General features: G+C 41.9%; 2 protein-coding genes across 4 annotated transcripts; both read right to left on the bottom strand.

The window, feature by feature from the left end:
- Positions 1-9,353: 9,353 nt before the first annotated feature.
- Positions 9,354-25,716, bottom strand: nr5a1a (nuclear receptor subfamily 5, group A, member 1a). 2 transcript variants are annotated; one of them, XM_069682648.1, is made up of 7 exons: positions 25,695-25,716; positions 23,652-23,773; positions 23,084-23,225; positions 21,758-22,413; positions 12,163-12,282; positions 11,117-11,264; positions 9,354-9,607 (listed from the first exon to the last, which is right to left on the bottom strand). In XM_069682648.1, the coding sequence occupies exons 1-7, from the start codon at positions 25,714-25,716 to the stop codon at positions 9,354-9,356; spliced, it is 1,464 nt and encodes a 487-aa protein (XP_069538749.1). The 2 variants fall into 2 exon arrangements, with proteins under 2 accessions (XP_069538749.1, XP_069538750.1); XM_069682649.1 differs by having other exon boundaries at positions 23,652-23,770.
- A 36,028-nt stretch (positions 25,717-61,744) lies between these two features.
- On the bottom strand, positions 61,745-140,382 carry nr6a1a (nuclear receptor subfamily 6, group A, member 1a). Of its 2 annotated transcripts, XM_069683656.1 has the most exons (11): positions 140,316-140,382; positions 121,977-122,024; positions 95,696-95,719; positions 69,105-69,335; positions 67,805-67,860; positions 66,770-66,930; positions 65,389-65,619; positions 64,309-64,563; positions 62,559-62,680; positions 62,322-62,474; positions 61,745-61,875 (listed from the first exon to the last, which is right to left on the bottom strand). In XM_069683656.1, the coding sequence occupies exons 1-11, from the start codon at positions 140,380-140,382 to the stop codon at positions 61,745-61,747; spliced, it is 1,479 nt and encodes a 492-aa protein (XP_069539757.1). The 2 variants fall into 2 exon arrangements, with proteins under 2 accessions (XP_069539757.1, XP_069539758.1); XM_069683657.1 differs by lacking the exons at positions 95,696-95,719; positions 121,977-122,024; positions 140,316-140,382 and adding an exon at positions 80,474-80,525.
- Between the last annotated feature and the right edge of the window lie 1,291 nt (positions 140,383-141,673).

The following is a 141,673-nucleotide window of genomic DNA, read 5'->3' as shown; positions in this document are numbered from 1 at the left end:
GGAAGCCTTGGCGAGGACATTCTTTATCACATAACTTCATATATGCTGGCTACACCTGTGGCTGTATCATAAAGACCTGAAACAGTGTCGCTACTCATCCCTGCTTCCTTTTTCCCCAGTGGCCACATAGTTATTCTAATCAGTGGGAAGCATGCCTCCAATGTGAATTGGCATGAAATGTTAGAATGTCTTAATGCACTGATCGGTGCCATCTTTGGCTCTGGTATCCAGTTCTTCAAATACATCCATGGCTACACAGAAGAGGCTAATTGTTCCAGGCGCAACAAAATCCAACTAACTATTCCTGCTCTCTCACTTAAATCCCTCATGTGTTAGTCAGTCTCACAGGGCTCCTATAACTATGAGGACACCTGTGCTGGTCCTGGATCACACGGGTCTGAACCTGTGGGGAGGACAGATTCAGCTGATGTGAATCACAGCTTTGACTGTGAATAAACCCTTTATCCACTCTCACTGAGCTGAATTTGGTCAATGCCAGCATGCATCAGTGACCTCTGCACCTTTCACCATGTAGAGGATTTTAGTAATATTTAAGCTCTACCTTCACTTTGTTTCTTAATAACTCTACATGCAGTGCATTTACAAGCTGCCTTGAGGATGAAAGAAATCTGTATTTGCATATTTTCTCATTGAAATTCCTCACTTTTGTTGACTGAATGAACTGACTCATTTATCTGTCTATGTTAATGCTTGTTACTACTAATAGAGGCAGTCATCTATAATGGCAGTTTAGTGCTGAATGAATGCTGAGAGTTTTTATGCTTGTTCTTCATTTTCCCGTCTACATAAAAACAACAGAAATCACAGAATAGCTTTAATATTTCCCCTATTTTGAATTCTCTGAGCGTATGTAGAAAGCCTTACCTGTTAATGACGTCAATCTACAGCTCCAGTATAAGTTTCCTAAAACCCTTGTGGATAGAAGAGTCTGAGGGCTAAAGCCCCTGACAGCACACTTCTTAGATGAAGGGAAGATTCACAAATGAAACAAAGAGCTGACCAGAGGAGAAAGAGCAAATAGGGGTTTTATTTTTCACAGATTGTCTCCATTTACCTGCTCGGTGTTCAGCATCAGGCCTGTGTGAAAACTGCCCCTGTGTCTTTTGTTGATTTGAATGTGCGGGCGGACTCAACAGATGGTCCCAGTATCTCAGGAGGGTTAAGTCACTGTCAATGGCTCTAAATTGCCTGGCAGTATGTTGACAGAAGTTTGTGATAGATTCATTAAATGTTTAGGCGTCTGTGAAGAACGCCTGATGGAGGGTGTTTGAGTGCTGCTGGGTGTTCATTGTTGACCGACCTCACAAAGGAGAAGTTCATTCCCTTAATCAGGAATGGACAGCGCTGGCTATTCACGCTGTCAGCCATTAACCACTTCAACACCTGCTCTCTCTCACTCCGCCTTTCATTTCCCTCCTTTCTTCTTCTCTCTTTTGTACACAAACACACTCCCACTCCTGTGATGCAAAAACATTAAACATCAGACTGAGCGCAGAGTCGTGGCTAATGCCTCTCACTTTATTTCACCGCAGGTTGTTGAACTGCAAATGGAGTGGATCCCGATACTCAGTCACAATAAACATGCACCGCACTGCTGAAAGACGGAAGAAGGGGACGCACATACGCGCACATCCAACCTGAAGAAGTGCACGGCCCCACACACACACACACACACACAAACACACACACTTACTTACACAAGCAGGAGAGAGTGGAAGAAGATTAAACATGAGGGATGAAGAAGTAAGGTCTGCCGTGGCTCAGCCTTTGTTTTGTTCTCAGATCAGATCCATATTCACAGCTTGTCACTTTTCAAACACGTGGCACGTGTTGTATGTCAAACAGAATGACAAAAGGACGAGGTGATGAAGCCCACTGTTGAATCAGCCATATTGGAGGTCCTCAGCTTTGAAACGCATATACTGAATAATGAATTTATGAACATTGCCTCAGCATTTGAAAAGTTCAGTTAATAAAACTTAAATGTATCTGCATAGCTTGACGGAGTGATTTTTTTGGAACATGTGTGACTAACCCCTTAAAGCTAGGACAGGCAATATAATTAAGAACCAATGTATTTTGTATTTCTTGAAATGTTCTTTGTGTCCCAGCAGCAAACTATATTTCAAATGCTCTGTCAACAAAACAAAAAATCAGATATCTGTGGCTGTCACAGGCCTGCACACCCAGGACTACATGAAATGATTGCATGGCCAACCTACTTCCTGCTCGCACTCTGCCTCTGCTCTCATTCTGTATCGCACCCAATGACTGGATGTAAAGATGGACGACGCATCTCCATCTACTCATATTGCACAGAATTGTAGTAAAAATACCCCCGAGGCCAGCGCTTGTGCTGGTGCTGTTTTTTGGAGCCATTGCAGTAGAGATCAGTTGGCGGAGCCACCGTAGCAACTTCCGCTAACCAAAACACACACTAAACTTAGCGAAGGAAAAAAACCTTAAAGATCCCGCACGCCGGCGTGTTTAACAGCAGAACAGCTTCTTGTGTCGGTCTGAAACAGATATTCACACTTATGGAAAGTTCAATGACTGTAGTGTTGGTGTTAGTTACGTCTCCTCTCGACGTTCCTCCTCTACTCTGCTACTCGGGAACAGAACGCTGTAGGAGCCCCATTTGTCAGCAGAGCTGTCAATCATGAGGCCACACCCCCTTTTTATAGCATCAAATAACTAATTAAAAATAGCATGATAAGAACTAACTATAATGACAGAAACCATGTTTGAGAAAATGAGTATTTTGAATTTATAGTTTGACGCATGTCCCATCTGTGAACATTGAGGAGGTGGGCTTTATGACCTATACTGCAGCCAGTCAGCAGGGGGCGATAGAGAGGGTTTGGCTTCACTTTTAGGGAGCTGTCATGTCGACCATCTTTTTATACAGTCTATGGTATCACCAGTGTGCACAAGGATAGGAGGATGTGTAGCTTAAGCTAACAAGCTACTTGCACATAATCAGGAGAGAGACTTATTTTATCTGAAAGATCAGCATATCAAAGCTTGGTACGGCAAATAAGGCAAGACTCTGACTGGTATCTCTGAAGCTGCCTTTCCCAGCTTAAATAAGAAACAAAAAAACATGATTGTATCCTTTCCTCGTATTAACTGTCTTCACCAAAGACGTGTGGACAGTGTGATCAGAAACATAGCCCTGCATTCGTCCTCTGCATGAACTGTATATAAGAAGTGGGCGTTTGAAACGTAGAGACTTAAACCTGCGTTCTCTTCAACAAATCAAGTGAGAAAATGACTTTACGTCACACTTCATATATCACCTCAGTAAACGCTTTCCTCGTGTGTTTATGGTACAAATTGTTAGTTTGACATTCATTTAGTAAATTTTGGTGCCATTTAAAAAAAAAAAAGTCAAAGATAATGGATTAAGTTTGGTCTCTGTGATAAAGAGTACAGTCTGGACCTGCTCAATATGCAAGTCTTGAGATAACTTTAGTTGTGATTGTGCGCTCTATGATAAAATAAATTGATCGATTGACAAAGCATGATATGCTTTAGGGCGTGGCTACCTGTGATTATCAAGTCACGTGGTAACTGAGATAGAAGCATAGTAGTGCATATCCACCTTGTCGTCCAAATATGGTCATCTGTGCTTTCAGATTTCAAAATGGTAACGGCAAAAATTCCAAACTCAAAGCCTCAGAAGGTAGTCCACAAACCAGTGAGTGACACCGCGGTCAAGTCTCTTTCATTCATACACTCTAAGGACCTCTGTGATGGTCGCTACAACATTTGGGAAGATACAGTTGCCATCCCTTTAATTAGCCCTTTAATTTGCACTAACAACAACATGAAGACGTTGTCAGCCTGTATGTGTGATTCATGCTGAGCTCGATCTTCTCCCCATTCTAATGTTACATAAAGGTAGATTGCTCTGTGGTTCAATAGTAATTCCAGTGGATGAACTTAGTTCACAACAAACATTTCCATCATGATTAATTATGACCTACGAGTCATTTTGTTTTCAGTCTTACTGTAAAGACGTGATAACGTAATATACAACACCTGCAGACTGCGGTATGATGCCATGCAGTAAAACACAGATGTTTGAGGTAACGAGATATTCTGAAGACTATTCAGAAACTACTTGCTCTTACACCTATCAACAACAAACTACTGTTGGCATCATACGTGTTCTGTAACGAGCAGCAGCCATTTAAACTTTCTAGCAGAGAGAATATAATATAAGCTGAACACTGTGGATACACCAGAGGTGTTTGTGACTGTGCTCTGACCTACCAAGAATGGTGTTGTAGCTGCTGTTTTGTATATTCAGAAAAGAATCACAAAGTCATGATGTTAGTTGTTCTCCAAAGTTCTGCTACGGTGTCCTCACTGTCCTGTTCAAGCTGATCTACAACATGTTAGACATTTTTTTTATAAATTGATATTTGAGGAATAAATCAGTTTCCCTCTGAAGACTTCTGTCCCACCATGAAATGTAATCTGTGGAAGCCCTGAGAGACAAGAGAAAACACATGTGGGGATTCATTTTCAAAGTGTGATCTGAATAGTTTTCTTTTGTGTCCGTACGACTTCAAACAGGTGTAAAGGTTTTATCTTTCTAAGTTTCATTTTTTCATTTGAGAAGCAGGCTGGGAGGAAAAAGTTTAACCAGGTGTGAAAATATTTTTTATTGGAACATTTCCCTTTTTATTTTTTTGTCTCTGACGAAAGATATAAAGCTCCTGTGAGGAACTTTCTGTTTGTGTTGGTTTTGGTGCCCCCTGTGGACAAAGCTGTACCTCTTATCTTTTTGCTGATTTTGTCCTGTTCATGTTTAAGTGCTGTTTTTTTAACAAAAAATCTCACCCTGCTTTCTTTAACAGTCAGATGTATCACTCACTTTAAATTTTTGCCCTGGAAAATGCGAACAAACGCGTCGTCTGACACCTACCCCCCCACCCCCCACCAGCAGTTTCAGGCATTAAAAATAACTTTATAGAAATAATACATTTTGTCACTGATGCTCTGGTTTGCTTTTGTAGCTCATATAGAGACATCAGAATTAATTTCAGTCTGTTTCATAACCAGCGAAAAACTCCTCACAGGAGCTTTAAGGAAAAAAAACATTTCCCTGTGTGTAAAAAAAAAAGGTTTTCTTGGATCCTTGCTGGGCGGCACGGTGGTGTGGTGGTTAGCACTGCCACGTCACAGCAAGAAGGTTCTCCCACAGTGGAAACATAACATGTTAGGTTAATTTGTGACACTGAAAATCGCCCGTCCGTGTGAATGTAATTGACTGGCAGCTGGGATTGGCTGCAACTCCCAACGACCCTGAACAGAATAATCGGGATAAATGAATCACATATGAAAAAAGTACGAAAACATGAATGCTATATGTTGTACCGAGAACACGGGAAGGAAGCACACTTCAGCCCTTATGAGTATAACAACAAGAACAACTACAAACACGACTTTAATTTGCCTGCCAAGAGTTTTTGTCCTCCTTTTTACCAACAACAAAATTAAGATAAAGAAATAACCCTTTTCCGTCCTGTTTCAGTGAAGAAAAAACAGGAAAATTAACAAAGCTGCAAACAGTTTTTGACCTGTTTTTAATGCTTAACGCAGGAGACAAAATACTGATTTAGAAAATGGATCACCAGATTTTTTTTTCTACTTGCCTTTCAGAGCTTCAAGAGTACTCACTCCATAGGATCTAAAGAAATAATGTCAAATCATTTAATGCTTTCATGGGAAAACTACATGTGTGTCTGTAAGATTGATGTCTATTTTGAAGACACTGAATGACAACTTTCTCAAAGGAATGCTTCGTGTTGTAGAATCTAACTGGTGTGAATGATGACGTCAGACGAGACTGAATAACAGTCACATGATGCCTGCTGTACTCAATCCTGTATATATGACAACCATTTGCATCATTTGTGCACAATGGTGACTGTAATGCAATAATAGCCGACACAAGTGGAGCTCTTCTTCACTGAATTTTATTAGTTTGATGATATTACAATAAAATATATTTAAAGAAAACAAAATGTTTTGGTCACTTTCACTTTGGGGAGAAAAAACACTTCAGTATAAGACGTGACGGACTGTCAACTCACAGGAAAATAAAGAGTGAACTTAGAGCAGGAACAAAGCGATATCAAGAGAATCAGCTCCACAACATCAGCGATTTGACCTCAACATAAAGCAGAGAACTCTTTTAGTGTTGAAATGTTATCTTCTCCTTGCAGTAGATATTCACTTCACAACATAAATATACTGTACAGGGTGAAAACACGCAGCTGTCTCGAATGGAAAACCAACGTGTGCGTGTGTGTGTAAATCTGTGTGTGCACTTGTTTGTTATAGGCAGACATTAAGTTAAGGCAGGCGGAGTGATTGTCTACAATACTTTGTAATGGCGGACCCTGACACATCAATGCATGAACAAGGAATGATTTGAGATGTCCACAGTGAGACAGTTGAGCTGCACAATATTACAAACACTGCTCTGACTGCTCTGACAGTGACAGTCAACATCAGGTACATTGTCGTCATTGCTGAGAGTCATGTGCTTTATAAAAAGGGGTGTCACTCTTACAAATCTGAGAAGAAACACTGACTGCTACAAACACACAGGCCAGTGTTTCAGAGCCAAAGTTCAGCTTAGTGATACTGTGTATGGGGCTGATAAGGCCGGCAGTGTTACTAACTGGTGTCTTAAAAAGTATACAATACACAGGAATCGTGATTGGAGAGTTTGGTGACTCCACAGCAACACAAATCTGGATTAAGCTTCATCTTGGTTATTTATTCAGATATTTATACTGGACATAAATTGGTTGAAAAAAAAAAAAAACTCATTTTCAAATATCCTGCTGTTGTGCTCACTGATTGTTCGTTTCAGCAGTTTGAATAACAATCGACCAATCAGAGCTCTGCAGGTTTAAGATAAGAGACGCCCACACAGGTAGCTACCCAGCAACAGTCATGAGAAATGTTGTCAGAAATGTTCATTAGGATGAGATTGAGGCCACTCCTGCAGTGTGTTGTTCTAAATTGACCAAATCCATATTTTGCATGTGCCCAGTATTTCCCCGGGACGTCATGTCATTTACAAACTGTTTGTCTTGTGGGTCATTTGCACGCGATGAGAGGAGATTTATTCGGACATGATTTGTTTCCTGATGTTATAGTCTACCACATAGTGACGATTGAAAAACATTTCTTAAAGCATCCATGCGATCATTTTGAGGTGTCGCTCCTCTGATGAATTTGGGCTTGCTTTTTCTCCGAATTGTTCTCTATGATGTGTAGTTACATGAGCTGCCTGAATTTGCACACAAAATAGCAGAAAACAGATGCAAAGAAAACAACCAATTACAGAGATGCACAAACTTGTATTATCACATGACCTCTAAATATTGCAGGTAATATGCAGTGAGGTCTTTGCTTTACCAATGACAGAAATGGCAGATTAGCACATGATTCCAATCACAGAGGATCTCTGCTTTTATTCTAAACTACCCAAGGTCCTCAAGGAGACCTTACATGAGACCTATGAGACATAGTCCTCCTGGAGCTTGTGATTGGTTGTGTTAGAATGACAGAATAAATGAATTGGCCCTCTTTGAAACAGAAGATACATTTTGAATGCCACCTGAAATATTAAGGGTTTTTTTTCAATATAAATATAATTGGGGAGTAGGTTAAACCCTCATTTCTCTTGTGCTGATAGATGTTCTAAGTCTAAGCTTCAAACGCTGAGATCACACAGTTCAGTGTGTTGAGAAGTGACACAGTGTGAGTGTGAACATCAACAGCTCCATGTTTCAGGGTCCTCTGTTTCTCTGTCAAACAGGAACCTGAAACTAAAGGTTGGCAGACACATCTTTTATCTCCTGTGACTTCTCTGTCGGCGCTGTGTCAAAACATTTACAGATATTTCCTTTTATTTTTCTCTCAAAGACAGTAGACTGTTTTTCTTCTGTATTCCTCCTTATCTTTTTTACATGTATGTGACTTTCCCCTCCTCCTCGCCCTTGTTTGCTCAGATTTTTACAGCACATTTTTTCTGTCTTTTAATCTTTGCTTGTATGTCCTCCTTTTCTTTATTTGTATCTCTACGTCCCGTCTGTCGCTCTGTCCCTGTCAGTGCTGTTTCTCTTGGGAAGGTTTGAGAGTAGCTGAATAAGAATGTGTTTTCTTATCTTGTCTGGCTTTGATATACATCAATATATTAATATCTAATTAAATAAAACAAAACTTTATTGAACCTGTCATCGATCATATTTAGGTTTTCCGTCAGGTTGGTGACAAAAAGCAGAAAAGAAAATGTGTAGAAAAATGTTTGATATTAGTCGAGGTGTCATCTGCTTTCAGGTAAGCTACTTAATAACAGTCTAATCTATTGGTGACCTTATAATCATACATTTCCATCTGACAGTCAGATAAAAAATTACACCTTTTTTTTTTACAAAACAATTTAGATTTCTGAAAGAAGCTAGAAAATGTGAAATAAAAAGTGCAAAGTAGCTCCCTCATACGGTGTTCAACATGTTAGCATGTGGTGTCGACCTGTTCTCACTCAGATAGTGTTTAAGATGTGAAAGACTCGCAATGCTCTTTAGTGCTTATACGTAACCAAACTGTTTTGTGACGTTAACCACGTTTATACTGTTGCACGTCCAAAAGTTGTTAGCCACCTTTTTGAAATTCTAACCCGACGTTGTTGTCTGTTATCTCCCATCTGCAGGTGTACATCTGTCATAGAGGGGAACTTGTCATATTTTGAATGGTAGGGCCGCTGAACAAGCTGCTCTATTGACCACCTGTGAGAGAGACTGTGTGGCTTCAACATCAAAGCCATGTTTGAAACGGCATTAAAAGCAGAAAGAATTTCAGGTGTGGGCGTAAGGTGTGTATCAGCTGTGGACAGACATGTCACAGGCTGGTCTAAGTGTTTGCTGGGCAGCTTGGACGTCTGTGATATTTGGTCAAAAAGGATATAATATAAATGTACAGGCAGATCTAATTTTAGCAGGGCAGAAAATCCAGTTGATAAAGGACACATTTAAGAAGCTCTGCAGGATATGAAAACATGGACTACCTTGAATACAGACGGAGTTTATACTTCCAAACTCTAAAGAACATTTCTCCTCTCTGACTCAAAAAGCCCTCACAAAGAGGACCCATTAAGTCGATCTTCACTTTTCATTTCATTTCGTCATTACTCACTCTCACTTACCCTCCCACACACACACACACACACACACACACACACACACACACACACACACACACACTCCCACCTAGAGAAACAACACATGACGCTGGAGCATCCCTCACACACAGGCTCGCTTGGCGTGCAGCATCTCGATGAGCAGGTTGTTGCAGGGCACCTCCCCGCTCAGGTGCATGTAGCACAGGTAGTCCTCGGCCTGCGTGCTGAGCGAGCGCAGCTCCGGCAGCCGCACGACCAGCTGGCTGAACTTCTCCTGGAACTGAGGGTATGTGGACAGAGTGTACTCCAGCAGAGCCCCATTCACCTGCTCCTGGACGCCCTCAACAAACGCCTGGTCCTCCAGCAGCTTCACAACTGCACACACACACACACGCACAAAGGACAAACCAGACTCAGTGAGGGGAATAAGAATCTGCTGCATGTGGCTCACACTCAGAGCTTCCTGCTCATTTCTAGTAGCGATGCCAAACTGTCAGAAGATACGAGATACGTCAGGCTGATGTTCACCTCTGATGACAAACAAAGCTTCTCATGTGTGTTTAAACAGGTACTGTCACATTGTCAGAGACGGAGCGAGCACACGGGGCTGTAATAAACGTCGATGTTACTACAATTCTGCTAATCTGATCGTATATGAACACAATTACAAAGTTACTGTGAATGTGTATATTTGCACGTAAGCTGCTCAGATGCTCCGATAGTTACTGTCAAATATTCATTCAGAGAAATTCTATAATTACTTACACGTTATGTTTGTGTCGTTCATTCAACGGTTGTATGTGGCATTTACAGTATGGATCTTCTATCCAGTATATACTCTATCTATACTTTATGTGAGAAATTTGGGAGTGCATGATGTGTGGGTGGATGAGTGTGTGTGTGTGTGTGTGTGTGTGTGTGTGTGTGTGTGTGTGTGTGTGTGTGTGTGTGTGTGTGAGACAATAGCAAAGCCCTCCGGGAAACCGGTATTCAGCATCAGCTGAGCCCAGCGCTGAGAATCCATTCACACAGTAATTAAATGTTTTTGAATCAATGTTCTGAATCATCTTTTCAAACTGCTTAAGGGCAATTAAATTACCCCCGAAAAACCTGACTCTGAAGACGAGGCAGAGCGAGAGCAAAGCAGCCACAGGCAAAGACAGCAAATATTTTCTGCCTATGACAAGTGCTCTCACCATTCAAAAGCTCTTTGTTCCTGCTCCGCCAGCGCTAAACAGCAAACACTTCTGGGAATCTGGGCAAGCCACATCTATGCTCTCTCCATCTGCACAAACCGCCGCATGAATGTCGATCCTGCCATCGAATGATAGAGCCATCCATTACGCTTCTTTTGAATGCCATTAGTGGACAATGGAGGAGGATGTCTTTGTTAATATTGGCTTTTGTCAACCCCAGAAATTTAATTAAGTGAATTTATTGGAGGGAAAAAAGGCCAGTTTGGAAAACACTTGTAACCTCACAGATAAATAGGTACCACAGATAATCTGCAATTGTGAGATTTTTTCATTAAAATGTCAGTCTTGCTATTCAAATTCCGCTAAAGGACAGCATCAGTATGGCCCTGCAGCCTCACCAAGCTGATTGATTTTTACATCCAAAGCTTCCTTTCTTCTGAAAACATCATCAGCAGGATACACATGTAAACTGAGGCCCCTAAAAACACATTTATTAGCTGATAGGAAGAGACTCTATACTGCGTATGAAATATTAAAGCTGTTTGAGCTGTTTAAGCACCTTATGGTACACCTCACTCAGCTCTGATCTGGTCAGCATCTATTGTCTTAAAATACATATTTTGCCTAATGATGATCACTGACGAGAAATCATCAGCAGTGATGGAGAACAAACACGAGGCAGACTCACTGGGGTTGAACAGGAGCAGGAATTTCAGACAGGCGATCTCTCTGCGGTCCACCTGCAGCGCCCGCAGCCTCGCCGCCAGCTCCTGACCTCTCTGGACCAGAGCGGACAGAGTGGCCTCGGCTTGAGACAGGATGAACGACAACTCCACCTGAAAACAGACTACTGGTTATTTTCTAAGTCCTATTATATTCATAAGACTGCTGAGTGGCCTTTGGTATTACTGGCACGTATTATATAACTAAATCAATAAATAAATCACATTTTTTCCTTTGCAATTTAGAAATTAGAGTCCAAATTTCGAGAATTAAGTTGATAATAAAGTTCAGTGTTTTAAAGTCAGTTATAAAATTGTGAGAATTAAGTCAAAATATGGAGAGTAAAGTCGAATCATTTTAAATACAGTCAAAAAGTCACCGGAAAATGTCCCACAATAATTGTGCAAAAAAAAGTCAAAATGTTTCAAGTAAAGTCAAACTTTTCAGTATGAAGTCAAAATGCCAACAATAAAATCAACACATGGAGAAAAAGTCAAAATGTCTGGCTCAGTTGTCACAGAGGGACCATGCCTTTCCATTTTTTTTAAATGTGTGCCATCTTTGTCTGTGGTTGTCATGAAAACTGAACAACTGCAAGCTTCTTCTTGTGACAGATAAAAATGTGCTTTAGTGTCATAATTGTTTTTATCAAAATGAAATAGATAAAGTGAGTTAGCGTGAGGGGTTTGGGGTCCCTGCAGACTTTGCTTGTAAGAACATGTCATGTTGTTCTGAAATGAGTCTGTAAAATCTTATTAGAAATTAGTAGCTATAACTGTGTATGGTCATCATGCATTGCAGAGCTGCTAATACCTAATCATTATACACAGTATACATAATTTTTTGCATTTAATAACCTAATATACCTTCAGTGTAAATTCAGAAGCACTGCTTTTTCATCTGAAACACAAATGACTTCAAAGATCTGGAAAAGAGCCCGTCTTAAAGCACATTTTGAATGAAGCACACAGTGCACGGGGCTGATGGGAAGTGGTGTGAGGGAGGTGTTACCTCCTGGCCGGTCACCAGCAGGATACTGTCTTCCTGTCCGTGCTGCACTTGTCTGAAAATGTGATCCAGGACCAGAAGTTCAGACCAGCAGTTATGGAGCAGCTTCATTTGATCTCCCACCTTCAGGAAGCAAACACACACACACACACACACACACACACAGGGAGAGAGAGAGAGAGAGAGAGACACACACATCATCTTTAGATGTTTGACCACACACTGCTGCTCACAGTAATGCTTTATTTACCATGAGTGGATAATGTATTATATCTTCAGCAAACAATGTAGTGATGATCATGAGAAATTAGGAGATGAAAAAACAGGAGAGCAGAGAAATGAAGAGATGTTTGTTGGTATCTGTTAACGTGTGTGCTGATGTCTTGGGTGCTAGTTTAGTGTGGCCTGTAGTGTATTTACGAGCATCCTCTCAGACCTCGTCAACCTGCTCACCTCTCCCGACACCACACACACACACACACACACACACACACACACCTCTTTCAGTCACATCTGCTCTGCTCTGGGGGATGGGTGTGTGTGTGTGTGTGTGTTTTCAGATTGAGCCCCCCCTTGTTGCAATATTGTCTGTAAACTGAAGGACACGCAGCCAGTAATTCTGCAGCCGCAGCTGCTAACAGGCCCAGACACACATTCGTCTGACACAGAGCTGACAGAATTACCGTCCACCTGAATGAAACTATATATCAGACGCAGAGGAGAGGGTCCAATATTGTTGGCCACACACTCATCTTGACTGGAGCAGTGGTGGGGGTGTGGGTGTACGGTGATAAAGGAGGGGGTTAAGGAAGCAAGAGGTCTCGGCGACCTCCTGCGCTTCCTCTCCAAGAGGAGTTGGACACTCAGCCAAAGAATCACTGAGAAAAAGCCTTTAGCGAGCTGAACGTGGGGAGAGGGGCTTCATGTAATCTGCAACATAACGTCTCTGTCTGTTCGTTCAACTCATATATCCGGTTATATACCTGTCAAAATGTCATGTTTTCCCTCTGAGAGATTTACTCTATCTCACAGTAATGAAGTAACAGTTTAGAAGATGATCACAGAAATAAAAAGTGTGCATACTATGTCTGCTTTAAAGATGAACTGTGCTGCTGCTGACGGTGCTGTCAGCTGGCCAGCTGTGGAAGAAGAGCTCCGTGAGTATTACTCATCACATTGTTTTTCCAGAGCTGTATGGACGAGCTCACAAACATGATGAAGCAGAGCCAATAGCAGCAGAGAGTAAAGTAAGTGTGTGAGATTGTTGGTCCTGAGCGCTGTGTGAGTGTGAATCGCTCAACTGATCATTATGTTGTTATTCCCAATGACCAATCTTTGTGTACAGTATGTTTTCAACTGCTTTCATCACATAGATTCTTTGGACGAATCAACTGCATTACAGGGCTTAAACTGGTTTTCACATTTGTACACATTGGTATTTAATTTATTATTTCTTTTTAATAATTTGCCCGATACGGCAGCTCATGAAACTGTCTTATTGTGATTCATATTTTTAAGAAAACTTTAACCTTGAAATAGAAATGGTCCAACTGTGTCTTCTCGGTATTTTTGCTTATTGTGACGGGATATGTTGCAGTATTTTTAAATGCGAAGTAACACAAGAATGTGTACAATCGAAGCTAAAAGCTTATGTAAGTCAATTAACCCAAAGTTGTGATCGAATGTGAAATTGTGTCATAAACAAATAAAATTAGATTTTTCTTCAAATTTAGTTTCATAAACATGTTGATCCAAACCAACTCAGACAGAACCCTTCTCGCGCTCCAGACGTCATGTGAACCTGTTTGAACACATTTTTAAGTGTTTTAAGAGACACAGTTCCTACATCAGTGTCCGGCTCGTTGTGTTGACTTCTGGAAGTATCTTGAATTGTTTCATAGCTGTTAAATCTGTGCAATCTTACATTATGTAAAGTATGCGTTGGCTTTCACGGTTTTAAACAGGGCTATGTAAACAGTGATCTTCTGACATCACGGCCGCCCCCGCAGCAAGCTTTGTCAACAGGTTTAAAAACACTTAACGAAACGCAATGATGTCATCAGTGAGTGTATGTCCTGAAAGAGAGCAGCCGTAATGAATGCTCCAATTATTATAGTTTTTATTCTGGATCAGTTTAAACAGAAATATAAGCCAGCAGAGGTCCGTTTTAACATGGTGAGACTGTAGACTGTCAGACAGCTGATTTTACTGTGTGACGTTCATCACGTATACAGCTGGATTAACCATTCCTATGTTAAATAATATTCACGACTTTACCCCCTATGTTTCTCTATGCTTATACTAGTTCAACCTAGCTGGCTGTTTCCAATTGTTTTTGGCGCTATGCTAAAGGTAGGTATGTTTAAAGACCGCCTCCAGTTAAAATGTTTAACCTTGTAAACATCTCCATGTGGTGTTCTTCATGTGCTACGAGACATATCAGGGACAACAACAGCAGTCATCTCCATGGCTGGGCCTGTCTGCTTTTAAACTGCAGTGTACCAAGGACAGGCTGAACAACACGTTTTCAGATTGGCAGGTTTGAGACGTCACAAACAAAGGAGCCACTCCCGCTAATGGACGGGGTGACGCTACGCATATCATTATGTGCAACCATGGCAACCACTTCTGCAATGCCTGAGCTAGCTGTAACCGTCATCGTAATTTTTGCAAACTCACGACTGACTACTAACGTTAACGTTACTACCACTAATCACTACATTTCAAGCTAAGCTTCAACAAGTTGCCGCTAAACGACGGCAGAGACGTGTTCTGAAGGGGGAAATTTGCTTGTTTTTATTGTTGGTACTTTTTAAGCAACAGAGGTGGGTTTTATTATTAACATTTCATATGATCAGAATAGTCTGGAATTGGCACCTTTGACACAAATGTAATATATTAATATTAGTAACCTTTAGAAATTAATTGTGGTGAAAAAACAAAGTAGCAGCCAGACCTGGTTATTTGCAGCACAGTCTGCACCTATCAAAACTGAGACTCTCCCATCATGTTCCAGATTTACAGTAAATACATCCTTTGTAGCAACTCTGCCTGCAAAACAGACCAGAAAGAACAATCTCAGTCTCAGTCCTGATTTCACCTGCTGTGTGGAAAAAGTCCTCACGCACTCACCAAGGCTCGACAAACAAATCAATTCCTGATACTTTGAGGAATCCGGCTAAATATGTGCATCTAAATGCTAAACCATGCATAACAAGTGTCTCCTTTCTTTCTGTGTACCTGTAGCTGTGTATTCAGTGGGCGTGTTGTTCAGAGAGCTCTGAGTGCTGCAAAGCACAGAATTTTCAGTATTTGTTCAAGCAGCAGCAGCAGATATAAGCTAAGCAATGTTTAGAGATAAAAATGAGTGAAAGCCATAATGAACTGCTCCAATCTGGTTACCACCGGACAAGCTGAAGGCAAACTAGCTAACGCATCAAAACAAACGTATCCTGTGCTGAAGCTCATCAATCAGCCCAGTTCGAACAGCAGAAATACAAGAAATGAGAACATGCAACAGACCTACGTATTCAGCAGACACATATCGGGCCGATATAACATTGTGTGTATTACTGATACACTGATATCAATGTATGTGTTTTCAAATACACGCCGACAACATTTTTAAAGAACATAAAATGCAAAAGACAATGGTTAGCATGGTGTACTTTGCAGGGCAGAGCATGTGTCGACTCCAAGTTAACAATCCTCTCAGCACTGTCTGCAGCACATGTGGCAGAGCATCACAGCTGAGCAGATGCTGGTCCAAGCTGAAACTGGTTAACAATGTATAACTGGGGACATTTTTCTGCATGTATTGGTGTACAATCCGCATTGAAAACCTCTTTTATAATCTATGGGTATCAGTGAATTTCTAAAATCTTTAGCGTTTCAAGAATCCCATATCAGTCGGGCTGATGCATCACAAGCTCACCTCCCTGAATGTATATCTATTAAGCCAACTCATCACTGTGTTCAAATACATTGTTAGAATGACAGTGGGAGTGTATAAATATATAAGTGTGGTCAACAGACAAAATGAACTCTCTACATGTAAAAAAAAAAAAAGGAAAAAAAAGGGGGAATGTCACCAGCAGAAGTTATTATTTAACAAGTCTTAGATACAGAAAAATCTAATATTTCGTGAATCAATATTTTGTATAAATTCCATTATTTTAACTGTTTGTCTAATTCCCCACAGTGCATCATTTTGCAGCTCAGAGTAAGATATCTGTTACATCTTATTTTTGGGCTAAACTCTTCAAACTCTTCTCAGAGATGTTTTTTTAATTGACTCCCTCAAGTATAGTGGCTCTGGCAGCTGAACATTTATGATGTTCATTGTGTACACTTCCTCAGAAACATCTTCCATGTTCAACAGGTGAATGGGAGGTCAATCATAGGCAGGACAAAGGCCACCTCTCGTGAACTGCAGCAATCAATAGCTTCCATTCTGTTCACAATTTAACAACAATGTAGACGAGTGCAGCGCGGAGATGCAGCGGAGAGCCCACATTTCCCCGTTATCGGCTACATGGAATGTAATTATCCAGTGCAGGGAAACAGCTCCGGCTGTGTGAGGCTTTCCTGGCAAATATGCAAGCTTTGTTCTCACTGTTCATGTTGGCTGTCCTGTGCGCATTAAAATGGTCTGACTCTCAACAGAAATGCGTCAGAAATACACAAGGTTCTGAAGGCGCACAATAAGGCCACACAGATGTTATTGTGAGGACAAACTGGATGTGGCCGTTTTGTACCATCATGCTCCACAGCCTGCAGGTATTTATTGGAAGGCATTAATGCAAAATAAAAAATGTTTTTATTTTGAAATAAGAGAGACAATCCAGAGATTTGATTCCCATTGGTTTGGTTCATGTTGATCCGAGATGTTTTCTACAATGGTAAATAAATCATCATCTATCATCACAATAAAATCATCCAGTCAGTCTATCAGAACTAAAACAGCACGTTCATCTGAAATGAGTACAGTGGAATTAATTACATTTGCAAATGTATCAATATTGTTGGCTGGAACAGTATTTGGTTTGACAGATTGTTTTTAGTTGACAGGTATTTTATATAAACCACTTTTACATAATGAGCAGGCTTTTTAAATAAAGTCTTACATTATCCAGCCGTCCAACATAAATGATTTTAATAATTGTGTGGTTATGTGATGGTGCTGACAGATGATGGTAGATGTTAGGGGGAAAATCATGGTCTTAGCTTTGTATTTAAAGAAGGCATCAGTGTCCTCTTTGGGACAGGATGTGACATTTAACTAAAATAGAAATCCTTCGCTGATCTTAACCAAAGTGCTCCTACAGCCAAAAGGGATAAAGGTGTTTTCAAACTCGGTCCGATTTTATTTTTTTTCTCTATTTATGTAATTTTTTGTTTTATTTTTGTATTTATTTATTTTACGTATTTTGGGGTTTAAATGAATAAGAGGTGTAAAAGTTTTAAGAACTGCCTCCATAGTTTTCTTCAGTAAATAGATGAGATGCCAGACAAGTGAATTTCCCTTTGGGGATCAATACAGTTATTGTTATTGTTATTGGCTACATTTTGAATGGGAGAATCAAGGGTTAAGTAGCAGCCATTGCAGCCAGTTTCACAGCTGACAGATGAATTTAATGCAGCAATTCCACAACTTGTTTGTACTTAATACTCGTTATGTTAAAAACACTGTGGACTGATCCTTTCTGCACATGGAAGCAGTTATGTTTGCATCTTAGCCAGAATAAAAAAAAGTTTGAATAAGTTCAAAGAGACAGAAGGTAACCGTGTTACATGATACCTTCAGACATAAAGAAAAGAGTGAGTTCACAATCATTTGTTACTGATGGCATGTGTTTAGTTGTTTGTTCAGTGATTTAATAACTGCGTATGGTTGATGTTTGAGCTGCAGTCATGCTAACATGCAGGCACTGTAGATGCTTCTGACAGAAGACTTCAAATCACAACCTGCAAGTACAACTGGGAGACATAAGGGCATAAGGACTCTGTGTGGTTGAAGAGGATTATATAGGGATTTGTTAGTAATATGTGTATATATATTTGATTTCTTAATTTACCATTTCCCTGATTCTGAAGAGGTGATTTTGGCAAAGTATCCCTCAAACACTGGAAGCGTAAAGATACCTTGTTGATGTTAGTCTGAGAAGATGCAACAAATCTCATCAGAACAACAATGTGCTCTTTGTTTCTGTGAAGAGGATGAGAAGGTACAAAGTAAAAAAAAAAAGACTAATCCTCCTCAACGTTCCCAGAAAATAACAATACAATCATCTTTTTTTCTGTCAGCTTTATTCTGGTTTGGTGTTAGGACACAGAGAGCAGATCAGTGTTACTGCATCACACTGCTGTTCTGTCCATGCTGCTGTTCAGAGAGGCATCTGCGTCACTCTGCTGTTGCCTTTTTGGTGAAAACAAAGAACCCAAGAGCTCGACAGATCTATCAGCTGGCCGATATTATCCCTGGATATGGAACTATCAAAGATATATGTTTTCTGATAATTACAACTTTTAATGCAGAAACACATGCTTGCTGTGATTTCAAAATGGTGTCATCACCCAGCCAGTCCGCAGGATCTAGCTCCATCTCTGCACTGTCTGCAGCACATGTAAATGGATGGTAAATGGACTGTACTTATAAAGCCAATAACAATAACAATAACAATAACTGTATTGATCCCCAAAGGGAAATTCAATTCACTTGTCTGGCATCTCATCTACTATTTACTGAAAACTACGGGGGCAGTTCTTAAATCTTTTACACCGCTTATTCATTTAAACCCCTAAATCCGTAAAATACAGAAATAGAAAAATACAGAAATAGAGAAAAAAGATAAAATCGGACCAAAGGTAATGGACTGCACTTATATAGCACTTTTCTAGTCTTTGCGACCACTCAAAGCTGCTTTTTCACTACATGTCAGATTCACCCATTCACACACATTCATACACTGATGGCAGAGGCTGCTACCGAAAGTGCCCAGCTGTCAATCAGATAACACATTCCTACCAAGCAATTTGGGATTCAGTGTCTTGCCCAAGGACACTTCGACATGTAGCCTGAGGGAGCTGGGGATCGAACCTCCGACCTTCCGAATGAAAGACAACCGACTCTACCACTGAGCCACAGAACCACATGTAGCAGAGTTTCACCACTGAGCAGACGGTGTACAGTACTGATCGTGAGCACGCACATTAAAACGGTAAAATATCAGAAGTGACCACATGTCCGAGCCAGAATGACAGGGTGAGTGAGCTGAAGCAGGAAAGCAGCAGACCTGCAGTGAATATACCAGAGTAAATAAACTGCATTCAATCAAAAGACAGGAGGAATCTCACCATATCTCACCAAGGCCACAATCACGCTTTTGTCGACTTAAACTGTTTAATTGGTTGAATCAGTTTGACCATGGCTTGTTGGCAGATGTTTGTTTGTCGGCGCAGACAGATTATATCATGACTCACTGAGGAAGGTAATATTTTCATTGTTGTGTAACCGACCTGAAGAATTATAATCCTCCATTTTCATTGGGAGCTTTGTGTGTATTCAGCCATATTGTCAGTAGGAGCAACAGCATTGATTTCTCCAGCATGAGACTTTGACTGTTTCACTAAATCATCCAGTCTGTCAAACACTGCAGCGTGTCTGCACAGCTCACAGAGACCAGCACAGGCCTGGAGATGATGGAGCGGGACAGTGATATATGTTCGATCATTATCCCCAGGGGTGTGTGCGTGTGTGTGTGTGTGTGTGTGTGTGTGTGTGGTCTGATCAGCTACTGTTCAGCACTGAGGACACACAGCACAGAATAATTACCCTTACAAGGCCAAATGTTTTCCACCGCACTGCTAAAACAAGAATCATCGCAGTGACTTAGTATTTTAGATTATGCATAGAAACACACATCTCACATCTCTTTATCATTACTGAACACAACGTGTGTTCATATGAGCGTATAACCAACATAAAGCACATACATGAATGCATGTGATGCAGTCAGGTTGGGTGATCTTGATACAGGACTGAATTAAACTTTGGACGTTTTTACTTGATATAGACGGATCAAACAAAGGCAGTAGCTGCAGTGTTACAGTTTGAAGTCACAAGCTGTCACATTCGTTCCTGCTCGTTTTTAACTTTTTATTTAGGTTTCAGATATCTGAGATTTTTCAGAGAAACAAGCTGAGCTTTGTTAACAACTCTCAGCACCTGGAGCCCGAGTAAAGAGCGTCAAAGAGACTGCTTTGAAAATGAAACTGTTTTAGGCAGTGTTTTAATTTATTAATCTTAATATTGTCTGTTTGTTTGAGAGAGGAGGAAAACTGTTTGGCTCCAGGTAGAAACCTTGTGAACAATGAACACTGCAGAATCCCCACCTTAAAACACAGCGAGAGATGTTGCTGCACATTGTTTTATTAGACTGTAATTATCAAGAAGACCGAATGTTTCCCCTTCCGGTCTCGCTCATTAGCTTAATGTATAAAAGCTCACTCGCAAACACCTGTTAGGTAATCCATCGCAGTTTACATCAGCCACAACATCTACATTTACTACCTCAGGCAGGTTTTATAATCTCTGTGAGGTGATTTGTAGAACATAAGAAGCAGCTGCTGCCCACTGCTGTTGGGGTTATGACTCATTTACATCAACTGTGCATTCATTTATTTCAAACTGAAAGAGCCTGTAAGCCTGTGAACTGTATTAGCGCAGACCTAAAACAGGCCAGCTCGTCTATAAACTACATTTCTTATTCATTTCGAGCAAAGCAAATTTCATTGGAACGATGCTATTTTTATTTTAGTGCGATGAAATGATGTCAGAGAAAAGTAACCAATTAAACAGAAAGAAGGACAAAAAGGAAGAACAGGATGACACGTCCTTGCTGAAGCTGTACAACCATGAGTGATCTATTTTCAGGCCTTCGTTTTTATTTTGCTTTTCAGAAGCTTCTTTTGCTTGTTTATGTTCAACCTGAGAAAACGGTGCAATTTCCCCACCAGATTTTTCTTCATGGGGCGCTCGTTTACTGTTTGAGAGGCGACACTTGAGGCTTTTGATCTTCAGGAACATGACAGCTAATCTGACTAAATTTGACCCCGTCTGTTGTGGTCTGAGAGAAAGAGAACGGGGCCTTTCAGGATCCAAAGCTTTAACCTCCCACAGTTAAATAGAAAAGAAAAACGTGTGCTGTCAAACGAGATGTGCACAATAAATAATTCACTGTTTTTCAATGGATTCCCGCGTCTGTGTTTGTCCTTTGTATTCACACAGGAGATTTTACATTTGTTTTCTTATTGAGCAGCAAATTAATTCTTATCAAAAAAAATAATAATCATTTTGTTGTAGTGCCACAAAAAAATGTCACAAAACCTCGCAATTAATAAGGTGTGATATAAAAATGTATGTACGAATGTGTATAAAGCAGGGTTAATGGAAGAGTGCCACAGCAAAGCTTTCTCATTTCACTTCAGTTTAACATCAATAAATAATAGTTACATGGGATATTTGTCTGCAGCAGCTGGAGTGAATGCATGCCTCCTGTGTGAGTATGAGGAAATAGAAAACAGGTTTGGGACTCACCCTGAGTTCCTTGAAGAAGATGCAGCTGCGAGCCCACTCCACTATGGAGAACAGGGTCTGGTCTGCCATGCGACACATGAGGCTGAAGGTGCTGGGCTTGTCCAAGCGGCCGCGGCCGCTCTGTTCCTGCTGCAGGTGAGCCACGATCTTATTCTGCACCACCAGCTCGTCTGGGTCGCAGCGCAGCAGCTCCAGGACCAGGGGGGGCAGGCTGGGCGGCTGCGGCGAGGCGGAGGGGTACATGTCAGGGTAGGGGTATCCTGTCAGAGACTCAGGGGAGCTGGTGTAGTCAGGACACTCGGCTTTAATGGCCCTGCCGGGGAAGGCCGTGTACTGGTACTGGGTGGTGAGGGGCACGTGGGACTGCATGGCCATGCCCAGGGACGGGGGTCCATAGAGGTTGGCCTCGTAGTCTGTGGGGGCGATGGAGCTCGGGGTGGAGGGGAGCAGACTTTTGGAGATAGTGGGCAGGCTGTGCAGGGTGCCAGTGAAGGTGTAGTCAGTCTGCAGAGGAGAGGTCGGTGGTGGAGCCGCGCTCTCCAGCTTGAAGCCATTGGATCGTATCAAAGCCTTCTTCTGCTGCTTTAAGGCCCGGTCTCTCTTGTACATGGGGCCAAATTTATTCCTCCCCCCACGCATGCGGTCTGCGCGCACCGCTGTCACACAAGAGAGGAAAGGTGGAACACATTTACAAATGCAACTCTACTGAGTTTTTCTGCACTGCCAAGATGCTCTTTGCAAAACTCCTTCACGAGCACGAGCTGCACAGAGTAAAGCCTAACCCTTTTCCAACAAAGTAAATAACAGGCATGCTGGCCATTTTTGCTTCCCTTTTTAGGGCTGAGAAGATTCCCCAGAGTCTGTGCAGCTCTCCTCCTTCTTGTAGCCTAAATAGAGCTTTTGATTTAAAACAGGGGAGTCTCCAGGGTTTTATCAGTGAGTCAAGAATGTGTCCTTTTTTTCTGCTACGGAAGCAGGTGCTTTCCTGCACTGCTGTCTGGGAATTAATCTCATCCCTAACAACTTAAGAGCCACCAGCCCAGAAACAAAGATATATTTATATGGTTTTGACAACAATAATCATAATAAATAAATAAAAAAAAATTAAGAATGGATACAGATTTATTTTTACACTTACTCTTGCAATTAAAATACAGTACACCAAGAAATATCCAAGAATTGCAAAAATAAAATCCTTGTTTTTTATTCTCCCAAATAATATAATATCGGTTAATTTATTATGATTATCATGATGATGATTATTATTATTATTATTATTATTATTATTGTCTATTTTAATAGCGGGTTGTATACAGTGAACTGTACCTTCTAGCCGCATCCCGACGCTGAGGCACTTTTGGAAGCGGCAGAACGGACACCTCTTCCTCTGGGTTTTGTCTATTTTACACTCCTGGTTCTCCGCACAGGTGTACCTCTTGTTGTTCTGGACGGTCCTCTTGAAGAAGCCCTGATAAACAGACGGCACGTTACAACAGAGCAGCGAACAGCTGAGAGTGTATGTTTTTTTAAAATCATATTTAAGATACAAACCGGGGCCTTTCAAAATAAAGCGTCGGAATATTTCAAAGTGTTTTCAAATATTTGTATTTCATAATAAACGTCCGATAATTATGAAAAACAATATTATAATATATGAGAGTGTAGAGGGACTTAGCCTTTTTTAATTACCTGTCAGAGCCTAAGTAAAGAGGAAAATCGCGCTCAAAGCACGGAGCCAGTGCTGTAGATAATCGAGCATAACGGGTGATTGAAACAGAACATTAGCTACAGGGTTTAAGGTTGGATCCGTAATTTGATGCGTTCAAGGTTCAGGGGAAAATACCGCTTTTCTTCATGTAACTCGTGTTTTGGTAGATGTTCGGTGTGTTGTTACCTTGCAGCTCTCGCAGGTGAGTAGACCGTAGTGATATCCGGACACTTTGTCTCCGCACACAGGACACAGCTCTTCCAGGTCTTCATCATATGTGTATTCCATAACCTTCAAAGTCACACCTGCTGCATACACACGTGCACACACACCGCCGCACACATGCGTCCAACAAAGACAAAGTGGAGCACTAAGTTTAAATTGCAAATCCACGTGCATAATTATCCGTAGGCGAGTTTTATTTTATCTTTTAAATCTATTTATTTTTCACTTCAGTGTCTTTAAATCATTTGTTTGCAGATGTCTGACTGAATTTTCTTCTACACAATAATGTGCCGTCTGTTTCTGTTTTCACGAGATATCCTTCACTTTATTTTAATGCTGTTTGATGTATTCGACACATCTCCAGATGTTTTCTTTTTTTTTCATTTCATAAAATTTGATCTGACATGAAAATGAATCAAATCATTAAGAAGAAGATGAAGAAGAAGAAGAAAATCAGATTTTTATAAAAACTATTTCCCGTTAAATGTATTTTGAAATGCCATTTTCCTTTCATAATAAAATTTGATCGAATTAATAATTATGATGCTTCTCACACGATATATTAATGCAGTATAGCGATTTATATTTCCAGATGAAGCAATCATTTAGGCAAATAAGGCAAAATCATGAGCTCAACACGTCAGTCTAAATGTTTTCCTGTCTGGGTTGATGCTGATATTTCCTCTGTAGACCGAGATTATTCGGACTCCCTCACTTACACACTGAATATGGTCAATAAATTGCACAGGCGTTGTTAAGATTCATATGTGGACTTCTGATAAACCAAACCAAGTTTAAATTAGCCTCTGAAATAAATCGGTAAAATTAGGATATTTAAAGGGAAATTAAAGGGACGCTTTATAACCTGTTTACGCGAAATGCTGAATTAAACATTAATATCCACATGAATGTATTTACGTTGTTTTCTTGAGGATATATCCATCAGTTTGAACCCGCCCCACACATTCTCATCAGACTGTGGATCTGTAAGGCTACCTCATATTACAATGGCAAAACTATTGTTTCTGAACAAGTATAGATAAAGTCCGTTCAGATGGCTTTACGTTGATTCACACCAAACAGGCCGATGTTCAAATATGTTGTTTGAGAGCCTTCCAGCGACACTGTGTATGCGATGTTCTGAGAGATGACGCCTTCATTTGAGAGAGACAGAACGTGTCTCTCCGTGTGTTCAGCCTGCGTGCTGAGAATTATGACAGAAGTAAGAATTAGCTGGTCCTTACTGGGGCGCTAAACTCGGCTCGGTGTCCAGAAACAGCCTCCGTGAAACATCACCTTTCCCTGCTGTGTACAAAGCCTCACATTAAAGAGAGAGTTCAATTGAACTGAATGGAACTGATGAGCAGGCACGGTGTGAGTAATCAGCGGCAGATGTGCAGGCCACAGAGGCGTCACGCGCCGCCGCCCAGTGAAGCGGTCCTTGGGCCACGCGGGTTGTTGGAGGATCAAATAGTGCGCGCGCCATCATCAGCACAGGTGTGAATAGACGTCAGTAGATGAACAGAAAATCTTAAAGCATTATTGTAAAAGGTGACTGTGATTTCTTGCCTTTTTGTGAAGCCACATCATTGTGATATTAAGAGATTCTATTAGAACTCTGTTTGAGCTACATCATTTGCTTACCACTGAACAGATACTGATTTTTAGCGTACATTATTTTTCATTCTTAAATTTTGCCTATTTTTTAAATAATCTGTACTTTAAAAAACAGATGGTTTATGTTTCAGATAATTACCGCTCTATAATTACGCTAAATTATTATGGAATTTATGCCGTATTAGTTCGGCTAGTTACTCATGTTAATATTTAAACAACAGGTTGGGGATAGCTTTTATTTTTGTAAGTCATTTTCAGGCTTTTGAGCCTTTGTTTCAACATACACATGAATTATTAGTTGTTGTTTTTTTGCCTCACACATTAATACTGTAATTATCACATCTATCACGGACACTTAAAAACACGCCGTGAAATAGTGAGACTTACCGTGAGCCTTATCTCCCAGCATCTGAACAGCAGACAGCGGCCAGTCACTGATGATTGTCTGCAGTTAAACCTGAGTGTAGCTGTCGCTGCAGCCTCGCGTGGGCTGCTGGGGAGGACAAAATAAAAAAGACCGCTACAAATCCGCGTGTTCACTGTCTATAACTATGCTGCTCTCAGAGCCAGCCGCAGGACAGTGCGCAATACGTGAGTGAAGATGACCATGAAGAGAGTGAAACTCCTCAGTCCGCCCGCTCTTTACTGAGATCCCCTTATCACAAAAGTTAGATTGCTGTAACGCGATTGGTGGACGCTGAGTCACATGACGGATGCTCGCTGCCTCCTCCGGGAGAGAAATGCCTGGACAGGATAGAGGCAGAGCGGTGCTGATGGAGGGGAAAGCGTCCACATGTAGAGGTTATTTGGAAAAGAAAAAAGGCCTGCTAAAGTTTTAGGAGAGATTTTTTACAAGCTGACGTTTCCTCTTCCAGTTACCTTTCATTTGAAATGACCCACAGTACAGACAGGCCTACAGATGATCATAGTATTATGGTATAACCGAAAGTTCTGCCACATGAACTGTAGCCAGAACCCCAAAAAAACAGAATAGAAATGTTAATAATATTAACAGTCATAATTATTATTATAGCTACTGTTATCAGGACAATAAATAGCATCAGGGGAGACCCGGTTTGTTAGCTATTTCTAATCTCGCGTTATTTGCTCATTATTGATATGTTCATGTATGGCAAGGTATGGCAACAAACCGATGCACTATCACTGCGGCTGTCACTGCAGGCTGCTGTAGTTCATACACTTCACTGATAAACCTTAGACCGTACAGATTTACATCAGCCTTCATGATCACATGACCAGGTGTCTGAAATTCTGTCCATGCCTGCCTCTCTTTCTCTTTCTCTCGGTACATTTGTTAAATGTAAAATAAAATATAAATAAAAATGTTATTAAAATAATATTCAGTATTCCGACATATTCGGTAACAGCAGGAGACGTGAAATGACACAAACACCTGAGTGTGTCACAGTAAAGCTCCGGCCTTCCGGGAGATAATCGTTCAGCAGGAAGGATTAAAGCTAAAAAATATGAAAAATTAACAGATAAAAAAATCCAGAAATACAAGTCACCGAAGCAGAGAGAGAGAGAGAGAGAGAGAGAGAGAGAGAGAGAATTGGAGGTCCCATGTCTGTTGAAATGTTTTCAAAGGCAAAGTCGGCCTTTAACATCATGTCACATGCTCTGGTTCCTGCATTGACACATCTTACATGAGTCATACCACATTAACGTTTAACCCTTCTTTTCCATTATTACACACTTTGTGACAACCTTCAGGGTTGGTTGTCCATCATCAACATGGTGTCAGTAAAATAATAATAATAATGATTAAATTAAATATACAGCATATTAAAAACACTTTGCAACAGTTTAGTTTTCTAAGCAGAGACACCTGAAAAGTTTTGAAACAAAAACAATCAGCTGCTCTTTAATCCTCATCAAGGCTAATTACCTTTAAACCGTGATTGTGGTTCATGATTAGTTTGAAGTATCCTTTGTATTGAGAAAAAAATAAAGCAATTTCCAGTTTTGAAAAATTATAGCTTTTATTACTGCGTATTTATAACAATTCATTATAGATATAAAATCTATACTGATACACACAGCTCTGACAACCAACCCAACCTGGCCTCCTGACAATGTCTTATGGAAGTTACTGTGCGTCTAATCCAACACATTCACTACACAAGGTTATTATAGTTTGATCTATTACTACACCAGTGTGGTAACAGAATTATTGAATAAATGGACGCCTATCTTGTTGTGCACTGCAATCAAAGTGGTCAAATGCTAATGTTAGCTGTTGTTAGCGAGAACGAAATGGGCCCGGACGTCCTCACGTTCGTTGGCCCTTCCTGACTTCGTTCCCTCCTGTCCTGATCGTTGCTTGTGTTGTATTCACTCTCAGGTATGACGCCCTGGACAAAAGTGTCTGCTAAATGTAACAGTGTAACATTGTTTGATACCATGTGATGACACAGCGCCCCCTAGTTTGGCTGTAATCAGACAAACAACCAAATAGGTAGTGTGCATGTATGATTGTTTGCACTATAGCTGCATTTATTCATGGAGACCTACAGTCGATATTTACGGCTCGTCAGTTTATTTTTACTCTGCTGATTGAAACAATGGTCTGTTTCATTCTGATGTATGTGTAGGCTGAATTCAGTGTTTCAGCAGAATGAAATACATACGTACTGATATTAATTGATCCTGACAGGACACTTTGCTTGGGTAAGCACTCTGGAAAGTCAAACCATCTATTGTTAGCTGTGACAGGAAGCAGTGGGTGGAAACACGAACAAAGCTGAGGGCCCACTGCTAAAGACCCCTGTACTATTCTAAAGACAGGAAACCTTCACCTCCGTGCCTGCCCTTTTTGGACAGTCAGTCTCTGCGGAGGCTTTTCTCTCTGCTGCTCATCCTCCTCATCTTCTTGGTGAAACTCCTGACTGTCCACGAGGAGGTGAGGAGTGCCACAATTAGACACTGAGACCTGGTCAATGAATACAGAAACATATTGGCATTATACGATTTATTAACCATCGCTACCTTAAAATGTCTTCATCACATTTTACACATGCAGGGCTGAATACCCACTGACCCTTAAATTGCTGTAAATAGTGTCTTAATCAGGTTCCACCTTGTTTAGAGGATTGACCTCTTAATTACTGTCTATTCTCAATTCACTTAAACACTGTAATTATTATTGTATGAGCAGATGGAGGAGCATACACAGTGAATCAGTGTATAAAGGGGTTTAAAAGTATCTGGAATGACTGATAGCCGACAGTGCTAGACTGATCGAGAGACGGGACATTCCTTGGCTGAAGTAAATGACATCATTTGTTCAAACTCCTGCTTGTGACGGGTCGATTGGCTGTCGTCCTGGATCTGAGGACAGATTCAGTCACCTTCGATCTATTAAGGATCAAATTCAGGTCTTCCAACACTTTACTCTGTTTCCACAGTCCCTTTCACTCGTCCACAGCCCTCTGGCTGATTATTGGCTCAACCCAAGTGTTTATAAGTTCCCCCATTAGACATTTGCACTAAAATGTAATTATCTGTTTGTAAGTTGACAGTAAAGGCAAAAAGATAATGAAATATGAAGCTGTTGAGATCTGGAACATTTCTAATATTTTGCACCCCCTGCTGGTGACTCTCCACCGGGAGACAAGGCTGAATGAGCTCCTTCAGTTTGATTTTCTACAGAAAAAACAAAACACTTATGAAGACAGAAAGATTTGAAAAAGACGATTTAAACACAAATAAAAGGTTAAAGTCTACATTTAATCTTGTAGATTTTATTGAAATAATCAGTTAAACCCTGTAATTTAGCCTGCAGTCCAACAAGGAAAATTCAAATGAACGTCCCCTCAACATATGCTCTGTAAGTATGACATGACAGACATGATGTCATATTATGCAGAAACATTGTGAAGTAATTGCAAGAAACTTTGAATGAATTCATGTGTTGCTCATAGATTTCCTGCTGACTCGTCGTATGATATGAGGATTTAAATATTTAAAAGTTTTTACTGACATATGAAACAAGAAAACCTAACATCTAGCAACCTTGTTGTTTCCACATTATAACTTAAAGTTTGTGAGCACACAGAGGTAGTAGATGGTGGAACTTTAGTTTGATGCACTGATTAGTAAACGTGGTGAACTCGTGCCCTGTCCCTGACAACGTTCCCCCGCCTCTGAAAAAACTTGCACAGCACATCTCTGCCATTAGACTGTTTGCTCAGCAGAAGGCGCATGCAGGGAGATAACTTCTATCTATCAATCTGTTTCACCCCTGACCTCACTGCAAGGTCCTCGATTAGCCTATATCTGCTCATCCTGCTATTAGGGAGCACGGGCCAGAAAAAAAGCCACGCTGACTGGAGCAGGAGGCCCCTACTGAGTCGGGCCCTCTGTCACCGGGGCAGAGAAATATGGCCTATCTGCTGTTTGTCTCTGGCACGATTTTGTTTTGCAAGTGTGCTGTGGCTACAGGTCAGCAGAGCCCCGGCATCAGACAAGCTCTGTCTCTGTCGCCCAGATATATTTGTACAATAAATAAAGGGGAAGGGCTACGGCCCGCCTCGTGTTTTGACTTCATCATTTATGTTTTGTTCATTTTGTACCCCCACACTGACAACCACTTTCTGCTGCAGCGGCAGGATCTTTGTGGATAAAAAAAGATAGCTCTGCAATCAATCTGGGTGAAAGCTCCAGGAGGACGACTTCTAATGTTCACAGTGTGATGATGCTACGTTAGATTTCACAATCTGAGCTGGTTGATCCTTTTTGATTAGCTTCACTCTCTTGGAAGTGGAAGTAACATTAACTATCCTGCTGCTTAAAATGACTGAAATATTAAGAACCCGTGATCACCTCGACATGCAACAGTTTTTTATGCAACTTCGTTCTATGGTGTTAAATTTTTATCAGATTAAATGAAACACTGAGTAAGGAAAATAACAGAGGTTTTAAAAATTGTCAAATAGAATTCTTGCAAAACTCTGCAGCTCCATAAAAAGTGGTACAAGTGACAAATATCTTGTTCAGCGGTTGTATTGAAAGACTTTCTGAGAACTGTAGGTTTTCATTATAGTATTTATTTCACAAGCATAAATAAGGAAGATTTATGTCACAGGTAAGGTGAGCTACAGATACATCTTTATAATGAAGTAGCTGCGTTACCTGATAACTTACCGTGTGCTAACCTTTCCTTACTGTTCTGTCTTAATGCTCCCAGGCTGTCCATTCCTGTCAGTCCTGTAAGACTGAAGTGCTCAGCAGCACAGGTCAGTATCATAGTCACAGGCAGCGAGCCGGACTGTTCAGCCTCCATGTCAGCCATAAAACCTGATAAAGGACACGTCGTCGGGCGTCATGCCTTACATATCAGACTTCCCAGTCATCAAGTGGCAGAAAATGTAATTCAAATTGAATACTAACATTGCTCTTCACCTGCTCCAGCCCACTGTCTGGTGTCAAATAAGGGTCTTCAAAAATGAACTGATGCAGCTTTTGATTGAAACCATCAGAGTTTAACTGCGTTCGTGCTTTCCTCTCCAGGAGGCAGCTACTTTATGACCTCCGCTCCCTGAAACAGGACAACCTGGTTCTTCTCTCTGCAAGATGTATTCGATGTGCACTACAGGCATATGTTGATGCACAGCAGGTGTTACAAATGCTCATCACAAAGCACAGCATCTTAACCTTTGTGACGACACACAACCTTTCATCATCAATGTGAGAGTAGGGCTGCTTAGTTTAAAAATCACAGGTAAACTCAGAGAAACTTTATCTTAAATGATTAAAATCCCTTTGTCTTCACAGCATCGCCCTGTTTTTTAACCTTTTAACTCCCTCTGAAGGGTTTTTATATTTGACTCTGTAAAGAAGACTTGATGTTTGGTTTAGGTTTAGCATATCCATGCGGTGACAATCAAGGCTTTTTAATAGTTTCAAAAGAGATACCTTAGAGTATTGTTGTGATTATAAATCGTCTTGTAAACCTAAAACTCAATTTGACTCCCAGCCAGTCGTATTGTTTTTCTTCTAGACTTCTATACAATCATATTTGAATGTTTGGATTGAACCAGTGGAGGCGCGTCCTCGTGGCCATGAGGAAGACACCTCCATGTTTAAGGCACCCTCGCATCAGCTTCACTTCATTCATCAGCTGAGGCTACGTCCATCTCCTACATACAGTCTATGTAATGTGTCTCGCTCAAATTTTGACCTATGTTTAACATTAATTAACCTTTATCTTATTTCAGTTTGACGCTAACAATTTTACAGATAAATCGCCACATACTAGTGAGAACGTTACCAAATACCACTGATCCCATCTCTGGCCTCACCAATAAAAAGATGTTATATCCCAAACAAAGGCCTGTCTTCCTCCTGCGAGGCACAGTCACAACCTTTATACTCAGCTAATTGGTTTATCCATACCACAGAGGAGAGCTGTGCACAGGTGAGAGGCAAGGGCTTTAATATTTCACAATAAGACGGGAAGAATAGTAAGATTTTGTGCTAAACAGCCTGCATTCAGTGTCTCCCATTCTGTCCTTGACCAAGCCCGGCTGCAACCACAACAAACCACTTAGAAAAGGGAAATTAAACAGAACGACAACAATAGCATGGAGAGAAAGCAGACATGGCAGGGGTTTTCCTCAGTGTCATCCTACAAGGTCAAAACAAAACACCCTAATCTATCTCTGTGTTCCCGTTAACAAACAGCTTCTTAACATTCACGCAGAGAATGAATTCAGCCGGAAGCTGACCTGCGTCGGCACTGAGCTGATTGGTGGATTGATTGAAGAGGAGAATAAATCACAGCTGTTAACTTGTCTGATTGACTCATGCCCTCTGCTGGTACATTTTAACCACTGACTGACACTGTGGTGCCTTTTTTATTTTACCACCATAAGGTATTACAAACACAGGCCACACACATGCTAAAACATCTGCACCACATACAAATACCGTATACAAACAAGTAAATAATGTATAACTACCCAATGACAGGAGAAACAAGCAAGTGAGTAATAAATGCTGTTTCCACTAAAGGGACACTCGTTTCATTCCTGCAAGTTACAACCAACAATCTCAGTGGCATACTCACTGAAATTACACTGCAGTACTAAATACTCAAATACAGCTGTGATTCTTTGCCAGGAGGACAAGCTGGCTGCACTTGAAGTTAAGATAAGATAATATAATCCTTTATTGACCCCCAGTCAATTAACCAGTCAAGTAATCACAGTGCCCGATGAAGGTCGAGCACTGAAACATTGCAAGCAAATAAATGCATTTTCTGCAAGTTGGACAGTGTGCAGGAGTTAACTTGCACATATAACTCACCCATTAAAATCATATCAAGACTTCCTCACGAAAGGATTGCACGGCTTTGGCGCCCGCAACGTTTGTGCAAATGACACAAAAAGACTCCGCCTCATTCTCCAAGCACCTGCAGAGGGTTGAATGCACCCCAAAGTGTGCTGCAGGGCAAACAGCGTCTCTGTGCTCCAGTGCTGTTCGTGCGAATTTAAATGAGTCATTATGCAAATTTGTCCCCTTTCTATGCAAATATACTTCGTCGCAAAAAGTGCCTAATTCACAAACGGCAGCGCTAACAGCACAGCACAGTTATAGTGAAAATATTACCGTCTGCAGAGAGCTGGTGGTAACTGTGGTGCAGTATTATAAGTGCTGTCATGCTCTGACTTTATACCTTTTGTTCACCTTTTGTGTGACCAAAACATGTATTTGTCTTTAAAAACAATCTGTTTATAATATTTTGACATTATTACTATAATCAGGAGACCAATCAGTCCGGGGCTGTGCGAGGCTCAACCCCAGCGCACGGGCACACTTTGAAGCCGTTACGCATGACGGGGATTATTACAGACGAGCTGCTGCTGCTACGCTCGTTTAAAAAAGAAAGCTCCGATCGAGTAGTTAAACTAGTAAACACCTGTCGAGTCTGGACTTTACAATAAATTATTAAAAGAGCTTCTCTCCACAATCAGACACACAACAAGAGCAAACTACACGGCTCTGTGAAACGTGGGCGTGTTTTCGGTTGAATATCATCAGTGCACTTTGCTTTGTGAATCGGACCTTGAGACGGAGCAGATAGCAGGGGCAAATGATGCGCAATTTATGGTGCTATCAGCGGCCGCATTCTTTGTGAATTCACCCCATAAAGTTATGCATAATTAAAAACACGTTCGCTTTGGGTGACAGGTTGGTTCTGTCTGTTAGGGTCTGTCTGTGTTTTTGGTGTTGGATCCTTTTGGAGAATTGTTCATGAAAATATCAGAAATGCGGCTTCCTGTGCTGCTGAATGTACTAACAGAGCATCTAAGAAATCTGTGCACTAGTGAGCGAAAATGTAGAGTTATATCATTTATGTTCATGTACCATATATGCATGAAATAGCAGGAATCGGTGTCTGTGCTCCCCACACCTGGCATGTTAGCTCATTATTTCTGTTTCTCATATATTGATTTATTTGCTGCGGCCTGTGCAGGAGTCGGGATTCGCCTTGGACATAGACTAACTCCTCTCCAGATCCACCTTTTGCATGAACACTGCCTTCCACAAACAAATGGGTGACGTCAATGTGCCAATGTGCCAATTCTTATACACAGTCAATGACTAGAGCGCCTGAACATCAGTGTGGTCATCCACAGTGAAATCCTGTCTTGAACAGAGAAGCGTTCTTGATAAACTGTTGAAGTCAGTTTCAAGGGATGCTTAAAAGGTTGAAAGAGCCTCTTCAAGTGGAAACAGTAGGAAACTCGACCAAACTGTCTTTATTAAGTGTAATTAAAAAAACTGTGTTTGTGTCCACTTTGAAAAGGTAACAGTGTTACATAACTTCTACCTTATCAGATCAAATGAAGACATTTGGAACATGGCAGGAGGATTCATGAAAAGGCTCTTGAGCTGATAAAGAGACACTTGAGTCTGACAAGGTTACTGGGGAACTTCAGACAAAAAAAGGATGGTCAATGCTGGCATTCAGTATGTACGATATAGTAGTCATCTTAGTATACAGTTTTTGCTGTATATAAACTATATAAATGAACTTCATACACTGACATGAACAAGAGGGTGATAATAAAGTTGTTCCTTTGCCTTTACATGTTTTGCTGCTGCAGCTTTCTTCCATTTCCTTCGCACATTGCATTGTAGGAGAAAAGTTTGTATGTAAGTATGACTTCACACAGGGACCCTAGTTACTCTGGACAAAATTAAGAGTCCACTCCAAATGTTCCTTAAATCAGCATCTCTCTGTTCATGTCATGGCCAGCCCAACCCAGATCTGAACCCCATTAAAACCTCCTGAATGTGATCAAGAGGAAGCTGGATGGTCACAAGCCATCGAACAAAGACGAGCTGCTCCAAGAGCGGCCTCACGTCACCCAGCAGCACTATGACTGACTGGAGGAGAGCATGCAGAGGTGCATGAGAGCTGTGATTTTAAACCAGGTTATTCCACCAGATATAGATCTCTTAACTCTTCCTCAGTTAAAACATTCTGCTGTTTAAACAGGAACATGAAATTGTTTTCTTTGCATTATTCGACGTCTGAAAAACATCTTTTTTTTAACCAGTCGCCTTTTTCTGCAAATAAATCACCCAAAGAATATTTGATTGGAAGTTGGAGAAATGTTGTTTACAATAAAACAAAAGTTCATTGAACACAAACACAAGCCTATAAATAGTAGTAAATAACATATTTTTGCAGTGGTCTCTTAACGTTTTCCGGAGCTGTAAGTGATGAAGGAAAGGGCCAGAGGGCACAGTGGAGTAGTGGTTAGCCGTCACCTCCAGATTCCACCTGCAGTCCAAATTGAACGTAGGTGTGAATGTGAATTTTTGGCTGTAATTTCTATCTATGAACATTCTAACAGATCCATACATAAAAACTCAGATCTTAATGGTCAGTGTTTTCAGTCAGACGTGACTGGATCTAACATGACAGGCAGAATCACGGCCAGCAGTGATGTTTGGAAATATTTTGATGAAGTAAAGAAAGAAGAGAGAACAGTACAAGCAATGTAACATTAAACTTTCATAACATAAAATAAGTGATTAAATGATACACCATTTCTTAAAGTTCCCATGAAATCAAGATAGATGTGTAAAGTAGCACCCTGCTAGCTGTCATGGGGACTGATAAGCACACGTAGAAACACAGGCGATCTCTCATCACCTGATTTGCTAGCAGAGTGGATTAGCCGGCTCATTAGGAAATGGGGACAGGAAATATGCTCCTGTTAATTTGGAGAATGATTCAGAAAGCTGCTGGAGTCTGTTGAGCTGGAGTATAAACAACGGTTGCAGTGAAAAACATCTATTTATTAATGATGATAATAATTTGAAGAAAAGTGCCAGCAAGCACAGACCCACGACAAGAGCATACTGCTGAGTTAGAGGTATGCATCTGGGCATGGTGGTCTGAGGAGAGGGGTATGTTGGACAAACGTTGGTTCAGGCACCTGATTAGGATGCCTCCTGGGCGCCTCCCTGTGGAGGTCCAACTTGGAGGTAGCCTACTTGAAGTACTGCAGTTTGGAAATGACCTAACATGCCCGTCACTTATATTGCTTTTTTCCTGTTCTCTCATTTTGTGTTGTAACGATGGAGTGGAAGAAGAAGCATTACAACACTGCTGTCCAGCACTCGGGGGTTTAAACACACATTTTTGGTTTGAAACTATGGATTAAAAATCAATACAAGTGCTTTTAAGAATCAATACAGAATCACAAAACAGATGATTACAACACTAATGGGGGCTATATGTAAGATTTTACAAATATTCATTAATGAAATATAATTTTTTTATTGCCAATGTGTGAAGGGATAGTAGAGGAACCGAAAGATTGAGACCTTCCCCAACTTCTTCCATTGCCTCTAACAACCCGTGGGCTGATTTATATGGAAAGCACTCGGGACGTTTTTTTCTCATTCTCCGCCCCTACAGTCAACAGTGTGCAACAGGAAACAACGCAAGCTGTGAAATGGAGATGGATAATGCTAACAAATGACCGGCACCCACAACACCAACACAAAGAACACACAATAATAAAAAACAAAAAAGTTTTATCTAGTGAAGCCTGTCTGACCAAACAGGAATGTGACCGACTAGGAAAACTAGAGGCAACATCGGCAGGGCGTTGAATCATGGAGAGACCTTCAGTTGCTTTCGGGGATCAAAACAGAACCACGACTGGCTTTCTTGCTACGCGTTGTAAGCTTGTTATTTGCTCTGTACTAATTAAAACTAATTTTTGTCATAGAAACAAAACCTTTTTACACTTTTGTACCACTGTAATTGGCACTGTAACCATCAGTATGTATTATCTGTTGTTGTTGTTGTTGTTTTTGTTGTAACAAGAACATATGTTGTTGTTGCTCTCTTTGCTCCTGCATCTCCTTCTATCCCATTTTCGGCCCATCCAGTCGAGGCAGATGGCTGTTCAACATGAGTCTGGTTCTGCTGGAGTTACCGATTTAAAAAAAAATGTTGTGTCTCTGTGGTGCTCTGATCCCTTTGCAAATAATATTTATAACTAAATAATCAACAGACAAATTCATGTCAAAGTCATCATTTGTAGATTTTCCACCACCACTGCCTAGAGCACAAAACTAACACAATTCAGTTTAATCAACTAAACAGGATTTCGGTGAGATGACATCATGTATGTGAAATCAGCATTATGTTAGGGATAAAGCTAATGCACATTAAAACAGCCACTGAATTATATTTAATCTGTTAAATCTGATTGAAGTGAGGTTCAGCCATGAGCCTGTTCTGCCTGAGCCGCACCTTTGAGTGATGTCCTTGTATTTTATTTTTAACTGCTTCCATGTATGTTTTTCTCCCGCTGGATTGCTCCTAAATTAATATAAATTTTAGCTTCCAGTCGTGATTAAGTATTAAGTAAATAGACCAGTTCAAAGTTACGCGTTCACTCGAGACGCAGTTTCTTCCCAGGCCGCTTCTCTCTCTTTTGCAGCTGAGCGCACTAAGCTCCGGCTGACCCTTCTCAGAGTTGATTGAACTAACTCAGATCAGCTGTTCTGTAAAGCCAGCGACTTTCAGCTCAGGGTTAATCAAGCCACAGTCCGGGGTTAGACTGAGGCTTTGTTGAACCACCTTTCTGAAACGGACCCCTGCTCTTTTTGTAGTGCGTCTTGAGATAACTTTGGTTGTGATTTAGTGCTATAAAAAAAAATGATTGATTGACAGATTAATTGATTTAAATATGTACGTATTTCATATAACTTGTGCACTGTTTACAAGTACTTTGTTAATAACTCTGTATCTATTGAAATCTAGTGACAGATTTTAATTCATTTGTGGCACAAGACTATCATCATTTCTAATGCAGTAATCACTGAGATAACTTTTTAGCTTTGGTTGTATAGAAGAAAAAAGATAAGAACAAAATTCATCTGACATTCATTGTTTATTATAAGCAGTCATTTAAAGGTATAATGAGTAGGATTTTTCCTTGCATTTTGTCAACAACACATTCAATCTGGGCCCCTGCTGAGGGGTGTACTACGAAGCGAGATTAGAGTCTGTTGAGCCTAAACCCAGTGTTTTCATTGTCACGAAGCTGGCTCTCTTTTAACCTGCCTAAATCACCATGATAACGTACTCTGCAAAGCTAACCTGGTCGGTACCAGGTTATGTTCAGAGTTTCAGCTTAAAATCGGCTGTGAGGGGCCGCCCTGATGAAGTTCTCCGCGGGTAATACAGATCCTCAGCTGAGTTTATGTGTGTTAGGAAACTTGTGGAACGTAACGTTACACATGTAAAGACACAGAACGAAGCCGTGCAGGTACAGTAGCACACACTGTATGCATCACAGAATCTATGCACGAGGTAGTGATGAATATAATATGACACCCCTCCAGTCTCCCTCTTCTCGTTTTTACCTGTTTGCTTCAGGTAAAATTAACACTTTAAATTCCAGCAACAGTAAGAACGATGAGGACTCAGCATCTAAGGACACTGTATTACTTTTTTATGTTTGGTCCTAATTTCCTGCCAAGTCTGTTTCACACGGCTGGTTTTGCAGCTAAAACACAGATGATAAAATTGATGAGTCTGTCGGTATTTATCACAGATTAAATTAAATTCATTCATTCATTTGAATTCTATTTGGGCAAATGCTAAAGTCATTTCCTTGCTTTTTTCACGAAGTGAAATTTTCCGAACTAACTGCCGTTCCTTTGAAGTAATATTAGTTCCTAATACTGCTGAAATCATGTGTTGTTAAAATTTAAAGTCGAGGTGAAATGAAAAATTTCATTTGAATCCTTTTAGATCACATCCCCGGTAATATTGTGCATCTATTTGACAATATAGGCATAATCCAAATCCATTTCTTCTTATTCTTATATCAAAATCCGATCATTTTTTCTTCCAGTAAAACAAAATTTCACACGTACTTACGTAAGTTAGCACCAAACAATTTCAACCAATCAATCTGCAACATTTAGCTGCAGAGCACCAAATATGCTCGGTCAGTTAGCTAGCTACTGCGCTGTAGAGAACGTCTGTCTACGCCCACTTCTCAACGATCAAATCAAATCCCTCTAATGATATGTCCCACCTGCACGTCCTGTTTCACTCGGAAATACGTCACGATACGGAAGCTAGATACTCTCGAAATGCCGTTTCAGCTTCACTTTAAGAATTGTACTTTAGGTAGTTGTTAAATTTGAAATAGGCACGGATAGTGTTTTCTGAAGTAAAATAAATACCGGTACATTAATTTACATATTTACGTATATTACATATTTAGGTAAAAGAATACATTTCTGCAGCATTCTCATGCCTTTTTGCAGCAGCAGTGTCAGTTTTTAACGTAATCATTTTTTGTATTTTCATCATCGCTTCTTATTTAAACAGTCTGACTGAAGCAGACAGCTGATGAATGCTCCTTATTGTGTGGAAGAAGCGTCAAATGACTCGTAAAACGCCCCTTTTTCTGTGAGCGCGCACAGAGCCTGAAACAGAAAGCCTGGGTTAACAGAGAAACTTCATAACCACCTTACGTAATACCCGTTATCTCTAGCTGGTGCTTGAGGCTTTGTTGAGCCAGCTTACCCAAAAAAAGCCTGGGTATGTTGAACGTGCTTCGTAGTACACCTCTCTGGGCTCTTCGTCACCAGAAGCTCACTCTCACTCTCTCGTGAAAGAACACGTCCACCCCGCCGAGCTAACACTCGACAGCATCATGGTTATCATTGTGCTAGCGTGCTAACTGCCGATTACCATTGCGCTAGCATGCTTGCATCCTATTAGCTTGTCCCACCCTTTTTGAGGCACCTACCTGTCCAACAGAAAAAGGGTCAATTCTGCATCGCTCTTTCGCCATGTTCGCAGGTCTGAATGGGGCCCAGTTGCTCATTTGAACCACTCCCACATTCACCCCTCCTGAAAACCATGCAAAGCAAAACAACAGAATAGATGCAGAGGGAAGGGTCCCACAAAGGCTCACCAACACACATGTATAAATAAGTGGTGATTTTTATTACATTTTTAAAAGGCTGTATTTTATTTTTCTCATATGACTTGTACATGTCAATTTCCTGCTCTTGAGCACCACTTACTGACAATAGTTAAAGTATGGGAGCACACGTCTGTACTTACCCAGATGTCTTCGGCTGGCTCCCTTTGTCCCGTTGACTCTTGATTTTCCACACTTTCCTTTTTAGGCTGTTTGCTTCATCTGAGCGTCAAATTTGTTTCTTTTTCTTTGGCTTTTCACTTATTGTTGAAGTTGTATCTGTAGTCTTCGTCTTTTCTTTGTTTGTTCAGCCATAGTTGATTTCTGTTTACTCGCAACGCTTACAGAAACCAGAAGTACCGCTGTTTAGCTCCGCCTACCCTCTTTGGCCGTCCAACCACTGCTGGCTGATGGAAAACTCGTCACTAACTGGGCACCATTTGTGATTTTTTCCGCAAATGTCGCCATGGACACCCAGTCTGTAATAATACTAAATATTGCAAATGCAAAGGCTTTCATCAGTGGGCCATAGGCTCAATCACCATTGTGTTACCTCATTCAGAGATAGAAACAGACATTTATTTACATGAAAAGGTCTGAGATTATTACTTTAAGGACATTTTCACTGTGGCAGAGATTTCAATCCAATTTGAATGAGATGTTTTTATCTGAGACGTACTGACAACCTAAAAATGACAAATTTTTCATAAAGGGGTTGAAAACATGGTATTCATCCATATTATGACAGAGACTCCTCATCAAGACAGCCAATAACAAATGAATAAGAGAACAAAAACATCTTTTAGCAGTGTAACGCTTTGTGATGCTCGGCACTTGTAAGAGCTATAAAGCACTGGTGCAGAGGGGTGGGGGCAGGGGTCGGGCGGAGGTTGGGGGACATAATAAATCACCACCTCTTCTTGCCCTTGACAAAGTTCCTGATTTTGAGCAGCCCTATTCTTGACGGTGCTCCTTTCAGAACTTGGCTTTTGTGTTGGCTAACAATAGGAGAACACTGTTAGTTAAGGTTAAACTCAATTGTAACCTTGCTGGCTCTTAAATATATCTCCTGGCAGTAATCCATCACAGCGGGCTGCAGCTCAGGAATGAACCACTTGCATTGTACAAGTTCTCGTGTGACACAGTTCATCTGTGCTCGATGCTGAAACACAGCAAAGAAACTAATGAATTAATTAATTTGAGTCTCAGCTTGACTCGAGCTGAAAAGATACAATTCTTATTCACATTCATTCTGTAACTCATTCAACACCATGTATTATATTCAGCCAGCAGTCTGATGCTCCCTGACCCCCACTTTCATATAAATGTTTCTTTATCAGAGATCGCATTTCAATTAAGTGATATAAGATCAAAAGTGTGACATGAGGTTAAAAGTTATAATATATTAGCATAACAGACCACAGCACATAGTATAGACAGAGAGGCATATTTCTCTTAAGTCCCAAGCAGCCACAGAGACTAATAGTTCAGAACAAACCAAAATACAATCACTTACCTCCCTAACAAACAAAAACAGGAGAAATCGAGAAGTTATTTTTAATGCCTGAAACTGCTGGCGGGGGGGTAGGTGTCAGACGAAGCGATTAACTGCACGATGTCTTTGTTTACATATTTCAGGGCAAAAATGTAAAGTGAGTGATACATATGACTGTTAAAGAAAGCAGGGTGAGATTTTTTGTTAAAAAAGCACCACTTAAGCATGAATAGGACAAAATTAAGCAAAGACACAAGAGGCTTTGTCCACAGGGGGCGCCACAATCAACAGAAGTTGATAGTTCCTAAATGGTCTTTTTTGTGTTTTAAACAAACAGTTAAAATTTGGGCTGTCCAAAGTCTACTTTGGCCAACGAATTTAAGAGCTTGACAGTTACAGTTTTTACAAATATTACCATCCATCCTTGAATAATTGTGGTTGGCAAATGACACTGCAGCAAATTCAGTGCAGTAATCATTAGTTAATAAGTAAGACACATTTATAGTTTCAATTAAAAAAAAAAAAAGTCTTTATATTTCTCTAACAGGAGGAAACAGTGCCGCAGCGAGGGACTACTTTGTCGCTTTTGTGCAGATTTGGGTAAGCAGGATGTATCATGCATCTTGGGCTGAGTAAAAATAAACTATGGTGCAAGTGTCATGATAATTAAGGAACGTGTCACCCTCTGCAACAGTAGCAACATTTAACTGAAATATTAGGCTATATATACGATCAGATATGGATTAAGTGAGAGTAGTGCAGCAGGCCAACTGAAGTAAATTCACTCGATGTTTTACAAACACTTCTTTCAGCACCTGTCGGTATTAATGTCTGCAGTGTGAAAACATTTGCAGACATCCAAACCTCCTTCAAGTAATCCTTGACCAGCACTCCCCTCTGACAATTTGGAGAGAGATCTTAAAAGTTTTTTCATTAATTTCTCAAAATGGAGGAATAACAACTCCTTTCCGTTTCCCCTAAATCTCTTTACCTCACCAGATAATTGCCAGTCTTATCACTATTTATGTTAAACAAGGATTTATGACACTATGAGTGTGGTTCTGGGGGATTTTATTAACCGGACACCAGATGTTAAAGGGAAGATTTATGCCAGAATCACATTCACTGTCAAGGCCGCAGCAGGCTGGTTGGTAATTAGCTGTCATGAAAGAGGCTTCCCTGTTAACAGTCGTGGTAATGTCTACAAGTATGTGTGGTAGCCAGGACCAAACGCCTGCTGGCGAGTCATTGTTGGTAAAGGTGGCAATACTAGACAGATTCTTATTTTTTTTCAAGATTATGTAAAAGCTTTATTGGATCAAAAAACCGAAGATTGACAAGAAAAAGGGAACTGACAGAGAAGATGACATGCTCTTAAGGACCGAGACAGACAACCTTTCAGGCTCACACTCACGGGCAATTTAGAGTCACCAATGAACCTAACGAGCATGTCTATGGACTGTGGGAGGAAGCTGCAGTACCAAAGGGAACCCACGCATGCATGCATGCATGCATGCAAACTCCACACAGAAAGGCCCACTACGTCTGAAACGGGGTTTGAGCTAGCAACCTTCTAGCTGTGAGACGACAGCGCTAACCACTGCACCAGCGAGCAGCTGTCATCAGAATATATCCTTGAGTAATTCAAGTTTGATAGCCTCCCAAATATGACATGTGGTTTAGTTTGCTTTGTACAGAAACAGTCAGTAGATGGTAAATAGACTGCACTCAAAGTGCTGCTGTCAGACTGCTGCTGAAAGCTTGACAGGCCTCCCGTGCCTAGTTACGGTTGCTAACGTATGATTGGACAGCCACCATTCAAGGGAGGGGCTTAGTGAAGGGTCAATTAGGATATAACCATTCATGTTCATTCATATGCCGATTGCTATGCCTTCAGGAGCACTTTGTGGTTTAGTCTCTTGCCTAAGGACACTTTGACACGTAGACTACAGGAGCTGGAGCTCGAACCGCCAACCTTCCGTTTGGGAGACGACCGGCTCTTCCAATGAACCTCAGCCGCCCTGGTCGAAACAACAGTAGTGTTGTGACGTTAGCGAACAACCCAATTCTCTTGAACGGCTCTTTGGTGGGAACGACAGGAACCGAGCTCTAGGTTAGAGCCGTTCTTTTAATTGTGCCCAAATTTCACTGCCCGCCCTGGATCCACTCCCCTTTATGCCGACCTCACATAGGCAGCTTTTTTCAACTGTAACTCTAAACTAGGTCACGCAGTGGTTTAGTCTACGTGATACGCAGGTATACGCCGTATACCCACTAGGAAAGGTCCCAGATTTCTGTATACCCACTGAAAAATGCTCAAGGATATGTAACCACACGCTTTCATTCATAAAATTCACTTAGTGCGCTCTGTCTGTGTTACGATGCACGGACTTTAGACCATATGGGTTTCCGTAAGGTGACATGACGTCACCTTACGTTACCAATGAAACAAAACAGTTGCTTGGCTGTAATTTGTCTGGCTTGTCAGTAGCTACGTAGTGTTTCACGTTTCAGCTAACCTTAATGCGTAGAATCACCACAGAGATGTGAAATTAAAGCAAACTCAGAATACACCAATCAGTGTCTTCATATAATAATAATAACCTTTATTTATAGAGCACTTTTCAAAATCAAAGTTACAAAGTGCTTTACAGAGGCAGCAAAGCAAAACAGACAGGTCATAAAATCAAAGGCAGATATTAAAATAACTATATATTGAACAAATATATAACATTCATTTAAAAAAACTCTAACGACATAAAATTCCTTTAAATGAATGCTAAAAAAAGATTAAAATTCAAGTCAAATCCAGTCACCAAGATTCTTGGTGCTAACGTTACGGAAAGTACAGAAAGGGAGCCTGATACCTGTTATAAGGTTGATGCTTCCGAAACCTTAAGTGATAGTGACGCTGTCATCGTACCTGGTGAGTGGAAGTCACATTTAAGTTATACTAACGTTACTGTAACAGCAGGGGATTGTTTGGTATATTGAGTTGCATCTAGAGCTAGCTAACTTCACAAATGTTTAATTTGGCTTAGTTTAGTGTGTGTCAACAGAATGCAATGTTTTGATGGTACACAGTGATATAAGTTAGTTATGATCTGTTAGATATCAATAGTTGTCAGAGCTATTGAAAGAGTGAAACATTTGTCTGCCCTAATGCATTTGTTAGCCGTGGTGTGAATATTCGTTGTTTGTACTGCTATAAAAGTGGCTGTTAAAGTCTTATGTTGTTTCGACTGACATGTTGATAACACATATCCAGTCTTTCAGAATGCTCTCGATTATGTGTGGATGCATACTGTATGCTTTAATAAGCGTGGTGGGGGGTCGCTTTGGGACGGGTGTGTATGAGGCTGGGCGGGGAAAAATCAGAGTATACCTACTACAATAAACTAGACTACACTACTGATGTCACGTGCAGCTGAATCATGTCGCCACAACATAGTGCGACGGCGAGCAACATTATAACCCAACAACGTCTTACCAGGCTTTTGGTCAAATTTCAATGTAGTAACTGTTTCAAAAGTTATTAGATTGGCACACAAATATCACATTTACTTAACTGTATGAGCTCTTCATCATATTTGTACAAGAAGAAATCATTGGTCAAAAAGCACAAATGTAAAAGCTTTCAGGAGCTGGATCACAGTTTTTTTTTAATATAAACTGGGGATGATCGTACGTGTACAAAAAGAGTGGAAGGATACATAAAGACGCAAATGGAGAGAGAGCACGCTTTCAGGAGCACAGAGGAAATGGCAGAAGAGGGATCAGAGAAATGTGAGGGAACAAGGTTATCCCCCTCTGGAAGTGTGTCAGTTGGCGAGGGGTGAGGAATGGCGGGGCCGTTCTGCCGTTATCAGTTTCGAGGTCGCAGTGAGTCAGGGTCAAGGGGAATAAGATGAGAGGCAGAGGGAGGGAGGAGGGGCCAGTGAGGTGGAGGAGTGGGGAGGAGGAGGACCACACCTGGTGAAGGCACGCTTCAGGACTGTGGCGGAGCACACGCTCGGCCAACATGAACCAGGAGAAGCCAAAGTGGAAGAGTTGAGGCAGAGCTGCACAGCCAGTTCCAGCCTTGACATGTGTTCTGACTGACGCAAGTACAGTAGGCCCCAACCAAACCCATGTGTGTTTATAGCACGAGGAAGGGAGTGTTCACCCTACCCTGATTGCTTCATGTGCAGAGTAAATGTTGAGATGAAGATTTTTTAAATGAAAGTTGACATTTGGTGAGTGTGTGAAGATAAAAGGGGCGACTGCTTATCATGTTTGATTTTTATCTCCCGTCTCTGTAAAAAACCTCATCAGAAAGGTTTCGATCACTGTAAAGTTGCACTACAACAAGTACTTTCAGGTAGACACCTCATGAGATAATCCAAGACATTCATAGGAGATATCAGTATGTACAAGCCTGTAAACTAATTCATTCCTGTTGCTGTTTTTATGCCATAATATTAAAAGATATACAATCTAACAGTGTGGTCCAAAGTGTTTCAGCGTCACGTCTTTGGTACTGTATTGCTTTGCTAATGTCTTTGAAAAACTAAATCAACCAAACAGCGGCCTCTAACTGCTGGACAGACGACCCTTTAAAGATATCATCTCGAAGTTCTCAGTTTTGTTCTATTTGGCCACAAGTAGTCACATATGTCCACGCCTGGCCCCCTTTGTCACGGTTGTAACTCTTGATTTTCCTCGCTGACGGTCACTTTCCAGGCTGTTTGCCTTCATCTGAGTGTCGAGTTTGTTTCTTTTTCTTTGGATTTTCACTTATTTTGGAAGTTGTATCTGTAGTCATCCATCTGTTCTTTGTTTGTTCAGCCAAAGTAGATTACTGTTTACTCTTGCAGAGACTAGAAAAGCAGCCGCTTAGCTCCACCTACCCTCTCTTGCAGACCAACCACTGCTGGTTGATGGAAAACACGTCACTAACTGGGCGCCGCTTGTGATTTTTTCTACAAATGTCACCCAGACACCCAGTCTGTAATAATACTATATACTGCAAATGTAAAGGCTTTCATAGGTGGGCCATAGGCTCAATCACCATTGTGTTACCTCATTCAGCGATCGATCATGACTTAACAGACATTTATTTAAATAAAAATCTTTGAGATTGTCACTCTTCAGCCATTGAGCATCACCAACATCTACTAAGCTAACTCACTGACCTGCCATCATACTTTTAAACAAAGACACTGGTTACCAAATCGTGTCTCTGTAAGCCGAGCCACTCCTTTCATGAAGAGAAAAGAAGAAGAAGAAATCTCAAAGTGAGCTGTGGTGGCAGTGAGCTGTGGCTGTGCCCAGTCTCAAAACAGAAATCAAAGTTTTCTCGAAATAATGAGTTACATCAAGTACATAACAGGACATCACTTCTGTTATACTTTTTATAGATGAAACATATCGGACCAGAATCCATTATTTTCTATTTAAACTTAACCGAGTAACAAAACCAAACTGCAATATGTTTTGTTGAGGAAAGATCACGATTTTGGCTCATTTAATTTAAGTTTACACAGTGTCCTGATTAACTGTCACAATCTGAAAATACCTTCAACAACGGTGTTAAGGAAAGCAGTGGAGGAGTTATCGTTTAATAAATCAACTGACCTGTGAAAAGAGCCTGAGGCATATCTGTTCTATTACTGCCAACACCTTTTGACTGAATCAAGTTTGTGCGATTCAAATCTAAAAAAGAAACTTGTATGTTGCAAAGATAGTTACGTAAACCTCCTGTCAGGAACTTTTATTTGTTGTTGATCTTGGCCCCTGTGGACAAACCTTAAAAAAAAACCTCCTCCTGCTTTCTTCTGACAGTCAAACATATCAGTCACTGTGAATCGCAGCAGCAACAGGGATTATAATGACTATAAAGAAATAATTGATGCTGGTCCTGTTTGCTTTTTTAGGTCAAACAGAGGGACCAGGATCAGTTTAGCCTGATTCATAACAAGCTGAAAACTTACAGGAGCTTTAAGTGTTTGAAGATATATGAGTGGATGCATAAGATGAGTGGTTAAAAGATTATTTACAGTTTTAGTCATAATGGTAAAGACCTTCAACATCACATAGCCACCAGCCATGGCCTCTTCCTCTGATTGATATGAGTTGTGCACGGGTACACTGTGGTGTATTTTTGTCATGTAGTACAAAGTATTCTGCAAACAACTCAACTTACTTCATCAGCGCTGTTGGAAAATTTACAGATTTGATAACACAACTGTTTCATAAGTGAGACATGAGTGACGCAGAACTTCTCCTGAAACGATACAGGGTCAGTCATTGAAATAACAAGCATCGACACAGTTCTTCTCAGTGTGCATGTTACCCCATGGAATAAACACAAACATGATAGTAGCAACGTCATCAAGAGCAGCACATGGACATGTTTAGCTTCTTCGACACAGTGCAGGGGTGAAGGATGAAAGCTGTTACATGCATCATTAGAGGACAGTTTGGGAAGCTTTGTGAGGTGCTCAAAGATGCTCCAAAAAGGTGTCTTTACAAGCTGTGCAGCTGAGACATCAAACCAGAAAATAAATGGATCAACATGGATGTTACAGAAAAGACTATATGAATTTGATAACTACTTATTGTTTTTGTTCACATTTTGTATTTATTTTGTTAAAGGTTAGCTGTGTAAGATCATTTTATATTGCCAATGTGTGAAGGGATGGTAGAGGAACTGATAAATTGAGACCTTTCCCAACTTCCTCCACTGGCCATAAGAACCTGTGGGCTGATTCCTGTAAAGCATTCGGGACGGTGTACCCACGACAAAGATGAGGATGTGACGTATATGCGCACTCTCCTCGCCTCACTGCCTAGAGCTCATTCTCCGCCCCTACAGTCAACAGTGTGCAACACAAGACAACGCAAGCTGAGAAATGGAGATCAATAATGCCAAAAAACAACCAGCACCCACAACAACACCAACACAAACTACACACAAGAATAAAAGCAGGAATGACAGGGGGAAAACTAGTCAGCATCGGCAGGGCATGCGAATCATGGAGAGACCTTCGATTGCTTTTGGGGATCAAGACAGAACCACAACTGGCTTTCTTGCTATTGGACAAGTAAGCTAACGTTTGCTTGTTTGCCATCGCAGACGATTTGACAGTTAGCCAACGTAGCAAAATACAGTCGAGTTTTTGCTCTTGTAACCTGACTGCTGGCACAACGACAACCACACTAGAATTCCTGCAGATTTTCAAATAACTTTAACCTATCTGTTGAACATTTCTCAAATTGACCATCACAACATTTTATTATACCGAAATATGTACCAATACATAGTGCTAAAATATATAAACATGTGGATAGACTAAATAAACTCCCACAATATAAATCTACTTGGTCTGGAGGTATAGCAGGCCGATAAATTATTATTTAAGCGTTATCTTTTGGTGTCTGAACTTCACCAACCTTTGTGTTGTTTTATTCAGTTAAAACAAAGTTTTTTTTGGGTCAGTTTGAAAAAAGATCATGTTTTGAGCTAAAATAATATGTCACTGTTGTAGTTTGGTTTCACAGGTGACAGTGGTCTCTTGTGTGAAAGAGAAACCGCTTTGCAAAGATGGTCAATGTGCATGTTTTTATGGTGTCCCCTCTTTGATTATGGAGTCTATGTTGGATGCTGACTTTAAATCCTTGGACATTGTGGATCAGAGAAATAGTTTTGTTCAGTATGACGATAGGAGGCTCCTCCTCAAATCCATCATCATTACCAGTCCTCAGCAGGTTCAGCTCCGGCCTTTCTGCAGACTCATCACTGTGTCGTCTGCAAACTTCAGACGGATCCATGTTTGGTCATTTACTTAATGGTGGCTTAAAATCAGTCTAATCTGAATACATTCACACTATAAAATACAGAAATAAGCCTGTGAAATAGGCATTATTTTTTGCCTGACAGGTGGTATTTTTCATTTTAAAAAGCGTCAGTGTGCAGGCAGACCACTGTGTTTACTTTAATGTGTGTAGGTGTGTAGATGCCATTCAGGGAGCTCAGCTAATGTAGACGCTTAAGTGACTTTATGTTCCGTCGTGAGCTTCCACAGTGAGCCAGGTATGTCAGACAACCTTGAACACTCACACTCAGCTTTCTTTTATCCCAGCTGCATTACTGCAAAACTACAATGCAGCTTGACGACAAACCGTCAACAGACAGTTATTGATTACCTATCACAATTATTTATATATATATATATATATTTATATATTATAATTACATATTTTCATTCATTCTAGCAATCTTTTTTGTTTACCTCTAATAACTTTTTTTCAACAATTTTCACAGAAATAAAATTAGAAACTCAAATTATGGCAGCATAAACTTTTCCCCTCGTTCCTCTTAATTCATGAACACAGGAGAGAAAACTCTTTAGATCAGACTTAGGAAATCCTTTTCTACATTTTTTTAAAATTCTGATTTGTCGTTCTGGGCTTCCGTACAAACTTCCTCAAGCAGATTATTTAAATATTCAACATTTAATTTCCTGGTTCAAGAATGAGCTCAGCTGAAAATAAACTGCATGTCTCCCTGTCTGCTCCAGCATGTTCTCTGTTAACCACTTGTCCTGTTAGTCCGTGAGCCAGGCAGTTTTGAGGGACCATGTCTCATGGTGATTTTTATAAAGGTCTATGTCCCTAGTGCTGGAAAATGTATGATAGCTTTGCAGCAATGGTAGCTTTCAATGTGCTATCACTCCTCGATATTTTCTTTTTTTTTTGCCATGTTTCACACAGAGCCAATATAAAAGAGGGTAACCTACACAGAATATCATGAAGTCATATATCATTGTAAAGCTTAGATGCTTTTATATCTACCAGTCACATTTTCATGACACTGAGGACAACAAAATTTGACCATTGACCTCTAACGCCGACCGACCGACCGACCAACCGACCGAACATTCTATCAGAAAGTTTAATCTGAAAAGAATTGTTGTAATTGTTGTTATTCATGTGATACATCATTTTAAAGCAATGGAGCTATCCATGCGCACATCAGATTAATATGGAGGTAGTTATTACAGCATTAGAGGTCAAAGGTCAAATTCTGTTGTCCTCAGCATCATGAAAATGACGCATGAAAGTGACTGGTAGATAGATTATAATCTAAGTATTACAATGATATATGACTTCATGATATTCTGTGTGGGTTACCCTCTTTTATACTGGCTCTATGTGGAAAATGTTTCATGATAGAGAGATGAAACACAGAGTGATAGCACATTGAAAGCTACCATTGCTGCAACGCTATCATACATTTTCCAACACTAGAGACATATACCTTTATAAAAATCACTATGAGACATGGTCCCAGCCAAATTCTGGGGGTCTGGATCACGGACTACGTGTTCTCATTCAAGAACAAATATATATTTGGGTTCATTTTCCAGCAGTGATATCCTCGACGGTTGGGGTACAGAGTTAGGCTTATGTTATGGACAGGCAGATTTAGGAGGCCATACAGGCCAAACTTTCCTGGGCCAAATGTGTTCCCAGCTCCACTCTGCCTTTGTTAGTTGGGGTTTTTAGTCACTAATGGCCGACCGCGAGGCCAGGAGTAAAGCACATTTAATCTGTTAATCATGTTGTTTAAGTACTGCATTTTGTTTAAAATACCTTTAAAGTAAAAATGTTCATTAAGTTAAAAATATATGATACATGTAACATATATGAAAGATTTATAGCTTTTTCTCTGGATAAACAAACTCCTGTTTGTCCTTGAAAAAAGGTCTTAAGATGATGTTTTGTCATTTTTACTATCAGGCTGTGTTAAGTTTGGTCAGAAAATAGCTCATAATAATGTATGCTTTATGAGCGCATCGTATTTTTTGTGTTATAAATGCAACTGGATTCTGAACTGCTAAGTATATTTAAACATCATTGGTGTCAGTGATGAAAGCGGTGGTCCCTCTGTGAGTTTGGTTCAGCTCAGCCTCTCTGTTTTATCAGAGAAACAGGATGTTGGACCTACAGATAACACAACCACAGCGGTTGGCATTCCTAAAAAGGCAGCGTCCGATGTTTTGTGCCAAGGTGAAACCAGAAACACCAACACCCCAGGCACATAAACACCCCTCACACTCTGTCCGGACATCTCCTGGGAGATATAGAGGCTCAGGTCCTGCACTCTTGTATAATCATCTACAAGATTCAGCCCCCCAACCCCAGCCCATCAGTGGTGTTGTGGTGCCCAGGGGGATCGGCAGCCTTGACGCGCTCTCATCTGATTAGAGGCTTGTTAGGGGGTGGAGGGGTTAGGACAGCCTGTCAAAAGGCCCTCTGTCAGCCTTGAGGAGATAAAGTGATGCCTCCTGGACCTCCGGCCTGCTCCGCACTTATGATGCAATCAGCTGCCCCGCTGACAAGCATCACTCACTGACCAGATAACCTGTGTGTGTGTGTGTGTGTGTTCGTGTGTGTGTGTGTGTGTGTGTGTGTAAGGAGGGTGACTGGATTGACAACGCACAGGGCTGTTATTGGTTTAATATTAAAGGAACCATCCAACCTTTTGGGAAATATGTAGGACTGCCCCTTTAAAGTCAATAATTTGACTTGCCTTTGTCAAGATTGCCAGATTCATTATTTTCTGATGCTCTTTGGCTTTGACTTTGTCTCTCTGTTTCTGTTTGGCCGATGCGTTACGTCAGTAGAGCGGCTGCGAGCTGAGCTGAGCTAGCGTATTTCTGGAAAGCTTGGTTTTAGGTCGAGAATCCTTCCATGGTCACTGTTTAAGAGGTTATCACTTGGAGCTAAATTAAGGAGAGGTCTTCTCCTCTCCAAATTAACAGACCTGGTATGAAAAACTGAAAACAGCAGTTTCACATTTGCAATCTGTGTTTTTCCGATGCTCCCTGGCGCATCTTTGGGGGCTGCAGGTCAAGCTGCTGCTCAACTTAGCTGAGTCACAAGATCGATAAGCTCCTTTTTTAGATGTTCACCTAAAGGCCGGGTCGCATGCTGAAAGAGTTTGTTGTGGTGCCGAACAGGAGAAAAGGTAAGGCATGGTCAAATGATTCGACTGACAAAATTCTGAGTCTGGTACAGTGTCAGAAATATGTTACTTTGCTGTGAAGGTGAGATTAAAAGAATGATATAATTCCCATCACTATGCAGTGACAGAAATAAAACCTCGCAGTACAGCTTCCCCTTCTTTATAGAAGCATGGACACCTCCATTTATGAAGCTTAACTGCTTAACTTAACACTTTGCACAGAGTACAGGCAGAACAGAGGCTTGAAGGGTGAGTGGTTTTTCTACAGATCATATGTCTGGATGTTTGAATCCCTCACCAAACACAGCTACAGTAGTTAGTGCTTTTACCCAAATGTCAAACTTTTCACATAATAGCCTACTGTATATGTTTCTCTTGTAAAATATTTCCCAGCATGCCTGAAGACGTGATCTTAGAGTCACTCTGAATAAATCTGAGAGTAAAACCGGTGATATTTATTGAATCTCATTTATCTAGTAAGTGTCCGTGTCTGTGGGAGCTTAGCCTTGATCTGGACTGTGAGTGAAAACCATCTGATCATTACTTCAATCCGCCCACTTGTCTTTCTCTATTTGTGGTTTACTGTCGTTTGTTTTTATGTGCAGGTTTTTTCTTTTCACCTTTAGCTGCTATTTGTAACATTTTTATTGACTTAGTGTACTGAGGATACCTGAGGATGATTAAATCAACGTATCACTTCATACAGAGATGAGTTTGTATTTGTCTGTGAGCATCGATTGAGTCGTACTGCGAGAAATCTTTAACAGGTTATGAAACAGACTCACTTAAATCCTGATGCCTCTAAGTCAGTGGTTCCCAACCTTTTCTTCTCGGAGCCCCCCCGCTTCTATCTAAGAAAGGCTAAGCCCCCCTAGCCCACACTCTCACTCACACACACACACACACACACACACACTCACACACACACACACACTCACTCACACACACACACACACACGCACACACACACACACACACACACACACACACACACACACAATAAAGTGATTTCAAATCTTTATTGGCAAAAATGAACACCAATCAGGCTGTAGTTCTTTGTCATTTTAGTTTATCATTATTATTATAATAATAAACACTTTTATTTAAATGTAAATATGTGGATGCATTTCTGCAGGAATGTATGAAAGTAAAAAACGTGTGTGCACTCATGTGTGTATGTATGGATGAATATATTTTTTTAATGGATGAACAGACTTTTGATTATCGAGTCAGTGCTTTATGAATGATTTTATTCAACATGTGCAAATCTAATGTTGAGAATCTCAGTGCAGGCGAAGCCTCACCCACCCCCAGCAATCGTTGGCGGACCCCAGGTTGGGAACCACTGCTCTAAGTGTGGTGTATATAAGTGTATAGTGTATATAATTATTGCCTGCACTTTTTATGTCTTAATGACTTTCCAGTGAAGCACTTTGAACTGTAAACAAATAAAACTCTGTCAGAAACATTTTAGTCTTTTTTACTGGTGTTTCAGCTGCTTGGCATCATCTGCATCGTCACAACAGCGGCAATCACACTTCATATAGCAAGGAGAGGCTTAACTTTAAGAGACAAATCTGTAGACTCTGTGAGGAGGCATTTAAATACACTTTGACTGATTGAAGGCTGGAAACACTCACGGTGAGAATTTTGGCCCGGCTCACTCTCCTCGCATATTTATCCACATGAATCCTGAAAATAATCACATAATTTACTGCGATAGGCATATTTATCTAACGCTTGTGCATCACTTTAAATGTTGTGAGGAAATGGCCACCAGGAATTGAGGGTCGTAACGATCTCCTTTGTTCTCCTCGGATGCTCAAGTGTTTCCCAGCTAAAGGAAACAAACAAAAAGGGACTGTGTGACCGCAGCCCGTGGTTTTCAGGTAATCACATACAGGAAAGGGAGTTAAGTTCTTTTCCTTCGAGTTTGAATTTTTGGTTGTTAAAACAGTTTAGAGGAACATTACTACCATCAACTGGACTGAGTGTGAAAGGGCAGATGATTTAGGGAAAGAAGTCCAATTTGCACACAGACTATAACGAGAACTCTCTAGTACGACTTGTTTCTTTATTTGAGGAAGAATTTTGAGAAAGAGTTCTGAAGAAGAAACTGACTGTTAAAGAAAACTGCAGAACTTCTGCCTCCAGAGTTCCTGTCCTGTACATCTGTTGGCTTATTGTTGGATTACAATGTAATAAAAGAGTGATTCTATTAGTCTGGACACTTTCGACACATTTATAGCACAAAACCACTGGTTTATACTGAAGAAAGAAATCTTAGTGCATAGTTCCAATTTTTGGAAGCAAGTTATACCAACTTCTTCTACAATTATTCAAGAGCACATCCCTTTAGATCCCAAGTGTTGTATTTGGAATGATATGGATCATAAAAGTTGACCACAGTTCAAGAAAAAGAGTGTGTGTTGGACCAATGAGTGCAAAAAGAATCATTGCCACAAAGCAGAAGATTACCAATAATATAAATATTATAAGTTTAGAACAAATGACTAAACTTACACCCCCTCCTACAAAACCTGGGATCTAATTAATGTACACATTCAGAACAATGTGACCTGCCCTGAATAAAAGAAGAGAAGCATCTACCTTGACCTCTTTTTCTTTTCACATTTGATGTGATGTATGACTATGTTTATGTATGGGAAGATGTTTGTTGGTTTTTAAAACAATACATAGTGCATTGTCCCAATTATAACCAATAAACCAGCTGCTGAATGAAGTTTAAACAAACATTGTTAGAAAGGGGAGAAATTAAATTGTGCATTTGTTGGGGATTATTTTATACAGCGAATTAATCCACAAACGTTGTTCTGGAGACTGTTTCTTTTGTTGTTATTTACTTGTTTACATACTTTTTTTGGTCCAATAATAAAGCTTGTAGTGTGTATCAAAGCGCTTGTGGTATATGAATGCCCAAAGAGGCAAGTCATTTTATTGGATCTGTTGACAATATGATAAAACAAAGCTGTTTATTGGCAGCTTTATATTTAAATGACCAAGAGTGAAGATCTGAAAGCAGAACTGGGCTTCTGCACAATCTGTTGACGTGTAAAAAAAAAATAACAACAAAAGTCAGTGCATTGTTTTGTGTTGATGGATTCTGATTACATATATGTGCCAGGCAGAATTTCTTTCAATAATTATAAAAATATTGTATATAATTATATATAAGGAAAATATTTAAGGAAACAGGCACAAAATCACGTCGAGTCAGAAAGAAATCACAGGTCTGATATTCAAATGTATTAAATACACTAAAAATGATGTATGTGTGTTATATGAAAGAAGAGTGGTCAGGTCAGCGTACTTTATACATTAGCTAAATTTATTTTATCTTAACTGACCAGTCAGTTAAGATAAAATAAATTTTATTTTCTCTGAGATGGATGACTTCCAGTGAATGTTTCAGAAGACTGCCCCGCCGCTGAAACACACTTTGTGTTTATTTTAATGATGGTATCTCAGTGTGAGAACACACGTTGGAGTGTGCCGAGCAGCAGGTCAGGGACAAACACGTCCAAACAGCTCTAAGCGCTGTGGCCTCAGTGTTTCACTGAATAGATTAACATCACATCAGCATTTCTGATCCCCTCACATCTGAATGGAAAAGTCAAAGATGGACAGACAAATGGAGGACGATCAGTGTTCTTGCATAACGTTCACATTTATTTGGTTTCAAGTCCTAACACATTCTAAACATGCTTTTAACACGTAATGGATCACATTCTTCACAGGTAGTTAAAGTAACAAGAGCAGACAAGAGATTCCTGAAGAGAAAAACATGAAGGCGTTTCAATTGTCTGTTCACAGAGGATGACAGAGTGTTAAGCTATTTATTCCCTGAGATATGTAAAAGCTCCTTTACTTCCTCCAACACTCTTCTCATCTTGTGCTCCTGTACAACAGGGTTAAAAAGTGGTGAGGGGTCTCATCAGCCCACCTAAAGCCTGAACAGGTTCCTTTAGAGCCAGAACATCTGAGGTGGGATATTTGGTTTTCAATAGTTCCTTCAGGTTATGATGACATTTTCTGTCAGTCTTCATCACTGAGATCTGGGAGGTGGTGACATGCAGACGGTCTAAGGAGGAGTCTAAGACGAGCAACATACGGAAGCCCTGAGAGGCAGGTGACAAAAAAAGGGAAATCCTTGGATCAATGTTTTAATTCTCATATAAGCTTCTTCTTCTGTTTATGACCTAAGAACAGGTGGGGGGAACGTTTTTTCTGCATAATCTCTTTTATATCTAAAGTTACTTTTATTGTTTGTGAAAATGGTTTTGTCGCTGAAAGCATTCATGATGTTCCAGGTTTCTTCATGCACTTTAGAAACAAGATGGCTAAATATTGTGTTATCTAACATGACTTGTCTTTCTTTGGGTTAGACGTTGTTTTAGTGCATGATACTGAAAATTGGTTTTATTTTTTACACCTGCTTAAACTTTCACATTTTACATTAAAAAAAGAAACTTAGAGAAACAGATTTTCCCACTGGTTAGTTTTTCACCTGTTCATAAGTCATAAAAACAGCAAGGAAATCAATTCATATCAGACTTTTTGAAAAAGGGGTCACCAAAATGTTTTTCTCACGTGCCTCTGAGGGCTTCCGTAGAACTGGAGCAGTCAGATAACCAGACTTTAAAAATAACTGGCAGAAGTGTCCCTTATAGCCAAACTGCGTACAGTATGTTCACATCTGCAGTTGCATTCCCAAATCTCTGCAATAAGGCCTCATAGAGTAAAATGTATCATACGTGACAGGAATGATGTCTGATATATGCACATAGGACCTAAAGGCAGAGCTGTTTAAGATTCCCACTCGTTTGGTGTCATGACGTTCCATATCAGTGATGATAACGCTGCTGCTGTCTGTCTGTGGTCGCGTGCCGCAGCGTCACTGTCACATGAGTAAGCAAAAAGCATGTAAACACAAAGACATGTCAGATTGACCACAGTTACATTCTCTGATTGACAATCGATCACAAGCTGCATTGGCAGATATGATAGCAGTCCCGTTGTTAGCACTCCATGTTACCTTGAAACCCCCTTAACAGACAATCATGGAGCACAATGGGATAAAAAAACACACAGCGGCATATCATGATGCGGTGAATATAGTGTACACAGCAAACAGCCATTCACAAGATAACAAGACGTATTCCAAAAAGGTCAACACAGGAAAATAAAGCACTGGTTAACTGCAGCAAGAATGCATCACGTGAATGCCTTATCAGTACGCTGACATTGTCATTGACATTCTTTCATCTTTGGTATTGATAACAGGGCAGAAGTGAAATGAAAGAGTGACGCTAATTTTACATGAAAAGAAGCAAAAAAAAAAAAGAAAAAAGAAAAAGAAAACAAGAGGGCGAGGGTCCCTGAATCAAGAGATTAGGGGTGTAAGGAGGTCAGAGAAAATCAAAGCTGCTGACAGCAGGCGAGTGGACTGAGGTAGAGGATTATGAGGCAACATGTTACAAAAATAAAAGAGGAACAAAACAGATGTCAGCGCTTGTTAGAAATCTGAGAGGTCACTGAGTGAAATAACAGACACAAAAATAACAGAACATTGGTGCATTGAAACCAATAAATAAGACAAAAAATCACCTATTTGAAAATAAGCAACATGATGACAAATAAAGAGGTAGTTTCAGTACAGAAATTGCAAAATGACATATCCCTTTGTCTGCAAAATAATACAAACACAGAAAATTATAAAAGAACACTTTGTATCAAAATGTGAGTGAGGAGGTCAGAGCGGTGGCAGTAAGGTAGCCGAGGTGAGTTTTATGTTGACGAGCAGAAGTCAGTATTGATATTACCGCTACATTAAAGGAAGAAATCCCCCTCAGATCGTCTTCCACTGTCAGATCTCAGCCTCTGTGATGTTCAGTGCATTCCTGGAGTTACTCTGAGATGAAGTGACTTTGTTGTTGGCCACCCTGAACCCTTTCTCTTCTTCTATTGCTACTCTTAGTATTAGCATACATTCCTCCAGATGGTGTCTGTACAGAGAGGTGGGATCGTTTAACATCAGTGCAAAACTCTCTTTACTTATTTTTGTTTTCTAATGAAAGCCAATGGCAGCTCCTCTCAGCAGTGAGAAGGGACTTCAGGAAATTTTTCTCCTTTAGATGTTACATCGCATCACTCAGGCTTCTGTTACATAAAATTACATATCCCTGAGATTATGTGGTTTCAAGGGTCAACTGATGAAAAACAAAAACAGTTCTCACATTCTTTAAAGGCCATGCAGACAGACAACAGCAGCTTCATCTGCTTAGATTTTAAGATATCCGTCTCTGAGATTTCTGCCCCAAAACAATGGAGGCAAATGGAAGTTCACTTATGGTGATCACAGTAGCAACCAATTCCCTTATTAAAAATGTTACAGCCACATCTCTGTGTCCCTGTCACTTGTTAATGGGGCAGTTTTCATGGGGACAAATTCTTTTTTTTACTCGAAACAGGGACAGTGCATATTAATAAACATTACTGTTAATATGTTACATGGCTCCTATGTGGTCCCTGGCCGGATGAGAAGCTGGCGGCCTAAAATCAGTCTTAAAATCAAGACAAAAAGCTTAAAACAATAATTGTAATGTAGGGCATGTCTATGATGTTAAAAGCGTAATGGTTAGTTTGCATACAAGTGGACACTCATCATAATGTCATTCTTGTTTTCAGAGACGGATATCCTGAAACCCGGATCTGAATGCCACTAAAAGTATGTGAGAAAATAATTAAGTTTGCAATTTAGGTGGAATGAGCCTTTAACCCCAGAAGCCTGCGTGATGGTTGATGCACTTTTTTTCCACACTTCAAGCAAAGCTGCTCTGAGAATCCAAGTGGTAGAAACTGAGTGTAATTTCATTCAGGTTTGGACGCTCACGTGGCTCCAAAACATCACATTGTAAAATGATTCAAAACAGACATAAAAGGGCGTCAGTATTGTCCATATAAAATGAGACCGACATCACCACAGTAATGCTTTTTCAACTAAATTAAACTGTGGACAAGGGAATGAGATATTAAAAATCATGTCCAAAAAAAGTCAAGAATTCATTCAAAGTTTAGAAAATGATAGGGCTGTCTTCACTCCCCCCAAAAACAATGAATATGTGAAAAACAACAAAAACCCAAAACATTCACAATAACTACAAAGGTACATGAAAATGTATAAAAATCAAAGATGAAAAGAGGCTAACTGAAACATTTAAAGAGGAACACTGCATCAGACTGGTGGTGCTGTTAAGGCTGCACACAGAGACATCCACCCTGCATGTGTCACCTTCAAACTACATCCACTGTCACTGAATGATGGGGGTGGAGGGCGGGGCGGGGACCTTGAGGGAAATAAAGTGGAAAAGAAAAAAACCTTTTTCTACAGAGGACCTACAATGTCCTGGAACCTACATCTACTAATACTACAAGTACATCAGCATGGTCACTGAGGAACTCCTGAATGCAATACATAACACTCACTTTACCCTGTTTAGATCCAGGTCGGCAGGGACCTGAGAGAGAGGAACACACTGGGTGGGCAGTGGCCGAGGTCAAGGGTCAAGGTCTCCGAACCTCACCGTTGTGTGCAAAAAAGAGAGTCGTTGCGAGGACTGCATTTTGTCTGCATTTCTAATTGTTCTTGTCATCGTGAAACGGCTAAAAACTTGAGGAATCCAAGAAGACACGTCAAGCGGTTTGAAATGATCATCTCATACTTCAAAAATAAAGACCATTTCCTATGGCTTCTTTTAAACATGTGCATATCTGTCACAGAGGGTATGCAAGATGGAGGTAAGTCACCTAAATTCTCTAAACCGAGCCTGGATCAACCACACTGAATCCACTCCTAGCCAGGTCAAAGTGATAATCCGCAAACTTGATGTTCATTAAACACCTCATCTGTTGGTCTTTTGGTCAACATTAGCCAGTAAAACCCGAAGGACCAGACCTGAACAAAGTCCGGTCTTGGGTCTGTGCAAAATTTAGATTGGACCTGAAAAGACGTGAAACTGACATGAACTGGTCAAAGGGACTTTTGAATGGACGCCCTGGTTTCTAATCCGGGGTTTCCCAAATTGATTTGAAACTTGATAAGCTAACAGACGCTAGCAAACACTGAGTGTTTACCACCGTTTATCTACTCCGGTTATTCTTCTCTCTTTCAGACTGGATCAAGCTATAGTCGATTCCATTTTGGTTTTTGACCTCTCACCGGTCTCAGGTGTTGCGTTTCTGGTTTGTTCTAAATAAATCAAAAATCACAAGTTTTAACGGACTACCCCTTTAACCAAACATAGCCAGCACTGGGGACAGAAAACGCCTGGCAGTGTGATGATAGAAAGCTACAATGCATCGAGTTCCTGGCACTGAAGGCTGCGGAGCCCACAAAAACAAGCCATCTGACAGAATCAGAGTGAGAAAACAAAGCCTGGGATTCACATCTGCACAACACTCATGTGCTCGAGAATCAAGTGTGCACCTTTAGCAGGATTTAGAATGAAATACAGCAACATACTCGTCTGTCCAGCAGAGGGTTCTCCCTTCTGACACAGATTGATTCATTTCTTATTCTGATCCTTCATTGATAAGAAATCTTTTCGTTGTGGAGCTATCAGCTTCCTACCCATCAATGGGTGTTTGAAAAACGCATTGCATAACACTTTGGTCAAAAAAGAAAAACAATAAAAGTAAAAACAGCAAACCTAGCTATCCTCCCCTTCCCCTGCAATAAAGCCTTACATCCCCAGTCTATGATTGTAGAAAATACCCGTATGCTCCTTTTTCAGTGAAGATCCTACAGATCTAACAACTGTCACCTTAACTCATGGAATGTTAAATTGACAAGACTGCCTCCCATAAGCAGGATTTCTGAGAGTCCATGCAAATAAAGTCGCTCAATTCTGATAATTCATTTTGCATTCTCAGTGTGACAAAACACTGTTTTTCAATCTTTGATTTATGCAGCTCCTTTGAACATTCAGTCTCTGATTGAGGTGCCAAAGCATCCGCAGGGATTTGGTTTTAGACTGGGCAACTTTTCATTTAACAGCAAGAAAAGGTACCTGAAAATAGCAACAACATCTTCCTGAGGTAGTCTCACAACACTCGTCACATGTGTTTATCCGCCCCCGTCTGAATAAAATAAACTCTTTTAAAGTCTAGCTCTAACAATAGCAACACTGACACATTGAGCAAACTGGATACACACTTGTAAACTCCAAAGACCAATGCATCTACGAGCATTTGTTTTGTACAGAAGCATGTGCACAGTGTAAATCAGCATACATTCAGCTCTGTCGTGTAATAAATATATAAAGAAAAAGTTACAAAAAACAAACTAGCTGCTTGTCACATTCACAAGAGGGGAGACCAGTCCCTCCACTTGGTGTCGGGGGGTCTAGTTCCCGGAGGAGGTGGTCACGCAGGGCGATGGGCCGGTCCTGTAGCTGGTCAGGCTGGATTTGCAGGAGTGCAAGACTGCTTTGAACAAGAGGGGGAGCTGCTCCAGAGGTACATTCACCAGCTTCCCTGCAAACACACCCAAAATACAGCATGTTAGCTTAGCTTAGCTTCTTTTAATTGGACATATGCAGTCTATTCCACCACACCAGTGCTTTATTCCATCTCCATAAAAAGATATCCTGATACGAGTGCAGATAAATGTCTGCAAACTCTATCCTCGAGCCTCAAGTCCCAAGTAGGACCATAAACCATGACCAGAGGCTGGATGGAGAAGCCAGGTCCTGGTTATCCAGATAGTCACTGGCTACACCAGAGGCCGCATCATCATCAGACAACAGCTTCAAGAAAACACTGACAATAACTCAAACTGTAAGGTCTGAATTAAGTAAAAACAAATGACAACAAAAAATAAATTGCATTTCTGATGTGAAAGGAGGCCTTGTTCTCTTTGCAGATGGGTTAAAAGAATACTACTTTTTAGGATTCCACTATAGAGCACTCGGAGGCCTTACCTGCAATGCAGCGGATCTCTGGGAGACACATCATGATCTCAGGGAAGCGTTTGGGCTGGTGCGGGTACTTATACTCGGTGTAGTCCTGACACACATACCAGTAGCGCTTGTTCAGCTGCTCAAGCTGGGAGATGTTGGACAGACCTCGGATATCTGCAGGGATACGAACAAAATGAGAGTCATGTGGGGAAAACAGTAACGGCTTGTTCTCGGACATAGCTGGGCTTGCCGTGTTACCTTGGTTCAGAAAGTTGATGGCTTTCATACAGGCGTACTCTTCGTTACTGATCTTCAACTGGTGGAACTTGCGAAACAGATATATCAACCTCTCCATCACCTCCATGCCGTCCTCGCTGAAGCTGAAGAATCAGACAGACTTGTCAAATTATGTTGCAAAAATGTAATGTACCATAATGTGCTACGTAACTTACATATTGATATAAAAATGTCTCTAGAGGTGTAGAGTTTGGGCCTTTTGAAGCCATTTTCTCCAAACAAAACAGATGAAAGACTTGGTTTTAATAGGTTTACTGTCCTCATGTTCAACTTAAATCCACTGTGATGAAATTCAAAAGAGTCAAAAAATATAAAATCCCTAAAGCCCCATTATCTTAAGCTTCTAGGCTTCAATGAACAAGGCAAAAATTAGGGAGGGAATAAGTCAGATCTACTCAGAGTGCTTAACAAATGTCTCGCTGATCCCGCTGCTTTTAGGAGTTAGAAACATTCATAAAGTTTAATTTCACACATCAAACCTCATTTCTCTGACTTCTCTGGCTCCCACTGTTACAATCTCTCTCCCAAACTCTAAAGGTGCCACTGTAAATCTAATATGCACTGCTAAACAATCATAACAGCACCGTATATTAGGAGAATGCATGTCATGAGGTCAGATAATTTGGTCTGATTTACACTGAGCCAACCCCCCCACACATCCTTCTCTACCCAGAGTGGAACATGCGTTTATTTCACATGGCAGACAGTGCTAGCCACAGCTCTGTCCTGAGGAGTCCCGGACTGCTCCCCTGGCCTTCGTCCAACAACAACTCTACCCTGCTGTCAGAGAGAAATCTTTTGGAGATACTGAGCTCACAGAGTGGAACGTCTCGCCTCTGTAGAGGATTGTTGATGCAGTGTGCATTTAATCTCTCATATCTATCTTTCTTCTCAGTGAACTAATGAACTGGCGAAGCTCCCGGAGGTAAAATATAATGTTTAATTATCTCTTCTAAGTTAATGGTGCGATAGTGTCCACAAAAGAGGGGTAGGAGGTAAGATGAGTCACTGCTGATGAGATATTACCAACACATATGAAGGAATCATGTGTAACTACCATACCATTTGTAAAGGAAGCGGTAGTCTGGTCCAATTCATAGTAAAATAGATGATAAAGCAGGGTATGCTTTAGGGCAAGCCTACCATGTGGTCTTGTTCGGTTGATTTTCATGCTAATTACATTTTGTTTAAAGATAGTTTTTCACTAGCCAAAATTACCATTCCAATTAATATCACAGTCATCATGAATTACAGATGCACCTTGCCACCTTTCCTGAATTTCCCCCTGTGGATTAATAAAGTATTTCTGAATCTGATACTAAATTCAGCTGCCTATTGAGGCTGGAAATAGAACAAGCACATAACCAACACAGCAAAACAAGTACAAGGAGCTGAAAATGCTAGAATACTCCTCAGAGTTGATGACGTTTTTTAATATTACATATATTCATTTGAGCCAAAGTTTACATAGAAATAATCATCAGTGCATCTTTGAGCATTAAGCACACCTTCAGTAAGTTACGTTCTTTGTTTGATGGTTAAAGAATAATTATAGAGCGTTAGGTCTTGGGACAGTGTGTTTTTCAAGCCAAATTTAAAGAGCAATTTCTAATTATCTTAATGTTTCTCAAATTCCAACGAACTTGGCCAATAAAACCACCTGCAGTAGCTTTCTGACACATCTTTCCCCCTCCAGGTCTCTGTCACTCACCCCTGCAGCTCGTCGTCAGACGGGGTGTACTTGGCAGTGACATTAGCCAGGTCTCCGAAGATCTGTGCGCTGTAGATAGTGAGGCAGGAGAGCAGGATGAGCTCCTGCCAGGTGGAGCTGAGCAGGCAGGTGTAGTCCTCGATGGAGAGCTCACAGAAGAACGGCAGCTTCTTGATCCAGGAGATCTGGCGGAAAAGGAGCTCGTCTGCCAGGCGACACAGCAGGGCGAACAGCTCCACCTGTGTCACTTTGTACCTGCCACACACAAAAACACAAAGGAGTGTGTTAAACCAAATCACCCCCTAAATGATGCAATTTTATTGAATGCATATTCATTGTTAAGGTGACAATGCCTACATAGCTACTCCAGCAAACTAAGGACTTGAATGATACCCGACAATAGGCCAGATGAGGGTAAAAAAGTAGTTATTAGCCAACATGGTGGAAACTGCATCATAATTAAAATATCAAAGCTTTTGTCTTCAGAGGTTCAGTTGTGTAGTAAGTCTGATGATGTGGAAGTGGAGACTGACTCATCATCCGGTATATTTTAATCGTTTTTCCAGCCGTTTTTTTTATTTGCCCTTTTGCCTGTGATGAAAAAGTTCCTAATTTCTCCTGACTAAGCAAAATAATACAGCTCGGGTTTTGTGGTCTGTGAGACAGGACAGAGAGGAGGTAGTGACAGTTTGAACCACAAGATGGCTCCTGTTTTGCTCCCTCTGTGTTTTCTTGTGCTGTGATCGTTAACATACTGGCTGCTTTGGTGTTAGGGTCAGGCATAACAGAGAATAAATTAGACTTTAAAAATCCTATTTGGACTTTTTGGATATTTATATAAACATTTAGCAGAAACTACTTGGGTAATAAATAATTAACATACTTTGTGTTTTAAAGCATTTTTTGCTAATTAAATAACTAGACTTTATTTATTTTACACCCAACTGATGAATAATGTAATGCAGAACTCGCAGTTTGTAAAGAATGGATTGAAATTCAGTGGTATGGTCTTTGAATCACACATGATGAATGATATTCGACAGAATGTGTAGATAGTATCTTGTGTATGCACTGACTCACCCGTCCTCTATGAGCATTGGAGTTGCCAGGGGGGCCAGGTCCTCGGCAGCCACCAGCTGCAGCACCAGTGGGTGGGACTGCGGGTAGATGCTGCGGGGCTGGGGGGCCAGCAGGCCAGACTGGGCAGCGTAGCTGAACAGGTGAGGCAGCAGCTGGTAGTGTGTGGACATGGAGGTGTTGATGTACTGGTCCCTGAGGGCTGCCGTGTAGCCGTTCATCTCTACAGAGCGACTGGAAGCACAAAAGGTCAAAGGTTACACATAGTAAGAATTTAGCAGACATTATACATTTTTTTCAATCAAAGGGGTAGTCTGACATTTTGGGAATACATGTGTAGAACATGCTCCCACAGACAGATAGGATGATTGATACGTTGTATATCTTTGTGTCTCATACAAAGCATGCTAGTAGTTTCCCTCTGCTTCCATTGTTTGTGCTAAACTAGGCTACACTTGTCCCAGACCTGAAATATTCTGGAGATGAATTGGTGGTAAATCCAGACAAAAAGTGAAACCCCAAAGTTAAACATACAAGTTGTAACACTGTGCATCATAGAGATATTTGATCTTTTTGGGAGTAAATTTACTTCAGATTTAACAGTTAGAGGAGATATTGGGACGTTTGGCGTGGTCATCTCTGAGCTAGTTGGGTGAAATGCTGATTTCATTTGCACGATTTCTCATTTGTTTACCAGATCTGTTTACTTTGGGATATTCAGGAGGTTAGGGGGATGCTCCTGATGTTAGGAAAATGGTCTGAAAAACAAACTTATTGTCTCATACATTGTTGATACAAAAACAACCTTATGTAAGTTTAATTTAAATGAAAGGCAAAGACCCCTATGTGCACAGTTAGATCATTAGAATGTTTTTTTTAAGTCAAAACTCAAATAATGAGTAAACTAATTAGCAAATATTAATATAACATAAAATTGACCACTGCAACTGTACTTTTAACTGCACAGGTATTCTGTTATTGTTGTTCATTTCTGCTCAGATTTCATTTGATAAAACATGTATTTCTCTTAATAGCTATCAGACTATGTGGCTCATAGATAAACCCTAATGTTTATAACTAAATGAGACCAAAATAAATGCTGTCATGAGAGTACTGAGACAATATTTGTCCTTGATGAATGTAGATAGACAATGTGCTCGTCTCCATAGCAAGAACAGCAGATAGTGCAGCACGTTCTTTGTGTTTGCTATCATCAGTGAGCCTGAGGAGCTGCACATTCAGGCATTCTTCGGCTAATGAAAACCTTAACTAAAGACTGGGTGAGATGGGAACGAGGTGTTAGACTGTCAGGGCCGGCTCATTATCTCAATGGTGGGGCGAGTGTCGGCTCAGCGAGGAGAAGTGGATGAGATGAACGACTCACTTGGATGACAGAGTGGAGGCGGGTGACGGCTGGTTGCCCTCAGAGGCCCCGTTGCTGGGAGAGCTGTGGTCGCTGTCACCGTTGTTGCCCCAGGTGTGCTCCGGGGCATCCTCCTTGAACTCTTGCCCCGACATGATCCGCTCTATCTCCTCCTCTGTGATCTACAACACACAGAGAAGGAGGTTACAGCATGTGACCAAAAGTACTGTGTGTCTCGATTCAATTGATTAGCATTGACTAGCTGCTTTTCACCAAAACATTGAGGAGCAAGGACGCAATCACACAATGAAGCAGGGAGCGGGAGAATGAAAGAAGAGAGGCAAACAGGGATGTGTGTGTGTAGCTCATTGGCTGATACACACATTTAAAAGAATAGAATCTGTGTGGGTCCACACAGAGACAACACTAACAAAAGCCATGTATGAATGCATTAGCATGCCAGGAAGTGTGGTGTTTTGCATCTGTAGCTGGGGTCAGTTCACTTTCATTTCACTCCTGCCGTACACTGAAACAGCGATTCATTCCACATTATGATAAAGATGTTCTCCTTTCATCAGGCTTCCAAACAAAGCCACCTTTAATGAAAAGGCGTTTCTGTGTTTTGACACGCTGAAATGAGCTGGAATTAATTGACCAGCTCCCTCCTCCACTGAATAGTGTCTCAGTGGCACTTAGCCTCATGTCACACATTTTCCTGACCATTTGTTCCCTTGCTAAGTGTTAATAATGAAGCCGGCGATGAATGGGGAATAATCAGCAGCTACATGATTACACTGATGATACAGCAAGGTCAGGGCTCACTCTCATTACATGCTTCACGACTATACCTACACCTAAATCATTAGCATTACAACACTCCAGCTCAGAGTTATTTAAGTGAATGCTTTGTGCTGTGAATGCATTCATGCTGACAACAACAACAAGCTGACTCTGGGTCTGAGCCAGATAAACATGTATAGAGTGATTGAGCTGCGAGAGGGGTCAGTGAATGTCAGAAAAACAACGTTTCAGGTGATCATCGAACATCAAGTTTACCTGAACAGGCCCGATGCTTTTGTTCCTCCCTCCTGGCATGCCATCCTCCCTGATTGCTGCATGACAGAAAGAAAGATCAGAAACGTACATGTGGTTTAACAAACATGACCCACGGTTAGTATCATAGCACTACCTAGTGGCTGAAACTAATCATGCATGGCTTTGCTTCATGAATAATCTCTGATGTGATCTTTCTCCCAAGTTGGAACATAACTTTTCCTGTTTCTGCTGGCAGACAGACATGTTTTTTTTTCTCTTGTGTGGGAATGGTTTGTTAAAAACTGGGAGGTAGGCAAATCTATTTCAAGTGTCAAGACAAGCTTGCTTTTATCAGTAAGTATTTGGAGAATAAATCATACAAAATGAGGCCATCAGGTTGGAGCAGCACTGAAGGGTCACTTATAGTTTTCCTCCACTAGGGGGCAGCATATCCATATGGAAATAAGTAACACCTTACACCATGAGGGCAAACTGCAGCTCTACTCTGATGCTTAACACTGAACTGTATGTGTACCCAAAGAACTGTAGGTACATATTTCTGTATTTCATCTAAATCAGTGCTTTAAGGGCTTTAAAACATAAGCAGCTACTTTGAATTGTGTAAAAGGGCTTGTGTAAGTATGAGAAGTTACTGCCTCAGCTCCCAGGACTTATCCTACCAACTGTCGCTAAACATTCGACTGAACTGTGAAAAAGAGCGTTCAAGTACGCTGCTCCGCCTGCTAAAAATCATTTCAATCTTTGGGAGCTCATCTTACTGGATGCATGTGAGAGTCCTAGTACAAGTACAGCTGGCTGTAGATGTTTTGAATGATGAACTTTTTTTTATTTTGCAATTTCATTTTAATGTTTAGGTATTGTGCTTAATGTCTGAAGCGGCACTATTTTGATGCTGCTCGTCTTTCCAAGACATTCTTAAAAAAAGAGATATTTAACCTCAGTGACACGTTGCTAAAAAATAAAATAAATAAAAAGCCTTTCCACTGAGGGCAGTGACACTGCTGAGAAATATAAGGGAGCAAGCAGGAGGAGTCATCACCCAAACATGTGTTGATCTGTTCGCCCACCACACAGATGATCAGGTTCTATAAAGACTGGATGGCAGATTATAGGATTCTTTGTTATATATAAAAAACTTATTATTTCCTTCTATTTAATGTGCAAGTCAAACATACATTTTGAATATCTTTTATTTCATTTTAATGGAGAGGACTTCAATGCCATTTACAGTTCAAATTCTCCAAACTGCATGAAGTGTCAAGATGAAAAGTGAAAGCCGTGCTAGGTGTCCACACTTTACCTTTGCGGTTCATCCCCATCTGCAGACACTTGAGCAGGCGGCAGTACTGGCAGCGGTTGCGCTGCTTGCGTGACATCTCGCAGTTCTTGTCACGGCTGCAGCGGTACACACGCTTGTTGCATATGCTGCGCTTGAAGAAGCCCTTGCAGCCCTCGCAGGAGATGATGCCATAGTGCAGGCCTGTGGCGCGATCTCCACAGATAAGGCAAGTACGCTGGTCAGCTGGATCATCTGCAGAAAGAAGGAAACATAAAGAAAAGGGGGGGCATTTAAAAGTGTTTCCACCCACCACTTCACACTAAGTCATCCCCACTGGGGGGGAAAATAGTGGGTGCAAAAACCTCGCTGAAGGCACAACTTTTTAATTGAGATCATGGGGGTTGTTGAGGCTTAAGCGCTAGCCAGGCGCTGGCTAATCCAAAAGATTCTTAAGCTCTAACTCTCATTATGTGAAAGTGGAGGTGTAACAGGCAGCAGGACAGGGAGCCGAGACGTCTTGTGTATGTTTTATTCAGCAGCTCTGATGAGAGGAGGCAGCAAGCGAAAACGACACGACTGATTTGTTTACAGTCTCTCCTTTCTCTCAGCTGTATCGCATGAAGAGGCCTCTTCTTAGAGAGCCCTCTCAGACCCAACGGTCCGTCTAAGATGTTGCCAAAGCTTCAAATTTGATCTTTCTATCCAGCAAAAGTATTCTTGATATTGTAATTTGCTCTTTTGCTCTTCCCATTGGTGTCTAATTTTAAGTCAGTGAAGCGTCTGGACGTTCCACACAGGCGCTCTCTTAATCATTAACCCTCACCTGGTTTCCTAAAACAGCACATGCTTTCTGCTGATCACTCAAAACTGTGAGAAGTTTTTAAGACAGGAATAAGTGAGGGCGGTAACTTGGAACACATGTGAGGGGATATTTAGGGGCTCAGGGCAGGAGGAGGTGGGGGCTAATAGCCAAGAAGTTGTGTGAAACAGGATGTCCTGAACAACGTGCATTATAATTAGTAGTAGAAATGACACATGGTGTGATGTGGGCTTATGAAGGCTGGCAGGCAGCTTGCTGACCATGAAGAAATTAGACATTAAGAAGCCATGAAAAGAAATCACAAACCAGCTTACCAGAGCTCTAGATTTTGCTAGGATTAAATAAGTATAAACGGGTCGGGAAGCCAAAATATGAAATCATGATGCAGATTTGTAGAAAGTCAAAAGCCATGCTTTGTCAGGTTTGTGTGCAAAACGTTTAAATTGTTTAGTTTGAATGGAAATGGGATCCACCAATTCTGATGCAACCCGAGGGCGTCAGGACGTCAATACTGATAGGATTTTCTAGCACAGTGAAACACTAATTTCTCGCTTCAGTTATAAAAACTTGCACTGACTAAATATGTAATCACGCAGACTCGTGTTGGCCTTTTGTCTGAACGCATCTTTACACACTGATTTGTCATGGTTTTGAAGTGCAGGGGAACATGTAACAGGGTGTGAAGACGATCAAAGAGAGGTGGATCCTACGGAGGACCTTCCTCGTGAAGCTGCATTATAATCGTGAAGGTGCTCAGGAGCTCTGAGGAGCTGTTGAGGATCTTCACTTAATCCCCCCCCCCCATCTACCTCCAGGCCACATAATGCACACAATCAAACTCACAGAGGAAGCTGAGCATTAAGACTGAGGGTCCACGGTGTTAAGCTTCATCACACGCACACAAACACACACACACACACAGAAGCCCCACACCCAACCCCCCCTCCCTGCTAACAGCCACAGAGAGCAGATGGGTTGGACGCCATGGTTACAGAGAAGAGCCGGGCTGCAGCAGGAATGTGGCCTGCTGCTGATCTGTATCTTAGCCCGACTGGGATCAAACATATGTGGAGCAGATGAAGATTAGACTGATACGACATGTTGCGGTGTCTGATATGAGGGTCACTCTGTTGGTCTCACTGAGGAGTTCTTCACGTTTTGGCCATCCTGACTGCAAGAGAAGCTCTGAGGAAACACTCGGTATCTGTAATGTTGGATGCATCTAATGCAGTATGTCAGTAAGGTTTAGACTGTGGCTGATATCAGAGATGCTGATATTATGGAGTGTGCAGTGAATAATTTTGCTCAGAGAATAAATAGCTCAAAAATAACAATTAACCATTAGCATACATGCTAAAGGAAGCTTTACAAAAAGCCCCATGTCCCCAAATAGAAAGTAAGAGCTCTGGCTCCAAGACTTCACGAGTCTGACAATGTCCTTCTAAAGAAATGTTTTTACCTCGTACATTTCTGGATCGGTTTACAGATGTGCATCACCGTATGATTTGGATCATGTCTTTTTTGACGTGACACCACAGCTCAGTAAAAAGATCTGCTCTACATATGAAGATGACCTTAGAGTTACTGCAGGGCCACAGCTAACTCTGCAATCAATAATGGTCCCTTTACACTTTCAACATTTCCTCCTTTGGGTTAAAGAAGAAGTATGTGTTAGCTTGTTCACATGATATAACAGTCAACTTTTGGTTGCATAGCAACTATAATCATGTAACACTTGTGACTGTTTGTCACTGACTGTTTTAATGTCTGAGCATTAGATAAAAGAGCCCTGCATGTATCTGAGCACAGGATTAAGAGGAAACAGGACCACTGGTTGGTAGCTCTTTACATCATGTGTATCAGCCAACAGAGACAGCAGTATGTGGCTGTATGTCTTTGGTGTGCTTTCTTTAAGGATCTGCACACGCAGAGAAAGAATGAAGTGGACAGAAAGGGTCTGCGGCTGCCGTCCAGCCGGTTAATGCTGCCTGCTGAGCCTGGAGATTAACCTGGACATCTGATTAATGTAAGACTCTTGTGTAATACAAGTAGCGGCACTACACACAGGCGGGACCTTTACCCTCCTATGGGGTTCTGTAGTCGGAAAGCCAATAATGGAGGGAGACAAGCAGGTTTCCTACATGGCTCAATGTGGAGAGAAAGACGCTGACTGTACGGAGGTGATTCATTTGTTCACTCTGTGTGCTGAGACACTGCAGGTCACATTAAAAACTACCAGACTCAAACCTCTCAGCTAAAGGCCTGGTCACACCACAGGACTCACCACTATCACTACCCCATCTTCCTTTTCATCATGATGACTTTTCAGCTCCAAATAAAGTTATTGAATTGATATTGTATCGTTATACTCAACCTCTCAATTAGCATAGATTGAATATAAGAAGTATCATCCACCAGTTCACGAACCACTACTTTGAAGCCTAAAACTTTGGCTGCAGCCATCTTGTTTTGTGACCATATTAGGTTTAGAGAGAAGATACACACCGACTTTTTTTACACAAGACTTTTTCCTGGAGGGAGATGGAAGAAATGTGAAACTCCATGATACAAAAAGATGGAGGGAGCAACAGCTGAAGTCATTGTGGCTATTTCCACTTCTCTGTGGAACAAAGTCATACTTTGCAGCCATTCTTTCAATGTTGGTGCCAAATTTCACTACCTGCCCTAAACCAACTCCCCTGGTTCCACTGTAGTACAGCTGGTGGTGGTTTTGCACCTTTAAGCTGGTTTAAAAACAGCCAATATGCAGTCGAAAAAGAAGAAGCAGCAATCAGCTCCCCTTTGATTTATGCTAGCGAGTCACAGGATTTAGAAAACGTTGGAACGATGAGAACAACTGCAGCAGAAGACAGAACTATGAGACAGAGGCAAGAAGCAGCTGAAGAGTCCCACACAAACTCCAGCCCTTTTTACACTGCCAGTTCAAGGCGGGATTATTACGCCTCTGTTATGTTCCGTCTTCTATGTAGAACGCATGGAGGTGCGTGTGGGGCGAAGTTGTTTTGCCTGAGGTAGTAACAGAGGCACGCAATTTAAAAACACACACTGGGGCGGTTTACGCCGCCGTTGCGTGGTCAAGAGTAGAATGACAAAGGTGGCATGAGGATAGAGCTTCGTTACGGCGCAGAGGCGGAACCGCAGTGTAAAATAGACAACTGACTCCAGCTCATGGGACATGAATGGAAGAAACCTGATATTGTGACTGTTGTCTGTGTTTGACCTGGCCCCCCATCACTGATTAAAAGGCTCACTGTTTTGACTACAAACAGGCCACAGTAACATCATCTTTAATATTCAAATGAGCAGGATTAAGCTCTTTTTGTGTGTATATAATTTAAAGGGCCAGCTAATCAGAGGAATGTGACTGAGCTGAGAGCTAAGCCTCCCTGCGAGAGAGAGGGGGGGGTTCATAGTGGGCTGCAGGGTTCATGTGCTAAAGGTAATTAGAAGGAGGTGGGGGGGCACATGGCATAAAGCCTCTTCTAGATAATGAATGGTGAATAGAGGACTTCTAAAGCGCAGAGACAGATTACCATTTAAATGGTGTGAGGTTTAAATGTGCTGCATGCAGAGGACTGCAGGGGCAGCCATACTGTACAGAGACAATGGGGCGTCACACGGTGAGCCCATCCTGGGATTAGAATTTAACCATTTTGGCGATTAACTCTATACGGCACCGAGGTTAAGTCGACTCAGAGAGGAAGCAGTCAGAGAAATATCCCCGCTGCTGTTGACTCTTTTTTAACCCCTATGAAATCACCAGTTTTTCTAAGTTCCTTCAAACTTAAATGCAAACGCCTGTAACAGAAGAAGGGGAAGGCTAAAATGAGTTTTAGGACTCGTTTGAGAGGGAACATGATGTCGTTTTTGAAACAACCTACACGACACAAGCTCAGACTTGAAGGAAAACTTTTTGTTGCTCCTCATCTTCAGAAACTAGCTATATTCTTGTACTATAAAATATGAGCAATATATCTGTTTTTAAAGTGTAAAGAAATAGCTGCACAGTGAGGGCAGGAATGTGCAACATGTTGCCACGGGAGTGTGCAAAAGTTTACAGTTGGAAATACAGACAGAATTCACAGTTTACAGAGATAAATAATGGAAACCACATGAGAGTCAGATTCAGAGGCTCAGCGTTAATGTAACGGCTCTTTCAATACACTGCCACTATGTGGCTGGTTAAGATCAGTGCTAGTGTCCATGAGTAAAGGGGTACATTTTGTGCATATTGTCAATGACAACTTTATTTATATGACGGTCATATTAAAAAAAACGTTTTCAAGAGTCTCCTTGCTCGTTCTGAGTGAATTCCAGGCGTGGTGAGTGTTCTCTGTGTGAGTTGAGTTGAGGGGCAGTTCAGCACAGATTCAGCCTGAGTCTCAATAAAGAGCTTTTCAGCTGCTAAGCTTCCGTATAAAGAAGAGTGACACCTCCATGAAGCCTGAGAAGAAGTACCAAACAAACTTCCCATCATCCCCCTCACAGCAACCGTGCACTTTCAGCTGGAACTTTTTACTGTATCCCCTCTGCACTCATACTGATGGCGCTGTAAGTGAAGCTTAGCATGAGGCCATATGAAGGAACCCTGGCATCATAAAACATGAGGAAGATCTAATAAATGACAGTCACCTCCTCAGCCAGCCATTTGGCAGCCCATGTGCTCATTCAGAGATCACATTGAAACCATATATTTCAGTGGCCACCCCATGTGAAAACGCCCGACTTCCTTCAATGAGCCAAAAACACAATGGCTATTAAGCTGCCCTCACTCAGGCTTATTTGCCAAATCTATCACCCTGTCTTTCAAGTGCATGGCCACCCTATAAACAGGCCGACTCACACCTTCACACACTTGATCTCAGACTGTCACGTCCTATGACTCCTCCTCCTCCTGCCTGCAGATGACAGTTAAATATTCATGGCATTAACTCGAGGATTTCCCTCCTGAAAGAGTTCTGTCTGCAGCAATTTGACCCCGAGTCTGAGGAGAGTTAACAATTCCAACATTTAACACAACTCCCAAGATAAAACTCTCCCAGACTTTGAGTTTGTTCTCTAAATACAATATAAAAACAAACTTTCAGTCTAAGTGACGATATAACATAAAATTGCTAGAGAGGGAAGATTTTGCTTGAGATAATGAAGCTGAATCCCTTTATAGATTAAATACAGTTGCAGTTCTCAAAATGCAAAAACAAGAGGTCTGCCTCGCCTAATGCATCTTCTCTTATGGCTGGCTCTTTGAATGGAGTTTGCCTTTATTGTGAACATTTAAACTTTATTCTGGAAATGCTAAAAGTCACAGACAAAAAAATGCTTCAAGAAAAATGTTGCTCCCAAATAAATAGCTTGTGATAAAAGTATTATGCAAGTGGCTGCTGAAATGTAAAGAGGACATCTTGCAGAGGCGTTTTTAAGGGGCAGTTTTAAGGTGTTTTACTTGTCCCCAGTTCTAGGTTTGGAGGTATCTAACCTCATGATCTGTACTGCCACACAAATACAATGGAAGAGGAAGGAATTGTGGGGCTCAAGGAACTGGAAATGTTAAACCTTGTAAATCACGGAGCAGTGTGGACTCCAGCATCTGTTATCATTACTAACTTTGCTCTGTTGCATTTTTGTTGCAGTATAAATGCATTTCATTTCCCTCTGTTGAAAAATAAAAGCAAAACAAACTGCGTGGTTAAAAACCATTTCATTTGATCTATATATCTTATTTAAAGAATGCACTTCTTCCCTGATGACATACTTTGTTGCATGGACACTGATTTAACAGAAAGATGAAACCAGAAGAAGCTTGGGGATCGTTGTTTGCAAAGACCTGTTTAAACTGATCTAAAATTAAACTGTTATAGCGAAAGGCTTCACTCTTCTTACAACAGAAAGCTCCAGTCTTTTGTGTCATTAAGTTCTATATTTGTTCATTTGCAATTTAAAATGTGGTTACAGTCCAGGGGCGAGTGCTGGCCACAATCAACGCAGCTTGAATGAATCCAAAATAATAAGCATGATAGCCAGAGCAAGACTTGCACTGACTTTAGGTTGTGCAAATTCTAGTTATAAAAAGCAGTCGAAGACATTCTGCAGAATTGTAGGACTTGTAGGATGATGAAAAACAAGAATGCTTCATCTTGAACTCCAACCTCTGTTTCTCTCTAGCTTGGTTGCAAGAACCCCCGATGCTGCTCTGTGTCACCCCTCCACACACACACACACACACACACTCATCCCCCCATGGCCCATTAAAGGCTGCATTGTTTCCCAGGGGTCAGCCTGAGTTTCATTCCAAACTCTAACGCAAACCAGGAAATGCAAGTGAAGCATTTTAAGCCCCCGTCGAAGGCAAAGACAAACAGCTCTCTGGTTTCCCACTGCAGCAAACATGTCCCAGCAAATGTTCACTGCAAGCGACCAGATTGAGTCAAACGTGCAGCACATGTGCTCCTGGTGAAATATAAAGAAAGTATTTTCATCTCTATCAGAGGAGAGAGGATAAGTGTAAAAGCAGAAGGCTTTTTTGTCCAACTCCCCCCCCCACAGACACACACACATAAACAGACTGCTGATGCTGCTGGACTTTTTATGCTCTGCTATGCATGAGAAGGTGCCATGAGAAACAGTGCCCAGGTTTCACCATCTCCGTGACCCTCTGTGAGCTGCATCATGCTGAGAACAGAGATGTATCGTGGCCAAATCTCCCTTTTGTCCACAGGCGGCGTGCACAAAGGCTGATGTATGGAGCAAAGCAGCCTTTTGAGTGGCTGACAGAACAACAAGGCCTGCTGCTGAAGGGGTTTTCTCTTCAGGTTTTGTCTCAGGCTTTCCATCACAATCGTGCCCAGCTGAGACAGGGAGCGGGGGTTGGAGGAATCTGCTGTACTTTTCCGCTGCTGGCATCCTCCCCTCCTCCCTCTTTCCTTCTCTCTCTGCCTTTCTTCTTCCTCATATCTCTCCTCCTCCTAAACGTATCTCTCCTACCTGGGGGTGAGGGTGGGGGGCTAAGACTATGATTGGTATGTACATGGACACACATCTAACACATTCACAGAGGTTAAAGGCATGTGAAGACCCTCCATGACGCAGAGCATTCCTGGCAGGCCACACTGTGATGCTAATCTCTAAAGTTACGTGCATGCAGTTGCAGATTGGGCTCCTCCACGAGACAATGGCGACCTGTTGACATTGCTGTCCTGATAATATACACCCAGGCTTAGAGCCCAAATCATTAGCATTGAGTAATACAACACCAAAGCGAGCCTACATATTAATGCTATGCTAATGTCAGCCACATGTGATGCTACTTTGTTAAATAATGTGGACAGAGATCTCGACTGTAGGAGTCTGCCACGCCGTCTCAGCGCAGTTTGCATCTCAAAGGATCATTTAAACGTGTTTCTTTATTTCACATAAGAGTTTGTGTCTGCATGTGGAGAACGCTGTGAAGTGTGCTCTTATTTTTGGAGTAATGGTAATACAACAGACTTCACGACAAAGCCATTTATCAGAGCCTCACTTTGAGATTTGTTCTTTGATAAAACCTTTAAGAAAGATTTAACACAAAGTTTAAAATGATCTAATTTCAGTAAAATCAATGAAAGATACCAAAACTGGCTAATTTTTCCTTTGATGCAGAAACATCAGCTCTAACTTTACTCACTGCTGCAGTCTCATTAAGGTCAACAGGAAGAAAGTGTCACGATTAGAACAGTAAACTTCACACAGCTGCTGGTTCCATCTTCTGCTTTCTTTGCCATTTGTGATACTTCATTAAACTGTGTTGAGCATTTCTCAAAATACAACTTAGACCAAACCACTGAAAACACTTAAAGCTCCTGTGAGGAACTTTGGGTTTGTGTTTTGGCGCCCCCTGTGGACAAAGCCGTAGCTCTTCTCTATTTGCTGATCTTGTCCTGTAAGTGTAAAAAGTGTTTGAATGCTTAAATAAAAGCAGGAGGAAATTCTTTGTTACAAACATATCACTCGCTGTGAATCTTTGCCGTGTAAAATATAGAAAAAGGCTGATTTGGCAGAGTGAAGTTAACCGCCTTGTCTGACACCGACCCCCCGGCAGTGGTTACAGGCATTAAAAATACCTATAAAGAGATAATCAATGTTGTTGCTGACGGTCTGGTTTTCTTTTGTTGCTCATATAGAGGCATCAGTATTTCAATCCGTTTCATAACCAGCTAAAAACTTAAACTATATCTGCTGCTTTGTTTATCTGAGTACTCTATCACACTGGATTTATTCCAGAAGTAGCAAAGAAATATCATCACGTCAAACAGAGTTTGGTGCTGACCCAGATGAACAATAATAAATGATAACTGGATCAAACATGAGTTCTTCTTTTAAGGTTTTACCTGAGTGCTAAATGAGTTAATGTTGTGTCATATGTAACATTTTGTTTATGTAACATAAACAGATTTTTTAGTTTCCTAACTTTCATTGCACAGCAGAACGGCGCTGAGCTCCTTATTAATGTTGGGTCTGCAGCACATGCTGATATGAACCATGTGGTGGGTTTACAGCCCAGGCTTTGTGATACACACTCATATAAAAGTGCTGTTAATGAATGTTGAGTCTCCCCTTTATTAACAGGGTGAGGTGGGGGGGGGGGGGCTTCCCAGAGAGCGCAGAGCCAGCAGCATAATCTCCCATGGATGTTTCCCATGAAGGAAGAAAAAGTCAGATGTTGACTGTTAAAAATGTGGAGCTTTTTGTGCCTCAAGAACTTCATTTGTGATGCATCAGATAAGTTCAAACCTGTGTGAGTGTGTGTGTGTGCGTGGGGGAAGGGTGCAGGGCAGTTGAAATAACACACCCTTGGAAGACAAAGATCTGCAACATGATGGACTTGATGTCTGGTTTGACGAGTCCGGGGGCCGTGGAGATGGATACATTTCAGTGAAATTAGGAAAAAGGAGCGTGCATGGCTGGAATGGGCAGCCTCTGTCATTGGCTATTTATAGGCGAGCATTACAGAGTCACAGGAGTCCCTGACCTCCCCCACTGTTACTATTGATCTTCACACAGCTTCTGTCCCCTGCATCTACATCCACATAAACAACCTCTCAGAAAGCAGCACACAAGAGGCAGAAAGGGAGGCTGCCTTTTTTCTTCTGCATTAATAAATCCTCTCTAAAGTGCAGAACCACATGAAAACAGGAGGGCTTCCTGCAGAGTGTAGGTGATGTGGGGAGTCAAAGCAGTGTGGATTTTACCCTCTCTCAGCTGGAACACAACCAACATGGCTGCTGGCTGGGGGATTAACATGAGGGGGGAAGGGATGCATACAGTAACATGGTTCCTCTGCATGCTACACCAAAGACCTTGAAGGAAAATATCAAATGAAGGACATACAAACAGTAGTGTGTTGTCTTTAACATCCCAGAGCGCGCATTTTTGTGGTGAGGATTAGCACTAAAATGGTTTGAGTGAACTGTACGATCAATAAACAAAGCAAGATAAGCGCTTATCAAAGGGCATGCAGCCATGATGAGCAGTCCAGGACACTTTGGTGAGTTACTCTGCTTTGCCATGTGGACTATATCTTAAGAGTGAGGAAGGATCACATTCCAAATTCCTGCAATACAAGGGGAGGGGGGAGGGTGTAGATGGTTTGGTGGGTGGGATGTGGTGTGAAAACTGCCAGAAGAAGGTTATTTTATTCTAACACTTATAAACAGCCAAATGATGCAACAAAAGAGTGACTAGGTAAAAGCAATTTGGGGAGAGCTCGTCAACAAAGTTCAAGGAAAGATCGCCTGCTTAACACTCTGAAAAGGGCCCTTTGTGTGAAACTAAAGCATGTATCTTAAGTAAAGAGAGGAGCATTGAATGGAGTAGAAAGTAAAGAAGAAGACAAGCAGAGAACAGGGGGAGCAAAATTAATGATTCAAGAATGTACTCTCAGTTTGAGCTAGTGGTGACTGGCTAACAGTCATCATATCAACAGTGCTGACTGTGTGCAAACCCACAGCCACATACCAAATATCAATACATATGGAGGCGCGCTGTCCTGTGCAATTCACCACCCATAAAGATGCATCATAACACGCATAAACAAAGCACTCAAAGGCATTGATCGCAGGAAAACACTGAGAAAAAAAGCTGGAATATCTCTGCTCATTAGCCAGGCCTGAAAATCATTAACAGCATAAACGGCTAAACCCATCACATGTAACGTGAAAGCAGAGTAGCACGTTTACTCCAACAGCAACTCCTGAAAGCAGCATGCGTGTGGAACTTAGCAGGCTTTTGTAATGTTTTATCTTATTCTATAATTACTTCAAGGCAATACATCCAGATGTCTTTCTAATATCCTACAACAGAAATTGGTTTGTATATGGATCAGCAGAAAAGCAGTCGAACAAATTTAAAATACAGATTTTTTTCCTCAGCAATCAAACACAAAATAAGATATAGAAAGACGATATTAAGCCACCAGAATGCAGCTGAACTACATGCTCTACTCAATCATCAACTCTCCTGTTCATACGTCACACATCATTTAAAAGCAGGAACCTTCTCTGAAAGTCTTCCTTACCTTCCCATGTATCCATTTCATGCTTCTCCCAGTCTGCCTGGACCCCATTCATGCACAGACTCTGCTAAAGAAAAGCCATCAGGCCTGGTTGCCTCATGACTCTCTTCTGCTTCTCTTCCTCTCTCTCACAGCAACCTCTTTCCTCGACAGCCTGCCCCTCTCTGACCACAGCCGGAGCCAAGCAACACCACTGGTCACTTTACTGCCTGGTCACATGACCACAGAGTTCAAGCCCCGGGGTCACGGCTTGCCTTGAGGTCCAATGACAGCAAGGGGTTATCTGAGTGGAACTGATAGTCCTATTTTCGCTGCCGTTCAACAATACTACTCCCAGTGTCCCTCACCCAAATTAGCCTCCCCTCCCCTCTTTCATGCCTCTGGCAATTCTGAGGAGGACCAAAGTGCATGTCCAAGCATAAACACAGATTCAAAGTGACAAAACACACAGACATTAACTAAGTGAATCACTTAGTGGAGCAGAGAAGAAGCTAAAGTTTCACAGCTTGCTTGGTTAAAAAACGAGCGCAGTGGAAAGCCTAAAGAGCGGAGGGCCAATAGGAAGTGGACCTTTTGAATGAACCACTATCTGTTCCTGACAATGCAGTCAGATGCAAAGAGAGTCACTTCCGGCTAAACCCATGTGTGACCCGGTGGTAAGACAGGATGCCAACCATGGTTTAATTCTGGCTAATTAAATATGTCCTCTATCAGCTCATGTATTATTGAGGATATTTGCTAATACAGGACATTACATGTGCAGCGTAATTAGTTTGTTCTGTGGACCAAGAGTTATGTTATGCTGCTGACCAGAGGAATGTAAATGATGTAATGTAAGGTACAAGTGTCAGACGCCAGCATCAAATGTCTGCTTAGATTTACAGTGAAGCAGACTTTCTGTCAATCAAAAGTTTGTGTGATGAAAGACTGTTTAAGTCCTTTTTCGAGTTAGAAAATGTTGCAACTGTTTGCTTTTAGACGACATTTAGTGTTTTCAGAGCTTTTGTTTTTACCCATTTACATCGCCCAAAGTAAGTTTAACTGTAAAGTAATCTTTTCTCCACTAACAAAACCAAGCCCTCAAAACACAAGGTTCTAGTATGGCATCCAACTGAAATTAACCTTGTAAGAAAGCTGTATTTCAAATGTTCTGGCAAGATTCAGCCCAATTTTGGTGCTGTTGTAACCTGCCTTTGACCTGTGAGAGCTGCAGAGAGGCTGAATCTTACCATCCAGTGGGTTCTCTTCCTTCATCCCCTCCAGTGTCCTGGCAAGGGGACCATAGTGAGAAGCATCCAGTGTTTCACCAGTGTGTCACACCCTAAACTCTACTGCCAAACTCTGTCTGTGTACCTCTGTGCACCCAGCAGCCTCTGCTCTACCTGCTCCTCACCTCACACTGTAGCGGACAAGTCTGCCCTGATCATCCGGCCGGTCCCCCAGCCAGCCCACCTTCTCCAGAGCTCCACCCTGCTAATACCACTTGTTCACTCTCACAGCAGCAGCCCCCCTCCACCCAGGGGCCCAACCCCCCATGTGAATGCTAATGACCCGGCCGCACTAAGTCACATATAAGAAGCTTTTCACATTTAAATGCAACACGGAGAGATAGCTCGTGTGAATGCATACAGGCAGACAGAGAAGTGCGGCTTGAAGAGGATTCACAGAAACACCAGTGGAGTGTCACGACAGGCAGGTCGGTCTGCAGGTAGAAAAACGAGGACACGTGTAACCTGTTGGTGTGATCAAAGGCAGTCTCGCCGTCTCCCAGTTTACTTTACACTAATACCATAAGAGTCTGCTGCCATATGTCACTGTGTCAAAGGCACGGCTTATAGGAAGGAACTGGCCCAGGTGCAGGACTAGGATACACGTTTACATGCAGACTAGAGTGTGAATATTATTTTTAGTTTGTCATGATCGAGGTAACAGCCGGAGAATATGGGAGTAAACTAGAGATTTTTTTACATTCTTCAAGCTGATTTTAGCCAGCTCTTTATTTACCTTTGCCTTCCTGGTGAGTGGAGACATTTTCAAAAGGTTATCCTAAGACCAGAAACCCAGCGGGGAATTCTATTTTTCTTGACATTTATTTGAATGCAAAGTTCATGATTTTTCTCTGAATAAATAACCACAGTGTTTGTGCCATACCAACAGATTCAGAAACAGGCTTTGTTGACATACTTTCAGTCTGATTGGCATAACCTTGCTTGTCGATACTAATAGGAAATCAAACCTGAGCCACACAGGGTGGGGGGGATAAGGGGGGGCAGCCATATGTCACCCTTGACCTTAGCACCTTTGCTCCCATGCGCTGAAGATGAACGGCATAATCAGCCATGTTGCCTTTAACCTTGAAGTCAATTGGAGCCCGTGCAGCAGTGACGCTCTGCTGGTTATGTTGGAAAGGGTCTGCCTGAGACTGGGCCGGGCTGAGGGGGGAGCTCATCAGGACATGTAGGATACACTGATGGTGCACCAATCGGACCTTTACAATTCTGCAGTGCTAATACCAGTTCATCTTAATGCACAGGCTCTCTTAAATGACATTTTTGCTTGCTGAAACTGATACTGATTCATCCTTTACAGGAAAACCACATGAATCTCACATGTGCGAGAGCATGTGATCACATGTGAAATATGTAGAACACATGCAGTTTGCACAGAGGTAACATGCGGTTTTGGAACATTTTCCCGGTGTGATGTTTGAAGCCAACAGCAGTAAATTGTCCAAATGAGAAATTCATGTGTTTTCTCTGCAGAGCATAAAGGTTGTTAGTGGATGAAAGGTTTTGGTGAAATGTCAGCAGCACAGAGATCAAACATTGGATATCAGGTGAGATTTGTTATCTTGTTTTTTATTATGTGAGCAGTAAGTTGCTGATTTAAATCTAAAGTTTGAAATTAAGGGCACCCCTGCAGAGAGACTTTTGGAAACGCTGCTGACAATGTTTGAAAACTGTGGAGTCGTTTTTTGGCTGACTGCCGGGGTCAGCCCTACACATGGGTCTGTGTGTAACTGACTGACTGACTAAGTGACTGACATCGCAAAAGCGGATCATGGATCCACTGATGCGACTCACTGTCTATATGGCTCTGGATACTTTGTTCGGGGAGTAGGCGGGGCTGCTCCTCCGCTGTCCACACCTACGTCTGCAGCGTCGCCGTCTGACGTCACAAACGCGCGGTAAACAGGGTTAGTAAACAGTGAAGACGGTACGGTGGTTAGGTCTCTACAGTCTCTTTATCAAACTCTCTTTATCAAAGTCGGCGCCGACAAAATTGGAAAGCTGTTCGAGCGCTGCTCGGGAGAAGTTAGCCACAGGCATAGCATTGCGCTGGAAAGGGGACGGAGATTAGCGTGTTGACACGAGTTTTGTGTTCCCATCAATGCCGATCAGAGCCGAGGCGATAATTACCCGGGTCTACTGCAGAGTCATTTGACCCGGGTCTGAATGCCCATTGTAACCTTTCCCATGAAGCAAAAAAGCCGGCTGTTAGTGGGAAAAGGGCTTCAGTGTCTTTGGACAGAGACATTAGATGCCTGTTGTAGTAACTCTCAGACATGAGCAGTGCATTGAAAGTGAAAACGTGATACTTCATGCCATCCTCAACAGGACTTTCCTGCTCCTGTCTCACATACAGCACAGCCTCTTTAACAAGCCATAGCTGTTAGCTAAAATGCTAATGTGATTCAATGTCAGCTCAAATGAGCTGTTGTGAGGCTTGTTTTCTGCATTTCCCTAAACATTGGAGTAACAAAGGGCATTTCTTTTGTTTGAGCTCCCCTCCCCCCGCTGCACACTGTCACACAGGCCAAACCTCTTCACGCTGCAGACAAAGAGCTTCAAGAAAAACAGGAATAGGCCACACTGCTCCTGTTCAACAGAAACACACACATACATTTTGATTTCCCACAGCAAGACACATCTCCAGTTTATTTCCAGAATACCAAAGAGGAACAATCAGTGGTTCTTGGTGAAAGAAATATCATAAGCTCTTCATAAGCAGTTCCAGCCTTCACCATCCCTCTGCAGATAAAAATCCACTTTAAATCCTGCTGTCTATACCGAATACTTTATATAACAGAGCGAGTGAGAGATACGAGCCCCCCATTTTACTTCAGAAAATGTCAGATTCTTCTGATAGGATGGAGGTTCAAACTTTTCTTCTTCATCCAGAGCTTTGGGGTGTTGGCTAAACCTGAACTCAGCTGCCCAAACCTGCATGAAGGCCACCAGATCACGCTGAAACCATTTATATTGACAGAAGTTCTTTAGAAAACCAAACGAAAGAACAGAAAAAAACAAAATATTTGGATTTATGTTAGAGATAAATGAGACCATAAGGTGTGTGGACTTCTCATTTATTTTCATGAGGTGTGAGATTTCATTTTATGTCCATTCACTAAATGCAACAAGTCTATCAGCGTTCTACACGGTACTTACGCGAAGAAGAAGAAGTAGTACCAGAAGAAGTACAAGAAGTAGTAGAAGAAGTAGAAGAAGAAGAAGAAGATGAAGGAGTCCTCTGTGAGTGTTGCTGCACGAATTCCAAAATAAAATCCCTGATTTTACTTTGAGTTTTAATTTTCCTTTACTCACTTTTATTTCTCTTAAACATGTTATTCCTTCCCTATTGTTTTTGCCACACTGCAATTAATTATCATATCGTGTGATACGTGGGCACAAGCAGACATTGTTTCACTGTCTGTTATCAGTCCTAGTGTCAGCAGATGTAGCCTCAGCATATCACAGCCTCTGTACATGTACTGTATCCACACTGGCTGTGTGTGTTTGAGGCGATCGCAGCTGTACGGGAGCTGACCTCAGAGTTGCAGCTTGTGTCCACTCCTGCAGACTAGATTTACAGTGATCCATGTTACATTTCCCCGGATGCATTTGCTTTTCGGGGCCCTGATGAGCAGTAGATTAATGCAGCGGTTCTCTGCATGAACTTCCAAAGGGCAAATAAAACTGAGCTGACCTGGCCACCATCTTGTTGGAGTTAATGAGCACTAAAACAGCCACTCACACGAGCCGTCCTCAAATCCATTCATCATGCTTTTAATTGTTCTGACAGGGAGGATTTTCGGAAGATTCTACTCCTCTGTTTGCAGTTATTTCAGATACTGATGATCAATCCGTTATCCCTATGACAACAGGCCTTTCCCAGCCTGCCACAGGAGGTGTTTTTTTATAGCAGCCTGTTTAAATATGTAGTCATGTTTTTACCTTCAGCATTATTTGGATCAAAATGGTTTTTTTTATGTGTAAATCAGATAAAAACATGTCAGATATTTTTAAATTATTGACACAATTTCAAAGCAATTCTTTTTGTGGGTGGACTAACAAAACCCATCAGCTTATGTTTCACATATTTTAGGGATATGAAGTATCCTTTTACGCACACCAAACATAATATAAGGAAAACAATCAAGACATCAAGACAAAACAGACAAAGAGAGAATCTGAACTCTGAAAAAGAGGCGCAGATATTCACATTTTGTTGCCAAAATGTGGCAGAGCCACTTCAGTAACCCGACAGACAGAGGACTTAAAATTCCATTTTCCATAAAATTAAATGTTGCACTTATAAAATGGTCTACGCTCGGTTGATAGTACTTTAGACAGGTTTTTGTGAGTCTATGCAATATTGCCTTCAACAGTTTGCTTCTGCACTTCTACAATTTTATTTAGTATGAGAGAAAAATCAAAGAAATAAAGGAGAAAACTCAACATGAGCCTAACTGAGCTAGCAAGAATAGTCAGCATAAGGGAGGTCAAAGGTTAAACTCTGCCTTTGTCACAAGACTGACAAGAAGAGGAGGGACTTCCCCTTGTCTTACAGTTTGAGTTCAGTATTGAGAAATGCTTGAAACTCACTGTTTCACAACTACAGCTTGACAAAATAAGGTTCCTTTCAGAATAAAATGTAATCGGTTTTATCAAATTAGAATGAACATATGAGCCATACCCGGAAGAGATTACACAGTACTTTTATATGCACTGCCCTTATGCTAACAAAAATGTGCATTCTTTTAATAAAAAACTATGTAAAACTAAAAAAAGCTCCCAAAGTATCAAAGACTGTGCAGTAAATATGTCATCTAACAGCAGGGCTGGATTAAGCAGCCATGGGATGCGAGAGACAAATATAAGCTCATTTGTCCAGTTACTCCTTCAGCTCTGTGTATATAGTAATTAATCATCCCTGGAGGGGTTAAACCACACATGACTGTACTCTGGATATCAAAAAATGTAAGCATAATATAACATTAAACAGGGTTCCCACTCTTTTTAAGAAATCATTTTCGAGTTTTTCTTGACAATACCGGACGGCACTGGTCGCAAGCGATCATATCATTTACCGGTAGGCCTCGTACTGACACATTTAACCCCAGTTTTATTCCTCCTTTTTTAATGATGCAGGGTTCATGATGAAGTGCCTCAAGCCCCTTTCACACTGCCAGTTCAGGGCGGGATTATTACACCTCTGTTGTTCCGTCTTCTGTGTAAAACGCACAGAGGTGGAATGGCGGGGCAAAGTCGTTCATTAAGCCTACATCTATCCAAGCTACACCTGAAAGAACTTAGCAATATATAAATATATATATATATATATTTTAAAAGATTGTAATGTTTAAGTGTCACTTTTCAATCATCTTTCAGTTGGTTAGAAAGTGTCTCAAGGCGGCAATCTTATATCGCTTGCGAATGTGACAGCTGTGGGAGCCTCGACTGGAGCTGAGGCGGCAAACTTGTGCTACCGGCTCATCAAGTCATTTTAAATCAAAATGTTTTAGTTCTGCGATGGCGGATAAATTAACTTTACCAACAATCCATTTTACTTCACATGTTTAACATAAAATGACGTGTGCTCATACTATAAAACTATAACTAACTATTAGCTACTGACTTCACATTGTTAACAATTTGCTGCTTCAAAACTGCACACTAACCAGGTACAGCAACCTCAAAGGGTCAAAACTCAGAAAAACAATGGGCTTAAAATACAGCCACCACTAGGAGGAGACATTGCGTGCCAGGTGAGGGCAAACCTGTCACACCGCACAGCTCATCCTACAAACAGTTTCAAATGAAAGTACGCACCTAGGTTTATGTATGCAATCTGAGTGAGGGGCTAAAGTAAATTAATATTTTTCAGGAAACCAAAGTATTTCCAGGATATTTGGTCATTTTTCCAGGTGTTTCCAGAACTGGAAAACAAGTCTAAAAATGTCCAGGTTTTCCAGGATGCGTGGGAACCATGCTTAAAAGTAAAATCCTTAAACTACTCTTTAACACTGATGGGGGGTGTCTACAACATGCAGTAACACCTTTCCTTAGGCTACATCAACACTAATAGGTTTTGGTTTTAAGATGCGGAACTGCCGAGCATCCCAGCTACTCGGTTTTAAAGCCCCTAAAACACAGACTGTTTGAAACATAACCCCTGACCGGGTCAGCAGCATTTCTGAGCGTACAGGCAGACACTTTTGGTTTGGACTTTTGTTGATGTCTTAATGGCCACAAAGTGTCAAAGTGTCCTTCCTTAATCCGTCAATGTCCCATCCCATAACTCTCTGGAAGTAAACAAAAAGCAGAGAACAATTCTGTTAACTACTCGCAAGCTAGGTGTACGCGAGTGGTCATGTGATATGCGTAAAACTATAAAAGTAATTATGTACAACATAATTTGAACATGAAAACGTGGCAGAGTGGACAGACCCTGAAGGTGCTTATGATTTCGGCTAATATTGGCACACAGCAAACCTGGAGCCATGGTGCAGCTGCGTGTTTTGACTGTGAAAAACTTCAAACATAATGAAGCAAATAAGTTTTAAACAAGCTTAAATGTATGCTGACTTACTAAGCTCTTTCAAGGAAAGAAAACCTTCACATAACAATGTGGTGATGTGGTGGTGGATGTTTAGCAGCACCACACTTCCCCACCAGAGGGCAGTATCATACAAACATAGAGCCGCTGTGAGCCTTCTGCTGGCAGACAAAGAAGCAGATAAGTCAGCAGCATGAGCTGACTTGTTCACTCTCAAATACCACCAGCTGATCAAAGTGGCGCAGCGTGCGACCTGAGAGGCAGCACAGCAGCCTTATAATCTATAGATGTGGGCCAGCAGCTTTAATGACGGAGGCTGCTGAGGGGGCTCCGACTCCTAATCGTCTTATCTGCTGCCAAACAACCAACACCACCTTTGATGTTGTTTGATTTCTGTGAACAGGAGCCGCTTCTCTTCCAGAAGTTGCTCACTATTCTGGATCAAACTACAGATTTTGCAACAGCTCTCAATAGGCAGTTCGGCTTTCGTCACAAAACACTACACCTCCACTTTTGAGAAAGAGAATCATGCTCATGGTTTCTGCGACTATGTTTGTAGAAGAAGCAAAGATCATTGTCAAATATTTGTAGGACTAGCTGTTCAATTGTACAAAAAGATGGTTCCATCTCCTTTAAACAGATCAAACAATTTCAGGCAAGCCCGAACAAAAACACTACAATCAGGAGACCCCCCCCCGCCCCCCAAACATGCTATGAAGTCTCTACACACAGCAGCTGATGCAGGTTTCTCTGTACCGCTGCAAAGTGTTTTCCCCCTGTGTTATACTTGCAGAGTTCAACACTAACCATGCCAGATGGCCACAAAAAGTTCATCTGTGGCCACTCGATATGAAACCCCCGGCCCCCCTGTGGCCACAAACTTGTATCAGTCTAAATTTAACCAGTGCAAATTTTCCGTTACACAAACATCATGATTGCTTGGCCCTAGCATTAGCCACAGCTAGCTGTTTTCTGGATCTTGAACTGCTCCGACAGCTAACGAGCTTGAGCAGGTTTAGCCTATACACACACTTTAAATGTTAATAATTGGGCTAATTACCAAAAGGTACACTCATTCTGCTTATTTCTTTTCATTAATTAAAGTTTGGCAGTAAAGGAAGGCCGGGTTAAGTTGCGTTAAATTGCCGTTTCAGTTTGTTACATTCTCTGTATTGTTGTACTTTGGCCAGCGTATCTTGGTGGACCATTGGACATGTGCTTAAAAACATTAGCATCATCCCTGATTTAAATTGAAAGCTATTCATAAATTTCACCGAAGTGATATTTGAGCCAAGCAGGCCAGGTATGGTCTGAAAGAGAACTAGTTAAATGCAAGAAATGTTGAAGGTGAATTTATAATATGCTGTTAGTAAAACATAATACCACAAATAGTTCAACTCTGGCCACCAAGTGTCATCCACCTGTCGTCCGACAATTCTGCTCAGTTTCACAAACATCCAGATTCCGTCAGCAAACCCCATGCTCCTGCTCTTGAACTGCTCCAGCAGTGTAAGAGCTCGAGCAGGTTTAGCGAACACACTTTCAATTCCAATAAATGGGCTTATTATAAAAATGTCTTTTCATTTATTGGAGTGAGTGGCAGTGCAGGAAGCTTGTGTTATTTGCATTAAACTGCCTCAGTTGAGCGACCTGGTGGCCCCAAGGACAAGTTCCTAAGAATAATAAGGGATTGGTATTCAGCGCAGTTGTGATAAAAAATTAATATTGTTTAATAAAGGAAATGTTGGGAGGTAAAATGATTGGCTGCTGCTGGTAAAAGGAAACATTACTAAGGGTCATCTGTTTTGGGTTTTTTTGGCACTATTAAAGATGAACACATTTTAGCAATTTACTGACAAACATGCAAAACATGAGAGCAAGAAATAATGATACAATGAGATGTGGGTGCATACGTATTTGTGTAAGGTAGTGCCAGAAGTGTAACAACAGATTTCAAATGTGCACGTTTTCCTTGTATCAAAGGATAGATGTGTAAATAATTCAATGTTTCTTGGGACAGGTTGCATGCCATAAAGCCACAATCGGACAATTATCTGACTTCTCCCCATGTGCATTTTACACGAGTCAGAGACAACAACACCTAGCATTTCTCCGTCTTTCTGCTGCGTCTGTAATGACGGGTTAGGCTGGCAGCAGGGTGTCTGCTATGCCTCCTCCAAAGAGAACTGCTGCTGCAGCCCAAGTGGGACAGGAGCCTGTCAAATTACAGTGGGATCCCACCTCACTTCCCCACTCCCTCTTCCCTCCATCTGTCTGCTGTCTATCTCTGCGCTGCCACTTCTTTTGTCTGTCTGTCAGTGTTAAAGTAGCACAACTCATTGTATGACCCTGAGACCCACAAAACGGAAAATGTTCTCAAATCAACATGGCCGCCCTTGCCCATGCTCCCGACAACTCTTAGACCAACATTGCACAGAAATGTGTTTGTGATGCTTTGAACGCATTTCTGGAATTCCCTCAAAGGAAGTTTCTCAGAGCGGCAGCCGTGAGTGAATGTGTCCCGTGGTGCCAACAAACGGGGGAGTCTGGATGTGCTGCATCCTGATAAGTGTTAAATGATAAAATATCTAAGACTAAAAGATTGCCAACCTTCAGCTGCTTTGAGGTCCGCACTTCATCTGCGTATTTCAAGAAAATGTTGGAAAATCTGGACTTTTAATATGTCATGCTGATAAGAAGTGATGGCGCTCAGAGGCCATTTTCTGCAGCGGGTAACAATAGAGGTCCCTACAGTATCGCCTCTTTAGCCCTTCCCCTCCCATATCCCTCATCCCTGCTTTGTCCATATCTAGCTCATCCCCTATTTCTCTCTCATCCCCCCTCATATACTCCCACCCCCACTCCATCCCACTCTATCTCTTAACACCCCCCACCACCCCGCTCTCTTCTCTCTCCTCCTTTTCTGTCCAGCCCTCCTCTTCTTGCTCCAGAACTGTCAGATGGCATTAGCTCCTTTCACGCTCATGGCCTGTAGGAATAACAGCCGTGAACCTCGCCGAACAGCGCCATTCTCCTGCTCCAGTTAGCTCTCCACTCAGCACAGGCTGTTGCGCAAATACCAATGTTATTCACGTTGTGCCCCTTCGCTTACACAACATGCCCCAGTAAAGGGCAAAGTTAGGCAGACGCAAATCTCAGCGGAGAAGGTCATGGCGCTGAGTAAAGATACGCGTGTATTGTATAACACGGTCATGCTCGCTCATAATTATCAGCTCGTCCCCCTGACTCAAGGATCGACCCACAGCTTTTGCTAAGATCTGGCTCACGTGGATCAAAAACGGATCCACTTCTTATCTACTTATGGAGCCACAGGCCTGAAAAAATTTGTTAAATATATCGTGCTCAGCTTATTTCCCATGAAGTTTGAGCTGCAGGGCAAGTTGTGGTTGGTATTAAAAGCCCACTGTGACCAATAAGCTGGAAAATGTGCAGAAGTTTTTATTGTGTGGAGAAACAGGGTAGAATGATCCCGATATGGCATGCACACATGTAACAGATGCCTCATACAGGCTGCTGATCCTCATGCCAAAGCCTGTCCAGTAGTGATTGTGTCACTATCATTAAGAGTCTTGTATTATCAGTCTTGAGCATATGAATTGAAATCACAAACAGACATATTTAATGGTGTGCAGCACAGAACACCACAAAGCATCAGAGCCGAGCCAGGCCAGCATCCCTCAGGGTGAGAAACAGAACACCTGAAACTAATTTAACCCAGTTGGAGCGGAGAGTTCTACTTGTAGCTGTTGTCACTGTGTCCACACTGATTATCAGTCAATTTCATCTCATACTTTGGGGGGTTTGAAACAAGTAGCATGGATAATTACATTGATTTTGTTTGAAGGTTAGCTCAACATGCTTACTTACAGACTTACAGATCCTTCTAAGTGAGTCCAAACAAATGTAGAGACGTTGGACTGTGGTTGAAGAGGAAATAACTATTACTGAACTGCAACAATGGATTCATACTTTGTAATATTACACATATGAAGTTATGTTTGCATGTTAGAGGCGACAGAGACGCACTACAAACACATGCTTGCGGGGGTGATCTGTATGGGCGACCCAATTATCAGTTTGACAAGTAAGCACAGATAGATTAATACAAATATGAGCAGAGTGTAATTTCTCATCACTCTGTGCTCGACAATCCCAGCATGGAAGGAAGGCTTAGAGGCTAATAATCAAAGCAGATTAGCCCAAGCTGTGATAGATGCTACGCAAGTGTGCTAATCATCCGAGTGATAACCATGAATCATCCAATCACAGTCAGAAATGAGCAGTGTGTTTCAAATTACGATTTTGATGGAATGATCTCTGTATCAGCGTCCGATCAAAGTGCCTCTCTTTGACTTCCATTCGCCTCCTCCAGCCCGCGTCGCAGTAATTCCTCCGTGTTAATACAGAATGTGTAAGTCGGTGCATATTAAGTGCAGCGAGGAAGGGTGGGCGGAAACGCTGGAGCTTCAGAGCACCGGTGTGACTGTGATCTCCGGCCTGCCTGCCCTGTGATTTAGCCTTGAAATGACAGACTTGCCCCTCATTGGGCTACGGGTGGAGAGCTAATGACATGCTGCGTGGGCTAACATGACTATTAGCCCACTCTGAGCAGCAGGAACTGACAGGAACACAATTCTGTCATTACGCCCCGAGGAGACCTCTAATCAGGGAGGCAGGGACAGTAGGAGAGGCCGGTCCCGCTGGTGTCGGTGAGGAGACAAAGACGTAATAGACTGACTCTGTCTTACCTCAACCTTAAGGAGGGCCTGCAGCTGATGTGCCGTGTGTCTTTCAGGTATAAGGGCTTAACATTACGAGAAACTGTAATGGATGTCATTTCAAAGCATTCACATTTTAAGTACATAAAATGCCAAAAAGCTTCAAAAAGATTCCAGAATATTTGATGTAGTCGCTCCTTCCTACACGTTTATTATAATGAGCATGGCAGCATATATTCTTTCAACCATCTCTTATTTAATGTGCAAAATAACTTAAGATTTGTCTGTCTGCTGGCAATTTGTTCACAAGACATTTAACACTGGAAAAACAGTTATTTACACACAGTGTTTAGTTGCAACGAAAACAAACGTAAATCATTGATTTATCTGCTTATTATTTTTTATCTAAAACGAGAAACTACAGAACTTTTACTTGAGTTTGACTCGTGGGATCAAACCAACCAGAGGCGTGCTGCTTCAGCTGTGAGGCGCCTATTCAGGTCTTTGCATGGACTTTTTATGAAATCCCGCAGTGCTTTTGGTCTGAACACCTTTACAAATGAAAAGCTGAGCTCCTAAGCAACAACTGTTTCAAGATTCAATAAAATGCACTTTTTTCTTCTCAATTTGTTTGGTAATATCAGCTAACGTTAGCTTACTTTCGATTAACTCAATATTTCATTTATTCACTAATAAATATGTTATATAGTCTCAGTGAGACTGAAAACTGTGAAAAGAAATCATCAAGATATCCTTAAAAAGTTGATATCATTAAATGTCTTTTATCTCACCAAGTAAGACCACAGAAACCATCACCTGCAAATGCTCACTCGTCTTTGCCTGCTTGCACTGATGAGGCTGAAAATGACCTTCAAACAGAGAGAGACATACAGCTCCGGAAACATTGAGAGCCTCTGGTTCTACTATTTATAGGTTTGGGTTTCTGTTAAATTACCTTTTGTTTTATTGTAGACATCATTTCTCCAAATCAAATATTCTCATTGAGGTCTTTTATTTGCAGAAAATTACGACTGGTTAAGAAATCAAAAGATGCAAGAAATAAAGTTTTTCAGTCCTCAAATAATGCAAAGAAAACAAGTTCATGTTCATGTTTAAACAACAGAATGTTTTAAGTCAGGAAGAGTTCACACATCAGTGTTTGTTGGAATAACCTGCTTTTTCATTTCAGCTCTCATGCATCTCTGCATGCTCTCCACCAGTCTGTCACAGAGCTGCTGGGTGACGTGAGGCCGCTCTTGGACAGTCACAAGCCATCGAACAAAGCAGAACTGCACCCTCTTCCTCTTGATCACATTCAGGAGGTTTTCAGTGGGGTTCAGATTTGTATTGGGCTGGCCATGACATGAAGAGAGAGATGCTGATTTAAGGACAGTTCGGAGTGGTGTCTTAATATTTTCCGGAGCTGTATGTTGTACCTGCTGCTCAAAAAGTATTATAATGTCTGTTCTGAAAACACAGTACACATTTTATGGCTTTGAACTGCTTTTTGGTGGATTTCCTGCCAGTGACGTCCATATCCTTCTTGTAAATTAACCCTTTTTCCTTGTGCGCATATTCAGATAAAAATGTAAGAGTTACAGGGTGTTATATGAAAAGTGTATCAGAGTATCAAAACAAAAAACTATGTACAAAATGTGTCTCATATTAGTAGAACACCCATTCAGCCCAGTTCCCTCTTCCAGTACCGTGCTGCATGAACATCAACATCATTTCTCCACATACCCGACACTGTGTGAAATTTCCTACCGCAGTAAACCTCACTCATCTTACACTTCAAGCGGCTTAAAGCAAACAGTGAGAATTATTAGAAAACAGCACAGAGGCAGGTTTGCCCAGGAACATTCCTCCCTGCAGTAAGTGGAACACAGGAATGTGACAAACCTCCATGCCGTAGCCCACAGCCTGTATCACTGTGTTAATCATACAATATAATCAGCACAGGCACATACCTACCGGTCTGGGTGCCGGGTTGAGACGCTATAGAAAGAGTCTGAGGAGTGACCTGCACTTCACTCCTGTGTTTTAAGCCAGATGTCCCTACTGAAGGGGATGTTGGATATTGCACTGTTCCTTTAAACATGTATTCACGTTCATGACAACCACTAAATTAATATCTTCTCATATTGGCGGGAGAGTTCTGCACGGGCCTAAAGCTGACACCCAGTCTGGATTGTGTACCCAACCAGACTAAACCCAAATAGTTCTGCGAAATGTGAGCTTCAAGCCTCACGCCTGAAGGTTTAATATTGCTTTCTTTTATTTCTGACCTTTAGCTTAGCAGGTCAATTCAATGCATGGGCTGTACCTTGTGTTTCACTCTACCTACTGGGCATTGTGCGTCTACTTACTACAACACACTTCAGGCTCTTTCACACATGCACTCCTGACAATATACACAACATTTAAAGACAGTCTGGCCCTGACATGTTCCAGAGTCACCCAAAACCGAATATCGTACACACGTACAGCTTCCTGCTTCACCACTTATAGTAGCAGTGTTTGCTGCTGGCAGGACCAAGACAAAAACCACTAAACCGTTTCAATCTACTGAAGAATTTCTTGTCTTGACTGATAACCTCCATCAAACTGCACTTCATAAGATCAAAACTCAGAGTACTCCACTTACCTAGATTACTTTCATTGATTGCATCTGTGGAAATAGAAAGCAAAACCCTCATCAATAAGCATGATAAATAGAGCTGGAATGTCAGGAGACATTTTAGCAGTGAGGCCCGAGCCTTCGTCACTGGTAATGTTATGTCTCTGGTCTGAGTCAAGGCAGTCAGACAAGCTGAGGCTTGTACTGCAGGAAGGTACAGGTATGCATACTGAACTTAGTGCAGGGTTGCAGTGTGCTGCAGGTAATTCACTGTGAGGTAGGTGCTTCTACACAAATGTAAAATGTCCATTCACAAATATCCAATTCTTTGTTTGTGCTTTGGAGGAAGGAGGATGGTCGGCTGGATGTCCCGGTCTATTAACTCATTTAAGTCTCAAAACAACAAACACATTTTTCATTTGTGTGTTCATGTGTGTTCATATGTCCACATTCTGAGACGTCTGCCTTCACACCAAGAATGTGGAGAAGAATTAAACTTCACATCTGGTGCTGAGCGTGAAAAGTTTACATACAGTCGTTTCCATGGCTATACCACTGGCACCAGACTGTTGTGATTCAATGGTCATACTTATCGATACATAACGTGATGCATTATATTTCATATGTAACCGACTTCATGCCCTCGTCCTGCAGCATCCCATACAGATGCACAAGCAACCTTCAGCATCTGAATGAGAAACACCAGTCTTCCGACTAACTGGAAACTAAATCTATCCGCTTCAATATTTCTTATCTGATCGGCTTCTCAGGCTGTCCAGCATGTGGGAAATCAGGTGACCTATTAGAAGGACAGATAAAGTGCACTTGGGGTGGTGGTCAGAGGCAGTTGATGGGTCAAACAATGCAGGACTTTCAGCCAGAAGGCGGGTGTGTAACTCCCGTGTGAAACAAAAAGTTCAACATTTAGATTTTAAACTTAACATGATGCGTTTCCTAAATGTAACCAAGAACTTGTTGTGCCTAAACTGAAGCAAACAGACAGGTTCACGTTGCCTGCATGTTAGAAAGGACAAAATCAGACCTGAAAAAGATGCTAAAGGGTTCCTTACAAAGGAAGATTGTCATCTGTATGAGATGCCAAAGACCAACGCTGTGTGCATTGTTTTGTCTGTACGGTAATCAGGGCCTACTTGTACAAGAGAGCATGCTTTCAGCGCCCCTCCCTGTATAAATAAAGCTTATTATAATAATATAAAGAAATACGTCAGGTCAAATATAGCGGCAGGACATGTGTGAATATTTAACACTGGTAAATAGATGTCGTAAAAATTGCACATAACAGTCTTGGTTGACTTATCAGATTAATCTAAAGGCTGCACAACCCCTGCCCTCCTCATCAGCAGCTCAGCCAAATGCTCCTGACATCCTCACACCGAGCGCCGAGAGCGAGGCAGCCTTACGAGGCAGAAATGGTGACATCACCCGAACAACAGCTAAACAAAATAGGCCACAGCTGTTTGCTTCTTTAGGCTACAAATTAGACTCAATATGTCACACAGCATCACATCACAGGGGAGGACTGCAGGAAGAAGCAGTGAGCCGTCTCCGCTCGGACGGAGATATCTCTTTCTGCGTGCTTACTTTTCTCCGCTCTGTTTTCAGACACAGATACAGAGATCATGCTAATTTGCACTAGATGAGGAAGGAGCAACGGAGGGTGTGTTGGTGAGGAGTGGATGAATTATGGAGGGATTTAAATAATAAATGCTCCCTCTTCAACCAGACGAGAGAGTCTTGAAAGAGGGGGGTACTCAGGGAGGTAGTGGGACACTTTGTGGAAGCCATAGACTCTCTAAAGAGATCTGGGGCATATGAATTATACCTTACCGGGTCCATTATTGCTTATCAAAGCATCGGATGAATTATTCTGTGGGGGCCCTTTCGCATGTGCATACAACGCTGCTATAGTTCCACTTCAGCAGGAAAGCAGAAGGATGGAGCGACGCTTCCATATGCACACATATGGAAACACCTGGGAGGAATCTGTTAAGGTTCAGTGTGTAGGCATTGAGGCTTCATGTATAAAACAGCTCGTGGAGCCTTTAATGATGCAGACATGATATTTATGCCACATGACTGGGGAAACACAGAATATGTTTCCTACATTCATCCTCTGAGATTAACTTGCAGCAGTCCTTGAAAGGTTGAAGCCAATCCTTGGACAGATGACACAAAGGGAGAAGAGAAATGGGGAAAAGGGGAAGGGAGAGGGTGGGGGATCAGTCGTGACAAGGGAGTGACCCCCCATGAGTGTTTATTCACAGACCTCCACTTAGAGACTGCAGTCTAAAAATACCCCATCCAGGCGTGGTGGGTAGGCTTCCCCATGAAACTGACTCAATATTTCACTAGCAGCATGTGGGGAGCATCTAAGAGAGTATCCGACTGAATAACTGTTACCAACAGCCTTGTCTCTTATCTGAGTCTTTGATTAAAACCGCACAAGGCGATCAACACTCTAAGTGACCTCCTGAAATCCAGTTACTTTGATGAAGACCAGGGCTGAATGCCGGTCAAACACAGTGCAAGTGACCAGGTGAGCAAGGAAATACATTGTGAAAGTCAGCACGGTTCAGCAGCCCACTGTTACGTTTTGTTTTCCACAATTGTTTGAATATTCTTCTTCTAGTTCTGAGAGACATCGGTTAGACTCTGGGTGAGTAAAACTGCAGCATATTTGCCACCACACATTCCCTCCACATTTGTTCACTGCAGCCACTAGTATTGTAATGTATAGTTTTGTGTTAGCTATACACAACACCTGCAGTGCAACAAGTGCACAATATCTCCACTGAAACCAGCTTGTTACTGATGTGATATAAAGCCATTAACAACAAGTCCATTTCAGCTTCACCCCCATCCTGCCAACAAAAACAAACTGTGGCAACAAACCCGGGTCGCCCAAGAATAAACTACTGCAAGAAACAATCATTGTAGCAGAGTTATTTCTTTTATAAATATAATAGATATGTAACGATGCCTTCTGTAAAAGAGACAGCTTTTTAAAGAAAGGTAAACTTCATTTGAATCTTGACTGCTCAGAAAGTCAATCTGTGTCTGTCTCCCTCGAAATGACTGACAATGTGCCCCTTCCCCCTGATAGTGTGTGATACTTTGAATTAGGATGTGGACTAAAGAAATAGTTCCATCTATTGGCAAAAAGCACAGTTGTTTGTTTCTGACTGGGAGTGGAGTTTCAATACAGTGGCATTTAAAAAAAATGCTCTACAACACCTGTGAGATAAGACCAGAGCCCCTTTCACACTGCCAGCTCAAGGCGGGATTATTACGTCTCTGTTAGGTCTCGTCTTCAATACAAAATGCATGAATGGTGCCGCGAAGTCGATCCGCCTCTGAGCCGGCATCGGAGGTAGCAAAAGGAGGCGAAACAGCATCGGTGTAAACAGCGGCGCCGGCAGGGCTGAACAGTGCCGTGTGTGTGTGTGTGAAGCATGCACGGTTTGTTTACACCTTGCACATGTTTTGCTTCGCCGGAACACTATGTAAAAACACACACTAGGGCGGCTTTACGCCGGCGTTGCTTGGTCCAATGTAAAAAGACAAAGGCAGCATAGCGGCGGAGCTGCGTTACAGCGCTGAGGCAGAATTGCAATGCAAAAAGGGCTAAAGTATAGCTCTGGGGTCTGTGACGAGCCCGGTCCGGAGGAAAAGGTTAACTATGTCAGTTTCAGTTAGAGGTGAGATATCACAGGGCTGTCAAAGCTGAACTTCATATTTGTCATCACATGCGCTCAAAAGCTTTCAAAAGCCCCCACGTATACCTTTGCTAAGAATTCAGCAGAAATCTAGCTGTGTTACTGATGATGTTTGTTTCATGATGATGATTGTCAAGATTTTTCTGATTGACACAAATTTTAAGAATTGAGATTGCAGTAAAAAGCCAGCAATAACCACATTACTTAAGTGTAAGTGTAAATGTAGTCATAGAGTCTGTGTACTTTCTGCAACCTGCAGGCTTGTAACTATTAGCTTTAATATGTAGCTAACAAACACAAAGACAGTGAATTAAATGCTCGTAAATAAATGGTAATCATCCATTTAAAGTTTTATTCTGTGCACCTAGACTTCAATGTTGTTTGATGTCTAAGAGGAGTAAGACAAAGTAGAGCAACTGTAGAAGCAGCGTGTGTCCCAGCATGTTGAGACACCTCCAGCACCTCCGCTCTGTTTGTGTTTGGTCTGAAGCTGCAACAGGATCTGAGGCCCAGGCCGAGGATGTCACTCCTCAGCTGGGTCTCCTGGGATGTCCTCCCACCATGAGGGGGGGGACTGGGAGTGGTGGGGTCACTTCAGCGACGTTCTTGCTTACCCTGCAATCACCCCCGCTGGGCCCATCCCAGACACCCAACTCCTGAGAAGCCGCAGCACTCAAAGTGAAGGTCAAAGAGCCGAGGAGGACACATCAAGGCGGTGTGATCAAAGGCCGGCAGCACCTTCTGTCTGCTGAAATCTGAGCCCTTCTGATGTTGTCTGCAACTCAATTCTGAAAAAATCCTGCTTTAACACTGAATACAGCTCGTCTCCTTCAGTGCAAACCAAACTTTGCATCAGCTGTGGATTAAACCTGATTTGTATAAGAGAAAGGACATCAATCTGATCCGGCATCATTCTGATACTGATTGGGAGATCAAATATGAAAAGGGAGAGAAAAATTAAACGAGAGCCTCCTATTCAAAGTCCAATACCCCGTCATTTACATAAAGTATAATCCCCACTCCACATATTTTGACATATTTATCCAGGCCATCCGATGCACCTTGTTATTTTAGTATCTGAGGCTTTCTGCGGCACAGCTCTGAATGACAGTGCTAAAAAGAAGGGAAATATTTTTTCATTTAGCAGGAGTTTGTGAGTGTTTCATCTTATTGCTCAAATGACGGCTTTTAATGCCGCAGCATTCATAACCCGTGCCTCTTATCACAGCTCCCTCCAACACTTGATGGAATTTGCCATCGCACAATGGTTGGAAAATACACTTCAAAGGCAAGACGCATCTAATCTCCTCCACTCTGCACATTGCAAATTTGCTGTGATAATAAGATCCTGCCTTCCCAAGCGTTCTTAGGGATCTGAACCAAGGATGAGAATTTCATCTCTCTCTCTCTCTGCTTCTTTCTATCTCGCTCTCTCCCAGTGTGCCATCACAGGGAGGGGGTGGGGATGGTGGTGGGTGTGGGGGTTTGTGCTGCAGTTTGAAAGAATCTCCGCAACAGCAATACTGCATATCTGTGGAACCCATCCCATCCTTATGTAAAAGCCCTATTTTACCGTTTTATTCTACACACACACACACACACACACACACACACACACACAAGAAGAGAGGGACACAACTGACAGCACAGCACAGTGACCTAGTTTCCATGTGGCCCAGAAAGATCAAGCATGACTCCCTCAGAACTGCTACAGGCACAAAAACCTGGTTCAGTGCATTCAGTCAGGCCAGTGCACATCGGCGGGCAGCCAACCTTCCAATCACACTGCAACAGTTAAAGAGCCGTCGCTGCTTTAACTACAGCTTGCAATGCGGAGATGCACCGCCGAGATCTTGAAACAGCTCTGCATCCTCCAAAGTCACAAGACAAGTGGAAGTGCAGATGGGGAGGTAGGGCAGGAAGCCCTGCAGGTAAAGTTGTGTGTTGTGTTTAGTCTGGCGGAGGGCAGGTTGAGGACAGGCTTGTCATCGGAGGCACAGCTGCAGGACATACTGCAACAACACCCCCTCCAACCCCCCACTACCCGACTCCCTGCGCCCTACATACACCACTCCACCCCCTCCAGGTTATCTGTACACATGGAGAAGGTTATGGATGGAGATGCTATCACAGAGAGCACATTAGCACAACAAAGAGGTGTTTTAGAGAAAGGCCCGCCAGGATAATTAGCTGATGCCGCACCAAGATGCCGTGTTCGACACAGAACAACATGCTAATGTGAAGACACAGTTTCGAGTGTTAAAGGAGGAGATGCGATCTGAGCCACGGCCGTACAGACTGTTGTAGCTTTTATCAACTAACACATAATAGGAACTTTTTAAACTTTTAGAACTTGAAGGAACCAAACTACTTTTTGGGATTCAGGTGGGAAGATATATTAATCAGGTGGATGCTGGGGTAAACTGCTGGTCAGACAGGAATCCAAAATGTCAAATTATAAAAAGCTTCCAACAAATGCAAAGCTCTCTGAAAACCAGTGTAATACAATGAGATACTCAATGAAAGATTTAGGTGTATTAAACTCAATATCTAGCTGGATTATTGCAACATAATTTAGCTGCATTATCTTCACAGTGCTTTTATTTGTTTGAGCCTAAATCGTCCATTTTAAGGTTATGTTTCATTTTTTCATTTACATATTTTTTTTTTTTATTGACAGATTTGATTAGATTCTTCTGCACACTCATTTTCTAGTATTACTGTGGATTTGAAAATATTGTGCAACTGTTTATTTGGTTAATTCAGAATTAAATCTTTCAAAAGAAGCATTTTGTGGACTGTTGGAGTTTAAACATCCAGATGTCCTGCTCCCTCAGCTCTGTGCGCTGGAACTAAACCAACCAGCAGTTTGCAAGATAGGCGTGAATCGCTGTTTAAATGGCTGCATGCTAACAGGAATATGGTGGAATAATCATTTGTATTTTGAATAAGGGAACAAAAACTCATATTTTGTGCATTTCATTTAACGTTAGTCATTCCAAGTCTCTCATGGAAGGCATGATGCTGCCACATCAGTGACTTCAGGGGAGCTGGAGGATTAAACAAGCAGCCACTCCAAAGCCTTTCATGTACTGAACACAACGATGGAAACAAAAAACAATATGATCGCCCAAAATATGTATACATTCAGATTGAGTCTGACTTTAACAATTGTGCACCACTTCACTTCTGTACCACTACTCCATGATAGAAAAAATGCTGGAGATGTCAGAGTCACTGACAGCAGAAAACAAAGTAATGTCACTTAAAAAAATCTGCCTAAGTTGGTCACACAGAACAGGAAGTTGGGATCTGTACGGGATTATACAGAGAGAGAGATGGCGGGATTTAGGTGAGGAAATGTCATGTTTAGCTCTTCAGATAGCGAGGGGATGGTAACTCTTCCGTCCTGACATCCACGCAGGTATCTGCTTTACTATAATATCAGTCTTGCTGCGACGCAATCGTTGGCAGAGATGTATTTAGTTAAAGCCAAACAAAAGGCCTGTGCAGCAGCGTGTTGCTGAGCGTGGAGCGCTGCATGTTATCCAGGTCAGAGTGATCTAATCAGGTGTGAATGAAAGCACTTGGCGGCGCTCCAGGCCTCACAATGCCGTCATCACTTAGGAGGAAGGACAACACACGCACACACACACGCGTTTGTTTTAATGGTGGTGTGAGGACAATTTAAAGCAAAAATTACTTCCATAACAGTGTAGCAACATGACGTGTTTTTGATGGACCCTAAAGAGATCACCGACGCCGAACACTGAATTTTAACTGAACTTTGTTTCTCTTAGTCAGCAGCAGATGGATGCACTGAAAAGCTCAGGATATTCTATGAATTCAAATGCAATGTTTTGGGTAATTTCAGTTTTTATAATTCTTTAGATGCTGAGGAAAGACTCGTCCAGGCTTAAGACTGTGGTTGATTTTTCTATATTAGTCCTGAAGTTTCAGCGCTGATCCAGAACAAACTGTTTGTTCTGTATCAGCGGCTTTTTCAACAGCTGTACAAGAATTAATAAATTAATAAAACTATGAACAAAAATCTTGTTTTGATTTAAAGATTTCATTGAAAAAATATTTAATTACATAATTTTAATTATCAAAAATACACCCTTTCTGCTTCCATCATTGAAATACCTGAAATCTATAAACGACAAATATTTTCACTTATAGAATTTAACACCTGACACAAGACATCACCTACTGCACTCTGAAGTCCGTTCTCCATGTATGTGCACTGGTCCTTTTTGTGATCTATACAGTGGACACTGATTTGTTTCCAAACTAGTTAAGGTGTCAGGAAATCCTGCAGCTAGGGTGCTGGTGTTGAATTGAGATTAACGGTGAGTTCTTTCAGCAGCTAATTTTGAAAATAGGCTTCTCCAGTAACCATCAGCATCATTATTTAATATAAATTTAAAAAGGATTTAAACAATAATTACAGCCATCCTAAGCTGCCTGCGCTCGCACCACATACTGTAGAACACCCCATGTAACGTCACGTAATGACATCATCTATAAATGTAAAATGTCGTGACAAGAAGGACGGAAGTGTTAGGCTTCTGTTGCAAAAACAATGACGTCTCAAGCTATTGTACTTTTTCATTTAGTTTGATTTAAACAGGGTTATGAAACAGGGTTTATTTCCTTACTTCATTATCAATTAAACTACCTTTTCAGCATTAAGGCCTGAATCAATCATTTACAGACATTTAAGAGGTGATGTTTGAAAACTGAATAATAATTTAAGTTTCCATAAATCCACAGGTTTCAAACTTAATATCCTCCGTGGTTCCTCCAACTGTCCGACCGCAGCGGTGAGAAGTCCAATAAAAGCACAAAACTCTCAGGATGTTGTTTTTTTTCCCCGAGCAGTGTTAGACAAACTCCACCCAGAGCGGCAGCCATTCAATAGAGAAGCCTCCACTTTCAATGGGCTGAGCTTGGACCAATCACAGAGCTCCCTACCCCCCTCAGCTCCCAGGCCTTCAGCCAATCACAGCAGCCCTCCCTCCACACATGACTCTGTGTGCTGCTGTCCATCAACTGCCTCATATATAGTGCATGCAAGAAAATGTGGAGCAGTTCAATAACTTGCGTCGTAGCCAGGCTCTTGTGTGTGTTTTTGAGTGTGTGTGTGCGTGTGTGTGTAAGAGAGGGGGAGGGCATGCATGCGGGAATGTGTGTGCTTGTTTACCTATGTTGATGCACGCAAGGAGAGAGAGGGAGGGAGAGAGCGAGGGAGGGAAAGAGAGACAGAGAAAGAGAGAGAGAGAGATTTGTTAGGCACTTGTATTTGCAAACTACTGGCTGAGTTCCAACTAAAGACAGGGAGATCAGACTGAAAGGCTGTGTGTCAGGCGTGTGTGTATCGGCAAGTGTGTGTGTGTGTGTGTCTGGGAGAGACTGGCAGACAGACAGAGAGAGAGGAACCCGTTCAACTCATTCAGAAGCAACTTTTCAGAGTGTCTACATCAGGTTTCTCCCCAATGTGGAAGCTTTTCGGTCTCTATTTTCTTTTTTTTCTACCATCCAATCACCACAGATTCAGCTGCTGAACTATTGGCTATATTTTAGGTGAGTATTTGAACAAGTCTTTTCATTATTCAACTTTGTCTTTACTTATTTCTACTAATGTATACTCGTACGTGGCTTAAAAAGCTGCTGGTCCATTCCATAACTGACTGAAAAACTCAAAGTTTGTCGAACGTAAAATAAAAATGTTTTTTTTTTGTATAAATTTGTATTTTCAAGTTTTTGGTTCGTGAAGTTTATGCTCGATTTAGTTAGTCGAAAAGTGTGTTATTTATGTGTGTGTGTGTGTGTGAAATCAGACAGAGGCTCTGTGTGTGGGAGAGTTTTGAAAAGGATTTATGTGCTAAAGAGAGAAAGAGAGAGAGATTGTGTGCACCGGACAAAGTGTGCCAAGTGCGAAAAGTGTGTGTGCTTGTGTGTCATTTTTTTCTAAAGCCTGCTCTGTGGGAATGCGGACTGCGGTAGCCAGTAGCGATGTTTGACTGGGAGGAACTGAGCCAGACAGTAGACAAAAGCGAGCAGGGCCGTCCAGACGGGGCAGGTCAGCCATTAGGGGCTGCAGCGGAGGGACAGGTCAGCCAGCTGCTGCCGCGCTCTGCGAGGGGAGGGGATACCCCGCCTTTAGCATGAGGGTGAGGGTTAGAGTTGCAGTGAAGGGTTAGGGGTGACCATGCTTCGCTTCATGACCTCGTCTCAAAGAGCTCACCTTGCACCTCTTCCACTTTGATTTTCAACCTGCAAAGCCAGGGATTCTCAGACATCAGCTGAATGAGCTAAAAATATGATCCTCTTGCATCATTGTGAACGTCTTTCAGCACTTGTTTGAGTAGAAAATGTGTGTTTCGTAGGGCGACGATGGTTCCACATCAAAAATTTAAAAAGCTGATGAGTTAAAAAAAGGAGGAAAATGCAGCAAAGGAAGTGTAAACGTAGGAGGAGGTTAAATATAGACATCGACAAAAGAGGAAGAACAGGAGACTGTAATTTTCACAGAGGCTGTTTTTCTCTATTCCCTTTTTTGTTGGCTTGCGTGGGGGTCGCTGGGTTTGGAATGTATTTAGTGACAGGAAATACTGGCTGTCCCTATATTTTGTTAAAGCTTTTAATCCACTGCAAAAAAGCTGTGTGCTGAGTGCGTGAAGGAGTAACCGAGAAAAACATCGGCCCGGATCACAGATGTACAGCGCGGCTGCTGCGGCAGTCAGGAAAACACATTCACAGACAGCGCGAAGGCTTAACACCAGGGCGAACAAACAACACAGGCATAAAGTCTCGGGTGATATCGGGGTGCTCGTGATGACGAGAAAAAGCAGCTCTTCAAAGCTAAACACAGCTGGCAAAGGAACTGAAAAACAACTGTCATCACTTTCAAATTCAGACGGACCAAACAGAAACAGCAGTCCCGGCCGTGCTCTGGTAAACATTCATTAAAAAACACTGAGTGTACATGTAGCCTGTCTGAGAGCCTCAGACCGAGTCTCTGAAATGCCTGTACATGTAGAGTCTTGTTACAGATACGCATCTGAGTCCTCAACACCGGCAACTGAAGTCACACACTCCATAAACCGATCAACACGGCCGTCACTGAAACACATGCTCCTAAACTTCAGCCTGCATTAAACCGTGTGCTGCGTCTCCACCGAGACAAAAACGTGCAGTTCTCACACAATCAGTGACAGCACACACTTTGCTGATTATTTAAGGATTACAGGAAGCCAAATTCCTGATAACCATCACACTCTGTGGAAATGAACTTCAGGAATTTAATTTTTCTCTCCTGAAAAGGCTACACAACATTTCAGAAACCTTGATGGCTTTGGGACGTCCAGTATCACTTGTTGATCAGCAGTTGCGTAAGTGGCTCCTGTGACCGCGCACCTCGGCCCAGTCTGACCTGAGCCGAGGTCTGGACGGACTTTGGTCCCAGGCCTGAACCTCTAAAAGCCCCCTTGCACCCCCTGCTCCCGCCCAGGCCTGTGTGTACCTGGATTTGAATAGAAACCAGACAGCGATGCCCCCCCTCCTCTCCTCCTCCTCTGTCACCACTCCCGCGCGGGACAATGAGGATTTGTTAGTGCTCAGCCGCGAGCCTGCTGACACAAAGCGTATAGCCTCCCAGTCCCCGGCCCTGGAGTGTAGCAAGCTGAAGCGCAGGCGGGCAGGACACCAGCAGGGGGGCCCGGGGTGGGGGTGGGGGTTGGGGGTAGTGGGGGCAGTTTGCAGGGGTGGGATTAGCAGACAAGAGCTCTGGGTTGGGGGATGGGGGCCTGAAATGAACAGGAAATTACTGCCTTTGATGAGGCAGAGGCAGATTCGCACAGGCTGAACTCCTCCGGGCTTCTTCCCCCGGCCGTAAAAAAAACCTGTTTGAGTAGAAAACGTCAAAACACTTCAAGCCCCCCCCCCCCCCCCCCATGTGTCACTTCCCTCTGGCTACGATGGAGTTGTTAAGTCCATACACAGGTGCTAAGCAAACACTCGCAAACTTTTTCTCCCTTTTAGCACCGCTGCGTTCAGCCCAATCCCCAGCCTTCCCCTTCCCCTTCCTCCCCTCAGATGCCGGGCCCGGACCATGTCGTGGGAATCCTATTAAACTCTGAGACCATCCGACCCGTCTGAAAAATCACAGCTTAATCTATACCACCGAGCCCAGCTTGTATATTTAGCCTTCTGCATAAATCTTTCAAACCCCTTAAAGGCGTGGATAATATTGTAAATATACTGGTCACTGCATGAAAGGAGCCGAGACGGGGAGATTACTGGAGGTGTGAAATCGAGATCTTATGCTTTCAATGAATAATGATTTGTCTTTACAGAAAAATAAAAACAAGCGGCCTGCCAGTTTGCCCAACATGTTTGCTGGAGCTTTAAGACACTCAGCAGGCGGAGCGGGTGCTGTGCTGGGTCTCTCGTCTTCGACAATGTTCAAAATTAAATAATGATCCGACAAGAGAATTGCACTCTTTCCACCAACACCCACTACATCTGAATCTCTTGAATTTCTCAGATGGAGCGCTCTCTTCGTGCCGTGTGTGTTTGCGTTCCTGAGCGTGAGGGGAGATGGTAATGTGTGCTCAGTGAATATCAGGGTCGATTAGAGAGTCTCGTCTGGTCGGGCTACAGCAGATTAGACAGGCGGAGCAGATACAGGCCGCGGGCTGGTCGTCTGGCGCTCTGACCCACATTGCTCTGATGTGCACGTCACTTCCCATTACACTGACAATTGGACGCCACATCAGCTGGGCGCGCCATGATCTGCATACCCTCCCCGCGGGCAAGGCCTCGCTGCCCGCAACCTCATGCTGTCATACACCAACCTTAGCCGTCCCGCCGCCCGGCTACAGAAAGTGTTGGATGAGTCACAATGAGGCATCGCCATCACAGCTCTCTATCCTAACTGTGTGGGTGGTAGATTTGGCACGCTAGCGAAAAGTTGACCTTGATGCTAATATACTAATATGTAAGCTTCGGGATGTCAGGTCAAATAAGAGAAAGCTTGTGATAGAGCTTCCTCTGTGCTTTATTTTTAGCTAAAAGCAGCCCTCCACATGAAGGGATGTCGAGGACAAATATCCAGATCAAGAGCTTAACATTTCCTCAGAACCATTCGTCACCACAATGACTCGGACAGGCCTTTCATATCAGCGGGTGCTTTACCCTTGTAGAAAAGTTAAGTCATGACGGGCCTCAGTCTGTCACACAGTCTAAGTGTTAATGATGGATGGGTTGCTTTTCCAAACCTTTTTTAAACTTCCACTCCACTTGACCGTGTCCTCTGCAGGTGAAACATAACAGGACTTTAAGCTTTTAGGACAAACTGTATATTAATATTTACAAAGCGTAACGTTGAATCCTCACCTTACAGCAAGTATTCACACCAGAAATAAACGTCCCCATGCAGACCGTCATCGGTACGCCAGTGTATAGTTAGGTATGAAGCGTAAGAGGCCTTGGTGGCCGTACAGCTGGCTGACAGAGACAGGTCTGTTTGCAGGCTGCCTCAAAGATAATTGGCAGCTATGGAGTGAAAAGCAGGCTCAGCAACAGATAAGGGCCGTGTGGAAAGCTCCATAATCATCACGGATTAGCGAATGATAAATCATGGGTTCACACAAGTATGCTGTCACTGCTGGAAGAGCCGAAGAGAGAGAGAGGTAGCAGAGAGGGGATGAGGAGAGATATGGAAAGAGTGGGATAGAAAGAGAGAGAGAAAGAGAGAGAGAGTGAATAGCAGGGAAGATGTGGATGTTTTTGCTGTAATTCAAAAGAAAAAACACAATAATACCATCTAGCAGGTCAGCAGGAGAGGCAGGCTGAGAGGGGGGAAATGAAAAGAGAGGAGAAATTAAAAGCTCTGCCAACACTCCGGCTAATACAATCTTCTGCCTGTCAGATTACCTTCTTTAATCCAGAAAGGTTTAACGCCTCTTAGAAATCTGAAAGGAGACATGAATTCAGCAGAGATTTTCCTCTGCTAGAGAGGAGGAAGGTGCCGGGGAGGAGGTTTAAGTCTCTGAGCAACTCTGCAAAGCACTGGCCTCAACAACTCTGCTGCACAGTCGTCAAACTGCTATGCAGAGGATCAGCCGATTCAAAACCGCTGCAACGTTCTTCTTATACCGCAGTGCTCGTGTGCCGCCGAGTCGTACATTTATGCATCTCTAAAAATATCATACATGAGCCGCAGTGGAGTGAACTGTTTTCGTCTTTTTTCATAAATACAGCAGGACAAAAAGATGAGCTTAACTTTGGCTTATGCGCGGAGCTGATCAGGTCAACAGAGCACAAAGCACAGTGCAGCGCATTAAGGACACAGTGTCCCTGCTGGTGTGTTGCAGCGACATGCTCCCCTACTGGGACGGGGCGCGATTCTTTGTTGTGTTTGTCACGCAAAAAGAAGGGTTGTGTGGCTTTGTGGGAATTAAACAGCATCGTATACGAAACGTAGAGAGGAAAACGGCCTTGTTTAGTCAAGTCAGCGTAGCAAGGTGCTAACAATGACAGTGTCTGGAGCTCGGATTTAACCCGGGTTCAGCTTCATCACGCCTGGGAATAAAAAAGTTTTACTTTGATGTTGCTGCATTTGGGAACTGCTGACGGTTCATCCGAATTCTGAATCCAAAATTAATTTCCAACAACATACTCCCTCTATCTGTTATTTTTGCTAAACACATCACATCATCGACTTGGTTGGTCTAGCCATAAGGTGGCACATGCAGCATCTGGGCAAAATAAAGGTCGATCAGTATCCAGGTCACCACCATGCTGGCCCACCCTGCTGGCGCCCACTGATAACGGAAATGTGAAATCAGAATTGCTGCCTGTGATTTTCACTCCTCTGCTTTCCCGCTCTGCGCTATTTCCAAATCTCTCTGTGTGAGGCTTCCCTGCTTCGTGGGTGGGGTGGGTGCTGGAGACGGAGGGTGTATTAGGATGATGATGATGATGATGATGATCATGGTGATGGCCCGGTTTCCTGCTCCCTGCTGTTTATGACTGCAGTCCAGGGTGCAGCAAGTTCGAGCGCCGGTCAGACGAGGAAATCGTTGATCCCCACGCTCGTCGACGATCCCACCACTGCACTGCGTCGACTCGACAGATTAAATACGTGGATTATGTGCCATAAGTGAGCGTTGTATAACCTCTGTATGGGATTCCTTGAGGATACATTTGTTTGTGTTCGGGAAGATTTTTCAGCGAGACTTTAATGACTAATTTAAGGCCACGAGATTCAAACAGACTGCGAGTTCTTGAATAGCAAAATATGATAGTTGGAACGAGGATTTTTGGGTGTGAGCTTTGACAATGCCAGCGTTCAAAGGGGGCCACGAGTCTGACCTGGGGATAAAGTCTGTTGAAGATAAAAAGTGGTAGCAGGCTCCAGAGAAATGTCACGGTTAAATCCAGAAGACAACCACAAAGGGCTCTCTCATCCCGCTTTGTTAGAGATCCTCAAAACTGCTGCGAAAAGAGCTTGGGATACATATTCATCAGCCTCGGCGCTCAGGACTGAAATGAGCCGACAAAGCTTTGGAGAAGAGAGGAGTGTGACATACAGTGCAGTTTCTCTCAGGCATGCTGCGGGAGTGGATAAGTCAACTAGAGCCAGACTGACGGGATGTGATCAAGTGCATCAATGCCGGGTTCAAAGGTGCAGAGCAGAGAGAGGAAAGAGAGAAAAACAGGGCACCCAGACAGACACGTCAATCAGCGCTGGAAAGGTTGAAGATATCAGCTGCTGCAAGGAGGAACTGAGAGGAAGAAGGGGGGGAAAGGTAAGTCATAAGCATGAGGGCGCCTTGGTAGAGAAAACAGTATGTCACCATCTAGAGAGAGTCACGGGTTAACGCTGAGAAAGAAGCTGGCAGCTGAGATAGGAGCTGGCTCAACCACAGTTAAGGTTGCAAATGAAACCCCTGGAGCCTTGGCAGGATGATCCATGGCACGTGGAGGCAGGGTGTTTCTGGAAAAGGCTTGGCGCCCTGCCTGAAGGAGTCCCTACGCTGGAGCAGGGCCGGCCTGGACGCTGCTGCCTGTATGCTGGTTCAGCCACTTTTGCTTTTAGGTGCTCCCAAAATGCCTCAGAAAGATTTGTCAAACCATACCTGACCAGTTCTGTATATGTTGATTTTAGGCAGGGGGCATTTAGTTTTTATATGCCAGAGAATACAGAAGTCTGTAACCATGCATCCTGTCAAATGAAGGCTAAGAAAATAATAAAATAATCATAAAACCGTATCCTCCCCCTGAATTAAATTCAGAGAGACTTGCCACTGAAACCAGAATGATCCGTATCACCGGATCTAAGGCTAATCAATTAATAACAATTGCAAAGAGCAGTATCAAAGTGCTGACATCATACTTTGCGCATCATGTTTGGTGAATATTTCTGCTTCTCTCTGACCCTAACTTATTTATTGACACTCACATTTGATATTAGCAGTTACATCACAGGCCGTTCCACATTACAACAAACGCAGCAGCGTGACAGCTAAATGTGATACTGCATGGACCCCGCTGCACCACTAAATCTCATTATAAACTTCTTAATTCAAGCACATATTAAAATGTCCGATCTGACTGAAAGCCTATTTGGTGAGTGACACAGCAATTAAGGCATATTTGTTGAATTTTGATTGAGTTTACCCACGAAGGGGATCACACACGACTCGGGATGATTTCAGTGATTTAATCTCCTCTTGCACTTCCAATAGGAGACGTCTCGCAGTGCCAGCGGACTGTATAATAATAATTGTCATGTTGAGGCATGGTGGGATGGGTAAAGTGTGAGAGAGCACATGCTGGCAGCCACCCAGGATGAGTATTTTTGAACAGGCATCTGCGCTATGCTCGGAGTGTCAGGTTAACTGTGGGTACAGTTATATGTGAGGAAAACATTAGTACTGTCAGACGAGAGGGACGGATATTAAGCTAGCTTGAACAGATGGATGCTACGTATTACAGATGTCCCGAAACCCTTTTTTTTCTTCCCCCCAATACCTGAATTAGTGAACATAAGATATGAGTGTGATAACAGCTGTATGAATGTGATAGTATTGTTATCATATTTGCATGGCCTGGCTCAGGTGAAACCCTTTGTCAGCTACAACAAATACATACAGAGAATAAATGTAACTTCTTTTAATATCTAGTTGGGCAATCAGTCCTAACTGTTAACTGTTATCAATAAATGAATGTAGGAAGGGATAACAATCCCATATGGTGAACGTTTTTTCGTTTGTGGTGCCCCAATTTGTTTTGAAGAGGAGACCTGTGGTGCACCTAGAAACAAGCTTTTTTTACATCATACTGCTTAACTCAGTATTTCTCTGACTCATTTTCTATTCCATTGCCATCATCATGTGTAGATGCAGCTGGCAGCCACAATGCATGAGTGGTGGCAGCACAGCACAACTTGCCGTGAAGGCCACTGTTGCCGTTGAAACCAGCAAATTTTTTCTCCGTGTTTATGACTTACAATATCTGATAGACCGACGTACACACTGATACCTGCTCCCGCAATTTTAGGCAGTATTGGAGGCATTTCTGATACTTGTTATACGCAACAGGACAAACCTACGATCATGTCTATTTAGTGTCATGGCGTCTGTTTCATCACTGCCTGTCAGACTAACTTACCGACTCAGCATTTTTAGCTCCAAAGATTTAACCAGGTGTTTAACCAAACTAACTGATTAACCAGAAAAACAGTATGCACAACTGAGTTCTTGTTCCTGGTGGACAATTTAATCTCCCCTGGGGTTCAGGTCTGAGAATATAATCCCACATGTCCACGTCTTCATAACTTACTCTGCGTTTACGGTCCTTAAACCTTTCATCAGGTTTCTATCCAAAGGAAACCCACAGAGCCCTGGTTACACTGTTAACTCTACATGTGAGGGTCAAATCCTTTAAATTCACCTTTTCAAACCAGAAACAGTTATGTAAAGACTGCATGGTTTAGGCACAGCATTTAACCTGACATGTGACTACAGTTTAAACTAATGTTGCTGGTTTCTGTGCATCTGTGTGGCGTTGTTCAAGGCAGCACCGAGTCCTGGCTACAGACCAGCCAGCTATGCAGGCAACACGACAGAGAGTACACTGTGTGCTTCTCATTGTCCAACCCCTGGAATGTGCTGACGACGCAGGGTTCACACTGGTTCAGTCACACTGTTGCACTCTTCACTCTGGCCCTGTCAGGCTCCATGCTCGCCCAGCTATTTTTACACCACACTATACTTTTGCAAGTTTGTCAGTTATGCAAAGTTTCTGGGGAGCACGCCAGCAGCAGGACTGTCAAAAACCCCAAAGCGGAAGTACGTCCACGCCTTTAAACTGATGAGTAAGTCAGTGTGCGTGCGGTCAGTTAGCATACGTTTCCCATAAGTTGTCCCAAGAGCAGGGAGAGCGGAAGTCGAGTCAGATTAAGAAAAAAGGGTGAAAGGAGAGAGAGAGATACTTGAGAATGAAAACAGGCTCTGTGTAAGTCGGGCATGCAGCCAAACAGTACAAGTGCCAAAGAGGGAAAGCCATTGAAGGCCGAGCCAAAGGGAGTAAAAAACTATTGCCTCCCACTTTGTATGTGAGAGAAACACAGAGAAATTAGAAAAATGTGGGAAAATGTGAGGGACATCTGGCTCATTAGAGAACTGGCCTGGGCTTGTCAGTGGAATAGCTGATTATTTAAAAGCCTTGTCCAACAGCAGGATGGTAACTTGGACTCAAGGTGAAAATACTTTTCAAGGCTAACTCATCCTGATGTGACTTTGGGCTTTTGTTTGGTCGGGACGATGGCAAGAATTCATGGAAGGCAAGACATTGAGAAATGTTTCAGCATTATATTGAGGTAATAATAACGTCTGCTCCATGGTCAGTGAACTGTGTCAAAGCAGGAGAAAGTGAATTGGGCCTCTCTCCTCCCAAAGTGATCATTCATTATGCAGAAAGCAGGAGAGTGTGGCTTCTTTCTCAAAGCCTGCAGAGAACACAGACGAATCTGCAGATCCAATTCTCTCATTTTCTGTTTGATTGAACTAACAGAACACAAATCCTGCACAACTGCAACAAATCTCTCTACAATGAGTTGCATCATGTATTCACTGCCTCCTTATCAGGTTTCTGTACCTCTTCAAATCAAAACCCCTAACCTACATAAAGTGCCAAAATTTGATGTGAAAGAGGACGCAGAATAAACAAAATACAGTGTTCTCAATCTCTTTTTCTGTGGCGAGGGAAGCAGGCAAAACAGTGGGGAGAAAGACAGAAAAGGAGAGAAAGACAGACAGACAGAGAGCGCATTAATAAAACATGACTGCATGATTTTCCAACCTCAAAGAGGCGAACACAGGAAGGCAGGCTCCCAGAGCAGTAGCTGAGGTTCAGCGCAGGGTGAAGGGAACAGTAATCTCTAACTAGCTCAACACTGCAGTGCACTAGTTTAGCTTTGGGGCACAGCGGCGCTCTCTGATCACACTTGTGCCAATTCGCAGCCTTCCACAGGCCTGACTGATGTCGTCTTCTGCCCTTTTATTCATGCCATTCCTGATCCCTCCTCCCCTCTTTTTTGTTCTTCTTCTTGCTGCAGGCTGAAGGTAAAAGAAGCACGGGAGCCAGATGAGAGATCTCTTAGTAGTTTTGCAGGAGGTGATGATGATGACAACTATGATGGCGTACACCACGTCTGCAGGGCTATTTAAGGAAACCGAAACCTGTGCACCACTGCCTCTTCTTCCTCGCTCCCGCTGGCTTCTCATCAACGTGATCTGAACCTCCGCGGCGACATGGGTGGTAACACGTCTTGGCATGGAGTTTCTCAACACAGGCCAAGAGAAACACACGGGCACACACAGATATAAACCCACACAGAACTGTGATACTCGCTGCTCACAGATATATCTGGCTAGTCTATCTTGGTGATGATTAGCACTACAAAGTTTTTCATTGTTAGAACCATGTGTTGACAACTGAGGTGGACTCATAAAAACAATGACAAGTCTGACATCAAATCTGAATGTGTTTATATTCAAATTGCAAGTAAATACAAATGTGGTTTGAATCATTAAAACGTGGTAAAGAGGGGCTAAAGACCAATACAATCGATTGATATTTCTTAGATGTATTTTGCATTTGTTGATTTTCTCTGCCTAACAGACAAATAGCTGCCCTCAATCAAACAGTCCTTCCTGGTGCCCACGGTGAACATTCAACGCTGTCGGTGAGTTTGAGCTCTAACCAAACCATCGACCGTTGACTGTACCCTGAGGGACGCCACAGCACACATCCACATCGCCTCCTGGAAACCATACATCATGATGTAAAACAGTTCCACTCTCATCCAGAGAGGGAAGACGCAGAACGACAGTCTGGTGTCCGACTACAGATCAAACCCGTGACCCCCAGTTGGCTGAAGTCGCACAGACACGTGTCATCAGCACCATATCAGCTGTGACGCAGGAGGCGTTCACTCTTAAGGCTGCAATAAACATTCATTGCTGTCGGTGGGTTTACATGAGAATAACTCACTGATCAATGAATGCAGACTGCGGTTCAAACACCTCAGTAACCAGTGAGCCACGAGGCCGGACTACTCAATCACTTTGGTTCAGCAAACTGATGGTATGTGGAACGCAAGTATCTGCCCCGGCTGTTTGATGCAGGACAAATTCATCATCATGCGATAGACATCGGAATATAGATCCTTTCTTTATGTTTACAATTGTACCGATTTAGATTTTCCATCTTTTGACATATAACGGTTTACAAACAGGCTTCTTAGTGCTCGGCTGTGGAACCACTGAGTTTAATGCTGACCGTGTTTCTAAATTTGTTTGGTCTTTCTGTACTGCAGATTTTTGTCGAGACACTGACGATATGGATGGATATTTGGAGTAAGCTAATATAATATTGGAAACTTTTGGGGATATTCTAGAGGATTTCACACTGCACAAAATGTATAGTGTTTGATAGAAAGCCCTAAATGTAATGTATGTTACTGTATTATTAATAAACCTACAAAGCCTCTCTGCATACATCTTCCTCATTGGATAAGACACTGACACTTCAACACCACAGCATGCTTGCATCATCTCAAGGAAAAACATAGAAAAATATTTTTTATATTCATTCTAATAAACTATAAAGATCTATAATTAATCTCATATTCTGTTTAGCACATGTAGTTTGTTTGGGTTGTAACCACACTATTTTTCATGTTTGATTAAAGAGAGCTATAATTAATACTGGCCTTTCATTTATGGGGTTCAGCCTAAAGCAAGCTTCCCACAATGACCCAGATGTGAATTTTCTATTACCGAATGTTTCCGTTTCCATGATCTGTAAAAATGTATTCAGTTCTAGTTTGTTAATTTTGCCCTCTTTCCACTTGACTGAAAACCAACGACTGCATCAAATGTGTGAAACAAGCTGGAAAATCCTATCAGCTGTGTTTTATGAAACTGCTGCTCGTTGTATAATCTGATATCCCATGACCGAAAAATCCAAACATGTCGACAAGTCCTCTCCAAACTCCAGGATATTCCAGGAATTCCAAGGCCGGAGGGAAGCCTGTCAAGGACACTTTTACAAGCTGCTGTGGGGGTTGTACCTGAGACTTCAGTCATTACAGCACACCCAAATGATCTGTAAACTGAAATGTAACACAGTGAAGAAACACAGAAAGACTCTTCATTCAAACTAACCCACTCATATAAATATAAACGTTTAAAAGGAAAACAATCTGTGGCCACAATTCTTGGAGAGTTAATCAACCTCATAACTCTGTCTCAGTACGGAATTGGAGGAGATCAGACATATGGAAATAATCCCGCAGTAATTGCCCTGTAAAGGTTATTTTAACATGCTGGGAGTTTTCTAACACATTGGTGTTTTCCATCCACAGCAGATCCAAAGCTCATTTATTAACAGTGGAAAGTGTCACAGTGGAAAATGACAAGTAGCCTGGGATGCTTCTTGTCTTTCGACTGTCTTAAAAAGGATCACTAAAATTGTTTCTGCACTTTCGCATAACCAGACAGTCGAACTCAAGTGCTGGCATAAGTTACAGATTAAGTTTTCTGTCTTTGAGTGTTTTTAATTTGAGATCATCTTTGACAACAACACATTTTACAGCGTAAAAAAATGAAGGCAAATATGGTACCCAACATGTTAAGGTATGAATAAAGTCTGAAAATAAATTCTCCTCTCTTTTTGTGTTTTTCTCAGGATCTTTTTTTTTCACTGTGAAAATGTCTCTGAAACGACCCAAAATTCTATCAAATTAAGCTCCTTAAAGTCTTGAGCTTTCCAAAGCTGTGGGAAATACATTCTGACTTTAAATGAGGGATTAATCTACAAATAAATAAGTGAATGACTTAATGAAATGTCGGTGCTTGAGTAAAGCAGTATATCTACTCAGGCCTGTATGCGGCAGATACATACTGTTCGCTACATGTATAAGAGGCCACACAAAAGTGTGCTTGTTTATCCCTGTGGAGTTGGGCTTTGTCATCACACACTGTGAAGTTATAGGCACTGACACTGGGAACAGCGTGACCCACTTCTCCCTGACCTGGAAACACTCCGCAGGCTGACCCCGAGTCTAATGCCAACGCGAGTTGCATCAAGCGAGAAAAAAGGGACTGTGAATCAAATCTAGGCTAATCATGAATTATTAAAGGCTAAAATGATAAGAAAGCACGGAGGTCAGCAAAGGCAGCAGCAGCAGCAGCTCCCAAACACTCTGCAGCACTCACGCCATGTTTGTGAAGTGCAAAAGGCTGGGGCACCCATGGGAGAAGAAAGGGGAAATCAAGTGAAAGGGGAAAAGGCTACTCGTGGCCTTTCATTCCTCATCCGCTTATCTATACATTCACTTCAGTCCAACACAGGCCTAAGGCTAACAGTGAACTTCTACTTAAAGGAGAAAAAGCACCTCAAAGGACCAAAGATCTGAAGGGGCGTCAAGTGTTTGACTGCTCTGCTGTGTCGCACACGGGAAAATGAAAACCCGGTGATCTCGAGTGACTTTTGGACACAAGCATATGAAGTTAGCCCAGTTATGTGAGGACAAAGGAAAGGCATGTGCTGGGCTCCAGCCAAGTACTTCCATATGGGTGTTGAGTTCATTGGGTCCAGGTGGCACGTGGAAGCATACATCACATGGGGGTCCGGCATGGATCTACTTCCCCCTTGTGGACCAGAAGGTGCAGTGCTGCAGAGGCTGCATATTTCAGAGGTGGGTTTCATGACAGATAAATGACTAATGAAACTAGTTATTCTTAAACACATGATTCAAAATTAAGTCCTTTCCTAAGGAAGCTGCAAACATGCTACGTTCTTTCCCAATATGCTCCATATTGTGGTAGTATATCCTTATACTGTCCATCCTGAGCAAAGAATATTACAGTCACATTTCATGTACAATGACTCGCCTCCTTACTATCACTAAGGAGCTAAACGGCCTCGTGGTTTTAGAATACAGTGTAGCAGAGTGCTCTTAGTGCTTTCTGAAGTCTAGTAGAGAGCCAATCTGCTACTAGTATGCAGGCTAATAAGGAACTAGTTAATGGTAAATATGTGGACCTAAATAAAAAGTATTACCTTAGTCGTGTCATATTACTGGACAATGTCATCTAAATTGATTAATTGTTGTACAAGGAGCACAAAAATTGGAGGGTATATATAAGATGTATTATCATCATTACCTCAGAGATGAGGATTAAAGATAACTGCACATGAAACCTGCATGTGAAAATCCAGTGAGTGAAAGCGCTCAGGGGACAAAGTTGAGGTGAGAAAGTCCCATCCCCAGCTGGTAATGATTAACCATGGAACAGAGGTAGTCACCAAAGAACCCTGATAACCCCTGGCAGCCATTGGTCAGCTGTGTAGTCGGACCTAATGGAGGAGGGGGGGTGGGGATGGGTCAGCCCAGAGGTGACTGGAGGAGGAGTCATGGAGGCAAAACATGCATAAATATTTAGATCCAACAGTTTTGCTTTAATGGAATTATTGAGAAAGTAGCAAAAGCACAATCCTCAGGATGATTTACATCCAGTATGAGACATTTATAAATGACTGATCCGGGCAGATGTGAGTGGATAAGTGAGCAGCTACAGCTTTAATGGACTCCTGCATTTTACCACCGCCCCAAACCGCTACATCTGTGCCTATAGGACACGGCACTCTCATGGGTTTATAACCCAATGAACGACAGATCAATCCCCAATAAAAGACCATCTGCAGGTCCCAGGCAATGGATGTCTGAGACAAAGATTCACAAATTCAACTTTTCAGTTTGTGATATCCGAGTTAGGACTTCATCTACACGGCTAGTGTTGAAAACAGCTGTTGCTAACTCAGCTATTTGGCCCCTGACCTGGGTTTTTTGGTCACTGAATGGGGGTCTCTGAATTCCCACCCCTGTCAGAGCATTTACAAGCGTGAGGAGCCCTGCCGCAGCCCCCCTTGACCCCAAAATCACCCTTGCCCACTGCATGCACCGAGGCATCCTAGGAGGAGAAAAAGGCCAAGAGAGAGAGAGAGAGAGAGAGAGAGAGAGAGAGAGAGAGAGAGAGAGAGGCCACAAACCCACCTCGTCAAGTTTACAACCCAATCAGGCTCGGCCTCATAAATCCACGCCTCCTCCTGCAGCACGCAACAATAGCGGCCATTCACTGTGTGTGCAGGTTTAATAGTTCCTCTCCAGCTTCCTTCCACCCCCTTCTCCTCTCACAGGTTTATAGAGGGAGTGATGAGAAAGCCCAGGCCGGAGGAGAGCTGCACACAATCAGGTCAGCGCAGAGTCATGGCGAGGTCAGCACTTTCTGAACTGTGTCTGACCTCTGACCCCCACATAGTGCCACCTGGCACTGCGATGGCAGCCAGGGGAGTCCCGAGTGAACTTCGCCTGAACCTGGACCTTAACATTGGACCATTGCCTCACCCCTGCCCCTTTGCTCCCAGTTTCCTTTTCACATTTCATATTTGGGGTTGGCATGTTATGCATGAGGCAAAGCCACTTCTGATGATGACGAGAAGTATGTTCTCCTAACAAAACATAACTACACAGGGTGAGCTATCAAATGCAATAAATAAAGCAGAAAAAATGCATTATGTATTATTATTTCCTAAAGAACCAAATAATAATAATCCAAATAATAACTATAAATCTTCAGCAGGCTGGAGATATGTATTTGTTATCATTTTGTTGTTATTCCACACTGCTTACTGCTTCAGAGCCTGTGGACACATACTCTGAAAGAGGCTGCTCCATTAAATGGAGTTTATACTCCCCTCTTGTGGACTTGACAGATAATTGAAAGCCATTCAATACAGTTGCAGCCCTCTACTTTACCACTAGAGGGAGCTACTATATTATGGTATTATTTACTGTCCCTTACATTCATCACATCGTTTTCTTGAACCTTTAGCCACATTTTAAAAACTCTAAAACACAATTTGCACAACATTTCTCTTTTGTGGACCATTAACACAATCCACATAGTCTCACTGAATAAGCAGTTATTTAACATGTTTCTAAAGTTCCTGAGTTGTATTTTCAAACAAGCTTACCTGGTATAAAAATGATGGACCTTTCTCGTCTTGTTCTCATGTACGAATGCTTGCACATAGCATGACAGAAATGAAAACCTTGTGTTCTTAAATATTAAATAAAGCTTTATTGAAAGTGCTGATTAGCATTTTGTAATTAATAAATCATAGATCAACCATGTGCATTGTATTTGTACACATTTGCAATACAGGACCAAATGTAAGTTAGACCTTCTCCGATCGCTGGCAGCAATTTCATGTTTCCAATAAAGCTTTTGCTGCAGCTATTCTGTCAATGACTGTTTATGCATGTCTCTCCTTACATGTACTGTGAGGGGTTTTAACTGGGTTACTGACTGAGATCAATACTAAAGCCTCTGTGTGAGGTACAGGTATAAGACAGGAATCAAACTGTTAAAATGTAAGAAGGATTAGATGTTTTGTTGAAGGTAACACACCGATGTCGAGGACAGGAACAGCAAATAGATGAAACATATAGCTTTGTCCACAGGGGGCGCCAAAATCTACACAAAACCAGTTCCTTTCTGTAGCTTTGAATAAAGGTGACTCATTTACTTTAGATTGTGTGTTGTTCATTGTGTGCATGTGGAACTGGATTTTTTTGAATTGCATTTTGAAATGTAGAGTTGGTAATTAATTAATAAACTTTGGTTTGGAGCAGAAAATTAACTCTTTAATAATTGGTCATTGTGCGATGTAGGTGTTTTGCCGTGTAAAGACAAAGTATCTTAAAAATAGATAAAGTAAAGAACTGTAAAACCACAAATTAGAACTGAGAAGTGTTCAAGCACAGAAGATGTTACTCTTCTTCTGACATTTACTTCAGTGATACAATGAAAAGAGCTAAACAGCAATTCTGACTAAAAGGAAACTTTGCGATGCTATAAAACATAATGACTAATGTTCTATCTGTGACCATCTGAAAATAAATATATGCACGTTTGTTGACTCACCCATGCTGTCGTTGTGTTCAGACTCCAAAGGATGGTCGCTATAGAAGCCTGGAAAACAGAATAAAGAGGAAGGTGAGCTGTTAGATGTGTTTCACAGAGAGAAATGCATACCCACTCTGACATCTAAATCAGGGATGCACAATGTTATGGGCACGTTATCAGCATCTGCAGAGAATGGCTTGAAAACGACACATCAGCAGATATGTCATTTTTCTGCCGATATTTTCTGCCAATAAAACAACGCTTTAATTGTTTCCCTAAATGCTCGATGACTCCATAAAACAGCTTGACGTAATGCTACGACATTAACTCTGCACTGCCTGCACCACGCCTCTTCTGTCAAGCGTGAAGAGAGGTGCAAGATGTCTGCGGTTTGGCAGTTTCTCTACATTTCCAAAACGGACAGCAAGGGTGATTTCAGTGTAATTATTTGATCTCTGCAATAAGTAAAATTTGCCCTAGTTGTGGCTATTTGTCAGGTTTGTCTCAGAGAGAGCATCATCCACGCCTGTCTAAGTTGTATGAATATTACAGTTTTATTTTAAAGAAAATGTTACATACCAATAAAAAGTAATTAAGTACTTTTCTTCTATTGCCCAGTGAATGTGCACATTTTAAAAAGCACTGTATTATGTTATTTCTGCATCTGCCAGTGGGCCACGACAATAAGAGTAGGCATGATATTAATTCCACTACAGGGGAGACTTGACGTTCTCTGCAATTAGGTGGAAAAAAACATGTGCCTAATATATCAGTATTGAGATCGGCAATGTGCAAAAAGGGTTGGAAAATATCGGCATAACGGATATCTGCAAAAAATCCAATATTGTGCATCCCTAACGTAAATGGTAGCTGATATCATGATTGAATATGTCTTCAACACTATGGACATGACGACGATCGTAACTCCTATTCAGCAGCTTTCCAACTTGCTGTACCTCACACAGCACACCTTTGCCTCCCCCAGCAGCTGACTTGAGCTGAACATGGGCGACTTCTGCCTGGCATGAACAAACAACTTCTTACCTACTCAGTTTGAGAAAAATCAAATGTGCTGGAGCGATGTAATGGTAAGTACAGACTTAAGCTAAGTACTAATTCTGCTTCCTTTTGACCAAAATCAAAACATATATTAAATAAACATGTATGTACAGAGTACAAGTTAAACCACAGCACAGCTAAATGAAAAAAAGTAGTTTATTGTATATTTGCACGTGGGCCTGAAAGCAGATCTCCCACAGAGAGAAACATCTCATCTGCCAGCAGGAGGCAAATGATCATCCTGCCAGCCTGACTGTTCAGTGAGAGAGCAGTGACTGACATTAGTTTCTTGAGCCAGTATTCAAAGTTCACTTCTTGGTATCAGCAATGGTATGAAGAAATGCACTGTTAATATTCTTAACTTATGGCCAGTTTGTCAGCCAAATCACTGGGATAATTTGAGAGAACCCAGAACGTTTGTGTGGGGTTCTCTTTTCCTGCAGTAAGTCCTTTCTGTTTGTTCAGATTCATGACTCAAGCAGAACAAATCTACAAATCTATTTCAGTTAAGGTGGCAACTGCTTTGCACTGGAAACTTTTTAGTTACTAAAGCCAAAGTTTTTCTCACTCGTGCCAAAGATGAGGCTGTTGGCTGCCTCAGTCTGTCTCTGACAGGGAGGAGATGTCAAATTTAACGCACAATTAAATATCAAAATATTAAAAGGATGCTAAATACAAAAAACTGCAAACTGCATGCTTATAGGAACTGAATGAATGACGTGTTCAATACAGGGCTGATTACTCATATGTTGTGGTGTAACGGATCGCAGTTGATCCGTAGGGATCATCCGTCACGGTTCGGCACGCAGGTGATCCGCAGACAGACGTAAAGTTTAACATCATGATGCAAAATACAGTTGTACTTCCGCTAAATCCCTGTGCATAGCTGCAGTGAAAAGAGACAACACAATGTGATGTGTTTTACTCTGATGTAAAGTTATTAGACGTGTGGATTTGATGTAGCATGATGTGGAAGTTGACAATCATGCATCGATTCAGTGACAGAACATAAAGTTTGAGGCGTTTATTTTGAAAGTACCAGCTGTCGGACGCTTGTGAAAACAATCTGTCGCTTAACATTAGTGACTGATGTATTTATTTTGAATCCACACACTTCGTTTCATAGTACAGTGTGCAGGGCCCAAAAACTGAAGACCTAATCCCCAAAATGAAAGCTCACCGTTTGTTGTGACTCACACAGAATGTGCTGCAAGTGAAGCAGTGAACACACACACACAAATCCCCTCAATGAATGGTGAGCGTATATTATGTGTTCACTGTAGACATGCTGCTTTGTGAAAAACTTTTTGTAGATTAAGATTTAATTTGATGAACAGCCTGTTTTTATTATGCTGCCTTTATAAAGCTGTAAATAAAGCAGCTGTTATAAAGCTCTGTAGGTTGTATTTTGAAAGTGCTTTTATAAAAATGTTATTATTATTATTATTATTATTATTATGTACTCTTGATTTTATAAAAAGCACTTAAATACTCTTTTTTGTTTTTGTTTTTTGCTGATCCAACTAATGACCCGTTCCCAGACTCAACCTGGAACATAACCAACCTGGAACATAGCCAACTTGTGACCTGGAACATAACCAACCTGTAACCTCTAACATAACCAACCTCTAACATAACCAACTTGTAACCTGGAACACAACCAACCTGTAACCTCTAACATAGCCAACTTGTAACCTGGAACATAACCAACTTGTAACCTGGAACACAACCAACCTGTAACCTCTAACATAGCCAACTTGTGACCTGTAACATAACCAACCTGGAACCTGGAACACAACAAACCTGGAATCTGGAACATAACCAACCTGGAACATAACCAACTTGTAACCTGGAACACAACCAACCTGTAACCTGGAACATAACCAACCTGGAGTTGAACCTGCGAACAGTGTGACGAGGACTGTAGCCTCTGTATATGGGGCACCTGCTCTACCAACTGAGCTAAACCAGCGCCCCATGAAATGTTTTTTCAACAGGAGATATTTTCAAAGTCTAACCAGACATTGCTCAGGAATTATCCATAACATGACTGCTGTATTTTGAAAGTGTCACCACATGTTGCTTATTAATTATTCCCTTTGGTACTTATATCATCATCGTGTATATCAAATTAACCACAATGTCACACCTATAAAAATAACATATGGTATGAAGTGATGGCGATCAGACTGCGACAATGGAATCATTTTGGGTTGATGGCTTTCTCTACACAATCTGTGTAATATTTATGAACTAAACCTTAAATGCTGAATTGGAGAGCGTCAGTGGTGGACCACACTGACAGGACCAAATCAGATTTTTATTATGAGCCTAATAGAACATCTGACCACCATACGGGTCCGCCCATTACCCCAGCACATCTGTTTGCTTCATATTGGTTACAATTTTGCGTCCGAGCTTTATTTCATACCCATTTTTCTCCCCCTCGTGCCTCCCTCAGCCGCCCTGCCATCTGTGCGGCCGGCGTCAGGAGACACAGTGTCCACTTCTCACTTACAAGGCACTCTGCGAGCTCCATCACTCAAATCCAGACGGGTGCAGAGTGTGGGCTGTCGGTGCCTCAGATCCCCCTATCTGTGTCAGTGTACCACCCTGCTATCAACAGCTGTAGACCCCTGACCCGACACACGCCAGCTGCCCCCCCCCCCACCTCCACAGTCAACAGCAGCATATGTTCTCCCTGGAGCATACACCAACACACACACGCTCTGTTCTAACACACACACACGTGCCTCCATCGCCCTCCCCTGAATAGACACTCACTTATATTGACATGTAACACACAAACACGCATACAGACAAGGGTGAATGTCTGTGAACACCCCCACCTTAAATGAAACCACAGCTCTGAGTCAAGTCATGATTACTTTTAGATTTACAAAAACATCAGAACGATTTCAGATTCATTTGTTTCATCATCCTTTGGAGATTATAGATTAACAGTTTGCCTTTTTTGCTTCTACATTAATCCTCAGTCAGTAATATCAACAAACTTAGTTATATATTGTATGCATTTTGTTAATGCACTGCTTTTACTGATACAGCATATTAATAATATGTTAATTGTGCAGACTGTGCCATTGTTTCATGTGTTTAAACCATAGACTGTATAAAAAGATGGACGACGTGACAGCTCCCTAAAAGTGAAACCACAACATTTCGAGCGCCCCCTGCTGACTGGCTGCAGTATAGGTCATAAAGCCCGCCTCCTCCATGTTAACAGATGGGACATGAGTCAAACTATAAAATCAAAATACACGTCAAATGCATTTTTCTCAAACATGGTTTCTGTCATTATAGTTAGTTATTATCATGCTGATTTACGTCCAAGTGTTCATTTTTCTGAGTTGATTTTAATTAGTTATTTGATGCTGTAAAAAGGTGATTGACAGCTCTGTTGACCAATCTGGCTCCTGCAGCCGATCTGTTCCTGATTAGCAGAGTAGAGAAGGGGTGGTTAGAGGAAAGTTAACAAAAAAAAAAATCACTATAATCATTTAAGTTCCCATATCTGTGAACGTCTACCAGAAGAACGGCTTCTTTGTGTTGGTCTGAAGCAAACACGCTGGCGTGCAGGATCCTTCCTGTTTTTTGGTAACTGAAGTGTGTGTGTTTTGGTTAGCGGAAGTGGATCTCTACTGCACAACTCTGGCTCCAAAGGCTTTCAGTTACTTACAGAATAAGAACTGCTGCTGGTTTATGAATCAATAAATAACTTGGACCAAAATACATTTCTGATCTCTTTGAAGAATATAAACCCAGTCAGGCAAAGCAGCAAACAGATAGAACCAACTTCCTGATGATATCAACACTAATCAAAGTCAAATTCTCTGTGGCTTGTCTTTGATTGTTTTACCTTGCACTACAGGGCAACTTACAACATATGACTGCATTTTAATCTGCCATGTAACTTTCGACTATTTACTAGGATGATGCTCATCAAGGCTTTTAAGTTTGTCCCAGCAAGACAATGTTCAAAGTGCACATTTAAAATCTAAAACACTACAGTGTGTTTTGGAAAAGCGTCAGTTCTTTTGCTAAATTGATTGAGTGCAACAATTAGTCAACAAATATCGATGACAAATTTAGTTGCCAATGAATTTATTTGTCGATAAGTAGTTGGTTACATGATCACGCTTTTTTCATGCTGTGCACGGACATTTCCGGAGCTGAGCTGCAGAGGGGTGAGCAATCTCACATCCTATCTAACTCTGCTGAATTTTGCGCATGAAAAACAGTGACCAGGAAGTGACAGGTAAACAAAACATAGCAAAATGCCGGTGGCCGATGCAACACCATCGCGTCATAAAACTTTCGAAGTCTGGATTTACTCGATTTATTTCTTATGCCGGCACTTTGTCGGTTGGGTTTTTTTATTGATCTTTCGTAAGACTAGTAGCCAAATCATCAGCAAAGTTTATTAAAAGACATATTATGCTAAAAAGAAGCCTTTTGGATGAGAGGTGAAACGTCTTCAAGAACTTCAACAACCAAGTCCAGTTGCCTTTTGGATTAAGCTTAGAATTGCCATGACCTGGGTGACTGAGCACCTTCACAGACATAATTGTGATTTAATTATCCAATTAGTAGATTAATTATTTCAATAATCGATGACTAGTAGACCAAAATGGTCATTAGTTGCAGCCCTATTCATCAATGGAGGGCAAATATCTGTACAAGGCCAAGCAGTGCTCCCACACGAGTTTCCAGTGTTCTCTCTTTTCTCTCATGGTCTGTGGCATTTCTGGGATCAGGATTAAGCCTTGTCTCAGTCCATACTCCAAGGCTGCAGTGTTCCCCGATAATGGACCAGCACTAGAGAAGAATGGAGCTCTCCAGTGTGTGGTCTCTGTTGCTAATCCTCATGACAGTTTATTGACCATTATAGCCCGAGGCTGGGAAGGCTTCCAGCAGCAGCCAATACAGCCAGAGCCTGCTCCGCTGTGGCCCATTGTGTGTTGACAAAGAAAGGCTGCATCTTTAACCTTTCACCTCTAAAACCTCCCCAACCTCCGGCGCAATCAGCTCCCCATCAAAATAACATACCGCCTCTTGTCCCCTCTGTCTCCCTCCTTGTGCACGGAGACATGCTATGCATGCTCAATATGGTACTCACCACAAGTGGCTCCGTACTGTATGAGCCCTTCTGGTTAGTCACCCTTACAGGAATACTGAATGAAAGGTGACATTTGCAGGGATTTGTGTAGGAAGACGTTTCTTTACTTCATGTGCTGATTTGACCACTGATTGAACCATGTTCTGAGCAGTTTATCAGGTTTTACTTCATGACTGTGGTTCATCTGAACAGATACTGACTGCCTGTGGAGCCAAACAGAAGTCCCAAAGCCTCGACTACTTTAACACAGTAAATATCCAGGCCTGTACCTGACGCGCAAGGTTTTAAGTCAAATCAGGTTGGAATGTTCAGTACCCATCTTCGACTATTTGTTCTTTTTTATAGGTTCAGTATCACGTCAAACAATTTATCATAATTCTTATAAATGCAGGGAATAACCCCATGACCAAACACTGGAGGAATCCTCGCCTCAAATAATAAGGCAATAAGCCGAGTACCAACAGACGAGCCACCTGCAGCTCGGCTCACAGCTCATACAGACGTCCTGTTTGCGCCAAAAAAAAGAGCAGCCAAACGTGACACTGCAATGTATACAGCAACACAGCAGCATTCACATTCCTTACTAGAAAGGGCCATATGGTTGGACTTGTTGATGCACAAGGCCCCAACCCTCTGAAATACTGAACCTGAAGCCATAGCACTGCCCAGGAATCCCAGCTCAACAGCCATGTTGCCCCTATCTCAGTCCATCACTGTCCCTGCTCCTCTGTCCCAGATGGCCGGGGTTCCGCATGGCCAGCGGAGGGCAACGCCAGCCTGTTATCTGAGTCGGCTGGCCTCTACCTGGCAGCCTGGCCGGCCCTGGGCCAGCCCTGCTCTTATCTCAGAGTAACAAACCACACAGTCCCCATCTATCACATGTCACACTACAGGCCCAGCGCAAACGCAGCACAGGGCAGAGGGGAGAAATGACAGAGATGTAGAGAGAGAAGTCAGTCGGTTTAGAGGCTGAATTCCGATGCCAGAGTGACCTGGATATTGTTGAAGCCTTAGTGAGGTCAAACTGCTTCTTTGAACCTCTGATAGCCCGCTGAGTCTCCTTGTTAGCGTGAATAACCCATTAATAGGATATTCTGGCCTTCTTTGACTGAGAGATTACACTTTCCACAGGTAGAGTTTTTTTACGTCAACTGAAGCTTGGCTTTAACCTTCTTCCCATATCACTTCGGTTTTAACCCTCTGAAACACTAAACGTTTAAGTAAAACACCACTTCTTGTATTTTACTGGATATTTATTGGTTCTTCTTGTATGAAAAGTGCTGATCACTTCATTAACTGATGTGTAAATTATGCTTTTGTTAAACATTCGAAGGGAACAGAGTGATGCATTTGAGAGGCTCATCCTGGGGATAACTGGGCTCACCATGGCTGAGCAGAGCACACAAAGACTTCTGCCTCTTGTGTCAAATGAAAACAACAGTTAAATCCAAGTTTTAAAATGTCCCAAACATCTCTGACAGTCTAACTCTACAGTGACTGACTGCCGCAGTGCGAACAGAACAGATGGGAAATGTTTGGTAAGGTTACACTTGAACAATACAGTTGTGGGTTGTGTGACGTCAGCTCTTCACTCAATCAATCGGTCAATCAATCAATCAATCAATCAATCAATCACCCCTCCCAACTGTAAGATGGATGAGAGGAAGCAGCAGCCACAGATAGATCATTGTTTTGGCTCTGCGGTAGGACAGAATGAATCCTGTGCTTGCTGAGAGGTCAGGGCAGCAGAGAGGGCTGCTTTACCCCTTGGGCAGCACTCGATCCATCCCCCTTCGAGCAGAGACACCCAAGCATGACAGTAAGGAGTTTCAGTTTGCCTCAGACAGCCTTGAAGGAGCAGATGGGGCTATAACCAGGTTATGCAACCACCTGGCTTTAGGATGGCTGCTGCTGCGGCTGGACGACTCTATCTAGCGGGCTGCTTTCAAGCTCTATTGTAGCTTTATGCAATCGTGTTGCTTCTAGTGGGTGCGAGTTCACCATTTCAAACGGGGGTCATTTCTCTCTGACATAACACTCAGGGTGGGAAACTCAGATGCTGTTCTAGTGCCATACTGCTCTGAACGTAGAAAACTTGGATATCTGACTAATCTTTATAGTTTCAACGCTTCAAGGATCAGCAACTGATACGACAAGGGATATTGAAAATCTGGAGCGTTGGGCAATATTTCAAGTTTAAACTATAATTTTGATTTAGCTACTGTTAAACAAAAAGGCATATATATTTAACTAACAATGTGAGTTAGCTTACAGTCAAGCTAGCTAGCACGTGGCTGAATTATTTGCGAACATCACATAATGTGACATAGCTGTTATCCTATGTTGTTTTGAACGCTCATTAGCAATCGTTAGGCAACATAACTGTTTAAAAGTGTAACACAATGAAATCAATTCCTAGCTAATAGAAATGCTAGCTTGGAAGTGTTGACTGCTAACTTAAGTTAATGGGACTTCACTGACATTTGAATTTAAAATATGTCCGTCATAATTTTAAACATTTTCGATGCAATTTTCAATTTCATTTTTATTCATCGTCTTTTAATTGCTGTTCAACCGAGAAATCATGAAATGGTAACGATTGGTCAGATTTTTTTGTGCATTCATACAATATGCAAACCGGTTAAAAGCATTAAAACACTATTACAGAATTTGAGCTTCCCACCCTAAGCCTGATGTAAGATCTGATCTGATCTGAAGGGTCCTTCACCTGGTCCCCTTAAACCCTGGTCCAAACCCTGTAAACCCTCTGCAACATGACAAACAGGCTGCGTCCTGATTAGCAGCCTGTCTTTAGCTCAGGCCGCTCAGCGCTCCATGGTGGATATTACATATGACAGATTGTGAAGGAACTCAAGTGTTGGCTTCACAGGCTGCTCTATGGTCATCCCTTTGACCTCTACACCTGACCCTTGACCTCTGTGTGTAACGCAGCGAAGCACAATGTCTACTCTGTCCTCCCCGCTGCTTTGGGCTGACAAAGCGCACGGCCCCCATGGTGCCGCCTCACAGCGGCACTCAAGTTCACAGAGCACGATCCGAGCTCATGGGCTCAACTTTTGACCAGCAGAGACTGCACACTGATCGCCAGGAAGTGATGGGGGGAATGAACCAGTAAGAAGGGTTTTATATATACTTACAATAATTCATAATAATACAATTCTTCCATCCACAGCAAACATACTCGTGGTATTTTCTGCTTTTGTATTGTTGCCTTACTTTCTGCCTTAAAGCGTCTTACAGTCCCTTCAAGGTACTATAACATTTTACAAATCTATTATACTAAACATTTGTAATTCCAGTGGCTCTGAGGAATAACATTTTCACCACCTCAACCAGAAACCTGACAGACACATCATTTGTCAAATTTAAATGGTAAATGGTAAATGGACTGTACTTATATAGCGCTTTTCTAGTCTTTGAGGCTGCTACGTAAAGTGCCCAACTGTCAATCAGATATCACATTCATACCCGTTGGCTATGCCACCGGGAGCAATTTGGGGTTCAGTGTCTTGCCCAAGGACACTTTGACATGTAGCCTGACGGAGCTGGGGATCGAACCTCCGACCTTCCGATTGAAAGACGACCGACTCTACCACTGAGCCACAGCTGCCCCACAAATTTAATAAGATTTTATAATATTTTTTATTATATTTTATAAATTTACGCTGACTCATATAATAGAATTTTTGTCACTTTACTTTTCAGCTGTTTTGGGAGATAAAACACCAATACTTTTTGCACAAATCTTGACCTAAGAAACATTCAGCCTTTATATTATGTAAACTGTTCAGTTCAGATACCAAATTAGTAAAATTAATCAGTAAAATTAAAAAGGTAAAAAAAAAGGGGGGTGAGAAACGCAAAAAGGGAGCAACTGATAAAATGAATGTTGTTCTTTTTTGGTTGTCGTTACTGCATTGTATTTTACATAGCCATTTACTTCCCTTCACAATTAACAATGAACTTTATTTAATCTTTTTTTAAGCTATTTGATTAATGGATATTTTTGCAAATTGATTACCCACTTAAAGTTAACCCTTCTTTGCCCTGCCTCACTGCAGCCTTTAAAAATCAAACACTGAGGCGAAGGCCACTTTTTATAGCCTGTGAGACTTTCCATAGAGGAGTCATCAGTGTATGTTATGTTAAACTAATGAATGTATGTCTTTATCTGCACTAATCCCGGCGGGCAGCCCGGCCGAGGGTCACGCTGTGGTCAGAGGGGCGGGAGGCTCCGTCACCGCCGCTTGACACACTCAAAGGAGCAACTTCCCTTTCATCATACCAGGGGTCAGAGTTTTACTACCTCACAGAGCCGGCCAGCGCACTGCACTGTGCAAACTCAGGCCTGCAGCAGCCATCTGATAATAATCATCTTACAAAACCAGCCAAGCCCGAACCAGAAGGATCCGACTGTGGAGGCACCGTGTTGCTCACATTCAATGACCTCTCATCATAACCGACACGGGCAGCTCAGAGTAAGACGTTAAAAACAACAATTCATCTTGAATTCAAACTGCAGTGATGTGGCAGGTACCAACTTTTGACCTCTTCAACTTTAATGTAGTTTAACTGCATTAAAGTGGGCAAAGACTATAATCAGAAGCAGCCTATGTGGATTTCAAGATTTCTGAACATTGTAACTACTCCTATTAAATACTCTTCACTTTTTTCAGTGTGAACACACACTCAACATTGCACTGAGTACACTCACTTTTGACAAAATCAGCAACAATTTGTTATTAAAGTCATTTATCAAGAAAAAAAAGTTTTTTTTGGCTTCACTTTTTTGCTCAAGGAAAACTGGTGGACAAAGTAGACTGAAAGATTAATGGACAGATTTATTGTTAATGGAAGGAATTACTGGACGCAGGCCCGGTGCGCACCCTCCACCCGTCAGTCCTTTCATGACTGAGCAGCTAAAACCTGGAGTTAGTAATCAGGGAATGTTTGCCCTTAACTGTGTGTGTGTGTGTGTGTGTGTGTGTGTGTGTGTGTGTGTGTGTGTGTGTGTGTGTGTGTGTTTAGTTAATAAGAACAGTAACTGTTTAGCAGTTTCCTGTTAGAAGAGTCAATGTGCACAGCTCTGTGTGTCTTTTCTGTTGACTGAGAAATGACTCTGGTGCCTCATGAGGATGACTGAGCTTCAACACATCAGATTAGCAGGTTTTCAGATTCCTCATCATAAAGGGACCTTTACATCAGAGCCAGTGTTATCAGCCAATACAGGCCTGTTGCAGATATATCAGTATCTGCGTGTGTTTTCTAATATACGACAATATGAAAACAAATATATACAACAAATAAATGCAGAAAACAATGCCTGGGGTTATTTAAGAATGGTATCTTCAAGTAGATTGTCCATCAGAGGGCGCTCTGACTCCCTTATTTACATGCACAGTCTGCAGCACATGGAGCAGAGCACCAGACCAGCTGAGCGGATAACTGTTTGCACTACAATTGGGTGACTATGGATCATAATGTTTAAAACCTTATAAATATAGCAGCCTTCAGACTACCTTAAAACAGTCATCTCAGAACAAAGTCAGTGCAGAAAAGGTCTATTTACCTTCCAGCTAAAAAACTCAGTACATCAGTAATCTGTGAATTTCTCTCCTCCAGAATCAGTATCCGTCTCAAAATTCCCACATGGGTCTATTTGCATCCCAACAGCAGCTGAAGGATCCTCTTCACTAATTAAAATGTCTAAATAAGTGGCACCTAATCGTTATGACTGCTGACAGGAGACTCTGATTCTCTCCTCTCAAATGTAAATCGTGTTTTTGAACTGAAACTCCTCAGCTGCTCTTTTACAACGCCCCGACAACTGCATCCTCCAGCTCTGCAGTTTCACAGGAAAGCCATCCCTACCCTACATACCAAGTTCAGTGTTTTACAGCTGCCTGTAAACTCATCCTCCACCCAAATTCAAACTCAAATTGAAGACGTTTACGGCCTCTGGCTATGCTATGTGTTGAATATCACAGAGCCTTGACAAAAGCTCGACTCACAGACTCACAGATCACCAGCGTCACTGTACCAACTGGCCCCCCGTACTTAGTATAATGCATCCTTCAAAATATGCTTTATGGCAGCTTCCTCCACCACCCTTCCCTGCAGCTCATTAGCAGCTGTTAGAGCCTCAGGTTGTGCCAGGATGGAGCTAGCAAACATGTCAGCCTCACTGCCAGGCCGGCCTGTAGCTCATGGATCAAGTGGAGGTTGTAAATACTTTCCTGGGTTACGTGGAGGTCAGCAGAGAGCGGGCCATTAATGCTTCAAGAGCAACATCCCACTGACCCTGGTCACAGTTCCCATAGCGCTCACCGCCACCTCCCCCACGTGTCCTTCAGTCCACACAACAACAAAATCACAAGCACAGCCTCGGGGGGGGGAGAGCTGCGGGCTCAGTGTGAGGATGAGAGCAGAGCTGGAAGATGTTTGTCAACTTAAACAGAACATTTAGAGGACAATTTGTCAAAGTTTCTGAATCGCTCTATTTTAAGCTACAGCGGGTAACGGCAGGGCTGTAACGGCTACATGTTAATCGTTCAGAGTGAAATGTGCTGATAAAAATAAGTTCAGCGAAAGTCCTTGTTTTTGCCCCGCGGTGTCACAAAATGAACCACGCTGATTGTAACCAGGTGTAAGATTTTAGAAGTGCATAGTAGAATGATTACATTCCTTACTTAAAGCGTTAAAGTGTCAGGTTAGAGGGTGTGTGTGTGATAACGTAGCATCACTGCAGTGTTGTGTGACTGTGTGAATTGTGTCCTGATAAGAGAAGAGCAGAGAATTAAATAACGCGGTAGCCATTTTCCTCTGATGTCACGCTCAGAGCGGATTCACGACACAGTCGGACAACGACAGAAATATGTGTTCCAGTGAGCGAGGTGTCACAGGTTTAATGCTACATGTTAGCTGCCGTGTGAATCTAGTGAATGATATTATCTGAAGTCGTGTGCTGTTGTTTCCTGTTGTCTTGTTGTGTGTCGTGTTGTTGCTGCTGCATCACCCTCTGACCCTCTTCACCATGACCACACATGTTGCCTGGAAACAGCAGCATCAGGATGAAGGACATTCAGCCCGCTCAGACAGAAGACAGAGGACCTTCCTCACCATAACTGGCCTCATTCCTCACCATTCAATGACCCCATTATTTAAGCCTTACATTCATGTGTCTTTGAATGCCTCATTTGTTCCTTCTTTTCAGTCAATTATTTCTCCTGTGAAGGGAAAGAGGAGGATTTATTGAAATCTAAATTTTTGCTCACCATTTTATTTTGCAACTAAAAAACTTTAATTTATTTCCTTGTAAAGGCAAATTTCTAAAATCAACAGGACGAATCAGACGAATTTGATCTATCACAAACAAACAGGTGATGTAAACCTAAACACATAACGAATAATCTCTCACATCTCTGGTAAAATGTATACATTTATAAATAGGAGTCTGGTATGTTTTATCTTCAATGCATTAAAATCTGATTCTTATTTCATGGAAGCGTTCACAGACATCTGTGTTTTTTCTGTGTATTTTTTGCAACTTAAAAAGTGAAATTAACTTAAACCAGTCCAGCTAATCCTCTCTTTTTTACAAGAGCAGTAATTTATGTTGAAAAAAAAAAGAGTATGTTTCATTTAAATCAGTGTCAAAGGATTATTCTTAACCCTTTTGTCTTCTTCAGTGATCTCTGTGTTTTACAGCACATACAGGACCTCGCTCTGATAGCACACTTTAAGATCCCTCCATTCATCAAAATGTAGTCTTTAAATGGTAAAACCATCTGCTGCGGAGCGTGCTGTGAGATAAATCACTGTGTTTGAAATGCTAATCAGCCTGGGTAAAGAATTTTCTTCCGTCTGCTGAAATTATCTTGTAAAGGGTGGAGTCTTAACATTTCACGCCCTTGTTTCACTGTTTGTAACCAGTGAAAAAGATTTCTGCAGGTTCCCTTTTTTATGTTAGAAGAACCATTGCATCAGCGTTAATCAATATCTGCTGCCCGTTTCAACAGAGAGACACTCGATGGAAGAAAGGGATCGATGTGAAGAGGAAAATATAAATGTTATATTGTTACATTTACAATTAAACTAAACAACTTGAAGTGGTATCTTAATACATGATCTGAGAGAGAGCAAACAAAGAGACCTCAGGTTGTTATCTGACGGACTCATTTCATGGCTGATAAAAACCTTTAAACACCAAAAAAATCCATGAAAAAGGAAATTTAGTTCGACAACTGCATCTGTATTAAAAGGAAGCTAAATACTAAATAAAAATGTTAACACCTGGTAGATTAATTCTAAGATCACAATCAATCTAAATTCATAAAATCAAAGCGACATCTTATCAGCCCTGCTTGTTTCTGCAACACAAAACAGCAGATTTGTTGTAGAGACACAACTAGTACATTAACAATTAATCTGCAATTATTGTGAGAATCAGCCGTATTTGAAGAAGAAACGTCACATTTTTTGGTTCTAATGTGACGCTTTCCAGCTTTCCTCTGTTTCCTGTGTTTTAGGATAGAATGTCTTAAGACTTTGGACTGCTGGTCACACAAAACAAAGCATGTAGAGAAATCACCTCAGCCTGTGGGAAACGGGGATCAGCTTCTGCTTTTTAAAGGTTTTATAACATAATCTGATGATGGCATTCTTCTCTGGAAAAATTTAATTAACTGAAAATTATTTATGTTCTTTTTTTTTTTAGATAACGGCAGCAGGATATTTAGAGTTGATGAAGAGAAGAGAGATTTCTTTTTATTCTGACAAACAATTTCTGTTTTTGTTTGTTTGATTTTGAAAGGGTCTTTGTTTGTATTTCACCGTGTCTAAGAAGAAAAAAGGATAAATCCTCAGGTAACGATGTTTAGAATGCGATAACTCACACATGGAGCTAAAATAGGTTAATAACATCAAGCCAATTATTTTACTTCATTTCCCACAGCGTGAAATACTTCCACCTTCAGAAATTGGTTATTGATTTGGCCACTTTGTCTTAATCAAAGATTTGAATTTTTTAGTGAGATGAAACTAATTAAGGGTCCACATTCCTGTAAAAACAGAGCGGTACGTTGCGCGTGTGTGTGCGTGTGCGTGTGCGTGTGTGTGCGTGTGCGTGTCACCGTGCTGCAGTTGACACAAATGTACTCATAGCGGACTGAGTCAAGTTAAGAAGAAGACATGATGGATCACATCTGCCTGCTTGCCCCCCCACCTCCCTCCACCTACCACCACCAGCAGCAGAACCTCCTCCTCTACTGTACTCCTCCTGGCTCATCATTCAAGCGTCACAGCAGGGGGGGGGGTTGCATCCTGTCCCTGCCCCACCCACTGCCAGCCGTCCCCTTCACCCTGCCCCGAGGGACAGAACAAACCCCCCTCAAGCCAGAGCAGGGGCTGACAAAGCACTTTCTTTCAGCTTATCTGCCCCGTCGTGCCAGCCTGCAAACCCCCGAGGCCCAAACACGGAGCCACACAAATACTTAACCCCTCCACCCAGCCTGTCTCCACTCCGCTCTCTGCTCCTTCTTCTTCCCTCCTCCTCTACTGAGTTCAATTACATTAAAACAAGCACAGAGCAGAGTGTGGGAGGGAGGGGGGGTGACAAGCCAAATTCCTGGTCAATTCAAAGATCAATGGAAATTGAGTTTGTTCTTCAAATGTGGTTATGTGGAGGTGCAGGAGCTGAAGGAGGGCCAGGCTGCTTTGTTTTCTAAGCAACAATATGAGGTGATAGGAAAGCTGCTAGTCAACACTTCTCACCGGTCAGCGATGGGTTAACCAGCTGGACTTAAACATCTGTAACATCTCTCTTTCTTCTAAGGCTGCAAATAACCTTTCATATGATTTACTGATTTATTGGCCTGGTTATTTAATTTAGACTTTTCTTTGCCTGTCTGTATAAACTGCCTGTGTTAAATCACAGAAGTAAAGCTGCTCAGCCCTCAGGATGTCGTTTACAGAATGTCGCACAAAAACATTTCCATCACAGTTCCCCACAGCACACGGTGACGTGACTTCCTGGATTTTACCAACCATAGTCCAAACACTTGCAGGTTAGAAAGACAAAGACGACATAGATCATCACAATTAGAGAGCGGAGAAATGAGAAACTATTTCAATGATTAATCGATATTAACTGTTGTAGGAAGAGTCACTTCAGCTCCAGACCGTTTTAACTTAGAAACAAGACATTTTCTCTTTATTGAATTACAAATTAACGAGAGATATATTTCCCTCATAAAATGAAAGGATCACATTTTTATAACTGCACACCTGGTCAACCATAACAGTTACATTTAGTGGAGTTAGATGATGTTTTCTGATGGACTGTGAGCGCTGCATGTCTTCTGTCTCATATTAAATTAACTGTGATATTTTGGCCATACCAATCTGATACTTACATTTAAGTTCTATCTGTTACTTTCATTTTTCTTGAGTAGTGTACAACAATTCTTTTAAGCGTTACAAAAAATATATTCACTGAAAAGTGTACATTTCTAAAAATCTCTTAATTTGGTTTTTGGATCTTATTTGAATTATCTTGGAGAAATAAGAACAAATATTAAAATTGCTGATTTATTCATTTGATTGTCCACATTAAATTCTTACGGCTATTAAAATATTCAGATTTCTATGATTATTTCATTGGGTGCATTAGGTTTTTTTTTTTATCTGCATGCTAGTCTGGGAAAAATGCACAAAATATTTAACTTTACCTTTAAATGTGTTCCTTTAAAGGTTAGGAGCTACAACTTACATATTTATATAAATCCTAATGGATTATTGTTTCAATTATTGATTAAGAGTGTTGAACATCAAATGTCGGAAAATAGTAAGATTGTAAATATAATATAAAATCCAACAGTTTGAAAATTATTTAAAGCTAATATTTAAAGTATTTAAATCTTAAATTAACTCTATTTTTCTTTTTCTTCTGTAATTTGTGAAGTGCTCTTTGCAAATAAAACGTCTACAGACCCAAGGTAAGTTGCTGGGCCATGACAAATCCATCAAACTTTCCTGCAAGTCTTCTAATATCTTTCCAATTTCTCATTCAGTCCACTGTTCTTCGACAATTGAGTGACACACGACTGTGCCGATGAGAGAACACCGTGTCCGTGTAAATGTCCACGTAAGTCACGCTGGGTGTGCTCAGAACAGGCAGAGTTAAAGGAATTTTAATCTTGGAAATGTCAATAAATCTTCAGTCACCCGCATGGGGGCACGATATGGGACTGGCGCCTGGGATAGACACTGCTGCAAGGCATTGTGGGCCTTATTTTGGGCCTGGAAAAGGTCGATATGGAACATGTGAGGAAAATAACTGTTAGCAAACTAATTGTGAAGTAATCTTTCTTCCCAGTGTGATGTAGGCCCATTTGTTTTAGGTAATAAAATAGTCGGGCTCATCTAAAATCTGCGAGGTGAATTCAGTCCAGATCAAATTGAAAATTAACCAAATATTAACCAATCATGCAATTTATCACTTCTCCTTCCCTCGTGTTCATGTGCATCTTTTCCACCTTGTGCAGCAATGTAACACCGGATTTTGGGGACTAAAGAGCTAATGGCTCCAGGGCGTTCTCCAAGTTCAAAAGTTCACCTTTTACGATCTCCCCGAGCCTGACTGACCACCTCCAAATAAAAACATTCCGACCTCTGTTCCCAGCAAACCCAACTCCTGCTACACAGCTCGATAAGCAGCAGACACACAGGAAGTATAAAGACAACAATTCATTCATTTTCACTGAGGCAAAGGGAAACAAACACACTACATTTCAGGGGGAAATGCGCTCTCTCGTGCGTTTCCAATTTTTACATTAAACATTTGAAAGTTTCATTTCAGCTGATAAAACCGAACAAATTCTGGTTTCACACTGTTGTTTTTTTTGTATTTTTTCTGTCCATGCATCAGAAGGTGTGTAGTTTGTAAAGTGGCCTGAGAACTGGCGGCAGTGCCTGTGAAATGATCATGCAGCAGGATGCTCTGATGAGGCTAATCAAAAACGGTGTAGCCACGTTGTCGTGTTTGCAGGTGAGGAAAGGTGTGTGTGATACAGTAGATACATGTGCGTGTATGTGTGTAAGTGTGAACATGCAACAGCACGCTCCGGGTCGTGTTTGCCTACCGTTGACGGACTTGGCGTTGTTTCTCTCTGGGTAGTCGAACCCATTCGTCCTCTTCTCTACCTCCATCCTCCTGCATGGGCTGATCCCGAGTCAGCCCGACGTAGCCTCTCACCGCCACGGAACCCTGCACGCTGTTGATGTTGATGAGATGACAGTGCTGGTGGAGGAGATGGTGCAGTCTGAAGTGATTCACTGCTTTGTCCCTGTCCTCAGCCCGGCTGGCTCACTGCTCGGACCGCCGTCCCATGATTTAGCCGACTGCTTTCAGTCAGCCGGGAATAACTGGGTCCACACCCCCAGGGGTGGTGCGTTCACTGTCTGTGAGGAGGCTGGGCGATTGCGGCATCTTACATTTAATTAGAGAGCAGAAACTTGACCTAACTGCAAAATGTTCATGTGTAAACGCAACACTGTGTAACATTTGAAGGAAGAAATGACACAGAACAGAAACAATGTAATGAAATTACCCATACTCGTGGTGTAAAACCTAAACTGAAAACAAAATATCAACCCCCCACAAAACCTGAGACAAAATATTTCATTTTTCTTTAGCCTACTTATAGCAAGAATACATAACCTAGTTTTGGTATTTATTTACAAAAGAGGGCAAATGTTTTTGTAATGTGATACAGAAATGTGTTTAGCCTATTTTACAATTTTGGAAAAAAAACAAAGCAATTGTGAAATTCAGGATTATTCCGAAGTGTCAGTAAAACTGGCGAACTTTCTCATACACACCAAATTTAAGTGTTAACAGGCCGAATCCATTTTAAATAGAACTCAACAAATTATTTTCTGCTTATTAACTCTTAAAGGTGATGCGATGTTGTCTAACATCATGAAGTATCCTACGGTTACTCCCACAGTACTTGAATGCAGCACAAACACACACAAACAGAGATTACGCAACAGAAGGACATCGTCGTTAAGGCATTTTGGGATATGGAGTCCATTCTGAATTTTGGTTTATCTCGAAAAAAGCGCAAAGCACCCCAATGCTAAAACTGGCATTACTGACACTGTGGCTATGGACCGGCAAGTAGCTAACAGAATGAGCACATAGTCCGCATTAGCAACAAGTTTTTACTTTCTTGGTGGAAGAATTTTTAAATGCAAGTTGAGAGTGCGCAGCGTCCACTGGTGCTCACATCGTAACTATGCGTGAGAAACAACGCCTGAAGCCGAGTGCCTCTAGCCAGCTAAACAGCGCGTGTTCCACCGTTAAATGTATTTCTTTATAACAACAGCCAGGGCAAAGAGGGGGTTAAACAAGCTGCAGCATTACTTATGCGAACCGGAAGACAAAGAAAATGTGCGGTGGCAGATACATTTACTGAATGTTAAAAGGGTTTGCAGT

The sequence above is a fragment of the Semicossyphus pulcher genome, unplaced genomic scaffold (assembly GCF_022749685.1).
Source record: "Semicossyphus pulcher isolate SPU_LCO1_2020_fin unplaced genomic scaffold, fSemPul1.0.p SCAF_6, whole genome shotgun sequence".
Lineage (NCBI taxonomy): Eukaryota > Metazoa > Chordata > Actinopteri > Labriformes > Labridae > Semicossyphus > Semicossyphus pulcher.
The sequence above is the reverse complement of the archived record's forward strand: the minus strand, read 5'-3'. Positions and strand labels throughout refer to the sequence as shown.

Coding starts and splice junctions, on each gene's coding strand:
- nr5a1a (XM_069682648.1), bottom strand. CDS start 25,716: ATGCTGGGAGATAAGGCTCACG. Junction 22,414..23,083: donor CGTCGGGATGCGGCTAGAAG/GTACAGTTCACT, acceptor CTTGTGTGACAG/CGGTGCGCGCAGACCGCATG. Junction 11,265..12,162: donor TGCTGGTGACCGGCCAGGAG/GTAACACCTCCC, acceptor GTCTGTTTTCAG/GTGGAGTTGTCGTTCATCCT.
- nr6a1a (XM_069683656.1), bottom strand. CDS start 140,382: ATGGAGGTAGAGAAGAGGACGAATGGGTTCGACTACCCAGAGAGAAAC. Junction 67,861..69,104: donor GATGGGGATGAACCGCAAAG/GTAAAGTGTGGA, acceptor TCTGTCATGCAG/CAATCAGGGAGGATGGCATG. Junction 62,475..62,558: donor CATCAACTTTCTGAACCAAG/GTAACACGGCAA, acceptor GTATCCCTGCAG/ATATCCGAGGTCTGTCCAAC.